Source organism: Gymnogyps californianus, chromosome 3, assembly GCF_018139145.2.
Source record: "Gymnogyps californianus isolate 813 chromosome 3, ASM1813914v2, whole genome shotgun sequence".
Lineage (NCBI taxonomy): Eukaryota > Metazoa > Chordata > Aves > Accipitriformes > Cathartidae > Gymnogyps > Gymnogyps californianus.
In genome coordinates this window covers 110,916,637-111,059,478 of record NC_059473.1, presented here as the reverse complement: position 1 = coordinate 111,059,478, position 142,842 = coordinate 110,916,637, and the positions used below count along the sequence as shown (strand labels likewise).

Here is a 142,842-nt window from a genome sequence, read left to right as displayed (position 1 = left end):
CATGCTGGCAACATAATTCCCCATGTGAGCATTTCTCTTCCAATATGAACCGTGGCCATTTTCAACACAGTTGATGTTTCTTAAGAGGTAGTTTAAACTAAGCTGGAAAAAAGTCACTCTTTATCCTATAATAAGAGGATCCACATGGGAGATTATACAGCATAACTGCAGCAATATATCTATAATTACAGTGGTCTGACTTCCTATGCAGATGAGTCCTGACTCTGGTAGAGTTATTGATTTCTGCTGCTGTGTGTGAGAGGGGAACAAGCCCATTGTGTCTGAATTATCCTCTCTGTATGGCCAAGAAGAAGAACAACAATTTTTGGTAAAGAAGTAAGAACAGAAATTTCCTTTCTCCCCTTTTCATTTCACAATTTCCAACAAAATTATTTGATGTCAAGCCACTTACTCTGTAGGACTGTAGTCCTCCCAAAATACCATTTGATTTATGGAGGAAAAGAAATACAGAAACAGATTGGGTTTTATTTCTCATTTTTTCAGGCACGAATGCAGTCATTTTAGATACTAAACCATGGGAGAAGAGAGAACGTGTCCCCGCCTCTTCCCCTGCAGCCAAAGGTTAGAAGTGCTGGCACTGTAGGCTGAGCCTGCTTTCATGACATCTTCTCTGACAGCTTATTTTCAATCCCTGATTCAGCTGTCCCTGATCACAGGTACATCGCATCACACCTACAAACTCACTGGCAATTTATCAGACTGCAAAGAGCATACTGTATTCCTATATACTGTACTCTATATGTAAATAGCATAACATATGTCCTATGCAAATGTCTAAGCACAGCCCAAACTACCATTAACTTCCATATAGACGTATCAAATATAGGCATAATGAGGTCAATGTATCAAACGCAATTTACCCCAAACGAGGATCTAACCCCAAACGCTTGTGAAGTTCAGCACTGCCTTTGTTAGGACCAAGTTTCATTCCACATGCAGGGGACAGTCCATATGGCAACTTTTAATTATTTACATAAAAATTTGGCCAGGATATTAATATTAACAGCACAACTTCTGCAAAAGAGTGCCATGTACAACCTTTAAAGTCTGTGGACTCTAGTCTTTCATCAGGCCGCTGATAGAAAAGTCAATTTATGAACTAGTTTCACTACTCTTCTGATCAGGGTCATGGCCAAGTAAATGTAATGACTTGGGCTGAGAGACATTTTGTCTTGGCATAAGAATATCACGTTTTCCCTCAAGCAACACTTTTCACCTCACCTATCGTAAGTAAATAGTGGATGAAACCAGGAGTGCCTGTTAAAACACTTTCCTTGATGAAACATTTAATACATTTGTTAATTAACAACATACATACTCCTTATCTTCTTAAAAGAAAAAAATGTTCTCTGCACAATGAATGAAAATAAGAAAAGGCAAATGGTGAAGGATCTCAGGAAGTTTTATGAATGGAAAACACCTCACTCTTAAGATATTTAAGAACAAGGCTTCCACTTTCTGTGTGAGGTGGAAATGCCTGGCCAAGGACTGCACCGCGGCAATGCAGGACGCTGTCTTTGGAGAAGACCTTTTCTCCCTGCCCACAGCACATGGGTCACACAGAGCATCCATGGTGGGCAAGGGGCAACAGGCAAAACCTGCGCCAGCTGAGATGCCAGTGAATCCTGTTTCCGCAGGCATCATACAGGTGCCCCACAACATGGACAGAGACCTGAACACTAGATGACCATGACAATGCCCTGCCTCGGAGTATTAGGGGAAGGTGAGATCCTGGGACAAAAGCACAGGAGGACTGAAACTCAATGGCAAAACACTTTTGGTACCAGGAAGAAGAGCCAGGACAATCGGCATGTTGTGTGGATCACCTGGGCCGTGTTAGTACATGAGGACACAGGCAAACCCAGGCAGAACCGTGGGAGATGAGCATTGGCGTTGTGACTTACTGAGGGGTGAATCCCACTCCTGTCATGGCAGGGGGCACCCACGAAAAATTCCCATAAGGAGAATCTTGAGAGGTTTCTTCCTCCTCATTTGATCCTCGCAGTTGTCTCCTGGAGAGGATATTCCTCCCTTTCTTGTTTGAGGGGGGTACGTTCCTGACAGGAAAGGGCTAGCTGCACCTGTGATGGCGGTGGGAAGGAGCATCAGCCCTGCAGGCTCTCTATGTTGCGTTGGAGAGCACATGCTGTGCACAGAGGTGCTTTGGGGTCACGCCAGGGCACAGACCTCTCGGTGTACTTGCTTTGCACGCACAGTTGTGTCAGTGACACGAAGCAGGTCTGTAACTTGAGCTGGTCCACTGCTCTCCAAGGACCTCCCTCTGGGGCCTCCTCCAAGTGGAGGATCCACAGCAGAGGCAGGGATGACTCTGATGTGTTTTTACGATTTTTGAACTGAAGATTAACAACAGTAAGCAATAAATGAGAATTTGGTCCTGTCGTGACTGTTGGGCCACAGACACTGTCCTCCCTCCTGGAGCTTCAGCAGGGATGCTCAGTGAGCAGAGGGGCTCGTGTCCCTCCTCTCCTGGGGGGTTTGCCAAGGCTCACACTAAGCTGTGAACAACTACAGCTACTTCAGCTCTCCCAGAAAAAGGTTTGCTTTCCACCAGTGAATTGCTATGAATCTACAACTTCCCCCCAAGAAACCTTTTTTATTCATCCCCACCAAAAATCCAAGTGACACATGGCCAAAGTATAGCCCCCCAGGCACACACATACTGCTCCCAGCATATTCCCTTACCTACGTGTATTCTCTCTGTTCCCAGCCCAGGCAAGTCCCTTCTGCTCATCCTCGGGGGTCGTAGGAGCAGCCGGCATCGCTTGCAGCCAGCTCCCTCCGTCTCCGTCTCCAGCTTCCTGCTGACACACCCCGGCAGCCTCCAGCTCCCTCCCTCACTGCGGGGCTCCTGTGCTCGTAGTTCAGCTTGCCCCCTCTCCCCAGCCTTCCCAAAACAGCCTCCCAGACAGGGGCTAGAGCTCAGGGATCCCTCTTCATCCCTCTCAGCCTGGTTATCCATTTCTGTCCGGGGGAATGGTTGTTATCCAAGCCATTGTTTTCTCTTTCCTGCCTGGCTTCTTTAGTAACTCCAGTACTGCCTCCTTTAAGTCTGCATTCCCAGTTAGCAACACAGAACTGAGCTGGGAAAGCAAGTTGTAAGGGATAATCATTAAAAAAAAAAAAACCAAACATTTTGGGTGCTTTTCCCCCGTTTGAAAACCTATGCAGAAATTGGTGTGCATAAAAAGACAGGGATCTCCTGCCGAGGTGCTGAAGCCCTGCAGGGAGAGCGGCGGAGGCTCCAGCGCTGTCACACTGGCAGGCAGGGCGCTGGAGAAGGCAGCCTCCCCTGAGGTTTGGGCTTTCGTGTTTTCCAAATAATCGGACATGTTGAATCCCACAAAGGGGTTAAATTCAAACCTTAAGTCAGTAGGCTCCAGTGGGAATGAGTCGCAGGGTGTTTCACCATCCCTCTGCTCCTCCCTCGCAGCAAACTGGCAGGCTGTTCAGGTTTTTCCCTGCAAACTGCCAAACCACTACTAAGCCTTAAACTCATGCCGCTGGAGAGAGGAAACTATTTATAGAATAAAAAATTGAATGAGTTTGCTGGACCTAGTTCATATTTGGTGACTTCAACAAGTTATATAAGGGCAGATTTCAAACGAACACCTTTAGAGAATCCTCAGGCTTTTCCCTGTTTTTCCTGTTATTTTGTTCGCCTCTGCTGATTACAGCTGGGCACCATTCTGCAAGAGTATTTTAAAACTGGTGTATTTTTGATGTTTTCTTTAGGTGACAGTTCTGTTGCTGTGGCCTGGCCTGGCCTGAGCATCTCGCTCAGAGCCTCGCTGCAGGCGGTGGGATCCAGCCACCTCCAGAAGTCAAGGTGCAGGGTTGCCCTGTAGTCTACTCATAAGCCTGACAACTTGGTGATGATCTTGGAAGGGATGGAAGATGTTTCCTTCCTTCAATTGTTTAGCATTTATCAAAAGCAAGTTCTGAATAAAATATTTGGTGTAAAAAGCACTGCAACTTAACTTGACCTATTGTTAACAAAAGAGCTTTATTAAAAAATATTTCATGGCTTGCATAACAAATGCAGCATGAATATCATCATAGTTAAATACATAAATTGAAACTCAGAACTGAGCTGCCAGAAGCCCAAGAATCATGGATGCTCAGCACTTCTGAAATATTAGTTGTCCTCAAAATTGAGAGGCAGACAGCTACGTTGATAAAATATTGACCTTTTCAGTAAGACAACTCTGAATATGGAGACCAACCTAAGGACACAATTTATAATCCAGAGGAAAAGAGAGACCTGCTGTCCCATTGAAAACTGCTCCTTCAAACTTCAGAGAACCCTTCACAAGTTGATATCAGCCCCAGCTGCCGCCGAAGACGAAGTGCTTTAAGGGCTTGTGCAGCATCTCCACGAAGCAGAGCTCTAGTTTGCAACTGGTGGGAAATGATCCACATTTTAAATGGGGCAGCGTATGTGTATCAGCGTGCAGCACTGCTTTCAACTTGTCAAGAAGAAGGATTGCTTTTCTTATTTCAAGACACGTCATAGCAATACGTGACCTTTGGATCGGAGAAGGGGCCTGGTGGGATCTTCAAAAGCATTGCATTGCTTTTTTTACATCTCAGTGTCTGGGAGCTCACATGTCTTAATAAATGCTGCAGCTTTTTACAAGACAGAGCAGCAGCCTACGGATGGTTTTGGCATCTCTGTTACCTCAGGTCCGTGTGGCACGTTAGAAAGCAGTTTCTCAGGTCACATGGAAGGTGTGTCTTATTTCCTCCGGTTAACGGAGACAGGGAAGAGCCCCCTGGGGACTGTGTTTTGGTTGTAATATTTCCTTTGTTGTAAACAACAAGTTGTGCCCTAGGGAAGGACCTGCTAAAAGGATCTGGACGGTGAAATGTGCTTCGCTTGTGGCTTGGCTTGGCTTGGCTTAGCTTGGCTTTCCCTCCTGCCGTCAGAGTCCATCAGCCAGTGCACCTGAGTAAGTGCCCAGCTCCCACAGCATTTAATGATGTTTTTGAGGTATTTAACGAAGAATTAAGAGTCTAAACTGCATGCCATCTGTTAACAGAATCTCAATTTTTTTCATAAACCGAGGCGGTTGTAACATTTAGGAACTTTAGATCTGTGGGTGAAAGCTGAACTTCTGAACTTGAAAAGGAGCTGAGCAGTGTTTCAGGCCTAAGGCTCAACCAGTGCTTCAGGGTTCCTAATGATTTCAGCTAAAATGATGAGTTATAAACGAGTCCTTGGCTTGCAATTTAAATATTTTAAATATCTGTCACACAGCAATCTCAGTCATTTAAATATTGTGTGGGCATACACCAAAAAAACAGGCAAGGAAGCGGACTTTAAACAAAAGCAAGATGCTGCATTAAGTGCAAAAGGAAAGAAATTAAATGGAGTGCTGGACTGTAACTTCGATGTTTAATGTTCAGCTCTCAAGCAGTGCTTGAAGCAGGGGTTAAATCTGATTCATGAATCAGACAAAGCTTGAAAAACTCCATGAGAGAAACGTGATACTTCTTTGGGCTGGAGGTTATTAGCAGCATGTAAGTGACATCTAGGCAGTGGAAGATGATGAGAGCAGGGGCTGTGTCCAACAGCCTCCTGCATCTGCAGCTACTCAGGGTGAGCAAAGCTTTCCTGTGTGCACAAAGGAAACGCTGTATTATGCTCCAAACACTTCTTCATTAGAAAGATCCTAATGTCCTCCCCAGCTTCTGTAACTCTGGAAAGGGCTGAGGAGGAAGCATGGAAGGGACTAAATAAACAAATACAGCAGTAACCGCAGACCTACAGGGATACTCACTCTGATGCATCAAGTACAGTCACGATGACAAAGTGATAGGGCCTTCCCAAAGATGCTATGGCCAGGGCATCACTGCCTGTTGCACAGCAATGCTTGAAAACACACATGACTCCACATCACATTATTGCCTTTAAATTGCTTGTAGTCTCTTAACAGCTAACTGACACATGTGGGCAAGGCAGGCACACTTTCACCACCGGACTGCAAGTTTTAACGGGGCTCAGCCTCCCTCACAATGCAGAATGAGGACAGAAGGAAAATTGCCAGGGTACTTTGTGGCAAGGGCAGCGCAAATTAGCGTGCGAGTTCTGTTACCAGGATTATAATGCCTTTTACAGGCATGATGCACATCCTTGAAATGCTTTGACAGAGATTAGATTTCAGCTATAAAGCCCAGATTACCTGATGTCCTTCATTTTTCTATTCAATTAGGTTGACACAAAAGGCTGTGAGGCTTCTGTTCACTTTGCTTTCTTTGAGCAGGAAAAAAGCAACATTCCTAGCTTTGTTTTCCCTAACGGTGGGATGCAGTGTTGTGGCCATATTCCTCCTTTCAGGTCAGAAGCTGGCTTGGAGCAGGTTGCTGTGGTTTCCCAAGCTGTCCTTTGCTGGGCATTACAAAGGAAGTGTCTCCTTTGGACAAATGCTTCAAACGACAAAAGCTTGGAGAAAGCAAACATCATTCAGAGCAGATCCATCCTGGCAGATGTATACCTGCATTACCATAGGAACTAAGCTAATCCCAAATATTTGGCAGTGAAAGCTTGCAACCAAAACGGGAGTGAGCCCATTACTGTACATACAAGGCATACTGCCTGTAGTGTACCCTCAAATGTGTATCACATCCTCCTGGAAGTGTGCTAAGAAGCTTCTGCCCAGATTTGGGGGAACATGAATGGTGAAATTCACATGGGAAGGTAGATAATATGATGTCCTGAGTTCAGGGACCAAATCTACTGCTGGTCCTGCCTTTTTCACCAGGGAGAGGGAACCTTTCCTCTCCCCATCACTGAAAGGGAATAGATTTGAACAGAAGATATTTGTCCCCAATGCTCCCTCTCCTTTGCAGACACAGATCCCTAACCCTTCAGTGGAAAGAGCGAGATGCTCCACAAGGCACACTCCCCCTTCTCCTGCAGGTGAACATTCGCTAAGGTTCATCCCTGTGCCTCAGGCCCATGGCTTTGCAGGAGGCTCATGGTCTGGCTGGTTCTCGCTCCAGACCCAGCCCCAACTGCGAAAGAATGCAAAGAATGTGGGGAAATGGAACAAAAGTGATCTCCTACAGTAAGGGATAAGACAGGAGAGGGCTTTTTGTCTTTCCCTTTCCATGCCTAACTCCAGCTGGACTGATGTCAGAGGGATAGGAGTTATGTATAGTGCATTTCACAAACTTGCTCTGAGTTTAATAGCATCGAGATGAACACTCAATACACAATAAACAATAATAACCGTGTCCAGCTGGGAATGGCAGTGCACTCAGAGAGCTGCTTCTCCAGTGCACTCAGAGAGCTGCTTAAGCCTAAGGACTGGTACAACAGTGGAACTACAGCTTAAACACTAATACAGGAATGAAAAAGGGCAATACTGCACATTCAGATGTGGCTCAAGCCAAGGAGGCATAAGTTTTTCCACCTCCTCCCTTTTGGCCTTCTGAACCAAGAGAAAGATCAATGCCATTGAAGGAAGGATGTCATCCATGTCTTCACCGAGGATTCTTGTAGGAGAGCTTGTAGACTAGTGTTAATTAGGCTTGCTCCTACAACTAATGTTACTTATTGCAAACTGGCAAAGATTTAAACCCAGTTTGGAGGCAGATTCAGTAAGCTGTTGGAGGAGTCTAACCCTTTCAGAATAACAGTAGGTGCATCCTCCTTCTGAAAATATCCCACATTCTTCTGCTGACATCCCAACTTATTTTGCCAGCTACCCATTTTTTGCTGCAGCCATTACCTGCCTTCTTGTGCTGTGGCAAACAGCCCAGTGCTGGTCTTCAGTATTCTAGCTAGTAGCAAGCTGATTTACCACCACAATCCCGTACTGAAGTCTGGAGCTGATGACCTTTTGAGAAGACTGCCTCTTGGCCACATCACTAGCAAGTGCTTAGTGCAGGAAAAAAGCAGATGAGAGATACAACGCTAGTTAGGACCCTGGCTGTGATAAAAATAAAGGAAATAGAGGTAGGCTGCAACAATGGTACCAGGGCATCAAGAAAAGGTAACATGGCCTGCTACTGCACAGTATTACTGAAGACCTGGCTGCTCCAGTTCTCTCTGAATCCCAGCTGGAGCACTGCTCTACCACGTAGGCTTGGGAAGGGACCATTCCAAAGGATATCAGATGATACATTACACTGCACATGTTCAGAGACAATAAAAATACCTCTCTTCGAAACAAATAAGATTGCAGACAACAAGAAATCTGTTCTATCACCCCAGAATGCCCTTCCACATCCATCATAGAATCACAGAATCATTTAGGTTGGAAAAGACCTTTAAGATCATCGAGTCCAACTGTAAACCTAACACTGCCAAGTCCACCACTAAACCATGTCCCTAAGCGCCACATCTACACGGCTTTTAAATACCTCCAGGGATGGTGACTCAACCACTTCCCTGGGCAGACTGTTGCAGTGCTTGATAACCCTTCTGGTGAAGAAATTTTTCCTAATATCCAATTTAAACATCCCCTAGCGCAACTTGAGGCCATTTCTTCTTGACCTATCACTTGTTACTTGGGAGAAGAGACCGACACCCACCTCGCTACAACCTCCTTTCAGGTAGTTGTAGAGAGCAATAAGGCCTCCCCTGAGCCTCCTTTTCTCCAGACTAAACAACCCCAGTTCCCTCAGCCACTCCTCATAGGACTTGTTCTCCAGACCCTTCACCAGCTTCATTGCCCTTCTTTGGACACGCTCCAGCACCTCGATGTCTTTCTTGTAGCGAGGGGCCCAAAACTGAACACAGTATGCGAGGTGCGGCCTCACCAGTGCCGAGTACAGGGGGATGATCACTTCCTTAGTCCTGCTGGCCACACTATTTCTGATACAAGCCAGGACGCTATTGGCCTTCTTGGCCACCTGGGCACACGGCTGGCTCATATTCAGCCGGCTGTCGACAAACACCCCCAGGTCCTTTTCCACCAGGCAGCTTTCCAGCCACTCTTCCCCAGGCCTGTAGCGTTGCATGGGGTTGTTGTGACCCAAGGGCAGGACCCGGCACTTGGCCTTGTTGAACCTCATACAGTTGGCCTGGGCCCATCGATCCAGCCTGTCCAGATCCCTCTGTAGAGCCTTCCTACCCTCAAGCAGATCAACACTCCCGCCCAACTTGGTGTTGTCTGCAAACTTACTGAGCGTGCACTTGATCCCCTCATCCAGATAACTGATAAAGCTTATTGCCTCCTCCTCCACTGAGTTGATTGCCCAGATGATAGGGCATGACATCAGTCAAAGAAATGCACAGCTAAAGGAAAACCACATCAGTTGGAAGGAAAAGTTCTTTTATTCTAACAGTGCTTACTGGACAAGGGGGAAAAAACTTCTAGAGACATGTTGCTGGCTTACAGTTTAATTGATGCCCTCAGCTTTGAGCCAGTATAAATTATTATTATGAGGGAAATTGCTGAGCTCAGGCTATGCAGACACTTGCCAAAGGAAAGCAATTCTGACAGTTGCTATAGGGAATTCTCTGCAGCTTTCCTGTCATTTTGCAGTGTACTTCATGCTGACCTCCTGGAATTAAATGAACTTACGCCAAAAGCAGTGCTCTCCCTTAGCATGGAGACTGTGCATCGACACAGCTCTCTGGTGGTGCTCGTACTGGGAGGGAGTGTGCTTGTGTCTAGTCTGGGGCCAGTATTCTGGAGGAATAGGATGTATTTTTCCTCCTCTGTCCTTTAAAAAAAATCTGATTTTGCCTGCTGGCAACAAGCTTGACAGTGACATCCTTCGAAGTGAGGACAGCCCTAAAGGTGCCCACTTACTAATTTGCCTCTCATGCACTTTGCTATCCCATACCGAAAGCAGCCATCGACCCTCCTGACAGAGACACACACCCACCCCCTGAAGCGTCTCTCCAGTTAATAGCCTTCTACCCTCCTGCCCCTTCCCTGGATATCTAAAATTCCATGCTGAATTCCTTGAGTTACCAGAAAAGCACTGTCTTTATACAACAGGCCCAGGGGACCAGCAAAAATTTGGGAAGATGAAATCCTTGTAACTTCAGATTTGTTTAGGTCTGGAAACAGTCTGTGAGAATGAAGACCCAAACCTGAGGAAAAGGCAAAAGGACATCTGCACTGGGTTAATGCCTGTAAGTTGGAAAGTAACTTCTTGTTCTTCTCCTTTGTGTTTCCCCAGAGCTTCAGTATAATAAAGAGAAGAGAGACAGAAGAGGGCAGGAAAAGGGCTGATACGCTACAGCACAACAGCTCTTGGGGATCACGGAGGGGCAGATAACCCTCCTGGAGCCCATGGGTTTTAATACTCCTAACTGCTTTTCAGATGCTTAATAATGGTTTTTTGCTCAATGTTTAGCTCTATGTACTTCTTGCTATTTATTAAAAAAAAATCATTGAAAAATCTCTTCCCATTCCACAGGAAGTGCGATTAATTCTGTGCATAAAATAAGGTAAAAGGTGCACATGAATCATGGTAATAGTATTACATACACAAGAAGACATGCAATAAGCTTGACTAATGCTTTATACAAAGACATATCTGTTTTTCACAAGTGGCTGTTTGAGTCACGCCAGGAGCACAATGCATTTCGGACTCTATGCCCCCGAGAATGTACAGCATTTCTGTGAGGCTCCTTATCTGGCTATTCAGGGCATTCGACTTGTGTATCCACCGCCTCTTCCCACATATGCACAAGACCCTCTCGCTTTTTTTACCTTACAAAGTTGCTGCAAAATGCACTCAGCAGTAAGACCCTAGTATTTTTGTCCTGCCTCCACCTCAACATCAGTGTTATCCATCCAACCATGCTTCTTCCAAATCATGTTGTCCTTGCAAAGCTACTCAGGCCATAGGACAAGGGACTGTTTTGCTATCGGTGTGCAGGACAAAAGACTGAAATGAAGCAGCATCCTTTGAATAATCAGAACAATTCTACAGAAGTCACCAGGATTAGGCTGATTTGCTCCCATGAGGATCTATGCTGTGTCCTTTGTTTATCTACAAAATGTACCCTGCACAACCAATTAAGGCTTCTTCAAGCTTGGGACCTTGGAACTGATCTTATTTAATACTTTCATTAATGACCTTGGCACAAGAAAATGAAAACATGCTAATGAAACTAGAGCATATCACAAGATTCAAAGGCTGTGTCAGTGCAGAGGAAGATCAGAGTATTATACAGGTGGACTAAGAGTAAAACAGACAGGATAAAACTGAAGATCATGGAGTATAAAGTCATGTATTTAGGGATTAACACCAGAATTTCTGCTATAAACTTAGAAGCCCATATTTTAACAGCAAAATAGGAGCACCCGATATTTCTGGCTAAGCACAATCTGACAACCCCTTGCTAATGTGATGCAGGGCTGAGAAACCAAAGTGTGATGCCAAGAGGCATTTTCACCAGTAATAAAGTGAATGTGCTAGCACTGAAAGTCCTACTGGCATCTTGCTGGGATACTCTAAGACACTGGGTTTTTTGTGTTGAGCAAAGACAAATTCAGGCTCAAGAGGTACTGAGTCTGCTTTGTGGAGGGAAGGAGGGAGATGCAAAGGGGTTAGGATATAGGAGGTTTAGGCTACACTTGTGCAGGCAGTACGAGTGAATCATAAGGTAGGATTGCAGCATTTGAGGCAGACGCAGCCGACCAGGCATGCTCCTGCCTTGAAACGTGCACAGAATTTGCTGTCACGCTTCAGTGAACAAGCACAGAGCCTTCCAGCATCCCTCTTACCGTCTTCCCAAAGGTACCCCCAGCGTACTTCTACTGCTGATAATTAAAGACAAACCTGAGAGGGGAGACAGGCCTGCAGGAACAACTCCCTCAGAAGCTGCCTTAGTGAAATGTTGAAAAGTAAGTGGATCTTCCTTGCCAAATTGGACTAGACATAACCATCTCCTTCCAACTAATGAAACACTTCTTTTTGTTCAGATTTCTCAGCTGGGACTCCTGTCCTGGTGTTTTGATATCCGATCCCATTTTTCCCCATCTGCTCACACATTCTCTGCTTCCACACCCCAACCCATTCCCTCTGCAAGCTGCCTATGTGCATCTGAGGGATGAGATGAACTACAGAAGGGAATGTCTCACATCAGGCTCTTGTACTTAAACATGGGCATTAAGTAGCTCTTTTGCAATGAAGTAGCATCAATATTTCAGCAGCATGAGAAGAGTGGAAAGCCCATAGCTGAGAAGGAGCCAGGCAATCATTTGGGAATGTAAAAGATGCCAGGACTTAGTCATCCTATGTTGAAGCTTTGGGAATACAACATAGCAAAGAGAGCAGAGTTTCCAGGGATTATGGACTTCCATACTACCCCATGCTTGTTGAATGAGCCATAGTGATGACAAGCTATGTGCAGAAATACCCCTTTCCTGTAACGACTAGAAAGACTGATGGAAGGGAGAAAAAAAGTACAGAGAGCCTTACATTGATCCCAGTGCGATCGAGTCTGCTGTGTACAATCTCCAGTGCACTAGCCAGGCTTATGCATATTGTAGAGAGCAGAACATGCACCCATTACCTTAGCCCACACTTCACCTCCCACCCAAGCAGTCAGCTGCCAACCAGTGGCAGTCTGGGGTGGTTAGACTCCAGATAACAAGTGCATGGCTCTGTAGGCTGTAGGAAACATTCATCCATGGGCTCCACTCCTGCAACTCTTATAGGTTTCTTGGAACCACCCTGAGATTCTGATGCCACCACTGCTGCTCACAGCATAATGTTTCATCCAAAGTGGTTCAAACTTCAACCAATGCTAAAGTCTACAGAGACAAGAAGATTTTTTTAGCCACCTTCTCAGCTGCATTAAGTTCTGCCGTTGTCACTGATGTAGGCAAAAAAGTGGGAATACAGGTTTTACTTTTTACTCTGGCCAAATATTAACTGCAGAGTGCCTAAAGATGCAGGCTGCTGCTCGATGTCTTGACTAATGGTGTGGAAAAGAGAGTGAGCAGGGCAAGTTTGCAAGTGACACAATGTTATTTGACAGTCAAAACAGAAGCCTGAGATAAGGTGCATACAGCCCTAACAAATGCTGGTTGAATGGACAACACAAAACAGAGGAAACTCCATGTTATTGAGTACAGTCTTGGAAGAAATCATTTAAGTATTGATGTGGTCAGCAAAATAAGAACATTTGCACAATGTTCAGCATCACTCTAAAAAGCTGACAGAATATGAGGAAGCACTGGACTGAGAAAAGTCCTGAAAGCATTAAACCACTGTCTAAATCAATATAGTCTCACCTTGCAAGCCATGTTCAGTACCAATATCACAAAGATATATGAGAAACAGAAAGTGTCCACAGGGGTATAATAGGAGAATTTCAGAAGCAAGGATGGACTAAATGAGATTGTACAAATCCTACAATGGGCTTACAAGAAAAATCTTCAAGCAATTAATTAAATACAAAAGACACACATCCACAACAGGCAGCGTTTCTCTCTGATTTACATCAGATGAAAATCCGGCCTTATCCTTTTAATGTGAATCAAAGGGAGTTTGTGCTCTGTGAAAGCAAGGCACTAAATGACTCTTGGTGACAATCATCCTACTTATCAGGCCCTGCAACTACTGTTCGTTCAAACCAATTAAACAGCTGTGTGCCAAGAATAACAATAAAACCAGTTGCATCAGCAATACAGAATATTCCTCTCCACATGAAAAAATGTATCACTTTGAAAGTATATGTCTGATATAAAAGGGTAAAATCTAGAAAATTCAGCCCCCTAACAAATAAGACTTTAAACAGTATGAAATTTAGCCCTACGTACGGACATGATGACTGCTTATGTGCCTCCTGAGTGAACATAACCTGCACATAATTAGTATATAGTCTTTGTATTGGTCCAGTAGGAGTAAACTTCAGTCATTATGAATATTCATCAAATTGCTCTCATATTTGTAGACTTTGGCTTATGTTCAACCTATTTCATTTTATTTAGTTGCTTAAGGATCTGGAAAAAGACACCTCCAGAGGCTCACTGGGATGGGAAGAATTGTCCCCTGGAAATGCTTTCCACAGGCTACAAAGAGATGCTAGGGCTACTATGTTCAAAAATTCAGCAACTTGGGACTATGCCTACAAGAGAGAAATCCATGCCTGTCTTTCTGTGGAATGTCCAAACAAAGTCTTGGGAAACAGACTTGACATTTCCAGGATATACCCTTCTATTAATCTATAAGGGAGACCTTACTGCAGCCCTTCAATATATAAAGGGGGCTTATAAGAAAGATGGAGAAGGACTTTTTACCAGGGCCTGTAGTGACAGGAGAAGGGGCAACGGTTTTAAACTGAAAGAGGGTAGATTTAGATTGGACATAAGGAAGAATTTTTTTATGATGAGCATGGTGAGACACTGGAACTGGTTGCCCAGAGAAGCTGTGGATGCCCCATCATTGGAAGTGTTCAAGGTCAGGCTGGATGGGGCTTTGGGCAACCTCGTCTAGTGAAAGATGTCCCTGCCCATGGCAGGGGGGTTGGACTAGATGATCTTTAAAGGTCCCTTCCAACCCAAGGCATTCTATGATTGCATGATTCTGTAAGAATAAATACATATTCACTAAATATCCAATGAAGTAGTTTGAATTATTCAATTAAATTGTTTCATAAGACTCCAAAAGGGGTTCTTGATTCCCCTGTAAACTTACCATAAAGCTGGAGAACTAATAATTTCTAAAATGATTGCTCATTGTATAAAGTCTTTGTTATTTCACATCACTACTATGTTTGTCCCCGCCATGCCTAAATCTTATCCGGGCAGCTACCTAGCCAAGAACACATCAGTTACAATACTCTCCTATGGACACAATCTTTTTCATTTAAGATTTTTCTGCCCTCAGTAATGACTACCTGCCAATTCTAAAGAATCTCAAAATCACCTTTACTGAAGGACCATTTTCTTACAAACATATTTGGAATCAAGATAAGCTATTGGAAATGGTAGAACTATCCTACAGTTCAAAAACCTCAACACAACAGGGTGCTGGTCTAAAGAGAAAGTCAGCCCATTATGATACCAACTCTGAAGCACAGCGCTTTGTGTGATGTCCCACTAACACGATTTCAAGCAGAAAGGCCTTTCAGGCTTGAGAGGTATAGCTGATGGCCACTTTCTATCTAAAAGAATTTTTTAAAAAAAGAGAGAGAATATATGGAGAAGGGCGGCAGAAACTGACTTTCATGAAGCAAGATCTGATGCATTTGGCACACTGGACAAAGTATATCATATTTGGGGAAACAATGTGCGCAAGCCACAGATTTTGATGGTTCTTAAGAAGGAGGCATTGACTGTTGCCTTGAGAAGGATGAATTTTATTAGTTTATTCATAGAAAGTTTGTTTCTGATAAGTTCTAGGAAAATGTCTTTCCAGGTTCTCTTCTCATACAGCATTTTTTGTAATTCTGATAGATTCCAGTATGGGATAGTACAACAGCCACAATAAGAGCCACAACATATTTTTTAAACTATGCGTGCTAAGAAGGAAAACCTACTTACAATTAATATCAAAAGCTTAGCTTTCTGCATCATATTATATAGCTAGACGTTTCTTCGAAACTATGCACATTGATTCCATAGTATAGGAAGGATGGAGACTTTACGTGTTTATTTTCAGGGGACATTTTGGACTGAAGCCAGGAAACAACAGCTGGACCTGGTCCAGAGTTATCTGCCCCTGAGGAGGGGCTGCTGGAAAATTAATGATCAATAAAACTTCTACTTTGAAAAGTTTCTTGTGTTGGAGATAAGGAAAAGACAGGAGAGATTACTCTACATTTAAAATAACCCAATGAAGTAAAAAATGGCAAAATAAGAACTTGAAAAGAGATCTCACATACCAGGTGAGTGCTTTCATTCATATTGTAGAAATATGGTTTCTTTTTTCATGAGAAAAGTTCTGCAACCTTCTTCTGCAGGGTAAGAAGTCTGAATTCCTGAAGAGTTTGACAGAGCAGAACATTCATTTCCTACCCAGCTCTGACAACAGCGGCATGGGAACAATAAAGCAAACTGGCCAACCAGTACTCCTCCAATATCGCACCCAGGAAAGTAAGACACCGTCTCTCCAGGAAAATATTTGAATAAAATAGCTAAGAAAGGTGGCAATCTGTGATGCAAGAAAAAAAGATTTATGAAATATTTGATACATTTAACATAGCATTTTATACTAAAGCTTTCCCCTTAATTATCTTATGATTTTAATGATCCATGCATAGCTTTTAACCACAGGCAAAGGTTTATAGAAACATTGTATTTAAACTTACAGAAGTTAGATGAAGTCATAGAATTGCCTGTTCTAAAGAAGGGGAGCAATGCTAACTACATAACAATAACATCTAACCTTTCAAAAACACTTTGCTGAAGGTTACACAAACAAGAATAATTTGAGAAGAACAGGAACCATTTAGCTGCCCTAGGAGGAATCCCATAAAGAAGCAGAACGAATTAAATACTGGGATTTAATTACAGCTTTTCTGTGTGTTCTATTTGAAAGTCTCCAGTGTTCAAATACATGGAAATTAGATCTGAAAACTCCTCCCAGCATCACTGTTTAACATCATGAACATCTAGCACCTTCAGACTAAACTCCTCATGTACTCATCCATGGATCAGGACCACACGTGAATCCCTCTATTCAGAAGTATCTCCCACTGCAGAAATGGCATTACCTACCAACACAGCAAATGGCAGTGTGTTATCTTGCTCCTTTTTGGGCTATATGTTGTAAGCATAGCTCTTCACCTCAACAGAAAGCTCTACTCTCTCATTAGCAGCAGAACATGAAAAGAGGGAAAGGGGGGATGTCTCTCTCATTTAGGTTTCTCCAGAAGGCAAAACCTCCCATTGGTAAGCTCATCCCACTAACGTAGGAGGCAACCCATTGCCTAGATACCTCTTTCACTACTCTGAAGCTTTTTTTTCTTGCTTGTAGCTCCATGGACGCTCATCCTGTGTATCTGAGGCTTCCTACATTAATGCAAGTAATTAAGTGATACAATTTGCATTAGCACAGGCCATCATTAAGCAGCTTGCTTATAATGATGGCAGATAAGTACAATGGTGATAAAATATTTCAGTAAAGCAAAGATGCAGTATGTTAACTGCCAAAATGAATTCAGTTATTAAAGATGCATGTACAGTGTCCTGTTCTTGGCTTGTCAAAGAGCATTTCAGCCTAAAATATGTAGATATGTATATATATATGTATGTATGTATATATATGCATATACCATCCCCTTCTTCCACTGAAGGATTATTTCATTCTATATATAAATCTTTATTAATGGTGTACCAGGTACATAATCATAACTAGCTAGAGATTTAACATGCACTTTTCATAGTCCTCAGATTTCTGATCTTTGTACAAGGAAGACAGTCCTGAGTCCTAATTAAACTCATAACCAAGAACCTTGTCATTACAAATTGCAAGGAAAAATTCATACATACACATCCTACTGTCACGCTGAGCTGATGGAAGAGCAAGAACTCTTCAAAACTGAGTTTGAAAAAATGTCTTACCTTTAAACAAACTTCTGAGGCTCACTACAACATTTATTTTAGCCTATAAAGTTCACATGAGAAAGGATAGTTATATCACATCTTCCCACAGGTAACTGGTTATGCGCTTGACTACCTTCTTTCCATCTCTCTCTTTTCTGTCCTCTCCCTTTCCTTCCTTTACTTTTATGGTTTGTCTACACTGGAAATAATCTGATAATTACAGTTTGTTGTTATTGCTCCCTTAGCAGGCACTGTATTTCAGAATAAAAGTGACTTTCTTTCTAGAATGGAGTTTCCATGTGGGGAATTACCCCAGCTTACCTACAGTGTACAGGTATAATTATTCATGATTCCTTTACCAGTCAGTTTCCCCATACAGACAAACACTTGACCTTCAAATATCCATCAGTCTTAATATTATATGGCATAGAACAAAAAGGTATGTTTAGATTATATTGAGAAACTACATTGGGTGCTCTCAGATCAAATGCTTGTCTATTTTTCCAACTGTTAATTGATCTAGTAAGAGATATTGCCTCTCTGCACCAGCTTTGCCTGCTGACATCCCTAGCCCATCACAGCTACACCAGTTTAGACAGCCAAACTAACAAGAGTGGCTTGCAGTGACCTGCCTGCAGGACCTGAGGCTTTCTCACAACCTCACCATGCTCCTACCTACACCTCCAATGCCCCCTCTCCAGCCCGCGTTGTGTAATTTGGTTGACTAATGTCCCTTCTCCCGTTTGGATAACATGCTCATACGGCAGCTGCAGGGGAAGGAGAAGATAGAGATAAAAAGCAAGAAGTGCAGAAATCAAGGGCATAACAGACAGAGCTCTCCCTGAATTTACTAAACAACCGATGAAGGCTTTCCAAGTACCAGTGCACCTTTATGCATTTCGGTCTCGTTCCCCAGTGCCCCCTTCCCCTCCAATACTTCTCACTGCCTTAAAGACATGCTAAATGTGTGCAGGGTCTATGCTCTCTGCTCTCTGCATTTCATTTTTGCCTTGCACATCCATTCCCGCTACCTGCTTCTCATTTGTCATGACCATTGGCAAAACAGCAGAAGAGCCAAAAATCTATACATATCTATTGCAATATAGACATTTTCTGAAACCAGCAATCTCATAGCACCACAATAAACTGTTCATGGATGAGCGACTTTAATGGTCCACTCCCATAAATTGGGTAATTTTTCTTAGATAAAAGCAAGCCATATAATTAGAAAAGGGAACTAGTTACTTGTAATGAAAGAATAATCAAATCACCATTAAAAGGAAATTAGCTGCATTCATCTTAATTCTAGGGGCCCTACTGTTGCCTCCTGATAGGAGGATAAAATTTACTCGACAATCTCGGTGACTTTTGCCACTCCTGTTTGTTCATGCAAAAGGGGGTCCTTTTTCATGTTTTGGCAGAGCAAGCTGCATTCAACTGAATAAAAGCCATTAAAAGGCTATTTGTTTAATTTCCATTAAAAAAGACACACCTCAACTTTGAGGAATACCATTGAGCTCCAGCTGGCTCCTCTGTCCTCCCACTTGCAAGTCACAATTGCTGGGACAGAGCCAGGGAAAACAAGAGAGAGGTACAAGGGAGATCTGCAAAAGCTTTGTGTCCAACTAGACCAGTGCGGGGTATTCCTGGAGAGGAATCCCCTATGGAACTCCTCCACGAGTGTCTCTTGGCATTTGCAGCACAGTGAGGCCCCAGGGCTTTGGAGCCACTTCACCTGCTTAGGACCAGAACTGAAAAAACTGTTTTTTTCACGCCAACAGCATGAAGGGGGAATGGTTCTGTTTAGCCAGCATCCTCTCTCCCTCACAGGCCATCAGGAGGAAAGGAAACCTGTCTGAAGTGCGGAGATAGCTCACCCAGGTAACATAGGTTTGACTCTGCTCCCCAGAGCCTTTTCCACTCTTCAGTACCACATGCCACTGAAGGAAAGGATGCAGAGAAACCCTGTCACGTTCAATACGGTGAAATATATTGCACCCCCAGAAAGAGGAGTGGAATTTAACATCAACTACTGTAACAGTAGGAAGGAAGAAAAAGTGTCAGACAAAGGGTGAGACTTTACTACCAACCATGATCAGTAGCTGCTTCAGCATATCAGACTACAGCAGCATTTACCCCACAGCAGGTTATCAATATTCATCAATATCATCCTTTACCAGCAAAGACCAAACTACTCCTAGCAGGGAGATACACATATCCTGCAGCAAGTTAAACCAGACAAATGGCACTCAGCAGCAAAACTGAGGTTCGGTACCACCCACCCATGCAGACAGTCACCTTCCTAACCCAAGTATTCCTTGATTCCTCTTCTCCCAGCAGGAGAAAACAGTTTGTGTAAAAGAGCACCCACCATTAGCTACACACTCAACAACTTCTTCAGAGGTTTGTCCTCCCTGAAGCGATTAGTTTATCCCAGTAACGAACAAGCCATGCAAGTATTTTCAAAAATTTAAGAAGTCCTGTGGCCTTCCTCACAGCACAGTACAGATACAATACAGAATCAGGCTAAATAACGTTTGAAGAGCTTGATCCTACTAGCTCGCATTTACTTGTTACTTACTGGACTCTGATGATGCTTTAGCCTCTTACATGGGCAACTTTTTAATATAAGTAGAAGAGCACTCATGCCAACCTCTAGCACCTTTACAGTATGAACATAAAACACAATAGTGTAACAAAAGATCTTCTCCTTATCCCTTCATTCCCAAGTCCCCAAACCAAGTGTGACATAAACAAATCTAAGTAGTATCTTACTTTATCTAGCCAAGTTGTGACCATCATTTTAGTTCCTCTCCAAAGGCTTAAATACAGATCAGTCTATATGTACACACTTAGAATGTTTTTCATGTTTCAGCTAGAATGGTTTAGCTGTTTTTCACAGAGAAAATCAGAGGCAATTCCAGTTTTGCCCACGCTAACAAACTTTATTACCATTTTATTGAAGAATTCCAACACCTACAACCACCAGAGTGGCGCCTTTAAACTCATCAAGAAGTCGGCCAGTTGGAAGTTAAGTGTTTTGCTGGTTTCATGGAAAACTACGCAAATATGGAAAACCTAATGAGAAAACTCAATTTTAGTATGCTCAGCTGACATCTTAAAATTTGCTATCAGAATTTCCTTAAGACTCCAGCTCTCACACACGACTGCTAAACATCCAGTCCTCCCAAGCAAGTCCTCTTCTCTGCCCAGAAGTTTTACTAGAAGTTGGAACAAGAAAAGAGGGGCAGAGGGTACAACTACAGAAAGAACGACAGCAGGGAGAACAAGATGAGGAGCATATGGGCAGGAGCTGAGCAGAAGGCAGGAATCAGAAGGGGAGGAGATGGGACAGCAATGTAAATTAGGGGACAGATAATAAGGCAAAGATGATGACAGGAAGTAGCATACGAGCAAAAGAGAAAAGTCCTTAACCACCAGAACACAGGGCCTTTATAAAGATGAAATACATTCTCTCGCCATTAAGCAAACAGACATGAGACTCGTTGTAAAGAATCTCCATCCCACTCAAGGCAGGACGCAAAATGAGTAAGTTTTTCTACCGCTACCCACGACAGGCCTATTTCAGATAGTACAGGAGTATGCTGCGGATCCAAAGAGCTCAGTCATACTGTTGTTCAGTGGCAGCCTGTGTAAATCCCATGACAGAAGTCTGCTTTTTGGGGTTCTTCATTTGTGTGTTTACCTTAATTCACTGTGCTGTATGTTTGCTTTGTGAGATGGTACCTTCACCTGCCATGTACCCGTTGTACAGACTGTAGGGAAGGAAGCTGCTGTCTGTACCATCTCTGCCTCACTTGCTACAGAGATGAAAAGCATGTGATGGAGGGGGGCAGTTCTGCTGGGAAAAAGAAAGGAGAGTCTTATAGTTATGGCAAATTACTGAGCCTCTATGAAAATGGATTCTAACTCTGTCGTAAAGTTCACATGTAAGTCTAAAGGATTTGCATTATATATATTCCTCACTTTTCTCCCACACTCCAATTGAGTAATTTGTGGTGTGAGCTGCTAAGATGCTGAATGTGAGTAGGTGCATCTGAAGTCAGTGGGAGGTGGACTTTCAGTACATGCCGAGTAGCATAAAGCATTTACCACCCTGGAAATGAAGGTCTTTGATTTAGTATTTACCACTCTGGAAATTAAGGTCTTATATTTCTCCACATAGGTATCCAGAAGTGTTGATATTTTTCATTTCCTAGACATGAGACAAGATAATGCCAACCATTTCATCATAGCGTGACAAGGGTAAAGTCATTAGTGGCTAGTAGGATGATAGCACTCCTGAAATGCTCTAAAGGAAATTATTTTTTTTTTAATTCAATGAAGGATAATGCCATGCAGTAAACTGTACATTAAAGTATACATGGAATAAGCAATAAAAGAAACATTAAATAGAAATACAGAATTGGAAAGCTTCTGGAGTTTAGTCTCCTGCTATCTCAGGCAACTACATCACATAAGCACTTTTATAAATTGATCAGGCTCCACTTTCAAAGTGGATGGGCTTCCTGCCCTCAGCACAGGGAAGTTGTTCCACAGCCTCATTGCTCTGAAAATTCCAAATCTTCTAATTCACAGTCCAAATTCATTAATGTCCATTTTACACACATTTCCTTCCATTTAAATAACAATTCTACATCCATGTCATTTACTCTCCTTTTGAGACATCAAATCTCCTCTTAACCTTTATTTTGCTAAACTAAACACAACGAATTCTTCAAGCCTCCCCTCATAAAAGCTCCCCGAAGAACATTATTCCTACTTAGCCATAGGGTTCCTCTGGGGAAACAAGCTTATGGCTATGTGATTAAAAACCATATCACAGTGCAGTCTTAAGGCACAGAAGCCCACAGGATCCAAACCTGAAAAGCAAGCAGCACACAGTCTGAAGCCAGTACCTTCCCCATTCTAGTACCTTCCCCATTTTGGGGGGGAATCAGTGAAGGAGGTAGCCTTGATTAGGTCAGCTGTCCTTCCTCAAATAAAACCCACTCCTCTGTGCCTTATAGGTGCAATGGTTAGTTTTATCTCTGATGGAGACATGATGTTAATCAAAAAAGGTTTTGTTGCACAATTGGTCAATTTTGGTCTTCATGCGTAAATGAAGATAATCATTAGGGACTTTGGTGAAAATGAGAGTATCCTACTGACAAGGAAGAATAAAAAGGCAACCTAAAACTGTAGCAAGTTGCCAAGACAGTAATTTCTGGGGTAAAGTAATACATTTCCATAATACTTTCTGAAAGAGTTTCATTAACTTTGAAAAGGGTGTTATCAATAGGTCCTTTTTTATAATGGAATAAATGCTTCCCAAACTCAAACAACAAAGAGAGTGGCTTGTTCACAGTATAGATCCCATTTTGATGTACATAATCCCAGTCCTAGTCCAAACACAGATCAAGAGCTTTACGAGTTGAGACAATAACATCCTGGGGTTGATTCAGAGAATTCATCATCCCATCTGGATGCCGAAGTTCCTCAGGATGACTATATTTGGTGATGCTGAAACCAAAGGTGAGAAAACTCATCACCTCATGCAGAGACTCGGTACTGCACAAAGACATCGGTGAACCCGCACTAGCCTGCACCCTGACAGACCAGATGCATTTGATCCGCGCCTGGATTTTGTATGCTGAATGGCAGGACAAACAGCACAAACCCACTGTGTCCTTACCACACCCTCTGAGACTCAGGCAGCGTGAGTGCAGACAAAATCATGCATCCATTCGGCCAGCGTTTTGGACATACATACAGCAATAGGTGCCTCATGTTTATCCATTCATGGATGGATAACATTTATTATTCGTATGTCATAGCATGGACCTAAAATTCCAGTCTGTGTCCATCACATTTTTGACCTCTTGAAAATTAAGGTGAAATCAAGGCGGGGGAGAAGCGAATCTATTGATAGTTGCTTATGTGAAACGCTTGCCTCCCCCTGCGCGGGGCCTCGGGAATACGAACTCTTCAGGAACACCTTCCTGTCACCCCGGTCCCAGGGGCAGAGCGCGGCCACCCTCACTTGAAAATGGCTTTTGAGAACCTGCATTGGAAAAAAAACCGCGTCCGGAGCAGACTATGAAATTCCTGCCGCCCCCGCCCCGGGCCGGGGCACAGGCAGGGAGGGGCGACAGGCCGCGCCGAGCCCCTCTCCCCCCCGGCCGCGGGAAGGCGGACTTTGTCCCAGCGCAGCCGCTCCGGAAGAGCCCAACGGCCGCCGCCGGCCTTACCCGCTCCTCCCGGCCTGCCTCGCCCGAGCTACCTCAGGGGCGGCCGGGCAGGGCCGGGCTCACCGCCCGCCGGCGGCTGAGGGGAGAGGCGGGCCGAGGGCGCAGCCACCCGCAGGCAGAAGAGCGCCTGCTGCCCCTTCGGGCGGTGAAGGGCCGCCGGGGTGTACGGCGGGGCCGCCTCGCCTCAGCCCCCCCTTCCGCCCCGCCCCGCCGCCGGCGCGGGCACGGCCGCGGCCGGCGCCTCCCACCCGGGAGCTCCCGGCTCCCTCCCCCCCCGCTCCCCCGGGGCGCGCGCCTCGTCCCCTCGCGCCACCGGTGCCGCCCCGCCGCCGCCGCCGCCCGGGCCGCCCCGCTGCGCCCCCGCACTGTCCCGTGCCGCGGCCGGGCCCCGGCTGCCGGGGAAGGGGGGAGGGGGGACGGCGGGGGAGGGAAGGGGGGGGGTTGTAGCAGCATCACCATGGCGACAGTGACGTCATCTCACCCTGGATCTAATTGGAGGAAACCCCGTGGCCCCAGCCGCAGCCCACGGGCCAACCGAGCTTGTGCCCTGCCTGCGCTCGCCCCCGCGGCGGCGCGCTCTGCTCGGATTGGCTGTCGGGGCGCGGGGGGGCGGAGCCTAGCTCGGAGGCCAGGCTGCGATTGGCCGCGTGGGCGCGGGCTGAGCAGCGGGTAGGCTTGCCTGTGCCAACGCCCTTTAGCGCTGGCTCTCGCCGGAGACGGGAGCGGCTCTTTCTCTCCGCCACAGCCCCGAGCGAGGCAGCCGATCGGGTGGCGCCCGCGGCCCGGCCTAGCGCAGCGGACTCAGGTGAGCGCGGTGCCGCGTCCCGGCGGCGGGCGCGGGCCCTGCTCCGCCGCTGCCTGCCGCCGCCGCGTCCTCCATTTTGTGATCGCGGCGTGGAGCGCTCGGCGGCCCCGGGGAGCGGGAGGCGCAGCCAGTCAGCGCCGCCATTTCGCACCCGGCGGGGCCGCCGGCTTCCTCTTTCCGCCCTGCCGCCGCGGGGGCAGCGCCGGCCGCCCTCCGTCCCCGCCGCCCCCGCGCCCCCCCGCCGTCCCTTGGGGACGCGGGCGCCCCTGGCCCCCGCCCTCGCCGGGGCCGAGACCCCACCCACTGCCGTGCCACCGCGCTCCCCCACCGGCGGTGCGGGGCCGCCGCGCCCCCCGCCGCGCCGAGGGCCGCCGTCCCGGGGCCGGAGCTGCGGCCGCTCCCGCCGCGGCCGCCGGGGGGAGGCGGGGAGGCCCGGGTCCCGCCGCGCCCCGCCGCCAGGAGGCGAAGCGGCCTGGGCCGCCGGCCTGGCCCGCGGGCCGCCCCGCCCCGGTCGCTCCGAGCTCCCCTGGCCTCGCTCGCCGCGCGGAGCGCGGGTGCCCGGGGGAGGCGGATCCCGGGCCCACTCTGCCAGCCCGTTGGGTTTTAACCCCTTCCTGGCCTCCCCAGGGACGAGCTCGTCTCGCTCCTTTTATTATTTTTTTTTTTTCCCCGCTTGTCTCGGCTTTGGCATCTGCCTTTCTTCGTCTCTCACCTGCAGGGCTTGTGGCACACGGGGGCAAGGCCCCTCAGGGTTGGTGGTAACTAGGTATCCTTGTCCAGGTCCCTGTGAGGCAGCATACTAATATGTTCACATAAGGCAAGGAAGAAAAGCAGGGTGAGGACAAAAAGTCCGCTCTGATGGAAAAATAGCTATTTCCAGCTATTGGGCTTCAGGCTGCTGTCCCTTGGCTAGCGCTACGCGTGCCTTCCCCAGTTGGGTTTCTAGGTCGTGGTTTCCCTAGGGGTGGACCCTTGAGACAAGTGCCTCTCCCCTTAGCCCTGCATGGAAGGGTGGGATGCTGCAGTCCGTCTCTCCACGAGAAGCACCTGGAGATGGGGAAGGGGAGGCGAGGCTCACTGTGATCCTTGTTTTTTGGTGGGTTGCGAGGGGTGGCATAAGATCACGTTCTGTAGTGTTTTATCCTAGCGTCATGGCTACTGTCTTCTTTCTGGCAGGTTTTGAGGTGCATTCTCGTGTTGATAGTGTGACGTCTCCAGCTTCTCCTGCTTTTGCTACTATACTGCTCTTGCCCCACTGCCAGCCACCATGGATAAGACCGAGTTGATCCAGAAAGCCAAGCTGGCTGAGCAAGCTGAGCGCTACGATGATATGGCCACCTGCATGAAGGCAGTAACTGAGCAAGGTGCCGAGCTGTCCAACGAGGAGCGCAACCTGCTCTCAGTGGCCTACAAGAACGTAGTGGGGGGGCGGCGCTCTGCCTGGAGGGTCATCTCTAGCATTGAGCAGAAGACAGACACCAGTGACAAGAAGATGCAGCTTATCAAGGACTATCGGGAGAAGGTGGAGTCTGAGCTCAGGTCCATCTGCACCACTGTGCTGGTGAGTGGGGGCTTTCTTTTTTCTTCTATTTTTTTTTAAGAGAAAGAAATACAGTATTCTTGTGTGCTGCTGTACTGGGGAATGAGACTGGGAACTTGACAGGGGAGTGGCATGCGAAGTATATGCTGGGGTAGGGGAAGTCAGTGCAGTAACTTCTGCAACCGTTACGTGAGTTACTGTGAGAAGGAAGATCATCTGCACTATGCTCTGGGCCCCATATGTGCAGAGGTATTTGAGATACACACTCAAAATTGAGTGTGTATTTGGAGTATGGTTTTGGATGGAATGATCCATATGCACTATTGCATTGGGTAATTGCAGAGATGCAGAGAATTTAGCCTTGTGCCTGTTTGTGCTGTGGTTAGTAACCTTATCTATCTAAGATAAGCTGAAAAGAAAACGAGAAAACCCCTTTATTTCTTCAGATCAGAGCTAATAACCTGTTAAAAGCATTAAAGTAACTGGGTGTGCATTTCATTTACTTCTCATGAAGAAAAAATACTCTCAAGGGGTCTTTAAGAGACATTTTGAGGATTTTTTTTAAAATATGATTTTATAAAGTAAGACATCTATATTGAAGATAAGAAATAAAGACATGTAGAAATCGGCTTTGTCAGATTCAAGCTGACTTCTCAGAGGAATCTTTGAGATGAATTTGCAGTAGTTATGGAATAGTATAAAACTAATGTGTGAAGACTGGCATGACACCCCAAGTATGCATCAAAGCCCAGGAATGCATTTCTGTACAAGCAGCAGAATTCCAGATGCTATCGATAGCGAAACTGTACTGTACTGCACTGTAGTGGGAGCTGAAGAGACGCGTGTCAGCAACGTGGAGGCTGCTGGACCTTATTCTACGTGACCAGGGAGTTGTGGATGCAGGAAGTTGCATGTGTGTAACGCAGTAGTAGTTGTGTGGCAGATAATCTTCAGTGGTTTATTTGCTCCTTTTGCTCCTCTTAGTTACTTTTTTTTTATTGGTGTCTAGTGTTGCTAACATGAGAACAGGAAGAAGCAAGTCTCAGGAAATAAACAATTTTGAGGTAAATGTATCCTAGATTGGTTTAGGAGACGTGAATTTAAAGCTGACTGGTTTGGAAGTAACTGAATTTGCTTCTTGATTAAGTGTTCTGGCTCACGTACAAGGGAGTAGTACTTTGGATTGTGCTGAAAATACCTATATGCTTCCTTGCATGCTGCCATCTAGGGTTTTTTTTTTTTTTTTTCCTAAATCAGTCAAAATGAGTTACCTTTGCTTGAAAGTAATTTGGAGACTTATTAGCTTAATGAATCAGTTGAGTTAATTCCTTAACACATTTAAGAGTCCATGTCTTCCAAAGAAACTGTTTCTACAGTTACAGGCGTAGTTAAGTTGTAAAACTTTCACCTTTGTGAAAATGATGTGACTCGTGTAGGGCACTGATTCCTGTTTCCTGTGACAAGAGTTTCACTGGAACCTGTGTGATGGCATGCCAGCACTCATGCTGTTGTCACTCCTCTCGATCTCCTCTACTCAGTGCCCCACTTCAGAACTAACGTCTTGGGACGTCAACATAAAGCTCACTCTTCAGACTTCCTAATCTCCCTCTGTCCTTCTACCAAATCTAGTTCCTAAGAGGTTATGCATAAAATCTTACACTGGTTGCTGTGCCATCTTGACAAGGAGCTCGTGCTTCCTTAGGGAGATTGAATGTCTCTGAATGATAAAGGTAGCGAGCCATTTCATGCAGTGTCTATACTGAAATTATTCCAGTCGCATCAAATGGTGGACAGCAGGTAGTCTGGTAGCCATGCTAACACAAACGTCTGACGTAGGTAAAGCAAGCTCTTCCTGTGCTAGCCGAGTTTTTCCCTGCATTCTGGTCTTTCTCTGTTCTCAGCGGTGGCCTGGTTGGCAACTCTCTCCTTCCCTTCTTGCCTGGAGGGCAGCAGGAAGTAGTGAAGACCGAAACCTACAGCTGTGCATGCTTTTCCTGTTGTGCCCGGCTGGCAAAAATCTGCCTTCCTTTGGTAGGAGGTGTCAGCTATCTACTGCAAGCCTTCTGATTTTTACTCTTCCTTTGAGAGCCATGCGCAGTAACATTCTATTCTGCTTCTCTCCCTTTCCTCCTCCATCTACCACTCCTATGATCCATGAGTCAGCATCCGAGAGGTTGGAACTCTCAATGTGCAGGCACTACAAAGGATGCGTTTCCTAAAGCTGAGCCACAAAGTGGTTTTGACTCCTTTGAATAATTTCTTCTTTACTAATACTATAGTAACTGCTTGTAGCCTTTTTAGATCTCAAGTTGAATCTCGGAGATGCTTTTTTAATTCTAGGAAGGCAGCTAAACTGAAACAACTGCTGGCAAGTAGTATGGAAAGGTTGCTTGTCATCTGGAGTATTTGGATTTAGCAAGGGTGGATGTGTTGGGTGGAGTGTGACTGCTGTTAGTCATACTACTAACAGTTTTTTCAAAAGGCTTTTTTTTTTTATTACTGGTATGGCACAGCTTTTCAAAATGAAGTATATCTGCTGTTGTAGAAACCTTCATTTAGAAATACTTGTGCTAGCATTACAAAATACTGCTAATTTTTGATTAAAAAGGCAGCAACACTGAATCAGCAATTACTTTTTTTTTCTGTAAAGAATGCCTCAAGCCGATTTGGTAAGGCATTGTTTTAGGGCATGGTTTGATAAGATCACCACTACAATACAAACATCCAAAATTATGTTGAGATACCTATATATAGATATATAGATAGATAGATAGATACATAAATCAAAACAAAACTTTTACGAATTATTTAATTAATGTACAACCACCATCAGTGGTCACGGTAAGATACTCCATCCCATGCCAAGCAGTGAAGACATTTCTTTAACTGCCTATCTTGCAAGTAGGAGTAGATGTGATCTGAACACTTTTTAACTGTTAATTTTATGACTGGTCTTTCAGGTGAGAGTGGCTCTTTAATGAAGAAATGGTATGACTTTGACAAACCACTTGCACGAATGTTTTATTTGAAAGGTACACTAGGAGATTTTATCGAAGTCCCTGTATTGGTTGACTAATTCTTTGGTGATGTAGATAATTAATGTTGAATCATCCCTTATGAATCATAGTTGAAACTGTTCTTGAAACTCTCTTGTCCTGGAATAAAGAAACAGGTTGGCAACTTAACTTTTTTTCAAGGTAAAGTTGAACTATGTTGTTCATATGCTCTCTGAGTACAAAGTTCATGTTTCTTTACATTCTCTGAGTGATTTCAAGACAGGAATACTAGGTAACGTAGAAGGGATGGGTGCAGCAGCGACTTTCACGTCATTAGTGAAATAATGTGTGAAACTTGGAAGATGGAATGTACAATATAAGACTAATGCTTTATTGTATATACACCCTGCTGTTTAGTGACATTAGATTTTCGAAAAAGGTAACTTTTGAATTGGAACTTCTCTGGGGGAGCAGATCAGACTGCTGGGTTTTCTGAGAGCCTCGGTCCCTTTGCACAGCAATAACTCGTGTTGCATTCAAGTTTCTTTGTTCATTAGAACTAATGTAAAGGAAGGAAGGACACCAGCCCTTGCCTGGAAGCAGTTCACTCTCCACCTGCAACTTGAGGGTTTTTCCATGTGTATTTGGTGGCGCCCTGCATATGTTCCGTTTCTAGGTCCTGATGTGGTTGGAGCTCTTCATAGAGCAATAGAGATGAGATTTGATAACTACTTGCCCACAGTTTAAAACTTGATGAAGATGGAATGGCTAAACTCATTAGAGCTTGGAAACAACTGTATCTCGATGGTTACGTACTCCTCATGTCTCTAGCTGAAAGTTAAAAGTTTATTTTAATATGCTTTTAAGTTTTTGCATAGAAAAGTTACATATATGAGGCTTTTCAGTTGTTTCCAAACATCTATTTTTATGATGTCCTCTGTAAACAGTTTTACATTGCACTGTCAGGCCCATGTCGGCCAGTTTTTCTAGAAATGAGCAAGGGCATTGTGAACTTTTAAAAATGGACCAACAGTGATGTTACTTGTGCTGTTGATTCTTTTCTGTACCCTGCGGCAGTGCCTGCAATAAAATAGTCTTGAGCTGTAAGGTGTATCTTATTTCAATTTTTACTGTCTTCACGTTGAGAGGATGCTTGTAAATGTTTGATCTTCTGTGAGATTGCAGTGTTAATTGTTGAAAGCATGTATTAGTGTGTTGCTCTTGCCAGCTCCCCTTTCCTTCCTTCCTTCCTCCCCCCCCCCCCCCCAAGGTTGCAACGTTGTTACTACTTCTGCTTTGCGTAATTAAGAAACAATAAATGCTAATAAGAACAAGGGTAAAAATCTATGTCCACTTCTGATTTTTATCCATTTGGTCGATCTGATTTTTATCCATTTGGTCGATCTGGTTCTAAAGTTAATCACTTAAAAATAAAGAAGAGAAAAATCCCCATACTAGATCGTAATGTTCAAAGCAGCTTTTTTCAACAGCACAAGTTCATGGCTTCATTGAAAATGAAGTTGGTATTTTCTTGCAGCAGCAAATAGATTCCTCGTGTCAGCTAAAATATATGATGTCAGATGATTAATAAGCTTTTACCATAGCCCTGTTTTTTCCCTGCTGTTACCTTTGGCCTACAGAAAAGTGAAATATTGTTTTTTATTATACATGCAGAAATTTGGCAGATTCAGTAAGTATCAGCTTGATGCTGCTATATGAACAATTTACTAGAGTTTCATGTCTTGTGAATCCTTTTTCTTCGCTTTCCTATTTTCAGTGAACGTCCAGAGTTTATACAGAAATACATAGCGTTGTAGAGGTGAAACTCTGGCATCTGAGTAAAAGGATATTACAGCCTTTTGACACTGGGAACTATGTAGGATGCAGTTTTATTCTGAAGGTCGGGCATACTAATCACTTCAGTTAATACTACTTTTGGACTTGAATTAGTTGTCCCGATAGTGGTTGGGACAGTGTTTCAAGTATTACTTTTTTTACCTTTTTAAAATTAAAGCAAATGCTATTGACTCATCCTTTTTAAAAGGACTAGCTACTTCATGACTCAAAGCCAGACCTTAGGTTGGGAACCTTACTTCTTGGCAAATCCAGAATTGTGGAGTGAATGTTAAATGCATGTTTTAATTTGGAATAACAGTCTTTTTGATGAAAGGTTATATGTGGGGAGAGAGTTGATTGTCCTTTGTGTTCTCAGCACAACTTCTAGCAAATGTCAACACATTTGTGATAAGAATTGTGGAACTTAATGCGTGAATCTTTTCTAGTTTAATATGCTTGAAACTTAAATTCATGATCTGAACTTGACTTATTCATAGTTGTACCTTCTCTTATGTCAATTTTTGCCCTTCGTTAGAATCCGCTGCTGGAGTGCTACACTTTTGTGCAAGGAAAACTGAATCCGTTTCTAAGAAAGGACTGACACTTGGAGAAACAAAACCTAGAATGCACTGAGGTTCTTGAAGCGGCTGAAAACTGTTAAAGCCCAACTAAAAATAGTTTACGGAATTCTGATGGTAGCTGAGGCCTCTATCCCATGCAGTCATTGCTTGCTGCCCTCTCCCCCTGCAACTGGATACTGAATTTCTAAAACATAAGCAAGCTAGTGAAGGATACAAGATAAATGGCAGCAAGGTATTCTACCCGAATTTCTGAAAACTTGTGCCCTTCCGTTATTTGCGTGTGCAGTGTCTTTTCCTTTTTCAGAAGCTATTGTGGTGAGTTTAGATCACTGATGTGATTTGCATGGATATCTCCATCTTGAGGTGAAGCTGAGAATAGGGTTAACGTGTCTGTTAAAAGTAGAAAAACCTGAAGATCAATGGCTTGTCTGTTATTAAAAGTTTAAGAAATGACCACCAGAGAATTGCACTTCTGCAGAGTCATAGCTCCTAACAGCTCTGAAAGGCCTGTCCTGAATGTTAACATCCTGTGAGAAGCAGGATGTGGAGTAATTGAAAATACAAAATTGCAATACCGATGCAGGTGACTAGCTGTTGAGAATGGGGCAGCCAAAGCCTCATCTATCTCCAGTGTCAAATCCATTTTTTAATGAGGTTAAGCTATAGATTAACTAGCCTGGTTGTAGTCAAGGCTATTAAAGCTTTGTCTACACTATACCTCAGTCCACATGTGCATCTAGAATTATTAAATTTCCTGGAGGACATTTACTGGTTTGGTGGCCTTGAGAAAGTAGGATGTGCTCACTAGAACTGGACAACAAAGACACAAATTCTATTTTTCTGTTAATGCAGTGAAGCTTTTAACAGATTTTATAAATCACTGTCATGCTTACCTGCTAGACAGTTGTCTCGCAGGCATTTCTACTACCTTAGATACTAATACGATATGATAGATGCCTTTTTGAAGTAAAATGTAGAAGGCTCTATATCAGAGAGATAGAACTTGATGAGGAAAGAACACACTCGGAGCTTGAAGGTTATTAGCGGTTGATTTCTTTATGATGGCACAAATTGGGGTTGTTTAGCACACTATTAAAGCAGTAGATTGTACCAGTTTCTGTATGGGTGCAGAAGCTTGGTATTCTGTTTTCGTTAATGGGGGATACCTGATTTTCAGAGGAAGGTAGTGAGGAAAATGGTGGGAGAAGGGCTAGTAAAAGTGCATGGATATACTTTCTTTGTACGTGTGGTAGGTGAAGGTGTGTGCTTGATTAATCCATGTTTTCTTATTTGTGTAGATCTTACCCCTTTTTTAGTTTTATGCTCTTGGTCTTTGAGAATGATGGGCCTAGTGCCCCTAGATGTTACTTGCCATTTGTGTTTAAGTGCTTTTGTACTTGACCACAAACTTGAAGCTAATTTTATCACAGACTAACTAGGTAAGGTAAGTAAGACTGTTCTTGAACACTGCATTTGTGGCACATACTCCAGCTCTACCAAGTTCATTGGCCTGATGTTTACAGGTTCCTCCTCATCCTTTCTGCTTCCCAGGGTGCCGGAACCAACATCAGAATGCTCCAGCTGAGCATACAGCTGACTTGTACGATTGTAATTTGCTAATTCACTCTGTACATCTGAATAACAGTTCATGTGAACTGGGTACTTAGACATAGGAGGCAGTAAAAATAATTTTAAGTGCCGAGTTTCACATCCTGTGGTTCTGTGCACCCACCAAAACATCAGATGTAAAGACCTATGAACTAGAAAGTCCTGAATTAGCTGTGATTTTGCTTGTGCCTGTCTCTTAATTTGTTAAAGGAATCAAGGGTTTGATTTACCAGTTTCTAACACTGATAAAGGTTTATTCCTTGGTCTAGCAATCTTTATTCTGCCCTTTAATTTATATGATCCATCCACTGAAGTAGTTGGATATAGGAGTCATGTTAGGCTCTGGAAATGGAAAACTTTCCATTTGCTCTGGTAAGAGTGTATATAGTGTATTTAGAAAACTTATTATCAGACTGACAGCCTCATATTTCCTGGATAAAACTTCTTCAGGAAGTTCTGTTCTGAAGTTGAATACATTTTGCAAAATTCTTGTAAGCAGAAATTGTTTTAAATGGAAGTAGGTAGCAGGGCCTTAGCAAGAAAGTCGAAGTTCACTTGCTATGAGAAGTTGTTGTAACAACGTTATCTGAAATGTTGGCTTCTAGTTTTTGTGACTTAAAGGTTAGACTTCATTGTTGTAGGTTGTCTCACTTGGGGAAAACAAATTACTGGCACACTCCTAATACACTGAATGAAATAATACATTGCTGGGTTTCCTTCAAGGTAAAGTTGGACAATGCAAAAGGCTCTTCCAGCTGCACTAAGCGATGGGAATAAAGTGCATCTGTTTCATTATCTTTCTGGATTTCAGTGATCACAAGCCTCTGATCCAGGGCTCCCAAAGAGAGCAGAACTGAAGCAAGTAAAACTTTTAGGCCCTCCAGAGTTTGTTTATTATCATGAAAGGCTGGCTTTAAAAATCAGTTATTTGCACAAGGGCAACCTTAAACCCATGTAACTCCTGCATGCTGTTGTTCATTTTGAGTATTGTTAGTCTAGATATATCTCAGTCAATCATTTAATCATACCTTCAGGGTTTCTGTAGCTGCAGAGCATAGAAATATTTTTAAACGCAAATTTAGACTTTTTTGTTTGATTCTATCATATTATGGAAGATCACAAATGGAGGATGCTGGAAGAAACTTTTAGGTAGTCAGGATTCTGAAGGGAAGAATTTGATGTCAGTAATGCATATTTACTAAGAGGAAAATAACACTTGAAGTATTTTGAGGAATTAGAAATATGGAAAATGCAATCATGGAAGAATGTTAGAATCAATTTGAGATAAATCTGTCTGATACCAAGAAAATTTTCCTGAAAGCTTTTGGCTGTGTTGTATAGCCATTACTTCAGCAAAAATTTATAATTATTGAAAAGGGGAATGACATTTTTTTTGAAGACTCATTTCTATATTTGGCAGGGGGAAACTGGAAAACTTTAGGCTCTTTCATAAAAACTTGAATAATTCTTTGACTTTCACTGGATTATTGGTTTTGTCTGATGAAAATCTATAGAAAGGAGAACTTGCATTTCCACACACTTCTAGTTCCTGGCTTACATAGTTCTTTGGGGAGCACAGAACTTTCTAACTTGTTGTTTTAGGAGAAATGTAAGGAGTGAATGTAAATTCTAGATTAAATTAATCTCAGCCCCAGGTGGGAATAGTGTGGGCAGACGTGCTGCAGCTCAGGCTTCCAATGCATCTGTTAAGTGGGATTCCAGATACTTCATTCAGGGCCAATCCTAAATATTGACTGCCAGTTTTTAAAACTATGTAGACAAAGACTCAGAACCAAATGGAAAAGACGAATTAGGTCACCCTCTCTGTTTCCATGCCAGGTACGTTTGTCTCTGCTTTTGACAGTGCTTTCTCAGGTCATCTTAAGGCCATGCCATTACTGGAAAGGTGTACACGTATTTTCCTCAATATATAAACTGAAATACTAATGGTCTTAAGAGGTCTGTATGAAAACTACTTAATGTTCTCCCAAAAGGAGTTGATGCATAGAGCTTGAATCCAGAAGGATGAAGAACTTGCTTCTGCTGAATTACACTTTTGAAAGTAAAGTGATCTTACTGTTGCAGCAGGGGACTCTCCCTTTCCTGTCAAGAAAACAACTGCTGAATGTTAAAACACACCTAGCTTGCAGTGAGTCATACTGTGGACTTTGGAATGACTGATTATACTTGAAATAGTCGAGAAGTCTTAATTTACTAGACGATTAAAACAGGCAGTCATTTGTGAGTAGAAGCCTTATTGAAAGGTCTGAGCCTACACCAATCATCTGTGCTGTCATACACTTTGGAACATTTAATGTGTTTAAATTTGTGTTTAACAGTTACATTAAGGGAATATGTTGGTCTGAGCTGCCTCACCAACTTCTTAGCTTTACTTTTTGACTGCAGGTAGGGTGGAAACCCTGTATGCTGCTTGTAGGTGGCTTTTCTCATATTGGAGCTGGGTGGACCTTCAGAAATATTTGAGACTGAAGAATTTTTCCAAGTATTTTACACACTGCAGCCCTGGCTGAATTTATGTAGTGTCACACACTTCGCATAGTGTGCCTGTTGGATGCGAGCTGCCCATCTTCTGGATGGGACTGTGACGTTGAATCCATGTTCAGGGTGGTGAGTTAACTTGCTAAAAAAAGTGATGTTGACATGCACTCTGCGCATGTGCGTTATTTTTAAGGAACCTTGTCTCAAAATAGGTTTATTTCAAAACAGTTTCTTCACTTGCATGTGACCATTTGGTCCTGTGGGGTTTGGCCAGTAAGTGTATGCTGTTATAGGCAAGTACAACGTTAAGTAATCAGTTACTTGCTGTCACCCATGCAACATCTGTTCTGGTGGCTAGCTTCAACACTCCTTAAAAAAAACCAAACAAACAGACAACAAAAAAACCCCAGAGCAGTTAAAAGCTCAAAATAGGGAATGTTCGGTGTTTGCTCAGGAAGGGAAGGAACACCTAGGAAACAGCAATAAAACTCAATCTAGTCTCTGTAAGACCTGTGAAAATCAGTACCCTGTGGAATGGTAGCACCTCCTTTGCTGGCAGGTCTGACAAGCACTTGAACAGCAGAGAGCTGAGCAGCTGTTTTGAAGTTCAAGCTGGTCTTTTTTTTTTTTTTTTTTTTTAATATCATTGAACTTTTTTCATCATGGGGTGAGGAGGAATGTAAAATTATTTTGTATTATATGCATTGATATTGATTAGTTTGTTCTTGTGTCAAAAAAGAGTAATACTGTTGGATTTTCTTCCCTAGATGCTTTTTGTGTTGTATGAGTTAAAGCCCAGCAGAGGACTTTGTCTTAAATTACTAAAACCTGCAAATACAAATTACTTGCCACAAACTGTTATGATGTTTGCTTTTAAAGAACAGCATTTAAAATCATATACCCAAAAGATGAAGATGGTGTTGGAATAAGGCGTTTTAAACCAGTTGAAGTAAGATATATGGGCCTTAGGCTCAAAGATATTGCTGAAACAGTCTGACTTGAAGATCAAACTTTACATAGACTTTATTCTCAAAACTCTGTGCTGGCAATTTTGAACATTGGCACACTCCTTGCTAATCATGCAGCAACTTAACCAGTTTATCTTTATGGGGGCAAAGTTTTGGAGAGCATTGCTGCTTATGATGGTTGCTTTTACATTGACTTTTTTTTCCTTCTGGTGGAGCAAAAGTAACGATATACCCTACTAAGTTGGTGAGAAACGCAAATGGCAATGTAGGTCAGTCTTTTAATAGCATAACATTAAATAACTTGGTGCTGGTGATGTGACCCAAACATGTTGTAGGTGTTGACATCTGAGTGATGGTGGCATTGTAAATATTTTGAGTTACTTCAGTTTACCACACTGAGAACTTCTGTTGGTACCTAGACACATGATATCTTTAGCTTGCTTTGAAAATTGACCTTAAACTACTTGTGATCAGTAGATAATCTCTGGAGCTGACCTGGTTCATGTTCATCCTCTGGTATTGAACAGATAAGTGTAAAGAATATATCTGTTAGCTAATGGTATTGGAATATATGCAGAGACTTATGTATTTGCTTTTCTTCTTGAAGTCCACTTCTAAATGGCCCAAGTGCTGAAGGCAGCTCAAAGGTCAATTTGGTATTCAAGTTGGTTTGGTTGTTTTTTTTTTTTTAATTCATCTTTGCTGTCAAGATTCTTTATAGCTGAATATGTGGGAAGAGAGAACAGCACAGATCAGATGGTGGTATTTTTCTGCCACTTGAACCTACTACATAGTTAAATTGTACAGAAAGTATTTAGTGTACACTGTGGTTGAACTTGATGTCTCAATCAGGCTTGCCTTTTAAAATAGACTTAGATGGGGGAGGTTGATGGGACTTTCTGTTTTGATGTCAGCTTTTAAAAGAAGGGGTTGTCCTGAAAACAGGTAACAAACCGTATGTGGAGTGGGCCTGGTACATGAATTGCAGGGGATGTGTGCATGGTGTATGTAAGGAGAGGCTGGCTGGATGCATACACAACAAATAATTAGAAGGAGCTGTGTCTTCAGGGAGCTTCTTTGTCTGTATCAGGCACTTCAAGTAAAGATACAGCTGGCATATTCCTTCAGGGCTTGCTTTTCATAAAGCTGAAATAATGGGGAAGTGATGAGAGCAGATGAATTAAACTTAGTATTTCTGGTTCAGGTTAATTGTAGTGGTCTGATACTACAGCCACATGTTCAACCCTTGTTCGTGCTTAAGCAGAGGGGAAAAGAGACTAAGAAAGGACAGTTACTCAGTTGGGAAAGAACAAAAGCAGAACTGGAGAAGGATCCAAAAAGGCAATTGAAATGTAGCTTTCTCTTGGCATGTAAAGGAATAAGACTGCCAATGGAGAGAAAAATAAAAAAAAAAAAAGTTTCAGCTTTAAAGAGGGAAGAAGTGGATTGCTGCCAGGCTCCTAGCCTGCTCCCCATGGCTCCTTCAGGCAGCTGCGGATCTGTTCCAGGGACCGGTAGCCTTTTGTTGCTGGCATCTCTTTAATAGATAAATAAATAAGCCTGCCTTCTGTAGGAGGGGAAAAGAATATCATATATGAGAAATGATGCTATTAGGACAGCAAGAGTGTTGGCACACTGTGAAGGCAGAAATAAATGGAGATGGACGAGCAACACTAATGAGAAGTGGGGTGGGAAATCTTGTCACACTACAGGAGGGCCAGCGCGCCGCTTGAGAATAATGTGTCAGTCTGGGGAAGCAGCAGATACCAAGCACAAACTGTCACAGTGCAAACCTATTCTAATGCAACCGCACCAGGACACGAAGGGTCTGGCTTGAGAACAGAGTTTTGATTCCTGCATCTTCGTACTGCTCATGGTTCTCAGAGTCACCCACCAACAGGGCAGGCCAGCGGCCAGCAACTCGAACATAATGTGGCTTTTCATGGCAGCATCTGAGACATGTTTGATGTTGTAGAGCACATAATTGCTGGTTGTTCAGGTCTTGGTTTAGAAGGTGATAAGAACAGTCGCAGTTCTTAATGATGGTAGCAACTGTATTTTGATACATAACTTTCTCTGACCAAAAAAAAGTGATGGGCATGTTTGCTGTATGTGAACATGGATGGCAGTCTACTGTATTGGCTGACTTCATCACAGAATCATACCTGTGGCAGTGCCTGTCTCTCTTTAGGTAAAATTTATCATAATAAATTTTGAGGTTGGCTGAGGTCTGCTTCATTGCTCAGGCTGCCTGTATTCATTTTACTTACTATCAACTGATGTTTAAAATGAGGATTCCTGGCTGATTGCTGTCTGATGGAAAGCCCAAGTGGGGAAAGATAGAGAATAGATGTAGGAAATCTTGAGTTTTCTTGGCTATTACTGACTCACAACAGTGTAAAGTAAATCATTTAGCTTATTGTGCTGTCTGCTCTCACTGCCCTGCCAACATTTTGTCTGTTACAGGGAGGGTAAGATGCCTTCCAAGAAATGATGATGTCCTGAGACAAATGGCTCACCAAGTGTACCAAATACATTATTGATTTGAAAGATAACGTCTGGATAGATAAATAATTAGCTTTACTCAAAGTGTGTTTGTATTCTGTTCTATCCTACATGATTCATAAATGAGATCTTGTTCCATTTAAGGCTATTAAAAAACCAAAACCGGATATGTAAAGTCCAGAACATAAAGTAAAGTTCCACCCTAGCTGATAGAGGCACAGATCTCTCCCTTACCATGTGCTGTGGTAAGGAATAGGAGGCCCTCGAGATGAACTGGGAGTGGGAGCTGCTGACTAGGCAGCTCAGCCTCTCCAGCTGAGGAGTGCCTAGGAAATAAAGCAATGTACGTAACCCACTCTTTGCTGTCTGAAAAACTACAGTTCACTCCCAGCATCTACTTTTTTCTCTAAGTTTCTCAGAAATCTGCACAGAACCACTGGTTTTCAAACCTGCATAGTAGAGGCAGCCCTGTCAGGATGCACTGACACACAGGCAGCAGTGCTACATGCTTGCCGTAGGGCTGGGGCCATGGCAAAATCCTTTTGTGCTCCTGGAAGAAGTGTGTGGCCTACCCCATCTGAAAAAAGAAGTGGGCATTAGTGCTCTAGGGAGTGTAGGTTTGAGGCTCAGCTTACATTAGACATGCTAAAGCTCTCCTGTAAATATTATGTAGCGTACACTAGATTCCAGGGTGTTAGTATTTTTAAGTCATAACCAAGCCACATCAGTTACACACAGTACTGCTAGAGCTACTACCTCCAAAGACAGAATTTTGTAATAAGATCAGTGATATTTTTTGTGTGCTAAATTTACAATAAATCTTTAGGTTTTGGAAGGCATAAAAGAAAAATGCCTGTTTGTTCCCTTGTTGATGTAGTTGTAACATCTTGAAAAGTTTTATTTCAGCGTTTAAAAGAAAAATCAAAGATACAGTTTTGTCAAATATGTGGTTTAAAATCCCATACAACGTCTCTTTCTTGGTTGTCTGGTCAGCGCTCCTTAGACTGTGGCATAGTTTTTCACATCTAATCTGAGCACATGGATAAATCACATCTCCGCTGCTTAATACAGTCCCAACCTTAGGATGGCCTTTAGAGGCTGGTAGTTACTCTTTGATCGTGACTGATTTAAGGAACCTTTCTAAACGTAGGTGTATTACATGTCAGCTTTCATCTTTCTGGGCAGTTTCTTGTGAAATCAAACCTCTGTGTTAAACTAGAGGTTACTGCATTGTCGTCTCTGAGACTTTGAAACTGGCTTGCGTAGTGTTGTGCTTTTATGGCTGGCGTTGACATCTATCATAGGAGAAAAGCATCAGGAAAACATTCAGCCAAAATGTGAATTTTTTCTTGTTGCAGAAATCTGTAGGGTGGGAATAACTCATTCTAATATGGGAATGACTCATGCAAAATAACAGTATTAATATGGGGTTGTATTACCTATCTGCCTACTATGTCTTAACTCTTGTTTTGAAACATACCTAAGGTTTTACTGCTTTTTCCATAACACCAGTGAGGTGTACCATTCAATACGCTTGCTCAAGCCCTTGCATACTTCACTGTGTTAAACTGTTACACAAATTCCCCACTTATCCCTATGCCATACTAGCCAGTGTCTAGTCTTTGGCAGTGGTTTTCTAGCCTTACAGAAAGTCCTAAAAATGTCTGTTTCTGATTTGGTAAGTGGAAGGGTGTGTCAGGCTCGGTATCATCTTACCCTCCCGCTGTTTTCTCTAGGGTCGTAATAGGAGCGCTTGTAACTCTTTACTGTTTCTTAATGCCTTGGTATGGGGATCTCTGAAGGGAGCTTGTCTGTGGAGCTATATGCAATATTACATCCGTGGTAAGCACACTGTGTGGACACACAAATGTTTTTTTCACCCAATTGGAAGTGCCCTACTACAACTGTCGGTTTAAAATAATTGCCAACACCTCAAATGGACTTGGAATGAGTAAATGCTTTCAGCTGGATTGTTCTGCTACCGTTGATTATTAAAGGAAGTAATAATGGTATGGTGGTATGCATAGGGAGTAGGTTTGTGTCTAAAATTAGCTCATTTTGATTATAGTGCCACAGTTACTAATTAAAATGCTAAGGGTTTTTGCCCTGAAAGCTTACAGTTCCTTAAACATTTTCTTTGTAGCTGCTTCATGAATTTGGATACATGTTCCTGTAACAAAAATCTTACTTAACTAGCCACAGTTTGCAAGCTTTGTGGAAACTTTCTGCTGCTTTTATGACCTGTTTATTTTCCAAGTAACTGAATGCAGATCTTTATCACTTAAATTGTTAGTGTAAAGGTTCTCTGAGTATTGTGGGGTTTGCGTGAGTCTATTGGAGCTTATTCGCACCTTTGTCAACTCCGGAGAACATGGGTCGGTTGTGGTAACGAGTTGGGTAAAATCACAGGGGCCCAGGGACAAGGAGGTCAGCCAGAAGCTGCTCTCCTCCTTGTCAGTTCTCTGAAGTACCCCCTTCACTGGGGGAAAATCCTGTACCTCTTCTTCACCCCTATCTTGGAAGGGCTAGGAGGCCTAGCAGTCTTGGAGAGAGACTTATCTCCTCTTGCTGGAGGCTTGTAAACCTTTCCCTGTCCCTGTGAGCAAGGGGAGCGACGTTAGCAGCAGCTCAGGGTGTGCTGGAGAGCACTGTATAGCTCTTCGGTTCCTGGGAGCAGCACGGTGGACATGAAGGATGCCTCCCTGCTACGCTGGAGCGGGTGTTACTTTACAGCCTTGCAAAGAGCTGGTACGGCTTGGTGAGGCTGGCTACCAACTAGATGGGTTCGAATCCTTGGTGCTCTCTGGTAGGTGGGCTGGAGATTCCTCATCACAAGTCTAATGAACACAATTTATATAAAAAATAGCAGAGTTGTTTTTCTTACTTTTTTTCCTGTGAAGTGGGAGTAAGTTCTTATTTATAAATAGCTTTGAAACTTTCTGCATAGTGTTTCATTTTTCCAGTAAAAGCTTACTCATTTGCAACAACGTTTTTGAAATGAGAAGTGCATATCCTGAAACTAAACTTGGTCCTGAAACTATATGCCAGTAAGCCTTTTCTTGTTACTTTTTTGCATCTGATCGGATGGCTGACAGATCATCTTAATGTAGTCTCTAGCTTTGTGCCTTTATACAGTTTGTTTAAATAAGTGTGCATCCATCTAAAATGCCCTTAAAACTCCTTTTTCCTTGTAGCAAACACTTGAGTCCATCCAAACTTTCTGGAGAGAAGAAAAATAGATTGAACGTAGTTGCAATGGTGTATGTAATACGTCAATGTCTTTTGTTGTTGTTGTTTCAGGAGCTGTTGGACAAGTATTTAATAGCTAATGCAACTAATCCAGAGAGCAAGGTATTCTACCTGAAGATGAAGGGAGACTACTTCCGATACCTTGCTGAAGTTGCCTGTGGTGATGACAGAAAACGTAAGTACCTTGTGGTCTTCGGGTCTTTAATAGCTAATGAACTTCAGTTTTGGAGCATGGGCGAGGGAACAATAAATGAAGTACACGTGCCAGTATCTTTGAATTCACATGAGTTAGCTGAGTGGGAACAACTACATTTCAGTTGGAAATCTCCAGACGGAGAGTAAAATTCTGAATAGGCATTAAGCATTGTATGCCAGGGAATTTTAGCTGGTGTTCCTGTCATCTACCCTAAATTTCTGGATAGTTGTTCCATAATGCTTATTCAGAGCTTCCAGAAACAATTTAGGTGAAGGTCTGTAACATATTTAATCTTTTTGTTTGTATTTCTTTACTAAAATAAAGTTGGTGAGCAAGAGTGAACAGATCTCTGTAACTTTTTTTTACTCCATGATGGAGTCCTGTTGATCTATAAGTTTTAACCATTTCAGTGTGAAGCAGGCTTCATTGTAGTCACCTAAGTTTATAAAGAAGCAACAAAATGACTAGGTCAGTATGCTATCCAAAGAAGCGTGAGCTGCGCTCTGAAATGGTTGATGTTCACGGGGATAATACTGTCCCTGTAATTTTAGTTTGCCCTTTTGGATGCAGCAGAAAAGGTCTGGAAAACTTCACAGCTGGTACTGTCACTTGATACTGGGCATCCTGAGAATGTAGAACATTCCTAGAAGTTAGAACATGTGCATAGGTGGTTGTAAGTACCTCAGGAAGCTCTTCTGGGGAGGATTTTAACTCTCTGTTCAGAGGGCGTATTGAATTAAGTATTAGAACTGTCTTGCAAGGTGCCCAGATACTGTTGTGATGTTAAAAACTCTTGGTATGGCATAAGCTAGTGATACATTTCTGCATAACAAACTAAAATTAGTCCTGGAGTGATGCCGTGAGACAGAAAGGACATGGGCAGAAAGGAGATGGGCTGTCGGAGTGGGCAGAGCGCTGAAGTGACTGTCCCTTTGGGTTGGGCATGGTAGGCATCTGACAGTGTTGGCTAGTTTAAACTGATTGAATTGCAAAGTGGGAGGACAGAGCTGATTGTCACTTAAATAAAGGCTTTGTTAGTCTCCTGTCTTGTAAGAGCATTTAAGTTGAAGGATGAAAGTATACAAAATGGAGTAAAAGTCTTTGCATTAATGAGTTGCATTCAGAAATTGTTAACCCTTTGCCTGACGCAACTGACAACAGCAGGTCCAAGTGTAGCAGAGACAACTTGTCTTTGGCTTTCACAAAGATAATCTGATTTATATTTTGTCTCAAGCAACAGTTACAAATCTGTGGGCTTGTCTGAGCAGAGAAATACCAGCTTATCTGGCTAAAAAGACTGCATTTAAAGTGATATGCATGCTGATATGGGTGCTTACTGTGGAGGAGGGACTGATTGATAACCTTATTAGCAGATCTCGGTGTTTTGCTGGGAAGTTACAGCTTATGTGTATCACCATGCATACATTTTGTGCTTGACTTCTCGCAAACTTCTAGGAGTTTTACTTGAAGCTTTTCTGATGTTCCACCTCTAAGCATCTGTTTATTTCCTCAGCTTCAAATGTATTTTATGTACTTATAAGCTAATTTATTTCCTGCATTTGCTAGGTTTTTTGCCTTTTTTACCTGTTCTCAGCAAATTAATAGTCCATTAGCCTTCATTACAGTGTGAATACTGAAAAACCCATGTCCGTGTTCTGACTCTTTTGAATACTTAACAGATTTTACTTGCGAAACTCTTTTTTTCCAGCACTTTCTAGAGCAATTATGGTATTAGCTCCCTCAGAGAGCTGTATTCTGAGCTCTTACAATGGCCTTTCTTTTCCTGAGGTCTCCTTCCATTCTGCAGGCATGTTTAGGGCAGCTGTTGGCCCTTTGGTTGTCTATCAGAAGAGAATCTGGAATAGACTATATGTAGCACTCTTAAAGTACTCACTCTGACCTGGTAACCTCTTTTCTCTGTGGTATTTCTCCCAGTTATTTTGGGCATGACCTTGTTTTTTTTATCTTGACCTATCTACACCCAATTTTTGGAGGCAGACTTTCAGTTTTTCAGGAACATCCAGTACATGCCTTCCAAACTTCCTCAAGAAGAAGTAGGGCCGTACAGACAGTAGCCTTCTTTACTCTGCACGCCTGACTCACAGGAGCATGTCCATCCTGTGCAAGGAATGAAGCAGGAGTTCTGTAGAAAAACTAATGCACAATTTTTTTTTTTGTACCTAAAGTGTCAAAGGCCATTGAGATAATATCGTCATCTTGGATGTTTGTATTTCCTAGCTTCCGTATGTTTATCTGTCTCTTGAATACCTTTGCTCTGTAGTAGCTTTATTTCCTCCCCGTGTTTTATCAGTGTGGCAGCTGTACTTAAAATGGGTTTAAAATCATTACCTTGATTAAAGGGAGTGCAGTGTCTTGCTAAGAGCAGGCTTAAATAGGGGACTGTTCAGCCTCCTACTAATGGAGTACTTTAAATAGTCATATCTTGGGGAAAAAAAAAAAAAAAACAAACCAAACTTGATGTTTCTCATTCTTTTAACAGAAACAATAGAAAACTCACAGGGAGCTTATCAGGAGGCATTTGATATCAGCAAGAAGGAGATGCAGCCAACACATCCAATTCGCTTGGGTCTAGCTCTTAACTTCTCTGTATTTTATTATGAGATTCTCAACAATCCTGAGCTTGCCTGCACACTGGCAAAGACAGTAAGTTACTTTTTTCTTCTGTATGCCTGCAGGGACAGTAGAAGAGCATTTATGCTTAAAGTAATATGAATGATTATTTCCTAGAGTTGATGCAGGAAATGTTCCTATTTAATGTATCTGGTTTCCAAGCTCATATTGTTAGTAGGATTAAAGGCGTACAAGCAGGCTGTATTTACAATGTGACTTAAATTTTCAGCAACGCGGCAAGCTTTTATTATGCCTTTATTATGCTTCTGTTTCAAATAGAGCAATTCAGGTCATTACCTTCTAATGTGGTTTTTTTTTGGTTTTGTTTGGTTTTTTTTTTTAAGCTACCTTTACTGATAGGTCTAGCTTCTGATTGTTTAATGATCAATTAATAGAAAGACTAAAGATGGTTTAATTATTCTAGGCGTTTGATGAGGCTATTGCAGAACTTGATACACTGAACGAAGACTCATACAAAGACAGTACTCTCATCATGCAGTTGCTTAGAGACAACCTAACAGTAAGTTGCCTTTTTATGTGCTATCTGGTTCTGTAACCATGCATTTGCTTAGTTAGACTGAATTTGTGATGAAACAAACCCCTTATTTCGCTCTAGCACAAAACATAGCACTGATTCGGGCTATTTACCCTGCTATACCTTTTCATAACTTAGTTTGAATGTAGTGTAAGTTGTTGTCAGCAACTTCATGCTGTGTAATCTAGAATAACAGCTTGGATAGCTCACATTCTTCTTTGTTTGCTGGCCTTTTCAGTGGAGGGGGAGAAGGTGCATTCGGCTAACTTAACATACAAGATAGGGCAAGGAGTCAAAAAACAGTAGTCCGTGATCTGTCAGGGATTCTTAATCAAACTTTTTGATGACTACCTCAGAAACAAAGCGTCTTTCCTGTTGTACATCCAGTGCAGCTTGCTTTATTAATTTGCCTGATTTTCATTTAAAAGAAAAGATTCAGAATTTCAATGTATTAAGAATAGAATCAGTTGATGTTTGAGTATGTATTATAATGATTAACCATTTAAGGTAAGTGCCTAATGGAACCACTGGGTTCTATTAAAGTATGTAACTAAGGCAATTTTTTAGGGTATATCCTCTCTGGATATTCACTGCATTTAAAATTACAGCAACATTTATTATTTTGCAATACTCCTTCAGTAGAAATGTCTTTTATTAGCACTATAAAATGCTTAGCTTCAATAACCAAAATGGTAATCTTCACTTTCAGGATTCAGACCGCTGCTTTTAAAATTGATGTTACTCATGAAGCTACCGTTCAGACTTGTTGAATGATCTAGGATCGATGACATAGCTCACTATTAAGCACAGAAGTCTGGACCTGTTTAGAACCCTGTCTGCTCTGCCTCTAATACCCGAGGTGCATAGCTAGTTGTGCCCGGGGCATGGGGAACTATTGCCAATTACCTCTCTGCGAGCAAGTACTGGAAGCCAGGCTTGTACAGCTCCCGTGCACTGGTACTTCGTAGACATCCTTAAGTCTAATTCGTTGTCATTTCTATACAGCCAATAGTTGTCCCTTTTAGGAAGTAAAGCTGCGGTTCTGAAAGCTGACACTGTTTTTCTTTTCTTTCTAGTTATGGACATCAGACAGTGCAGGAGAAGAATGTGATGCTGCAGAAGGTGCAGAAAACTAAACTGCACGTGGGGCGTCATTCTCCCTTTCCTTCTCAAGAAACCTTTTTACACGTCTTCATTCCTTATAGCTCCACTTGGATTTCCTATAGCAAAGAAAACCCATCCATGTGTATGGAAATCAATTTATAGTCTTTTCACACTGCAGCTTTGGGAAAACTCCATTCCTTGATTTGTGTTTGTCCTGGCCTTCCTGGTGTGCGGTTACTGCTGTAGAAAAGTATTAATAGCTTCATTTCATATAAACATAAGTAACTTCCAAACACTTATGTAGCGGACTAAAGTGTACCTGGTATTTAAAAACAAATCTGAACCAGTTCCTGCCAGTTGACTGTGTTTTGTATTACAGTAAGATATGAAAACGTAGTTAATTGCAACTGAAGAGTGTTCCACATAGCTTTTAATTCTCCACATTCCCTTCTTACTCTGCAGGGTTTCCTTTCCATAATTGACTTTCACATGCTACTGTGTATTCTTTTCAGTAGGAATATGGAAGTGTTGGGCCAGATCAAGTTGAGCATTTCTAGTTTGGAAAATGACAAATTGAGTTGCTTCCTGTATCATGTAATACAGAAGCTTGTGTGTTCGAAAACAGGGGCTTCTCTGAATCTTCAGTTGCTGCTGTTTAAGTTGATATCCCTTCCCAATAAAAGTTCACTTACACTCCTGCCTTTGTAGTTCTGGTATTCACTTTACTATGTATTAGAAGCAGCATGTTACTGCCGGAGTACAGGCAGTGCTTTTTGGCAGACTAAAGTGCATGTCATTTCTTAATACACTGGAATGGGAAAACCAATTGAAGTTCACATGTCCAAGTATAAAATTTAGTACTTTTCCATGCAGGTTTGTGCACATGTGAGAAGGTGTCAAGTTTGTCCAGTGATTGTTATTTAGAGAGTTTGGACCACTATTGTGTGTTGCTAATCATTGATTGTAGTCCCAAAAAAGCCTTGTGAAAATGTTATGCCCTCTGTAACAGCAAAGTAACATTAAATAAAATAACATTTTATAAACCACTTACTGTTGACTTGTAACAATTCCATGTAATCACTTAAGGGCTAAACTGAAATGTAACTATCTTGTGCTAGAAGTGTCTTTCTCAAATTTAGTGCATACTTTTAAAAAGTCTGCTCTTAAATGAACTAATTTTATGAAAATATCCTGGATAACTTTTCATAGTTAACCTGACATGTGGACTTCTTAATAACTAAATCTACTTGAGCTAATGGCTTCACCTTAATAACGACCTGAGAAAAAATAGCCAATTTCTTGATATTCTTCCATGGCTTGCAAATCTTCTCATCTAAATTATGCAATTTTTTTGTAATCTCTTGAAATTCTCCAGTCTGTCCTCCTGTTGTGTTTTTACACTGATGGTCATCATTATTATTACAGTATTCCAGCTACACTTTTAGTAATGCAGAGGAATTTGTCCTGCTCTAGAACATTAGTTTGTGTGCTGCCACATCATAATCTGCTTTCTGTTGTTCTTAGACTGCTTTTAGTATTACTGTTTCCCCCAATTTTTGGAGCTTTTTGTAATAATACATTGCTCTGCCCTTTTTTTTTCTCTTTTTCTTTTTTCTTTTCTCCCCTAGATCACTTAAGAGTTTTTTCCTAAACCTCTACCTCTTAGTTTCCCATGTTGGTGGGTTTTTGAAAATATTTAACTCCTATTAGTGTCCTGGCTAGACAGGATATGACCTTATGAAAAAGGACATATTACTAGTCCTTGCAGGCTTCTGATGGTACATCTTCCACCTTCCATGTTTTTGTTCATTCTTTGAGTGTGCACAATGAGTGTTCCTACAATAAAACTGTTCAGATTATGTGCTTCAGTTGACATGCATTGCTTTTTAAAAAAAAATTGTATCAATTCCATTTTCTTCATGCAGTCACTTTGAATTGCTGTCAAAGTATTGTGTGGCAGGATTCTACATAAACTCATATGCTTCTTAATTGGTGTTTTGGTTTCATAATTTCTTCCCCTCCCCCATGCATTTCTTATTGATCTTTTGTTTCATTAAAGGTTTTTAACTCCTAAGTGCTCTCATTCTCTAGTAAAGATGTTTCGGTACTGACATGTTAGCAGTCAGCTTTATCTGCTCATTTAAGTTTGCTTTCTTTGCTGTCTGCTGGAGTGCTGTCTTCGCGTGCATTACGTCGTCAGCTAACGCTGTTCTCGTTTCCTTCCTTTTGCAACTTGAGAGAGTTGTCAGTTTGCCTTACAGGAACAGTATCTGGGCCTTGTGTCTAGATTATAGCTTAATTTATTAAATGCTCTTTCTAATGTCTATCAAGCTGGGCAAATTCTAGCTGTCTCTTGTTCATTGCATCTATATTTTGCACAAAAAATGAGTCTTGAAACTGCAACATCAGCTCTTGAACTTTAGTAATAATGAATGCAGCAGCATCTTCCCTCATACTGTTACTTGCAGAATTTGGCCACTTATGTGTATTGTTTTGGAGGGGGGAGGGAACGAAAGGTGTAGGGGAACAGGATGATGGTACAAAAAAGGAACAGACGATAATTCCCTAAATGACTTTGCCTAGTTCCCCCTGCCAGGTAAATTCCATTGTTAGTGCAACACCCAGAGTAATTAGGTGCATTCATGTGGTATTATGGTTTCCAGCTCCAGGAGATAATTTGCACTCAGATGCTGCTCCACCTCACGTCAGAGGACCTGCCCCACAGCTTAGGAAATGCTGGACGGACTAACACCTCAAATCCTGAACCATGCTTATTCTTTACAGGCCAGACATACAACTGACAATGCAATCTAAGACACCTTAATAAAACAATAGTGTCTTGTTAGATTAAGGATGGGATTTTTATATGCTGAATATGGTTGTATACAGTAAATCCTGTGGGGCAGAGTTATTGTCTTAACCTCTACAACAAGTTTCACATTAGTGCAGTAATCATCTCAACTTCCTTCTTAGTAGTTTCAGAATATTGAGAAAAAAATTGAGCTCAAGAGTTCTCGCTTTTCTGCCAGATGGGTGATGGTAGTAGAGGTGGTACTTCACACAAAGCCACTTTCTTTTGAGGTATTTGTGCTGTAACTCAGTTCAGCAGCAAAACAAGGAGTTTTGTACTTAATTTCTCAGGATCTCTGTTGAAATGAGTAATGTCAACAAACATACTGTTTTCTTTTCCTCTAAGTCTAGTTGCAACAGTCTTGGTGTGATAGCAGGCTACTTCTACCAGGAGACAAATTATTTTATGATTCTGTAAAACAAATAGAGCGCTTGCTACTTTGCACCTGACTTTCTTTTGTGCAGTACAAAGCAGTGTAGGGAGACCAGAGTAAGTTTGGTGGCAGATTTTTTTGTTTGGGGTTGGTTGTGGTTTTTTTTTTTTTAAAGCTTTTTACTTAGACACATATCCCCCCCAAAAAAAGCCAGTAGAAGTGTTGATTCAGGTAACCAGAATTTATGTGAACATACAAAATATACTAATCTTTTAAATGTTAATGTGGTTTCCAAAGTAATAGTAACATCCTAAGTATGTCTGATGCCACCTAAAAATATCTTCCATATCAAACCAAGAGTGTAAATTGGGCAGTAAATCATCATATATAGGAAAAGCATGAACTTTGAAATTTATTCTTAATGTTACTGGAAGACTACAAACTTGAAATCCCAATTCTACAACTGAAATCCAAGACCTCTGTAACAAGAACTAACTGCCCTCTTCTGTGCGAGTGTAGCTAGGTGACACGACTGCTGAAAGCTCCAGCAATTACAGCTTGGCCAGCTTTCAGATGAATAAAATGCCAGTGTGGGAAGGGTGAAATGTTAGTACCAGCTTTGGATTACTGCCATGATATTTTCCACTACACTGCGAAGACTCTAACTTGCTAGAGGAATGCCTTTGTCATCTTCTGCCAGAATCCTTAAATCGATAAACAGACGCGAGTACATCTCTGATAATAAAGTGTAGCCTCAAACTATGTGATCAAGTATTAAAACTTAAGTTTCTGTACATGCAAACTTGTTTAAGGGAAGTTTGTCTGTAGTGTAGGATCTGTGAGTTGACATGAGTGTAAGAATCCCTGAGCTGAGATTCTGTAAATGCCATTAGAAGTGGCTCATAAGCTTTTTTATTGCAAATGATATTCTCAGTTGTCCAAACTCTTCACTTACTTAAATCCTCATTCCTGCTGTTGTGATCATCATCATTGTAAAATCCCTCTACTTCTGGAAACAAAAGGACAGTTTGTAAAACCTGTTTGTGGGGAGAAGGGCGGGGTTTTTTTAGGCCTTGGCTTCAAATTACATACGGCTGCTGATCTTGTTGCTGAGCAGATGCTGGGTATTTCAGATTTGTTGTAAATCTGTTGGAAGCAATAAAAGGGGCTCGTTATGGCCCTGTAAGAGGGAGGAAAAGGGGAGGGAGAAGAGATGTTTGTTTCTATGCTCTAAATTACTTAAATTGCACTCTCCAAGGAAAACTCCTGATGTGTTACAGCCAGGGAGCGATAGTTGGGTCTCAGCAGTGACATCAATAACAAAGCTGTACATTATAACATTCTTCACATAACTCAGTCTTCCAAAGAGATTCTGTGCGTGTATTAGAGATACTATAGCCTCTGTAGTACAGGATGCATGAAGCAGCCCAGTTAAGTTTAGATTAGAAAAAAGTTTCCACTCACAGAACACATTATGCCAATGTGAACTGGGACGCAACAGAATGCTTTGGGGCTATTTTATAAAATGGCAGAATCAAGGTTTTGCTGCTCTCTCATCCCTTCTGAAAAATCCGGACTGCCATAAAAATCTGCTTTTGCTCAGTTAGCGTAATTTCCATTGGTTTCAATGTTTAAATTCCATTTACACAGCTAATTTGATTGGAATAAATGGTCTGAACAAGATCTTGCTATCTGATTTAAAAGGTTTCAGTAGTTGGTGAACTTTATTCATCACTTAATTACCTTTAATGTTAGAATTAATCAGTTTAAATACAGGACCTTGAGAATATAACTCAATTTTCATACATCAGGTCTTCAGTAGGATTTTATGCAAACACTATTAGCATTAGTTTGAGGTACCCATGCAAAATGTATTTTTATTCTGAGGCTTCAAAGTATATATATTTGTTAATATGTAGCCATGCAAAAATGCATTAAATAAATGTTAGTGCCCAGTAAATATTGCGTCCAGTGGAAACTGTTACTCTCATGCCAGTTTGTCGCTGTTAAGCTTTGTGCTTGAGAGATGGTTGATGCTTTTATCAGTGGGAGGAACCGGAGGAACTTCTCAAGGAATACCTAAGCATCACTAGAGAAGTTTGTGTACAGTAGTATTGCAGCTAGAGGCAGTTTAACTGACTCCACATTTTTGCTATTCCATTTTATCCCTTCCCTCAATTTGTATCCCATCTGTGACAGTTTCAATAATGCTCAGTGGGAGACAAAATGATGGCTTTTGCTAGGCCCACTCTTTAATTACTTACCAAGTGAGTTCAAAACTACTCTGCTGTAAAACCTCTGTTCCCACAAATGTGTTGCTAATGTTCTGGTCACTCTCCTGCTCTGCTCCACTCCAGCTGTCCTTGGCCTTGCCCTTCCTTTCCACCCTGTGGTCCTAAGGACCTGGAGCAAGGGCTGGGCACGCTGTATGGTCAGTGAAGAGATGCTGTTCTTGAAGGCACAAATGGTTCTCATCTCTTGCACCTTGAAAATACTTGTAGGAAGGGATGGTCTCTGCACCCAGGTGCAAGGTGTGTAGGATCCTGAAGGGGAGAAGATACAGCAAGATGATCACTTCTGAAAGTGCACTGTACGGCAAGAGAATAAAAAAAGGAAGACCGCCCATAGATCAGAGTAGTATTGAATGCAGACACTACTGTCTCTTATTATTACCTCCAAAGTGGAAAGAACTTAACATATCTTGTCACTTAAAACAGTGATGCATGGACGTGTAGAGGCATGAAGGTCTCTTCGGTGGTCAAGGCTGAAAAGATGTTTATAGCTCCATGTATGTGGCACTCCATTCTTCTACAAGCGAGACAATACATTTATGTGCCGTTCTGTATCGAGGGTGCACGGTCACCTCTGGAGCTGCGGAATGTGGTTCAAAAACAGCAGCTTTGATAAATAACAGAATTTACAGAAATAATAATATAAATGGTTCCTATGGAGAAGAAAGCCTTAAGTGTGCCAACCTAACCAAATAAAGACTTTTGCTTCAAAGTGGGACAACGTATGCTGTGGTTTATGTACTTAAAATAAGACTGAAGGAGACCCCCTAGATCATCACATCCCACTCAGTCCCATCACAGGCACCACGCAGCATGTTTATCAAGCCTTATATTTAGACTCTTTTCCTCCTTTGTTACTGGAAGCCTGTTCCAGGTCCTCGCCCTGCTGATAGCTAGAAATCCAAATAAAAAGCTTACTCTTAGCCAGTTTATACCCACTTGTTTTTGTGTCAGTGCTGCCTGTTGGCTAAAACCCAGTAAGCATTCTGCTGTCAGGAGGTCTGCAGAGAGAGAAATCTTGGATTAACAGATCGGAGTGCTCCAGGAATCTTTTGCGGTATGCAGGGATGGTAGGAATTGCAGAGCTTCGATATATCTATAAGAGTAACTGGTTTTCAGAGGCAGGTCCTAAGGCTGCACATCCTTTTGCTCAAGGTTTTGCTGATTTTAGTGGGGATTCCATTTCTAGATGGTCTGCAATAGTTAGATTTGTATTTTGTCAATGATTATTTGGTCGGTAAGGGGGGCATTTTGTTTTGGTGTGCGTGTGCACAGAATCTATATTGCAAAGGGAAAAAACAGCTGAGAAAGGAGGAATCTCTAAGTTCTCATTTTGGTTGCCTAATAGAATGATCTTTAACAGCATGGGCATTGACATTTAAAAGAAATAAACATTTTATTTTCTTTTTCCAAATTGCTGCTCTTTATAAAGGCGGCTCACTTGTTACTTCACTGTCTTAAAAGATAAAAGTTGTTAGTCATTGGCAGGAATTGTTGCTTATCTGTCTGTCTTGATTGATGGGTCAACTGCAAATACTGGTTTTGTCCAATTAGAACCAGAGGAGAAAGGGTGGATCATTCTTGTCAAAGGCACTTCAATTTTTAAAAGATGCTCAAGCCTTCCAAATGTAACATAGCATTTTTTTTTCAGGCAGATACAAATATGAGATCGATATCAGTATCCTGGAACTTCATACTTTATTCCTTGAGTTTCTAAATTTCACTTGTCAAGATAACTAGGCAGGCCTCATTACTAATTAATTAATCACTAGAATTAAACAGTGCAGTAGGAAAAATAATGGGAAAGAAAACAAGTTGACTGTTCAGTGGATTTGTAATACTGGAATGTTTTTTTGGTTTTCTTTAACAGTATGAAATTGCTACACCCACAAAAGCACTATAATTTAGTGTGTTCTTCTGTTAGTAATCACATTGTTCCTCATCAAATAGGATCTAGAAACCTGTTACTTCAAGAAAACCAATGAAAATTGTCATGTCAGAGTGGATCTAATCATTATTTTTATTACAGTAAAGCTTCACAACCATGCTGTGGAGAGCATTACATACACAAGCATCCAGAAACATCATGTCCCTAGGAACTCACACCTGGCATGCTAACGTTACTTTCATGACTGATGACTTTTTGACAGCCTTTGGTAACTAGCCGAGTACTTCAGTGACTACCTAAAACCATGGGGTAAAGCCCTAAAGCCCATTTAAATTAACACAAGGTCAAGCATTATTTATGTAAAAGAATGAAACACAGAGTGCTCTCATGCACTTTAAAAGATAAGTAGCATGATAAGAGCTTGACAATGACTTCTGGGGTTATAGTAGAGATGGAATAACCCTGTCATCTGTTTGTAGTCTTGAGTCTAATTTGCTGGAGACAAAAGGAAAAGCTATGTGGATTAATATGCGGATTTAATAAGGCAGCTGTAGAGAGTAACCTGTTTAATTCCTGAACTCAGAAGCACCTGAGAGCACTCTCCTTCCTCTGCTGGAGAAGGGAAAAAGGCATCTTTCACCAAGAAAATCTTACGGTTCCTCTGGTGGGACATAAAAAATAACCACATGCACTTGTACTTGAGGTTGCAGTGGTTGTGATCTTTTCAGAGAAGTTCTAGAGAAGAAATTACTCATTTTGCCATGATGAGCTTGTTTCTGAACTGCTGGGTTTCTGCTGAAGTTCCTTAAATGCTCTTGGGTCCTCTCCAGTGAAAACGTTGCTGCAGGGTGCAGTGCAAACAAAATTCTCCAGTGAAGAATGATGGTCTAAAAACATCACTACAAGAACTGATGTAGATAAGCATGTGAAGGCAGAGAAGGATGAGAATTTGGTGGCAACAGGAAATGCTATAGTGAAGCTGAGCAGAGTTTGGAGAATACCTGCCTAACTTAAGAAAGTGAATCCTTAAACCAAACTACATGGTGGCACCTCCTGGTAAAACAAAGCAAACAGGTCCTTTGAGAAAGGAGATCAACCTTAGGGAAATGTTTGGACTGCCACTTACTAATTCAAAACATTGGACTTACTTGATGAGCGTGGTGACGTAGTCAAGGGATAAAAGATGGGGGTCATTCTCATTTGCAGGCAGCATGGAAGTTAGGAATGCTAAAGCTGCCGAAAAGGAAGTAGTTTGCCATTTCCTTACATGTAAGTTCTATCACTGTTTTTCCATTTGTGTTCGTTCATTTTTTTTCTGTAATAAACCAATCCTGCTCTGTACGGTCTGAGTGGTTGCACATTGAGATGTTCTGCTGAAGGATGGGAATCCAAGCACTTGGAGTAATTTATCAAGGCAACCTGGAATACCTACAGTCAGCTAGTACTAGTGCCGAGTCTCCTGATGAGAGTCTGCTCACAGCATCAAGAGTACTGGCTGCTTCCTAAACTACTTACTGAACTAGTTGTTTGATTTTTTTAGCAGGAAACCTATTGTTTAATTTGTAGAATTGAGTCACAGAAACTATTTCCTGTCTCAACGAAAACAGTTTATCCCGATTATCCCAAATATTGCACAATTTTTCTATTAAAAAGTTTTTACTGAGAATCAAATTTGGAGATTTGCTTTTTTTTCTTTGAAATGTATTTAAAATTTTTAGCTCTGAGTCTCTCATTAAGCATTTTTGTCCAAATAAAAAGTCCTCAAAAGCGGTGGTAGTCATAGCCAAATGGGACTCCGAGTTGCATTTCCATCTTACAAAAGACAGTTGGAAAGATAACTGTGTGGGAAGTGATACACTGCAGGGAACAGTCATGCCCTGGCAGTGAGGATGGACCAGATGACCTAATTTCTCTTTTCCATTAGAGCTGTCTCTGATTCCCCAGCTAGTCATGCAAGCACATGACTGACAATAAGGATAAAAAAATATGGAAAACATATCTCCCAGCCTAACAAATAAATCCTGCTATTCTTGATTCCATCACCTTACAAGCGCTGATTAATTGAACGCCATATACTCTTATATCATTATGTTGGTCTTTTAGATGAAACCTTTAAAACTGACTTGCCATCTGCTGTGCCTGGAATTCAGAACTGCTTTCTCAGCTGCATGAGACATCTGCTTGATGCAGCTGATGGGTGAATATAAGCAAGATTTGAGAAGAACAGCCCAAAGAAGCAGTTGCAGGGGTAATATACTCTATGTCCTGTTTTAATAATATCTCATACAACTCATCTACAAGATTTTGGAAGTGCAGCACTGTGCTGACTCCTTCTACATTATCATACCTTGTACACAAATGACATGGGCTTGCTGTGCCAACTCATACCAAGGTGTGAAATCACTGTCTGTGTAGTTGGTTAGATTGGTGTTAAGATGGCTTTTTGCTGCTGTTCGTAAATCAGCCATGATCCAGCTGTCATGATCCAAAGGATTTTTTTTTTTTTTTGACAAGTAAAATCTTCCCTGACCATTTGCCAAATTTTCCTTTCCCATCACTTGGTGCTTCTTGCTGACCAACTGCTCTCCCTCAGCCAGGTAGCCTGTGGTCTTGCAGTGTCAGATCTTATCTGGGATGTTAAGAATTTTGGAATCAGCATTTAGATTATTAACATTGGATAAGTCCTTGAAATACATTTTATTGTATTAACATAACCTCATGCTGCAGAGTTTGTACATAAAATTTTATTCCCACTTCATGCATCCCATCTGTATCATTCTCCATTAATATTATTCATGTCATACCTACAAACAAAATCAAATACCAAAGGCCAAAGAATCCTGAATGTAGCATTAAGATGAGAATGGATTACAAGAATGCACTTAGAAAGACTTGTGTCTAGGTGAAGAAAGGTGAGGGTGTACAAAATAAAGAACTTTAAAAAGCAGAATACACTGACTAATAAAACACCATTGTTGTTTTGATGGAAACCATACAAAACCACCCTATTGTCTGGAAGTGGATGTTTACCCTTGAGATTCCTCACAACTCTGATCTGCAAATACTAGATGGATGCTCATCTAGCCAACTGAGACCCAGGAGGAATTTGCCTCTCAGATCCATTTTGGGAGAACTGTTCTAAGTTTTATTTCCTTCTCTGTAAGAGAGAGTGGAGTAGAGTGCTTCTTGCTGGAACTTTATGTCATATACTTTCTACTACTGCAGAAACCTAGGGTCTCTGCAGTGCCCAATCTGTCCTGTCCTCTTCTTGTGGCTTTTTTTTTTTTTTTTAATAGTTGTGGCTTTCAGTCTTTTTCTGTAGGTATTTTGTATTACAGGATGTTGAAAAACTTTTGTAGCCCAGATTTATGGACTAGATGTTTTGTGGAGCCTTCTGAAGTAGATGTCTATTACATGCTTACTTGGATGTAAAAGGTTGGACCAGTCCTGTGTTCCTTTGGCACTGGCAATCAGCTCTTTTCTCCTCATGTGGGCCAAAGGAAGAGCTCTCTCCACCCTGCCACCTGTGGAGCCAGAGACAAGGACAAGACACAGGGATGTCAACTGTTTTCCATGCCCTGCATTCCTCTTCCTAAAGTATTTTCCTGTGCAGAGTGATCCCAATTTCTAAAACAGACAATGAGAAAAAAATCTTCAAGCTCTTAAGAAATGCAAATAAATACATGTGGATTATAAAAATCCTATTGGTTAATAAGAAAAATACTCTGATAATGAAGAAAGTTTAACATTTAGAAATGAGAAATGTCTGACTACTGAGGGCCTTTTGTAGAAGAAATGACCAAAAATTCAAAATCCTACATTTAACAGCATATTTCCTGTCTGTTGCTACTTGTTTTTTCCTTGACTTGTGAAGTTTTTCCCATGTTTTCCTTTTCCAAATGGAATAGAGAGATTGTTGCTGATCAGGGAAACTGCCTCAGAGACCTACCTCATTGAGACAAAAGTAACTAATAGATGTAGTTTGATGTATTTTTCTTTGTTTTTCTTCCTTGTCACTCAGCTTTTGTATTCACTTGCATCCACCCACTCCCAAAACTCTTATTTGCTATTAGTAATTTGTTTACTTGTTTTTTTTAATTTCAAAGATCCTTGGCTTAAAAACAGTACACATTGCTTTTAAAAAATGTTGCGGGATGAAATGTATCAGTCTGAGCCTTATAAATTACAGCAACCCAAAGGCTATGCTGATTTATACTTGCTGCCAGTGGTGTCTGAGGACTGTTTCATTAAATGGGAATTGCTTCCGTACAAAGCTCCAGAGGCAGCCTGTCCTCCTGGGCTATGCCTCCTATGTTGACAACCAGTTCCTGCACTGGATACATGCTCTGGAGGATCCCTCTGAGGCCATAGTTATGTGGTCAATTTAGTCCAACATAAATCCATACTGCCTCCGAAACCTTCTGCTGTCTCATCTGTGCTTGTCCCTAGTGCCTCCCTTAGGCTGGCATCAGGCAGCCTGAACGCAAAACTGAATATGGAGATGGACACCTTTCACTTATCGTTTCCCCAGCCACGTGCTGACCCACACACAGTCTGGTTCTGCAACAACAGAAATGCATGGGAGGAGAGACCAGGAGGACTACCCCTCCCCCTGGCAATGCAAATTATGTCGGACTGATGTGGCTACGTAACAAAAGCCTGAGTGCAAGGACTTTCTGAACACCCCTATTTGTCAGACTCAAGGCAGGTTTATTTGTCTGGTTTGCACTGGATTCTGGGTCTGGTCTTGTAATGTTTATGTTGGCTTAAAGTAAGTGATACCAGATTCACACTCATTAGGGCTGCATGATAAAAGTCTCTTTAGGAGTAATACTTTCCAGTAGTGAAAGCTCCCAAGATTCAAAAGTAAATTGCACAAAAAGAAGAGTTATATCTAAAAGACAAAAATTATGATCTTCACCAAGGAAGGAATCTCGGCATCCTTAGCAGAACTGTCAATCCAAATGACACCCTAGAAGAACACCGGCATGGTAAACAAATGTGTCTTACCACAATTTTCATGTATTCTGTATGATCCAAATTTCTTCCTACCTTTGCAGTTGGGTTTAGGGTTAAAAAACAATTTTAAGCATCAAAAGACAAACCTTGTTTTCAGTATTCTAGTGCTTTATTGTGTGGGAGGCTGTTTCTGTAGTGTTCCAGAATGAAATGTCCTGGTACTGATGCCTGTAATCAAGGAAATGGGAGAATATGGGATTAATACAACAAACAAGATGATCTGATAATTATCCACAAAAATCAGTTCACTAAAAAAGTTTAACTGATTAAAATGAAACAATCTAGGGCAAGACTCCTGTTTATTTCAATTGGGAAGCCAAGAGTATTTGGAATCCCTATCTTAAAATTATAACCTAAAAGATGCACCACATTCATGGGAATTAAAAGGGTGGGAAAATAATAAGTAGTATGCCAACTAGTTTCAGTTGTGCTGGTGTTTGTGTACTGAAAAATATATTTTATTTATAAATATTATATTGTGTATATTTTATATGTATTTGTGTATATATATATTTATTTATGAGATGTGACCATGTCTGCCTGCAGAAGACTGACCCATTTCATTTTGGAAATTAGTTATAATCAGATGGTAACAGCTTTTGGTTACTAAGGACCTAGGCTGAACCCATGCCAGTAACTACACATCATCAGCTGTAAGTTTGCAGTCCTCTGAGCAACTCATGCCTTTGCATAACTCAGATTTCTGGACTCAAATGGGGACAGAAAAATGTTGTTAAAGTTAAAATTTTGTACCAAACACATTACCTTGATTATGGCATCTTAGGTGAAGACTATTTAGAAACCACATTTGACACAGTAATTACTGGTCATGTTGTCTGGAAAAACAGAAGTAAAAGTATAAATCCTTAAAAATAGAGATAAACTCCTATTTTCTGTATGTTCTTGTAGACTTACATAAGAATAGCCAGTTAAATACCTATTGCTTAATTAAATTTAACTTTTCAAATAGCTCATTTGAACATTGTTTAAGTTACTATAGGAAATACTTGCACAGTAAAAACAACAATGTAAAAGTCTAATAAACACATACAATACAAAAAACTGCTCAGGTTTCCTTACTATCATATATGCAATATCTTTGCATTAATAGGAGCAAGACAAGTAATACACATTTAGAGATCTTACAAAAACATCTCGTATTTAAACTGTTTCTCTACATTGCACAAATTGCACATGCATTTATAAAATACAACCATTGGTTCACGTTTTTATACTTTACTGATTATAACTTTTTATAGCTTAACATCACACCTGCATTGCTCTTATCATTAGACAACACTGTCAGCCACTAACAGGGCAAATATTTTAATAAAAGCAGCCTAGTTTCGCTAATGCTTTAGAGCCATAAAATCATTAAGGCTGAAAGGGACCTCTGGAAATCACCTGGTTCAACTCTCCTCTCAGAGCAGGTCCAACTTCAAAGTTACAGGTTCCTCAGGGCCTTGTCTTTGAAACACACTTAATGCTAAATAGTCCTAATACTCTACGTAGCATTAAAAACATTAACATAGTCAGTTGTTCTCACTAATCCACTGACAAACAGATACATTAGACTTATCCTGTGTTAAACTCAGCCACTATACTTATTTCATCTTACATAAAAAACAATTTAGCTGTTTTTCTCTCAAGATCTTAACTGCTTTTATTTTTATACTATCTTATTTTTATTTCAGATCCCTTATTGCAAAAAGCTGGTAAGTACAAATATGTTTGTATAGTCAGTGGTGGTGGTTTTATTCTTGGTGAACTATCACTGCATTCTGAAGAGTGGGGCTTGGTGAATTACACTTTAGACTGCTATTACTCAGATACTAATAAAAGCCAATAATATCTGTATTCTTAAGGGAAAAAGACCTGGATTTGTATCAGCTATAGTAAATGAGAAAACACGTCTGTTGTGGTTTAACCCCAGCCAGCAACTCAGCACCACGCAGACGTTTCCCCCTCCCCCCTCCCAGTGGGATGGGGAGGAGGAAAAAAAAAAAAAAGTAAAACTCGTGGGTTGAGATAAAAACAGTTTAATAACTACAGTAAAATAAAATACACTACGAACTAAGAATAATAATAATATAATAATAATAATTGTAATGAAAAGGAATATAACCAAAAAAAGAGAGAAACAACACCCAAGAAAAGACAAGTGATGCACAATGCAATTGCTCACCACCTGCTGACCGATGCCAGAGCAGCAATCTGCCCCTCCTGGCTAACTCCCCCCAGTTTATATACTGGGCGTGACGTCCTATGGTATGGAATATCCCTTCAGCTACTTCAGGTCAGCTGTCCTGGCTGTGCTCCCTCCCAGCTTCTTGCACACCTGCTTGCTGGCAGAGCATGGGAAACTGAAAAGTCCTTGGCTTAAGATAAGCGCTACTTAGCAACAACTAAAACATCAGCGTGTTATCAACATTATTCTCACACTAAATCCAAAACACAGCACTGTACCAGCTACTAAGAAGAAAATTAACTCTATCCCAGCCAAACCCAGGACAATGTCCAACAGCAACACACTAAAATTCAACTGGTTTAATTTTGTTCTAATCACTTTAGTGTTTGTAAAAAGTCCTGAAAATTGATGTTTTCTTTAATCTCAGTATAATTGCATCAAAAAAAGTGCATCAATGCATCCTTGCTTACACTGGCTCCAGCAATGTTTCTCATCAAAAGACATAGAAGAACTGGCTTTTGGACCAAAAGGTTGGTTTAATTTGCAGGGGACAGTCTGCTGATCTTACTATTTCCTACTGGGAAATGAATTCCACAGCAAGGCCTCTGTAAGTACAGCTGAAAGATGCTGGCTGTACATCCGATCAGTCTGTAATCCTGCTGAAGATACCCAACAGGGATGACCATCGTTATAAGAGTTTAGGGGCCTTGTGATGCAGACACTGCTGTCCAAGAAGTTGTATGGAGAACACCAACTCCTATGTAAAAGGTAAGTGGAGGCCCATGGTGTTCCATCAAAAGTGCTAGCACCTGTGTCTGATTTTTCTGTCAGCTGTCTTTGGGGAGTCTTCCAGACAACCCAGGAATCAGAACAACTGTAGACTTTGATTCTGCATAACTATTTACACCTTTCCCTCCTTTTTGTTACACATATTTGTGAAAAACACAAATAAGTGAAAAAACCAACCAGCCAATGAAATAAACTATGGATGTACCTAAGAGTTCAGTGCAGTTTAATTACAAAAACATACACGGACAAACCATATTCAGCACCATTTAACTGGTCAAACTGGAACAGTTTTTGTGAAGCTTAAAGGGAAAAAGAAAGGCAGAGGAGAAGGAGGTATCAAGGGAACAAGTGCAAGAGCAAAAGTTCTGATGGCACTACAGAGTTTGATTTTTTTTCTCTTAAACTTTTTCTTGGTCACCTTGTTGACCTCGTCATCTTTCATGGCCCTCTTTGTGGCCTGTTTCAGAGTCCTTCTTTGCCCCGGTCCCATGGCGTCAGCTTTTCTCAGCATCCCAGAGAAAGCAGGAACAGTTACCCACTGCTGATTTCTGAGACCAGAGTAAGTTTGATTCAGCTGAAGCCAGGTATACAAGTAGCATAAGATCAGAATCAGGCCTTCTGTGTGTGTCTTAGAGATATGAACTGTATCCTTTGAACTGCATTCTTGATGATATTTGTCACACACTTCCTCAGCAACTTCAAAAGAGTTTGAGTCCTTTGATTACAGTACTGTTTACCTACTATCTTAACTAACAGGCATTTGCTCAGAACAGACATTCACTCAAACACTCCCTTTATTATCTTTTCCCTCAAGTGCAAAAATACTTGAATTTACCAACAGCCATATTAACATCCCCAGTTAAATATAAAGCAGTATTCTTTTGAGATCAAAAACATTAAGAGAGTGATAATAGAGTATGAGTTTCTGTCCTAGATTTGCAGTAAACTCTGTGCCTGTGATTTCTGCTTTAGGGACCTTAGAAACTTCCTGCCTACCAGTTCTTCACCATTAACAGTATGCAGTCACATGTGAGAAACAGGAGCTCTAAGTATCAATCTCGCTTTTCACAAAGAAAATTGTCTCTTGTCACTTAAAAATGGGTCTAGCACTGTGCTTATTTTCAGGTTATTTCCCAGTCCTTTTAAATTGGTGCCTTAGGTCAGCAGGTGTATAATAACTATGAGTACTTGGCACTTACATTGCATACTTAATGCATATCAATATCCACGCTCTACCACTGGAAAACTAATTCACACACAGAAAGGTGAAGAGACGTAGCTGAAGGTCTCCCCACTTCTGTAGAGGTACCTTGAGTTGCTTATAGCTGAAGAAGTATTTTGGCCAGTAGTTTCCTTACTGTGCCTCATGAGCCACTGGTATGGGCTCTGCAGAACCATATGAAAACATGTTTTCAGGTAGAATTTTAATAACAGGGTACAACAAGTTTTAAGAGTTGACTACACTCCAGTAGTCCAAACTGTTTGGAGACTACCGACCTAGTTAGACATTTGTGATTACAGAATCACCAAAGTGCTCCCAGGTGCCTTATGATGGCACAGCTGTGTTACCAGTGCAATCTAAGTCACAGCTCAATGAATAAGCTAGCTCAGTGGCATATTTGCTGACCCACAGGGCAGATCTCTCAAGGTTTTTTTACTACCACTACACAGACTATAGTTCCAACCAAACCTCCAGATGTACAGGTAGGCCAGGAGAAGGATGAGAGCCTGCACAGGTGTAGCAAGGGAACATGCCTTCTAGCAGCACTCTCCTGAGGCAGAAGTGTCCCTTGGAAGTACACTCCTCTTTGTCTTCCTGTTGTGTGTCCCATATCAGATCTAGCTGGTGAGCAAATCACAGAGCAGTGTAATCAGGTAGGGCCGGGGAGTAGCAATTGTATGAGTCACATTTTCAGCATACGGAACTGAAAGGCCTGCAGTGGGGGATAGAAATGAGGCACCATGAAAATGAGACATCAAAGGCATATAAAAACAAAGACATATAAAAACAATGGTTGAAATCTCAGCTGATGGGCAGGTGACTCTTGAATCGCATGTAGGTCTTAAGCAGTTCAAGTATGGCTCCTACATCAAAGCTCCATCATGAGGATGGCCAGTCTGGGTAATCTGAACCCCAGCTGTTAGATGAAGTGAGCCAGCTGGTGCTCCCGAGCCTGACATCGGGTAGGTTCCCTGCAAGTCACAGACACATGCAGACCCATTTTGCAGTGGTGAACTGGTGTCCCTGATGCAGCCTGCTCTCAGAGATTTCCTTTTCTCTTTGGAAATAGATGGCATGTGCGGATCCTGGTCACGTGAAGATTTTGGTATAGTGTTCATAGACCTAAGGCATTTGGTGAACTTCTTTTCTTTGCAAAGAAGTGACTTAAAAATAAATCCTCTTGGGCTCGCTCACATAGTCAGCAGGACTATTTTGTCTGAGAAAGAACTGTGAGGAGTTGGATCCAGATTTCCTGCTCAGTGCAGTCACTTACACCTATTCAGACTGTGAAGTACTTGCTAGCCTGGAGCAGTAATGCTTCACACTTACGTTGCTCAGATACCAATGAGTTGCCAGGGTCAAAAATAAATAAGGAGAATGAAACCTCTGAAGAGGTTGATAGCTTGTTGACACTGAGGGCTGCACCAGGTCAGCGAAAAGCTGCCTGCCTTCCTCCAGTTCTGGGGCGAATGAGTTCGTTCAGCCAGTGGTGCAAGTCAGGGTAAATCTGCCCTGTCCTTCTGCTGCAAAGCCACCAGGTCACTACAGGAGATCAGAATTTCTTCTTCCTCTTGTCCTGGTCTTTTCCCTCCATCGAGGCTTTAAGATGGTACCCAGAGGAGCATTAAGACAGACACACAACTTCTCATTGTACAGGAGGAGAATGACTGCAACATCCCATCACAGCACATTTTTTTCAAGAGCACCTGATTCTTCAAGAGGCTCTGGGCTCCTGTTCTCACCATGGAACCCAAAGAAGATGTGTGGTCTTACTTGCTTGGCTGATGCATTGGTCTCTTTTCAAGCAACTCTCAGCGATGCCACATTCTGAAGTGTGGTCTACTACAGCTCTAATGAGGAATACCAAGCAAAGTCTAATGCTACATTCCATGTGTTCCATGAATTGCTCTCTGTTTGAGATCTTGCCAAAAAAACTAGAAGGCATTAATCCATTCCAGCACAGCTTCTTTCTAGCCCACTCTTTTTCTGTTTCTTTGTAATGCAGATTGCACAGCATTCAATACATTAATTTTTCATAGCATGTTTAAGTCTCCATTTACACTTAAATCCTGTATTGCCAATGTAGCTTGTGAGAAAAAAAAAAACAGGAGTTCCACCTTGCAGCTCTCACTCATGAGAATAAACCTCACTTGTGAAGTCACTGAATACTGATTTCAGAGTTTGCTCGAAAGAGTTTCATTTGTCTCTTATAAAGCTTCCTGTACAGTTCTAAGCCTATACAGGGGCTGCTCATATGTATATATAGACATAGATATGTATACATACACACAAATATATGGCCAAAGCAGTCAGCATAAGTTAGATTCCCAGCAGATCTTTCTAAATCCAAATGTGTGCAAATTTAATCAGTTAAAATTTCTATTAATTTTTTTTTGCAGTTCAGTAGATGTGCAGTTGTCCAGCTGCCAGGTTTTGCTCGGGTTGCTGGAGTATACTGGCAATCAGTTCCCTCCGCGTCTCATACACCAAAATAGTACAGCTGGAGACTAGCCCACATTTAATGACTTCCCAAAAGCTCCACTTTAGGTGCCTTTACATTAACAATACTTCCTGGAGATATATTAGCCTGATCAAAAATATTGCCCAGAAGAAGTACATTTTATCTTACTGAATACTTAGATTCTCTTTTCTTCTATTATATTTCAAATCAGAGAAGCTTTTTCTTAGGAGAGAAAAGAGAACCAATAAAAATACGTGATGTCCTCTGAAAAGGGGAGATTGGTACTAGAGATGTTAACTTTTACCAGTGTCTGTGACAGCTGTTCTATGGGTAAGAGAAATCACCAGGATATATGTTAAATCACCAGGACGTATTTTAGAACCAGAACATGACAAAACCTAGCAATCTGAAATCAGGTCTTGTTCTTTCTTTTTTTTCTTTTTTTTTTTTTTACTGTAGCCATGAGTGTTACCAAACAATTGCACTGGTGAAAAGAAAATCTGGTACCAAACAAACAAAGCTAAAAAATGGATCCTTTGAACTTAAAAGCAAGTATGTTGCTCTGTGACATTTATACATATTTATAAATGTAACCCCAGTGCTGACAGTAGATTAAAAATTACGAATAAGCTATCACAATGATGAAACAGAATAGAATGTGTCCCTCCATTACATATTGCAAGGTCTTTTCGGGCCAAATTTTGTGAAGTGTGCACAGTGAAACCAGGGGCCGCAGGACCTGTTCACATCAGCATCGATGCTGAGGACTGCCTAAATTGCCTGAAGTGATTTAGGATGAGATTTAAAACACCATCCTGGTTCCATTTAAAGCAGTGTCAAAGCTCTGGTTCTCTGAACAGGGCTGGGATGCCTGTGAAAGTATGAACCACCTTGCCAGAGCGCATCCAGAAATGTCTCTAAAGGTGAGAAAAGCAGGTGTGAAACTACCCAGCAAATCATAAAGATGAGTGGTCTATATTCATCATCCTGTCATGGAACACTAGAAAACTCTGGAAAACTCCTCAATGGCTTTGCCATTGGCATCTGATGGATCTTAAACATGTTTGTCCAGTTCTAAGACAGTAGCAAGCTTTAAATATGAAAAGGTGTTTTCTGTTTCCCTTAAGACCCCTAGTAGGACAAGAGTGCACCAGTCAGATGGCAGAAGTATCTTCGTTATTTATACATGTAATTCTACATAAACATGTGCCACCTTTCCTAAGAACTGGAAAGAAACAGATGGAAGACTGGCAGCACCATCTCCTGGCAGATATAAGAAATAGGGACCACTTTGTGTCAGAAAGTAGGGCCAAGTAATTTCTTTGTGGATTTTAAAAAGGCTGTAACAGGAAGTAACTTCACAAGAGTATATTCCCTCCCTAGGAAGATTAACTTTGATATGCTTCAGGGAAGAAAAGCATTATGTGTTATTATAATTATGGAGAACATATACTCACAATTATGAAGAACAAATTCAGGTTGCTTCTGCCTTTAAAAAGCTCTCTCATGTTGGCCTCTCTGCTTTCCTTTATACTGTAGTAAAAGCAGATTTCAAAACTAGCACAGCAGGTAAGTTAGTCCAGTTGCAGTGTATTAGTGTAGTCCTGGAAGACGACAGAAGACCATACAAGTTCCCTGTAGTCAGAAAATAATGGAATACGTAGATTTCAAGAGTTGTAGCCAAGTTTCTGTCTTGCTGAGTAGGTAGAGGAAATAGCGGGAAAAGACTATTAATACCGTAAACTGCTGGACCATTAATGTGGAATGTTATTATACATATTTAGAAAGTGACAACGGGCCAAACAGCACTAAGTAAGGGTGAGGCCTTTGGAGTAATGAAAGGCTGTATGGGAAAAAAACTATCTATCGAGATAAAAGAGAGCAGACTAAGTCAGATCACTTGGTGAAAGACAGCCATGGAAGAGAACAGAGGAGAAAACAAAAAGGAAAAGGTGAGGAAGAGAGGAATTCTAGAAACTTCTACCGTTTTTCCTTGAACAGTATAGAACTCATATGCCACAGGAGTCCAGATCTCATTTACCAGAACAGCCTCAATCTGCAAGAGGGAGAAGACTTAACTTCAGCAATCAAGACCTAAGTATACCAGTCTTCTTGTCTGTTAACTCTTGCAGATCTGTTCTAGCTATTAGGTCCCATGTTCCATGGTATTAAACAAACACAAAGCCCTCCTTGTGTTACACAAACACGGATGATGGTTTGCTGTTGGGTTTTTTCCCATATTTTGTAGGTTATTTTACTTTGAGAAACTCCCAAGTGCTTTTAAGGAAATTTTTTGCAGATGATCATGGAAGTGGAAGAGACTTACGAACGCATTCATTCCATCCTCCTCCCAAAGGAAGAACACTCCTTATAAGACATCGCACTTCCCAGGACTTCGCCCAACTTAGATTCAAAAGCCACAACTACTAAGGGTTCCAATAATTCCCATGGGAAAATATGCAGCTTTATGCAGCCTACTGTCTCCCACATGGGTGGGGTGGGGCTCTGCTTATCTCTTTAGCTCAGAACCAAGATCAGGCCTTTTTCCTCAGGGCATTATTTACTATTCAGACATTCACAAAACAAAGGTAATCCTCCATCCTCCTCCAGGGCCTGCCACAAAATCTACCTTCCTTTCTAAGCGAATTATTAAACTGTATATTTTAGGAATCACTCTGGTTAGTGGGCTAACCTCTTTTATCAAATACTTGTTCTTAAAGGAACTCTTCCTCTGAACAGGGTTAGCTGTCCAGTTAGCTGCCTCTGCACTTCTCTAGCTTTTACTATTAACACAGGAAAACACGTTTTACTGGCTATATATATGCAATTCTTTTGTTTCTTTTTTTATTCAATGTGCTGTACTTGTGCTATTCCTCACCAAAACACACTACATGCTGTTTCCCATTCATTTCTAATCATATCCCATGTATTAATCATATCCTTGTTTAGGTCCTAATCACATTAATAAAATGGCTCAAATTCCTTAATAGGGGAAGGGAAGAATGCATTACTATCAATACTGAGTATCAACACACTCCCAAAGTGCTCTTGTACTGGACACTATATGATATGTTTGTATAAATTAAAAAAAAAAAATCACACCCAGACATGCCATCAAACTAACCTACTGATACAAAATAAATTATTGTTAGTAACGTGGAACGATATTGCTAAATCAATTACACTTTTCCCAATTACTATTTACTGTTTTGCTATTATATTGTCTAAACACCTCAATCTAACAACTCCATTGTGATGGACTCTGTCAAAACGCCAATCACAAACAGTCTATAACCCTAAAAATATTTACAAGCAATCAACTTTTATTATAAAGGTGTCCTTGTGAGATAAGAAGTAAAGGGAAGAAACAAACATGTTCAGTGGGAAAATTCAAGTGATAACAGAAAAAGAAACCTTTTACCTGGCTTTCTGTATCTTGCTTTACAAGTTACAAAACACAGACAAGAAAGTCCACCCATTGATAAAAAAATGGATCTGTATTGGGACTTCCGCAGTTCAATATATGATCTGAAAATAGGGCTAAACGGTCTGCAGATAAAACAAAACTATTCCAAAAATTTCCATCTAAAGTTGATTCTAAGAGTTGCAGAAAGATCCTGCAGTATTAAATGACATCTGATAAAATGGCAAATGAAAATTGATGTTTATAAATGCAAAGTATAACCTTCACCAAATACTCACAATGACGAGCACTTGTTTAGTTGTTACTACTTTGGAAAGAGATCTTGGAAAGCTGGTGGAGCATCAACTACCTGGTATCTCAACTCTGCACTCAGCGGAGGTCAAAAAATAGGAAAGCCACTAGAATTAAGACATGAGCAGAGGAAAAGGCTATATCATATACTTCAGAATGGGTATACTATATCTAAAAAAATACGGAAGGAGGTAACTAGCACAAATATGAAACAATTCCACACAAGGGAAGTCTAACCAAAATAAGCTTTTTTAATTGGGGAAAAAAAAGCCTCAGAGGGTTACGATAGATCTCATGAATGACATCAAAGGAAAGAGTTATAAAAGGTATAAAACTCAACAATAAATCCTTTTCAAGAGGATTTGAGAGGATTTCAATAATTTTAGTGTACCAAGTGCCAGAAGCTTGCCAGGTTCTGAAACCCACCAACTGAACTAGGCATAAAAGCAATACTCGGAGCACTATGATAAGGTCACAGTGGAAAACCTAAGAGAACTGCCTGTGTCTGTGTTCCTGTGCTGGAACACTTCATCATCTGCCTTCTCTCCAATCTGTTTCAAACTGAGATGTTGACTTAAAAAAACGTTCATGAGTTAAGAGCAGACAAAATGAACAGCAACAGGTTCTCAACGGATTCTTACTGTTCATCCAAGAAACTCGACGATGCAATAACTGAAATTCTAACTGTGGTGTAAATTCTTGCTTAAAACTTTCTTGGCATCTAAGGAGTGGATTGTATCAAATGTTACATTATTTTTAAAAAATGTTTCTAGGGGAGAGCTGGAGAACTACTGACCATTAAAACTGACACCTGTTCTGCACAGATTAGTAGCAACTAGAATTAGTGCATACATGGACAGACAGATTTACTAGACAAAGGTCAACAAGGGTTTTGTCAACATTGTTTTTGCAAAGAGAAGTCTTGCCTTATAAGCTTGGTATGAAATTTTCTGAATGTGTCAGCAAGCACTTGGATAAGAGGGACTGGAGAGATACAGTTTGCTGAGATTTCTGAAAGACTTTCAACACTTTTTTGCCAAAGGCTCTTAAGGAGACTAAGCAACCATGGGATAAGACAGAAGATCCCTGCATGGATTAAAATGTGGTTAAAAGACTAAGAGTAAATGGTCAGTTTTCACAGTGAAAGGAAGTCACTAAGGCACCTTCACCTCTCTCTGCTTATTCATAAATAATTTGAATAAGGAGGTGAGGAGTGATGAGACAAAGCTTGCTGATGATATCATGTTATTCACGGAAGGAAAGAAAAGGTGTGGCTGAGAAGAACTGCAGAAAGACCTTTCAATACTCGGGGCTCAATTACCCACACTCATACTCTACGATACGGGAGCCATCTTAACAGTTCTGGCACAGGACCTAATGGAGACCCATGCTCTGCTGAAGCCTCAGTAAGACACCCTGTGTCATCTGAAATAGCACGAGACACCTACATATGGGCAACCAAATTGAGCCTTCAGTGACTGGCAGTAAAATGATAGATGATCATGAATACAGATAGATGCAAAGTAATGCACGTGGGGAAAACACAGTTCTACATTACATGTAGAGTAACAGTGTCTGAACTGACCATTACACTTCAGGAGTAAAATTTGGAAATTTAATGTTATTTGTAGGACAATGGCAGCTCAGTGGAGAGCAACAGCACATCGAATGTTAGAAATATTTAGGAACAATATTGAGAACAAGACAGGGAATATTGTTGTGCCACTTTATAAATCCACTGTATGCCCCTATCTTGAACACTGTATGCAGTTCCGGTCCCACCACCACAAACAGGAATAGTACAAACAAACACCTTCCATCAAAAGAAGAACTAAATTTCACTTGAACTTGTCAGTCTGCAAAAGAAGCCTTGCCAGACTGAAAGGGGATCTCATGGAAGCTATAAAGTGATGACTGGCATAAAGAAAGCAAAATTGTTTCCTGTCCTTTCCAAAGCAAGAAGCAGGGGTCATCAAATGGTGTCATGAAATGTCAGGTTGAAAGCAAAGTGATTCTTCATACATACAATTACACTGTGGAACTCCCTGCTGCAGGATGTTATGAATGCTACAAGTTTACAAGCAGTATAGGGTCAACTGGACAAATGTCTGGAGAAGATGCATTGAGAGCTGCTAAGGAAGAAGACACAACCTCTGATTTATGGAGTCAGTAGATGCAAGTTGTTGGAAATTCAAAGCAGACCCACTGGAAGCTTCACCAGCAGTTTGGCCTCTTAAAATCTTCCCATCTTTGGAGACAAGAAACTGGGAGACATATACCCTTGGTTTAAGCGCTATGTCTGTCCTAATGTTCTTATAAAAAAATTGAATAATTTTATTCTTGCTATAGCTATTTATTTCAGGTTAACTAATGAGCAGTGTGGCAAAAAGCAAGACGGGTATTGGTGATGGTTTTTCTCCATTTTTGCTGAGTACATCACTTGCAACCATCTTTGCTAGAGGCATCTACGAATAGGTAAGAGATCAAGCTAATTCCAGAAAACATCAACTGGCACACTACAGCGCAGCTGTAACTCAAGTATGTTTTCCTGTGTTTTTACCACAATAAGGTGTGCTGTTTGGGAACAGCTGACTCACGGACCCATCACTCATTATTTGTACCAAGTGCCACAATCCTCAGTCGTGCTAAGAAAACTACACAAAACCTAGTAAAGTCATCTAGTAAAGTCACTCGCATGGACTGAGAAGAAACTATGTTCTGCGAGTTGTAAACGCAACTGTACGAGACATCGCTGTGCATGTGAGGAGATGTGAGAGCGCTGGAGTCCCCCCACGGCGGGCCTGCATCCCGAGCTCACCCCAAAGAGGGGCTGCAGAAACACGGAGCCCCCTCCCTTTCCAGGGGGGCAGCCTGTTCCCCCTCCGGGAGACCGGTAAGGGCGCCGTGTTGAGGATGCCCCGAGAGAGCGAGTGCCCTTAGGGGGAGGAATGCTGCACCCAGCGCCTCATGCCCTCACAGAGCAGCCGTTGCTGGAGACAGCAGCCGCGGTAACACCGCCCACGCCTCACCGAGGGCGGGCCGCCCCCGCAGCCGCCAGGCCCCCGGCCGGACCTCGCCTCGCCTCAGCGCCCGCCCCCGCCGCCTAAGATGGCGGCCCCGCCCGCACCCACAATGCTCCGCGGGCAGCCGCCGCGCTTCCGGGTGCGGGCCCAGGAGGGCGGCGGGCCCGGCACGGCGTGAGGGGCCGCGGGGCGGGCGGAGGGCGAAGTTTCCCCGACCGGATGTGAACGAACGAGCGGGCGGACGGAGCAGGAGGGAGCCGCGCCCGGACCATGAGGCTCCGACTGTGGCTGGTCCCTGCCCTGGTGTTGCTGTGGGGGCCGGGCGGGCTGGAGGCGCTGGGGCGCCCGCCGCGCCGGCAGCGCTACGGTAAGGGGCAGGGCGGGACCACGGCAGCCGCGGGAGGGGGTGTGAGGGAGAGACCACTGCTGCGGGGCGGGGGGAGAGGGGCACGCTCGCCTTTGCCGGGGAGTAGCGGTGGGGTGTGTGGGGTGGGGAGAGACCATTGCCGGGGGGGGGGGGGGGATGGGGAGAGACCACTGCCGAGGGGCGGGGGTAGGAGAGGGGCTCCCAGCTACCGAAAGGTAGCAGTGGGGTGAGGGAGAGACCACTGCTGCGGGGCGGGGGGAGAGGGGCACACCCACCTCTGCCGGAGGGTAGTGATGGGGCAATGTGTGGGGTGGGCAGAGACCACTGCCGAGGGGCGGGGGGGTAGGGAGAGACCATCCCCGTGGGGCGGGGGGGCACACCCACCTCTGCCAAGGGGTAGCAGTGGGGGGAATGGGGAGAGGGGCGTGGGGCAGGGCCGGTGCAGTGGGGCACGGGAAGGAGCTGGGGACCCCGTGGCCTGGCTGAGCACCCGCGTGAAGGCCGGCCCGTGGAGGTGGGCAAGGCCGCGGCCGGCTCCCGTGCCTGCCTCCGAGTGGGTGGGTGTGCGCTGGGGAGCGCCCAGGGCGTAGGGGTCCCCGGAGACCGTGTAGGCCCGGTCCCCTCCCGGTGTGGTGGTGGTCCCCCTTTAGCTGAAGGCATCACTGATGGGCGGTGTTTGGGGGTCATTGCTCTCTGCAGGGGGGTGATGAGACCACTTTGTCTTCACACTCGAGGTCTGCTAAAGAGTCTTCCTCACAGGAGTCTGCGTTATAATACGGCAGGATAATCATATAAATGGCTTCCCTTCATAGTTCTGGTTGGAGAGTCACCGTTGCAGAGAGAGCCTGAAGCTATTGGAGCTGAATGTGACTTCTAGAAAGCTTAACACGGAGGAGAACTGTTGCTTTATTTAACTTCCGTAAACTTAGTTTTGCATCTGAACTTTTACTTCGGAGTGAAGAAATTGCAAACTTGTGTTCGATAAGCAAAAGCTTATCACTGAAATGGCAGATGAGCTCTTGCGAGAGGTGGTGGTTGTGTCTTAGTCAGATGTCCTGTCTCCAGTTGGTGTGGCCAGTGGTGACTGCTTCAAGTCCCCTTTCCTTGCTTAGATCTCTCGGCAGATTTCCCGACAGGCATCCAGGCTGAGCATCTGTCCTTCTCTCCTGCACCTGAGGTGGACTTGTGGTTCTGTGCAGACATCAGCAGTTGGTGACTGCAGGAGACTGGAAAGGATAGGGTTCAGTGGTGGATGCTTCAGGAAGCGTAACAGAAACAGAACAAACACAGCGTGTCCTTTCAACGTCAGGCAGGTCAGGGAGCTCCTCAAACAGAGCTTGCATCTTGGGCTGTCAAATTTTTATGCCTTCTAAAGGACCTATCTGCTATGATTTGTATAATCTTTATCTGATAGCTTTTGTATTCTTGGCCTCCGTACCGCCATGCCTGGACTATGAGCTCTTCAATTTTATAAAATACTGCATGGAGGAAAAAATCCTTTCTTCTGCTTCTAAACTTTGACCATTTCTGTTGTCAGAAATAGTCAATATGGAAGAACTAGTCATTTTCTTTACACCTTCAGTGACTTACACACCTATGTAATTTGTCTCCTTTGTAATCTCTTTTTTTTTTGAGGGGGAAAATCTTAGTCTATATAATAATTCTTAGTATGGGAAAAAATGACTTTATTGGTCTTTGTTACTTTTGTTTTTACACTTTCTATTTGTATTGGATTTTAATTTTTATTCATTTGAGGTGTATGACCAGGACTGCAGGCAGTATTTGTGATACAAAGGTACCATGGATTTATACTGATGAATGCTTTTGGTTTTGTTTTCTTTCTGAGTAGTTTTTTGGCCTTTTATTTTTGTTGTCTAATAGTCACTCCAAGATCTCTTTTTTTTTTTTTTTCCCTTTTAAAATTTTTGAGTGGTAATAACTATGCTAAAATACTTTGCTGTGCAGATATAGCGAGGAGGTCTTTTTCTCATGTTATTTCGCACTTATTCACATATTGAATTTCATCAAGCATTTTGTTGTTCTGTCATTCAGTAAACTAAATATATAAAAGCATTTTGTGAGGGAGCTTGAAAAATCCAGGTGTGCTCCACTAACTGTGTTATTTATCGACACACTTCATCCTTTCAGAACTCTTAACATATATGAGGCACTACTTCCCTAGTATCTTATTTAGCCACAGGTCTAGTAATTCACACTTTGTTGGTGTTACTATTACCCATTTGTCAGGTAGGGAAGTTGAGCGTATTTGTTGATTAGGCCCCTAGATGATATCTGGAGTGGAAATTGGTCCTGCACTTACCACCTTTCAGGCCACCTGCAGCAAGACCAGTAGCACCATACTTGCATACCAGGGTTAGTAGCACCGTACTTGCATACCAGGGTTAGTAGCTGACCAGTTTCATTTTTTCTGTGCTTTATAACTCTTGGGTTAATACATTCATGTGCTGTTGACTTACTGCTCATTTTGTTAGTTTGTTCTAAAGCCCCTTTTCTTGAGTCTTTGACTGGAGGCAAGTCTTTAGATTCATCCTATCAAGACAAGCTTTTGGGGACCTTCTTAGTCTCCTCTGCAGTGAATGCTAAGGTCAATTATTCTCTTACTTTTTGGTACTAGCCTTTAGCATCTGTTCTTGGGGTCATCTTTGCAGCTTACTTGAATAATTCTTCCATATTGACCTGTTGTACAACAGATTCAAGTTGCCCCTTGAATGGCATTATTCAAAGCGCCTTTGATTATTTGGCTGGGTTGTTTCTTTTGATATAATAAAAGCTATTTCAAGTATTAGCTTTATGCCTTTTACAAGCTGCTCTTCAAAATATCTTTGCCTACTTTACTGTGGTTTTATGTTCATCTTTTGCTGGAGTTCTGTTGTCCTCATCTTACACACAGCTTGGTTTTCTGAAATACCGTCTTTTCCTTCTAATAACTTCAACTTTGCTATTTTGAGAGCTCTGTTTAACCACAGAGCTTGAGTTTTGTGAACTGAAATCAGATTTCTGGCGAGTAGTATCTTTAAGGAAGTTTCAAGGATTACCATTTGTGATTTCTATTAAGAACTTTCTTGCTTGCTTCTCTAAAAGTTTAGTTTTTCAGGAAAGAAAAAAAAATGATTATACAGTGAAAAATAGAATTTGACAAAGAATAGAATAAGTAGATAAAAAGACATGGGTCATTTCCCAGCATTTTTCAGCTGAAGTGATCTTAGGGTGTGGTGCTCCAGCAGTCTAAACTGATCTAAATTGGGACTGCCACAATCCTGGCCTCAGCTTTCTGATCCCTTCCCCATTCCTGTGAGCGCATTCATGGAGCTAAGCTGCCTAGAAGCTAACTGCCTTTTTTTTTTTTTTTTCTTTTTTTTTTTCTTTTTTGGTAAGGGGTATGGTGTCTGTGTTCGGGTGTTTTCTGTTTGTGGAATCTGCTCCCCAGACTAGCTCACAGCATGACTGTCCAAGTACCTGGCCTGTGTGTTGGGAGGTGGTAGTGGTTGTGCTCAAGGTGAGGGATGAAGGTAGGATGGTGTCCACCTCAGTTTGTTGTCTTTAGATGATCTGGAAGCAGTGTTCTTTTTAATAATGTTGACAGCAGGGATTAATTTCTGGGAGAAGTGTGACTCTGCTAGTTAATACAATGACTGTTACTATAGTTTTGCCTCTGAAAAATTAATGTCAACTCTTTTAAAATTTTGCTCTCTGTTGTCGTTTATCTCTGAAGATAACCTTTTATAACTATTAAATATTAATGCTGTTTGTCTTGGAGCTCAGACGTATCTGAATGATAACAGGGCTTAATATGCTTGAAAAGAATAACAGTGCAAATACCCAGCTTCAGTGCTGTTGAATATATCACTGAATATATCTAAAGAACTGCTTGAATCTGTTGTACAACATAGTGGTATTAGTAGTGCGCTACCACTAAGCAGCATGTATCAAAGATTGCCCAGAATAGAGTCTATATGTAAAATGTGTCTTACTCTACTGTTATCTGTTTTCAATGAGATCTTTTTATCACAAGCTAGGCAGGGAACTAAAAGAAATAAGATAGCTGTTCCTATCCTCAGCAGATGATATTCTTTGAATCACTCACTGGTGGTGTTATTCTACCTGCTATATTGCACTAATGAAATCTGAGGCAGGTAACCTGGGCTTGAATTGCTTTTTCCCCACACTGCTGAAATACCATGCAGAACTCAAAACGAACTGCATGAGCTGAAGAAATGACCCATTATAAACGGTTCGGTACAAACCTATGTAATGCACATCAAAAGACTAGAATTTACAAGTTGTAGAGTGAAAAAAACAAATTATAGTGGTGTTGATGAATAAACTGCGGGAGCTGAGTGATACAGAGGGCAGCATAAAATCATTCGCAGTCAGTTTTGAATTCTACTTCACACTTGGTGTGACAAAATGCAGGAAGTCCGGAAGGCCAGGAATGTAACTGGCTGCTGAAGAGTTAAGGGGTTGGAAGTTTAGCTCGGTGTCAAGAGTGTGCAGTGAGATAATTTGTGACAAAATCCTTATGCAAGATTAAACTTAGTCCTTCTGGACTGAAGCATCTGTTGGAGACTAAGGCAAGACCTAGGTAAGGGCCAAATGACTAGTTTCCCTACCATAGTCTGCCATTTTTATTACTGTTTCTTATCCCATTTTAATGTCCTTTGAAGCAAGATGACTATTTTGGATTGAGCTAGTTTTGCAGTTTGACTCCATAAGCTGAAGGCTGCGTGTGTATCTCACCATGCACCGCATGGAGGAGAATCTAAGAACATGCAGCCTAATAGCAGTATGTTGCAGCACGTGATACCTGCCCGGGATGCTGCAGGATTATTTCAAAATCATTGCAGGAATTTGTAGATGCAGTGTTTCCATAGGTGGTATTACAGGCTAAGTGGTAAAGATAAGTCTTCTGTACACTTTGTCTCCATATAAACAGCAAATGCTTCGTGTAGACATGGCCTTAGTGAATGCAAATTATCAATGTGATTTTTGTGTTGTGGATTGGCAATCTATTCTGTGGAGGTACTTAATATCAAGGTTTTAAAGTACTTTTCTCCGGTTTGTTTTCTTTTTTTCATGTGAATCAGTCAATGTTTCCATTTCCAACTGAAAAAAAAAAAAGAAAATGTGATAAAAGTGTAGTTCCTGAGAGAAGTACTCAAAGTCAACAAAGTGAAGAATGTCAACACTAGATTAAATTCTAATTATTAAGAATTACCCTTAACTATTGCAAGATTTTTATAATGGTAGCATAAGCAAGCGCTCAGTGTGAGTTTGGTTTTCAGTAGTGCCAATTTGATCTGATGTCTAAGCAGCCAAAAAGTACAATTCTTGTTTGCATTTAAGATTTGGGGTGGTTTTATTTTCCTCTCCCCCCGCCGTAAAAGCTGACAACTGCACCGCTGCTGTTCATTGCTGGTAGCAGCAGTGACTCATCTCAGTTTCACGCTTCTGCTACTCTGAAATTTTTTTGTTTGTGTGCAGAAGCCCCAGCGTGGCTTTCTGCTCTGTGGCTGGAAGGGCCAAGCGAGGAAGTGCAGCCAGCCAGCCAGCTCTTCGGTGCAGAGTTCTCCTGATTGCACTCTAATGTTACACCAGGATTTAATTGTGTGTTTAGTAGTCAGTAGAGATTTATCTTTGAGCTAGAAGTTAAATATAAACTTCTGTTATAAACAGGTTGATTTTTTTTTTTTTCCCCTCCCAGCCTTTTTATAAACTGCAGGAGTCCAAGTTTGCCTGTTTCCCACACTGATCAAGGGAAGTCCTTTGCTGTGTGTAATAAAAGGTTAACCAAGAGCCAGGTTTCTTTAACAAAGAGCAGTACATCCTGCTGTCCTGTTCTACAGATTTGATATGCCACACTCGAACTTGCTTGTTTTGGGGATATCCTGCAACCCTCTCAATGGTTCTGATGGTTTTCCTGGTGTCTTTTATTCTTGCAGATGTATGCGACCATACCGCCCATATTTATGTCACTCGTGCCCTGCATCTCTTCACAATATCCATCCTTGTCTTCCTGTGCTGCTCTTAATATGCATTGTTTGTACTTTTTTCTTCCTCGATACTTGCATTTTTAACCTACGTAGGTACATGGACTTGGGGGTGGGAAGGGGGCTCTGTTATACAGGGAGGCACCTATAGCTGCCACCCACTTGATGTTGATCTGTAATTACTGAGGTGTTGAACAAGAACATGGTATCCCTTGCATTCCTTGCTTTCCTTTCTCACCTTTTCAGATCGTTACTGAAATTGTGAAGTTCTGCCACTCGGTACCTGTGACGTGCCTTGAATTTTGGAAGGTCATGTCTGAGTGAGTCCAAAGTCATATCCACAAGGAGAAGAGATGCAGTCAGATGGGGAGGAGGGGTTGGTCTCACAAGTGTAGTCCAGACAGTAATTAGTATCTGCCTAGAATCAACTCCACTCAAACTTATTTTGTGACACAGCGGGATTTTGCAGTGTGGTATCTAAGCACAGTAGTGAGGCTGACAGTTTTTGGAGAGCCAGACAAATGATCTGTTTCCAGAGAACACTACATCCTGTGACTTGGCTGTTCTTGTCTGCAGGATATATGAAAGCATGTGATTTTTGGGTGTTTTTTTTTTTTTTTTAGCATCAAGTCATATGATGCTTTTCTGGTTTAAGATGAGACAGCTGTATTGCCCTTGTTTCACTTTGAATATGAGGATGTTAATTCAGTGGGCTTCCTTATTTTTTATAATGTCAATATTTGAGCAAGATATTGCTTTTTTTTAAAAATTTTTTCAAAAAGTGCTTTCTGCTTTCACTAATAGGACAGATTGAGTTATTAAATCAAATAGATCCAACAGAACAAATTTTGTTCCTCACTGGTCCCTATTTAAGATGTGTTTAGTGAAGGAGAAGATTTGTGAGGTTGGAAGTGTGTGAGGTAACAGGTAGGAGCCATTGGGGGTATTCAGCTGTATTCAAAACCACCAGAAATAGCAGTTTAATTATCTGTACGGCTTCTGCTAAACAGAATTTGCACTCTTAAGGAAATATTCACACTATCCAGAAACAGATGTCTATTTTACTGTAGGGAAAAAACTTTGGAGTAGTATAAGGGTTCAGCTATATGAACAAGTTTTTCCTGAGATGAGCTAAAGGGTGTTTTGTAAGTTGTTGGCTTTTCCATGGTATTCATCACTGGGCACTTCTGAATGTGTGGTAAGTAGAGAGTAGTTTACCCTGTGTAACTACAGGAAAAGTATACCATGAAGTAGCTGGTAGACAGTAAATCGGCAGCCTACCTTACCTCCCAATGCGAGGTCTGTGTAACTGTACCCTGAGGCTTTGTCTGTGCTGCGCTGGTGACTAACTGAATTCGGGCACCTTGTTTTCTCACGTGGTTTAGCAAGTTTGGTGCAGTTAGGATTGAGTCAAAAACATGCCTTTTAAAACACTTGGCAATGCTGACGTGGCTGGCCGTTCTTACTAACAGGTTTGTCTAGAAATGTGTTTAAACAGAGTGTAAACCTTTATCCTGTTATGGTTTATAAGCAGTGTGACATACATTTGGTTCTTGCGTTGAACCAGTTTCTCACACAAGTTCTTCTGTTCACGTATACTTGATGAGCAAAACAGCAGCCACTCTTTGGGGGAAACAAGTAAACATGATTTATCTAAACTGTTAAAAGCATGGGCTATTTCGCCTGGGATAAGTGTTTCAATTCACTTTGTTTTCTGTCTTTGGCAATGGCTCTGTACCAGATGTACTGGAGAAAGATGTAACAGCACATGTAATGAGCTGTTATGGAACAGCTTTCCCACAGATGGATCTTCTCAACACATCCTCTTCATCAACAGTCTCCTAAAAGCAGTGTAAACTGTTAAGAGAAGGTACCTGTAAACATTTAGGCATGACTGCATCACCTCCTGCCTGGTGAAGACCCTTTTGTGTGCCCAGCTGAGCTATGAATATATTGGCCTTCTCCATTAGCACTCCCTGGAATGGTGCTCCAGTCAAACGATCCCACTATATTGCAGCGAGTAACCGGCTGTTACCACAAACATGAGGGCAGCTGTTTTATGTAGGGTGATGGAGACCTGCTTTAGCTCATATGGTTAAGGTTGGAAAGACTCCAGTCTGTGTTTCCTGGTCCAAATTCTGACTGAGGCTGTGAATTATGTTTGAAGTAACTGTATTTGGTTACTTGAATTAAAATATTTTAATGTATGAAGAAGAGCATAATTTGGAGAATAAAAAGATAAATAGTAACAATAAAGAATATGGAGCCTTTCAACCATTCAGTCACTCCCCGGCTGAATCAGAAAAATTGTTAGTAGCTGCTCACAAGCTTTTGATAGGTGTTTGGTACCCATTGGAAATCAGCTTGAGATCAGTACCTGGGTTGTAATCAATGAGTGCCACACAAAATACAGGCTGGAGTCCTTTTTTCAGTCTTGGAGATGCCAGTGATTTAACAGTCACACTGCAAAATCCTCCCCGAGTGTGTTTGCTGTGCTTGTTCTAGGACTACTCTCCATAGGCTTGTCATCCCATCCCAGTGCCTTTTGACAGGAGATTTATTTCTGCTTTGATTCCCTTCAGGATGGTTGGAGAAATAACTGCAATCATTCCTGCAACCCCTCTGGTGCTCTTGTGGTCATTTTTAAATCCTGAGAGTAATATTTTTAACATATTGTTGGATGTTGTGTTTGAAGTAGAGACATTTTCTATCATGGGATAATTGTGAAGAGAATTTTTAAAAATATTAATTATGTTTTCTGGGTTAAAACTTCATGCTACTAGATAAGCTTAACCTTTCTATAAATAATGCAGTGCAAAAGAATGCTTATGAAATGGCTGACTTGCCACATTTACTTGTTGCTTTCCGGGCAATAGATTGGGCATGAGTTCATGGGAATTTACTGTTCTGCTTGTGAAAGCTGAGCTGGTTGGAGAAGGATGCCATTGGTATTTGAATTGGTAGCTGAGCACTTGAAGAAAAACATCTTCTTTTGAAATATATGCAGTGGCCTCCAACTCAGTGAGCTAAGCTGTTGCCCAGCACATTCTTGAGCTCTTTGCTGCTGGAGTAGCCTGCTGCAATGCATACTGGCCCATAATTTATTTAAAAGATACTTTCCTGTGTTAAGTTGCAAAGCCTAGTGGCAATAAGCTTTTAGCCTTGGAATGAGGTGAAAGAAAAGGAGGAAATAGTTGGTGAGTTCAAAGTTGGGGGCAGAGGAAGAGTAACTGCTGTGGATTTCTTCTCAAGAGCTTTGGGGTATCATCTTTGTCACTAATGTTCCTTCCCTGTTTCTCTTACAAACCTGAGATGTGTCTGTTCTGGGGAGGTCCCACCCCAGGAGAGAAGGTGCAATGAGGTGAAGGCTGGTGATCATAAATAAATAAATATTTGGGATATCAGGATGAAATTAAGGTGTCCTCCAAAAGGAGAGGAATGCAGAAATCTAGGAGGGGCCGGAAGGGAAGGAATTGTAGGAAAGTGGTTTGGGAAAACCTGAGTCAGCTCGGTGCTGTTGAAGCCTGTGGGAAATGACTCTTGGACCATAGTGAAGATAATGAGGAAGGAATGCCAGAAAGATTATTAAACTTGAATAAAAACTAGTCGAGTATATGCTTGCTGTGGCTCCCATCCACAGAATGCTGTACAGTTGGACTCTGTACAGTTCTGTATTTTGTTTAAAATAATGACACTTCATCTTTTATTTTCAGTAAGCCATGATCATGGATTCATTTTCACAGTATGAAAATTTTACAGAAAAAATTTTGAGTGTGTTACCAATATATTTTTTCCACATCTGTCTGATACTTGAATTAGTTCACAGATTTATGTCTAGCAGCAGTATGTCTTAAGTCTTTACTTATGTCGCAAGTAAAATTAAAAGCAAACAAATTTAGGAAAGGCAAGAGGAAATATGAACAAGTGCATTCTTGTTTCAGGGTTACGGGAACTAGGAGTGTCCTGTGTTTCATTTGTTACTTTGACAGAATCATCTTACTCACCTTCATCAGCTCTGTAGGTCTTGTTCTTACTACCCTTCCCATGTCTCTGTGAGGCATTTCCAGAAGGGTGTTTGTGTGTGTTGAGGTGGAGCAGGACTTCTGAAGTTCTCCTTGCCTACCAAAGAAAAAAACCTAATTTCTTTAGCAGACTTCTTAGTTCTCTTGCCATGAAACTGAGACATTTTGTCTGGCCATAGTGGTGGCTGCATCTTGCTCTTTGGCATGACCTTCCCCTGGTTCTGGGCTGTACTTCGCAGACAGAGGTGGAGAGGGGCAGAAGGAGTAGTGTTTTGCAGCCGGGGTTGCGCCTCTTGGGCAGACCTTGTGCTTGGCAAGTCCCCGTGTCACTAGTCCCCGAGTAGCGCAGCAGTGGTACCACACCTCTCTTACTTCATGGCCCACATACCACACACTTGCTCTGTATCACGAACCAACGTTTGGTATCCTGTATATCAACATTCATTTTAATTGAGGGGTCTGCTCTAGCTGAGTGTGTTGAAGGAATCTCTGGTTTAATTAAAAGAATTTAGGACTAGACAGTTTAATGAGGTTTTTTTTCAGATTTTATTTTCCCTGCGTGTCCTTATAGTCCCAGGTGGTTCTGGATGAGGACAGGTGTCAGACCATAAGCAATGAATTATAATGGACTTCTTAAAGAAGAGGGAAGTTTTGGGGGTTTTTAGGTATTTGCTCACTGCATGGCTTTAGTGAACCAGCTCTGCAGCATGCGGCAAGCTAACGATGAAGGCGCTGCCTGGCATGCAGCAACTGGGCACATAAGGGGAAAAAAACCACAACACGAAGGAAGGTGGTGGAAACTTGCCTTTGCATATAACCTGAAATGCGTGGTAATCGATTGCAGGTGCTCTCAACTTGTGGGTTGTAAACAGAAATCAGGAAATTGCAACTGCACTGCCCTTCCTGTGTTGCTCAACGGCAGGGGAGGGAGAAGCCTGGGAGCCGCTGCTCGGTGGCTTCTGCTGCACGAGAAGGCAGCCGTGTCGCCTATCCATCACTTTGCTAGTAGGTCTGGTGCAGGGCTAAGAGGGCTGTGAGTGTCATCTTTGTTTCTGCAGCTCCCTCACTTCCAGTGTACACAAGCACATGTGTGCACATACACTGGTGGTTAATTCGCCCCACCCAACCCCTCGCGAAAGAAAAAGCGAGGTGCTTGTCTTGGCCCAAATGGTGCACCTGTTCTTAAGGGCTTTCTTGGGCTTTAGAGGCATGTATTTGGGGATAAATGATGGTACTGAGTGTCAGGTTTGGGGGGGGGGGGGGGAGATTTCAGGAGCTATACCAATCTAGATTTCAAGTTGGCAATCTTGGCTCGTTGCATAAGAGCCAGTAAAACTCAGCTTACTAGTGGTGCTGCTTACTTTAAAGTCCAATAAAATGCATGAGGTTACTTGGCTGAGTGGGGTAAGCTAGTGATCAGGGGCTCTGAAGAAGTGGAAAGCCATCTTTGTTAATAAAAACCCACTTTGGTAGCTATCATGTCTGGTTTAGAAGCACAACTGGAAATGGAGGGGAAAAATGGGAATTTTTTTAATAAAGAATGACTGGATGAGCACTTCTGCCTCTTGTAAAACACAGCTGACTCCTCATTTGGTGCAGTGAAAAGAGTGAACACCTCTGGCAGAGAAGGAAGATGGTGATGTGGGAATAAGGGCATCTATTTAAGGCTGTAAATAGCAAATGAATCGATCGACACTGATGGAAGCAAAGGTGGTTGTCAGGTGTCTTGCTGGGTGGTGGGTGCTCCAGCGAGGAGGAGCGTGGGTAGGTGCTCCAGGAGAAGGGATGCCTTACAAAGCAGCAGGAGGCTTTATCAGCAAGAGTCAAACACCGTTGGCAGCCGGTATTGTGCACTTGTTAATGGTGGAAGCACCTGCAGAATATTGACCTGTATTTGTAATGTGTATGCTGCTCCCCATAGGGGTTGGGGCCTTGGTCTCCCTCCTCTGAACAAGTTTTCATGTTCTGAGTAGGGAAATCAAAGGAGTTTTGTGTGGTGGTGAGGTATTGGGAAACCAGGGTACCTGGAGGTGCCTCATATGAGGTGCCTCCTTAGTTATTTCTGATTGATTATGCTATGTAGACATCTGTTTTCTGGCTACTGTTGGACAGAAAGGTAATAAATGCACTCCTGATCTGCAGTGAATTTGGTAGAAGTTTCCTAGGTTAAATTATTTTCTTCCTTAGACTCGGATGGGGACCAGCAGGTGAGGAGAATGATTCATTCCAGAGAAATGGGGATGTTCTCCCCCATTTAGTTTCCGGGGGGCAGTCAGGGAGGGCATTAGCTCTGCAGAGCTGTGGGAGTAAAAATGATGGGTTGGTTGCTAAAAACTTGCTATATGAAGTGAACTAAATTCTTTGTTTGCCTCTCTCAGATCATGTCTTGTCTTGCACTATGATTTCTACTTGCCTACACAAAATGCACCTTTACAGAAATGTACAATAGTTATCCTAAAATTAGAGTGAACTGTGGTCTTGCTATTGAAATGAGAGGCTCTGTTTTGCTGTTTTATGTGTGCATTTGTGAAAGAGAGAGTCTCTTGAAACTAAAACTTTCCTTGTTGCTCTTCCAGACACAGTTGAGTCCATGCTTTCAGACTACGACATCCTTTCTCAGTCTAGCATCCAGCAACACTCACTGAAGAAGAGGGACCTCCAGCCTGAGACACACGTAGAGAGGCTCTTAAGTTTTTCAGCCCTGCAAAGGTAATTAAATCAGCAATGAAATAGCATGATATTTTCCTTCAGTTTGTGATGAATAATGTGCAGTTCCAAACCCAGAAATAGTTATCTTGTTTTCTGTCATAACTGGCCAGTTCTTCTAAGTTAGTGATCTGTATGGTTGTATGACATCAGAGAGGTTCAGAGGAAACAGAAAAATAAGTTGCATTGTATTACTCTGCTGAAGTGGCAGTGATTTAAGATTTCTTTTGCTTTGTTCTTAGCTTTAGTTTCATGTAGATTACTTCCACTGATTGGGTTGGATCCCACTTATACCTCATCTGGCAACATTGTCATACTTCTTGACTGTCCTCTGGTTCTTCAAAATTTCTGCCTTCAGTTTAGGGAGTGCATGTGGTGTGTTGCCCAAGAGATTTATTGTATTTTTTTTCATGGAGCTTTAATCCTCTTCCTACTGAGTGTAAATTTCCCATTCAATAAAACACTTCTTTTAATCATTTTTTTTATAAGATGGGAAATAGAAGCACAGGTGAGAGGAGGAGGAAAGGTAGGAGAGAGCAGGCATGAAGGTTGTAGGGATTTTATTCTGAGTGTCAGAAAAGTGCCTTACAGGTATGAGTGCTGAAATTGTGAATCTAAAATAGGGGAGCAGGGTAAGAATAACGCTTTGTATTAACAAGTGTAGGTCGATTTTGTTCATCTGACATCTTTGTCTACTGAGGTCTTATGTGCCTTCCCCCATCTGTCATCTACAACTACAACTGTCATACAAGTTGTGGTGCATATTTTTTGAATCTCTAAATGTTTGGAGGGGGTAATTTTTAAGTACCAAGTATAAAAGGTTAACGGGATCAAATGTCTGGCTGTCCCTGTTTTGCACTGCCTTGTGCATCCTGACTTTATGGTGAGGTTGCAATACTGCCAATGATAATTACAGAATAATTGAAGAGGGCTGTACCAGAAATCTTTGACCCAAAGCCTACATAAACCAGGAGCCCATGAGGCTTCTTCCAGAGAAGGTTCTCTACTTCTTGGGATACCCTTTAGTTTTTGTGACAATATATCATAAAAATCTACAGAGTTCAGATTTCTGTTTATGGTCTTCTGACTGTATTATTTCAGAAAACAGGAACTTTTAAGATAATTTAATTTAAAATAGATGAACAAATTCCTTGGTCTGATTTTCTTTAAATAGTTACCAGTAACTGGTTTTGCTTGACTGCAAATGGAGAAGGTGCATCATGAGCAAACTGACTGTTTTGGATTTAGGGGGTTATTTTTTATTTTTTTAATTAAACATCTTCGATTCTTTAAAAATATTTACAGTTATGAATTACACAGTATATGTTTTTTGTAGCCTCCTTATCGGAATTAATGCTTTCTAACTTCTTTTGGACCCTCAGTAAAATGGAGAGTGGATGTATCTGTTATGTGTATACTTTGCTTAAAAATAAATGGAAGTAAATTCTTTTACAGGCACTTTAAATTATACTTAACTGCAACTGCTGAACACTTTTCCGAAAAATTTCAAGCATTAATTGTGGATGGTGAAGGCAAGCAAAAGGAGTATCGTGTTCAATGGCAAGACTTTTTCACTGGACATGTCGTTGGTTAGTATGAACTAGACTGTGTGTCAGTGCTGAGAAAGCACAGCTTTGCACGAGTCTCTTGGCCAAAGTAAATGGTGTATTGCCCTCATTTTCATCAGATATGGTTAGGACATACAAGTAAACTTAATTCTCATGCCCCTCGGGTTTTCTGGTTTTGCTTTTGTGGAGTTTTTATGGTGGGTTTGGGGTTTTTTTTTAGGTTTGGTTGGTGTTTGGGTGTGGGGTTTTTTTTGTTGGGTTTTTTTTTTTTTTTTTGAGCTGTTGCACCGAAGTTCTAAGATAGGACTCTTCTGTTTAGTTTGGCAGAACACAAAGGTATAATTTACTCAAGCAGCAAAGCAGCAGCTTGTGATTTTTTTTTTTTTTTTTTTTTTTTTTTTTTCCCCTAAATGATGATGGTAGCTTTAATTCCAGCTGGAATGTAGGACTTGAGTGTTCCTTGTCCCAGAACGCAAAGCCCAGGTGGTGGTGATGCAGTGTTGCCCAGATTGTTACATTAAAAGACTTTAAGATGGTTCTTTGCAGGTTACTGTTCTGTAAAGAAAGGGTATCTTGCTCCACTTCAGTCCAGCACTAATGCTTCCGCTGAGTTGTTTTGATTTTTATGTTGCCTATGTGATGTGGTGAAAGTCTTTTCCACTGGAATGTAGGCTGACGCCATGAAACTGCTGACTGATAGTAGTAAGATGCAAGCTGCTTTTGTTGGCAGAAATATTCTGTGCCCCATTACTAATCCCCAGAGCCATCTCAACACTTTCTGCAAAATTATCAATTAAATCTGAGTCTTGATGGCTGTGGTCGTTGGGAAGTTAAGATTGCAGGGTTCATTTCTTTTTTTTCTTTAAACTGGACAGTTCTTCAGAGACTGAGGAAGGTAATTTGGCTTGAAGTTTAGAAACAATTAAAAAACCCCAACAAACAGTGTCTGTGCAGGAGTACACGCAAATAGAGCTGAATTAATTTATTTTTTCCTTGCTTACGTTAAAGGAGAGCATAATTCCAAGGTTGTGGCACATATTGGGGATGAAGATTTTACAGTGAGAATCAATACTGATGGAGAAGAGTACAATATTGAGGTATGCTTTACTGTTGAAAGCTATATTCAAGCAATCATCTCTCTTCCCTGTGGGTGTTTCTCTTTCTAATTAGGCACATTGACACCTCTGTAGCTCAAAATAGACTTGGTGGTGGTGTTTGTTTTGGGGTGAGTAGGGAGGGAGAGAAATGTGAAACCAGTTTGACTTTTGCAAGTGCTGCGTTTTATTAGTGAGTGACATTCTCTGACATTTGCATGTTTTGGATACATCAGGGAGAAGGTATGTTTTAAACAGGAAGGGGTTTTAGAAATAGAAATGGATAACGTTGGTAATTAGTGGTGATCATGTCCTCTACAATAACAAACTGTGCAGCCTTCTGAGCAGAGTCGAGGTCTGTTGAGCTTTCTAAAATTTTGGCTTTGTTACATCTTGGAATTTTTCCCATTGTTAGAGCTTTATTTGAAAATCTGGTATTTTTCCCTGCTCCCTTGTTTCTGTTTTTCACTGTTTTCATTGCTTGTGTTATTTTAAACTATTGGTTTAAAAAAAGTATTCAACAAATATATAATTAGAGACTATCCTAATGAGTTGTTCAGTGCAGTATATTCCCAGACACAAGCTGTATTAGAATGGCTGAATAACAGTAATGGCTGAGTGTTATATGGGTATTGTAATTGTCTCCAAACCCAAGGATATGCAGAATTACGGGTAAACCTGGGAAATCCAGTCATGTTAAAGTATGAAAATGTGATTAAAATACCCAAACCGCTGTGCTTGTGTTTTACAGTAAGAGCATATAGTAGCTGTTTGGTTGTGATTTAAAGCATTTTTGTGTTTGTGGTCCAGAGTAATGTAAGCATATCTTGGTTCTCCATGCAGCCAACCCCCTTGCTCCTCACTGGCTGTATCTGTACAGCTAAATAAAGGCAGGCAATGGCGTGGAGGCTCCAGCTTGCCCACGCTGCCTAGCTGTTAGTGTCCCTGGGTCAGCTTTGGCCCCCAACCAGCCCTGGATGGGACGATGCCCATGCACAGTCAGAGATGGTGTGCACCAGAGGCCATTCCCAAAAGGCAGCACGGACAAAGCCGCTCCGCCATTGCCTGCCTTTGCTTTCATGGTCCTCCTGTACTGTTCGGAAAGACTGTGGACCTTCGTATAAACCTCTGGTGCCCTCACACCTTGCCCTAGGGTGCGAAACATGTGCCCTCAGTTTTGCGCTGCAGACACGTGGCGGCTGGGCTGGCACAGCCTTCATGTTTCAGGACCTTTTTGCTGTGAACCAAAAGCACAGTATGCTAAATAATAGTTGTCTGAAGTTGAAAGAGCACTGCCTAAGGGCCAGAGGAGACCCAGACCCAGGTGCTCTGCATTGTGGACATGGGCAGTCTATGCTACTTGGCCTTGCCCAAAGAACAGACCCTGTCCGTGTTGTATTTGGTGATGTTGCTGTAGCTGTTATGTACAGATAACAATAGGGACGTGTCAGTAAAGAAAAAAGATGATTAGTATGCATCTGCTATGGGAATTAGTGTCTTACATTGGGATTTCATAGTTTTTCTTGTTTTCTTTGGTTTTGGAGAAATTTTCACACTTAAGTGACTTGGCTAGCTATTAAACGTTGAAGAGCCTGCCTTCTGCTGTGAAGACCGTGTTCTGCTGTGCACTTAGATATTCTCAGTTATCTGCCAGCTCCTGTGTTTCTGGTCAGTGCATTTGTGAGCATAGTTTAAGCATCTCCTTCCTGGCTGTGCCAGTCTCCATACTGCTATGGAGGGAGCGGAGGAGCCTGAGGTGCCTCCTCAGCTTCGTCATATTCTGGAGGGGAAGAAAAATTCTGTCTCTTTTACAGCCTTATCAGGTGGCTGCCACTGCTCTGTTGAGATGATCTTAGATTTTTGGATGCCTGTGTAGTATAAAAGATTTGAATTCTGTTGGCTTTCTTGGGGACGTCGTTTTATCAGTGGACTTATTGCTGTGCGTGAAATTATCATAGTCCAGTGCATTTGTGTGTGTGTACACATAAAGCTGTGGAGATTTGATGGTACATACACACAATTTTTTACTTATATGCAATTAGTCTTTTCATTCACTGTGTTCCTAACTAATTGCATTTCTGTTCTTCTTATCCTGTCAGCCGCTGTGGAGATTTGTAGATAACGTGCAAGATGAAAGACTGCTGGTCTACAGATCTGAAGATATTAAAGATTTCTCAAGATTGCAGTCCCCCAAAGTGTGTGGTTATTTAAAGTTGAACGAAGAAGAACTGTTGCCAAAAGGACTGGAAGACAGGAAGCAAAACGAAGGTGAGTGTACGTACCTTGGGAGAGCAGCATCTTTAAAACAAATGCTTGAATTCTGGCTGTGTCAGCAAGTGAGATCAGAACCTGGGCAATAATCTGGGGTGCTGCTTCTAGTTTAACAATTAGCTCTTTAAATTCATTGGTGGGGGGGAAAAAAGCAGCACTCTTCCTCATGCCCGTTCCCCATCCAAAAAAGCCCCAACAACTGATGAAAGGAAGAAACTGTCGCCCAGGGCATGTTTATTCCTGGCTTGTTGAAAGGCCCTACCAAAGTGTAGGCTACGGAGAGGAAACTATTTCATCAGGCCTAAGTAGTGGTTGTTGTGATAGCTGGCAGCACTGTAGGTATGCCTTCTAAGGCGAACATTAGAACAACTTTGTACTTCTGTGCACTGTGCAGCAGGACCTGTTCGGCCTCGGTGGTCCCTCAAAGAATCCATCTTGAGCTATGATGGGTTTTTGAGAGTTTTTGGTCCCTCTTTCCTCTGTCCTTTGCCGTGTCAGCAGGGGTTGGGATAATGACTAGGAACAGGAGGAGGAGAGGTGTTAAGGCTGAAGTGATGACCATGAAAGCTCTATAGGTAAATCTGTTGAATAACTCAATTTCACTGCTATACATTCCTTTCCTTACAACAAGTTTGAGGACTGTTATGAAGACAAATTTAAGAATAGCTAGTAAAAAAAAAAAAAAAACCAACCCAAAACTAAACATCTCCATTCTTCCCCTAAAACCCCACCCAAACTCACATTCGTGTCTTAAATAAGGATAATAGACACAGCAGTGGTAGTTTCACTGGGTGTTTATTTAATTGTACTTAAAATGTTCACATTAGCAAGCATCCATCGGAAGAAAAGAGCAGTTCCAGAGAGCTCCAAAAACACGTGCAAGATGTTGGTAGTGGCAGATCATCGTTTTTTCAAGTATATGGGCCGTGGGGAAGAGAGTACCACTATAAACTATTTGGTAAGTAAATATACTTGGTTACAATTTGTTGGAATAAATGCAGGAAAAAAATAGTGATTCAGTAGTGTAAACAACATAGAGCTTATACTACCTTTGTACAACATAGTGTATTTACATTTCATGGCTGCGTGTGCTTTTTACCTGGGAAAGTGCTAAATCATGCTTTAAAAATATTTTATAATGGTGATACTGTAGTTAAATAGTCTTCAAGTTTCACTTATAAACAAATCCCTTCCCTTCACATACTTCTTGTGGCTATGCTGTTTTCTGCCTAAGAAATTTTCTTTTTCCAGTCAGAGCTTTAGAATCTCCTGGATGTTGAAATCCACTGCAAATGATCCAAGCATCTTTAACGTTCAAGCATGTCTAAAGCTCATGAGAGGCAAAAGCAACTTGTATAGATTTACCACTCCCCCCTCCCCCCCCAATTCTTCCAGGATCCTTTGTCCAGAACAATAAAATTAGAAGCAGGCGTGGTAAACAATTTGTTTGGTTGTACATGGGTGTTGTGGTTTAACCCCGGCAGGCAGCTCAGCCCCACCCAGCCACTCGCTCACTCCTCCCCGGTGGGATGGGGGAGAGAATCGGGAGGGTAAAGGTAAGACAACTTGTGGGTTGAGATAAAAACAGTTTAATAGGTAAAGCAAAAGCTGCGCACACAAGCAAAGCAAACTAGGGAATTAATTCACTGCTTCCCATCAGCAGGCAGGTGTTTAGCCATCCTCAGGAAAGCAGGGCTCCATCATGTGTACCGGTTACCAAGTAATGCAGCCAAAACCAGTACAATGGGGTTGTCTACCTGACAAGTTTTTGTGAAATAGAACGCCTGCTCACAGCCTTTCAGCGCAGTGGAGAGTATGGGTCTGGGGACTGGAGACAAAAACAAATGAAACCACTTTCGGAGGTCTGTTGTTTGTCAAGAGTCTCTTTCTGGGCCTGAATCTTTGACATGCTAATCAATCTGTTCCACATTTGTTGGCTTTTTGACCTTTCTGTCCCCAGAAATGTTTACATTCCCCAGGTAATAGAGCCTCAATTCATGTGTTCGCAGAGATGCTATTATCTCAGCATCTGATGTATGCTGAGGGTAACCTACTGTTGTGTTTCCGGGGTAGATGTGTACTGTAAACAACACAGTGATTGGAAGACTAAAGCATAAACTATTACGGAATGGCTCTGAATGTCACTTTTCATTCTGAGCAAGTTTGATGGTTTATATTTAGTAGAAGGTGGTTTTTAAGAAGATGAGAACAGCTTGTAAAGGGAGGTATTGACAGCACTGAAGAGAGACTTTCTGGAACCTTGTGCTTGAACCATAGTGAAGAAAATAATAGGTTTTTGGCTGGGAGAGGGAAGCAGGCCTCAGGGGTCAGTTAAACTAGTTAAGCATTGTGCTAAAACAAAGCAGTAAAAACAACTCCCTCCTCTGCCCTTCCCCTCAAAGAAACCTGGAAAACTAGTATATGAACAAAGTGTTTCCCAAGATGTCTTGTTCTTAATATTATCGCTCTTCCACTACAAATGGAAGTGATAAATGGGAAAGTTTGTACTGCTTTTTTATGATGGAAAATTTTCAGGGATATGTGATAATACTCTCTGGATCCAAATGCTGTTGTTTTTGGATCAGTGAGTATGTCTGTTACATGGTGACATACACCATATGATGTTCAATTTTAATTTGAAGTGAGTGTTTCTAGATAAGTATGTTGCAGCTTCTCTGAGTGTCTTGAACTTTATTACATGAAAGCTCGGAACTAAATAACTTGTTTTTCTTTTCTACATAGATTGAATTGATAGACAGAGTAGATGACATCTACCGAAATACTTCCTGGGACAATGGAGCCTTCAATGGGTACGGCATACAGATAGAGCAGGTATTCACTGAACTATGCAAAGGGATTCCAATTTAAAGGAGAAGAACATGTTTTGGATATCAGGGTTTCTGATTATTTTATCTGGATTAGAGCTAAAATAATCAAATCCTACATTATTAACTCCAGCCAGGAGCACTCTGAAATAGCATCTCGCCAGTGGTGGTGTTAATGATCGTGCCCATTTTCAGTTCCTCACAGCTTTTGAGACAAGAGTTTTCAGGGAGAATCTTTCCATATTTAATCTTGAGTCAAAGGTGCTTCCCCCCCCCCCGAATATGAGCAATTCTTCTATCAGACGTCCTCTTACGGATGTATTTAATGTTTGTGTCTATGGCTAGTGCTTAGCTTGCAAAGCATGCGTGTGCCTCAAACAGATGAAAAAACACAAATCCTGCCTGAAGAGCTTTAATGACTCCCCTTAGACATCATGGTATCATGATGGTGTAGAGGCTGATATAAGGTGGACGCAGGGGATGTAGTGACTACAGTTTATATGTTGGCTCCTGAAAGTTAGTGCACAGAAATCTGGAAAAAGGCATTAAAAAGAAGAGGAATCCATTGGCTCTGAGTGCTGCAAGAGTTGTGATGTGGAACATGGGGAGTCATGGTACAAGCTAGCTGCCCCTTTGCTAGGAAAAGGTCTGCAGGAACAAGGAAGGAGAGTTAATTGGGCAGGGAGGAGGAAGGAACGTGATGCACTAGTTCTAGGTTACTGGGATAGCAGCAATCCTTTAAAATATGTTTTGGTTAGCTAGAACTCTGAAATGGTTTGAAGTTATTTATACTAGATATAAATCCTGGTTGTATTTGGGTGGGTTTTTTTGATAGAGTAACATGCATCTCAAAGCAGAATGTTACACTAAAAATTGTTGATGTTGCTCTGTAAAATGGCTGGTGTAGTTACTTACGATGTAGTCAGTGTATCTTAACTAGCAGAGGCTGAAAAGTTAACGTTGGAAGCATGCTGAGTCTGAATTTTTCTCCTTGCAGATCCATTGAGACATTTAAGATTACATTGAAAGCTTTTCTGTAGCTATAAAATTGACCAAAATTCCTCTACATTGTTGTTGCCCTTTTTGAAATGTAGATTATCATCCACAATGAGCCAAATCTTGTAAAACCTGGAGAAAAGCATTACAACATGGCAAAAAGTTACCCAGATGATAAGAAAGATGCCTGGGATGTGAAAATGCTGCTAGAGGTAGGTTGTAACCCTTGAAAAATTGTGCCTCTTACAGAGAATTACTCATTCATACAGCTGCTCTGTAGTAACAGATGAAACTCCTCTACTTCCTTTGCATGACGTGTAGATGTTACGTAAAGTCAAACCAGCTGATGTGCCCTGTAGCCCATGGTAAAGGGCTCCATTGCATAATTATAGAGCACACACCAATTAGTATTATTAATATGTGGCCTGAGTCAGAAGGGCAGTCCTGATATGTCTGGCCCTGAGACTCGCTGCCTTGTGACCTTCATCAAATTATTGTACTTGGTTTTCCCCTCTCTGTGAAAAGGCGAAATGAATAGACAAGTGATGTAAATGAATGCATACAATGTACTTGGGTATTCATTTGATTTTCCCAGCTCTGTAGGACAGCTAAACAGCTGCTTTTTTCTGACTTAACCAGATCTAGAAGGTGCTTGTCTGGCTCATTAGATAAATGATTTTATCTATAGAGTTCTAATATGCACCGTAAAGTGTCTTACAAAGATTTGACTTTTTTTTTTTTCTTTAAAGCAATTTAGCTTTGATATTGCTGAGAAAGCAGCTCACGTGTGCCTTGCTCATCTCTTCACGTATCAAGATTTTGACATGGGAACACTTGGATTGGCTTATGTTGGCTCTCCCAGACCTAACAGCCATGGTGGCATTTGTCCTAAAGGCAAGGCTTCTTTTTCTTCCGTCCCAGTTGTGGGTTGAAAGCTAGTTTTTGTTATTTGTGTTTAATCCTCTTCTGCAACTTTCATGGAGCATGATGTGTTACTTGCGTAGACTCTAGTTGTTGGTTTTTGGATAGAATAGATGGCCGTTTTCTTGGCTGGAGCTGGAAAAAGAAGAGAGGGAAGGATAAAAGTCACTAAGCTATCTGGTGTGAACAAGCTGGCTAGAACAAACCCTAGACCAAGGACTGCTTTGTGTGGGTGCATCTTGCAGCGGTTCTGGAATGGCAGATGCTGTTGTCTTGGGAATTTCTTATCTTTTCCCCTTTACCGCAATACATGAGCGGTTTGCGCTGTGCTTGAAAGATGCCCCACTCCAAAAACTGGCAAGAGGCAGGGTCTCACTGGTGAGCCTGTGAGAACAACAAAGCTGTTCCTTTCCTCAAACAAGGATCCTTCTCTCCCCCAAAAAACTCTGAAACCCAGGAAAAAAGTTTGTCAATTTTTGTTTATTTCTCACTTCTATAGCTTATTATAGTCAAATTGCAAAGAAGGACATCTATCTGAACAGTGGCTTAACCAGCACCAAGAACTATGGGAAGACCATCCTCACAAAGGTAGGAGAGTGTTCTCCTCTGCAGAGCGTGAACATTCAGTGTATGTATGTGTGTGTTGGTGATGTGTGCCGTGGGATTGTGACAAGCTTCTGTGCTCTCTCAGAAACAAGCTTTCTGATTGAGGCTGATCCCTGGGGACGAGGATGTAGGTCACAAAACCAAAATCATAGTTTTTGTTCTTGCTGACAAGGGGAGTCAGGATTGAATGGAATTGAAGATTGAATTCACTGCGGAACAGGAATGGGGAAACATAGCTAGTGTCTAATAGGAGCTGTAGTTGTCCAGATATAAACAGGATTTTGGTATCTAAAGATGAATTTAGATGTCTTTTGCTTTTAAAAAAAACCAAAAAACAAAACCAAAAACAAACCCTGAAACAGAACAAGCAGTAATATACAACAAGTAGCCTTACAGTAAGAATAAAATCAGTCTGCTGACTCAAATAAGAAAAAACTTATGTTTGCTATTATGTACACCTACAACATGCAGATGGCTGATTGTGTACGCTTGGTCTGTTCCATTTGCAAGGTAAAGCAGTGAAAGTAGTGCAGACAAAGTAGGAGGTTTAGTTTGGGCCTTTTAATGAAATTCCTCTACCTGATTTTTGTGTGTATCCTGAATAAGTAGAGCAGAGAACAGTATAATAGACAGGGCTTATTAGTGCTAATACTCAGCCTAATGTAACCTGATGCTGTCTGGATTTTTTTTTTCCATACTTGATGAGATAGTAAATACGTAAAGGCCTGAATCTGAGCTTTGTCTCACTTGTAAAGATACCAGAGCAGTGCCTGTGTTTGCATCTACCAAATCTTTGCAGTTGGGCATATTTCTCTCTTGCTGACTTCTGCTGAATTCCCAGCTGTGCTTTTCTGTAGCCTGATTATAAAGGGAATTCATAATCGATGTGTGGGCTAAAACTTGGCACAGAAGCTGTCAAGAAGCTAGAAAAAAAAGACAGTGAAGCTTTGTGTTAGAGGGATGTTGACAAAGAGCTCTAGCCGTTGCCATGCCATTTGCATTTGTTGTTCAATCTCCAAGCTGGAGTTCTGCCTTGGATTACAAAGGAAATTGAGTTTGCTGTCTTCCCAGTGGCAGGCACAAAGCTTGGGATGAGGTGGTGGGAGCATTATGGATTGGTTTCACAGGCAAAGTGCTGCATGGTGTCCACTTGGGTTTAAAAAAAAAACAAAACAACAAACCTGCTCAAAACCCTTCCCCAAATTCAACACAATGAAGCACAGGAGTGATCTCTGGGCAGCTCTCCTGTCTCTGGCTCTCGCATTAGCTATGCCTAGACACGGACACCGATGCTGCTCGTTGCAGTGCTTGGTCCTTCCTGTGCCTGCACAGCAGCAGAAATGACGGTTAGCTCATGAAACTTGCTCCTCTCTCTCGTGAACCGCTCGGTCTCCTTGCGGTTAACTTTTATTTCTGTGCTAGTTTTATTCGTGGCTGTCACCTTGGGAGCTTGACACCATCTGCTGGTCAAGGCGCTGCAGGGAGGCGCACAGCGAGGCAGAGCCCGTCTGGGATCCTCAGCAGAGGGAGTCCTGTCTTGCATAAATGATGTTGGAAATCCATCCCTGTTGGGCCACATTTGTAGATGTCTTTCCTAGTAATCGTGCAATAGAAGAGCTTATTCAGCACTCCTAATGTCATCATCTATTTAGAAGAAATAATTCTAATGGCAAGATATGTTAAACAAGAGATTGACTAATCGTAGTAGCTGGTGTTTGTTTGGATTGGTTTTTGTTTCAACTTTTTATGCCTTCCAGCTATTTAAGAGCAAATTTTCATATTTTAAGTATCTGCATTGCATTGAAAACAAGATTGAACTGGTATTCTAGGACAGTATTTTGCCTTTAACAGTGGTTTGGTATTCAAACCTAGTCCTGGAACTTGCCTTTGGAAGTGGACCATAATTTTACTTGCCTTCAGTTCCCCGCTTCTAAAACAGAAATGTTCATAGGGAAATCCCTTTCCATCTCAGTGTATCTTAGAATTGCTGGTGGAAGTAGCTGGAATCTTCTGTCCTGTCCTGCTCAGACTGATTTTTCAACATTGCTTTTTTCATGTTCAAAAAAGGAGGCCGACCTGGTTACAACACATGAACTCGGACATAACTTTGGAGCAGAGCATGATCCTGATAGTCTGCCAGAATGTGCCCCCACTGAAGACCAGGGAGGGAAATACGTTATGTATCCAATTGCTGTCAGTGGAGATCATGAAAACAACAAGGTATAGTTACATTATTTTGTTTCCATGTACAAGTTTCTGCTATGGTCAATGACCCTTTGCATGGAAAGTCTATTTAGTTAATGATTCCTGTAGCTTGAAACCGTCAGGAATGTAATGGATTAGGCATAATAAGAAAACATACTTGCATGCAGTTGGGTTCTCTGCAAGATAAGCTCGTCTTTGGATTCTGAGTTTCACTGGAGTTCATAGCGTGTCCAGGTGCTTTTTTAATTAGTTGTTTGTAATTAGCTGTGGCCACATACTCCTAAAAACAAGTCATCAGCAAGAGTCAAATACAGGACCTTCAGTCCCAAATAGCGTTTGGGTGGTCCATAGCTTTTCTTGTTGGAGAGAGACTGCCAGACGCCACAGCCATGGTGCTTGCCAGTCTCAGAAGCTTGCACTGGCAGCGCAGCGCGGACTTGGCATTGTGCCTGCTCCGCAGATGAGAAACCAAGATTGTCGAGGGAATGATTAGTCTGCAGTCTGGTCTGACTTGTTGTGGTTCATGCCTAGCCCTGCTGCCGAGAGGCACTGCAGTCTCTCCATGTTGCTGCAACTTCGCAGCCCTTCCTGGGGATGGTTGCTAGTGCTCCTGAAGCTGTGGGAGAGCTGGAGTGGCTCTGTGACCCTGAGCCAGACGGCATGCGGGTGTCCCCTGCATTGTAACGTAGCAATGTCCTTTATGGACCCAACCGTTACTTTCCCATCTTAAAATTTTTCCAAAGTATCAAACTGACAGCATAGAGGGAATAACTGCTTTCTGAGTCACCAGAATTTGGAGGCGTAAGGAGGCTGAGGCTGTCTTAGATGCCACTTGTTGACAGAAAGGTACGCTCCTCAGTGCTGCTCTTTCCCCTCGTGACTCTCTAGATGTTCTCAAGCTGCAGCAAAAAATCCATCCATAGGACCATAGAGATCAAGGCCCAGGAGTGCTTCAAAGAGCGCAACAACAAAGTGTGTGGGAACTCCAGGGTGGATGAAGGGGAGGAATGCGATCCTGGCCTCTTGTACCAACAGGCTGATCCCTGCTGCTCTGCAGACTGTAAACTGAAAGATGGTGCCAAATGCAGGTAAGGGGAAATAAGCTGCGACTTCTCCTAACATGGGAGAGAACGATGGGCTGGGCTGAAAGCTCCTAAAGCCACCTGCAGTGTCACAGACCTGTGTCCTGGCTTTAAGGCTGAACGTGTGAGCTGAAGACAATAAAGGATTTCAGGAAAGGCTGCTCTGTGCATACACTGTTTGTATACATTAATTTTTATAGCATTCTGTTACTTTTTCTGAGAAGTGTCAAGAGCTACAGGCTTGAAGATTATTCTTGTTGTTGTTGTTGTTATTATTATTATTACTACTATTATTATTAAGCAAACTTAGGCAATCAAAAATTAATATTAAAAATTTCCTGTGCAAATACAATTTTTGCTTGTATTGCAAGGTGGCTTTAAACTGGGATCACATCCTGGTATTTTCAAGACTGCTGCAAAATGTGTTTGAGCAGACAACACAGTGACAGCGCTAAATGAGCCCTTTTTCTGTTCTTCTTGCTCTTCGGGGTATTTCTGGCCCTGTTGCAATGCAGTGTCCAATCTGTTTTTTCAGAGTTCAGCTCTGCACCATGTAACAGTAGAGAGCTTGTGCAACTCCTGTTGTTTAGCAAGAAATTCCCTCAATTTTAATGAGTGTTTTTGTACTAAGGGCCTTCTTGCATTAGGTGCAGAACAACGAGAATAAAGACAGTGCAGAATAAAGAGTAGTAAACCTTCAGGACTAACAGAAGGGGTGGAAATGTGTGGGGAAGAAAAGAGTGGAAGGTCTTGTCCAAAGTTGCACAGCAAGTGACAAGAGGAGGATCCAAGTGCCTTGAATAAATATTAGGGTCCCTGTGTTGTCTTTCAATATGTTGTACTTTCTACGTGCTTTTACCTTTAGAGTAAATGAAAAGTGAGTGGGTGTGTAGAAAGGTGGTTATGGGAGGGGGCAGAGAGGGCAAGGATTTTGAATCAGTGAGTCAATCTCCAAGACGTCGCTTTTTTCCCCTAAACATCCTTTTTCCCTGGCTTTGTCATGCTTGTACTTCTCTTTAAAAAATTGCTTAATACTTCTTTCTTTCATTTTGATCTTTCCACAGTGATCGGAACAGTCCTTGCTGTAAAGGCTGCCAGTTTGAAAGTGCACAGAAGAAATGCCAAGAAGCCATAAATGCCACTTGTAAAGGAGAGTCTTTTTGCACTGGTAGGACGTGGTTCTGTCCCCTTTACATCAGCTAGCCAAGCGCTTCAGGCTCAGTGTCCTGTTCAATCCGCTTTCAAACTGGTGCCCTTTATTCATCCGGTACATGTAATTTTAGAGACCAGTTAAGCATCACAAAATTGCCCTATAATGAGTTTCATTGTAGTTCAGGAGGCACTTGGTGATTTACTGCCCAGAAGAACACGAAAAATGTTGATTTCTTTTTTCTTTTCCTTTTTTTTTTCGTTTCTTTCCCTGAAAAGAAGAAAAAGCAAAACAGAGTATGTCACTGGGAGGGGACAAGAATGAGCTGAATCTTGCCATAGAAAGGGTGGAATTGCTGCAACTCTGCTTCACTTCCCCACTTGTTTACTTCCTCCTCATAATCTTTCCTGGAGGCAAGGAGACAAGTCAGAGGTCCTGCTTTGCTGATGCGCCTCCAGGGTCTGCTACCTATTGCTTGGTTGCCAGAGTGCCACAATGCCTGAGTTGTTGAAAGCCTCCAGAGCTGCAGCTGCCTCTCGGAGGAGCTGACAGGCAGCCTGCAGATGAAAGCCAAGAACAAGCTATTGGGGTTCCCCCCTGGGATGAGTCTGGATTTCCTTTGTTTTCCTTTTTTCTTCTCCTGCACAGTTAGGTGCTCTGCCCTTTGCTCTGACACAGTCCTCCCACTCTGTTGACCCCCATCTGTAGGGAACAGCAGCGAGTGCCCCCCTCCAGGGAATGCTCCAGATGACACAGTCTGCGTGGACATGGGGAAGTGCAAGGATGGGGAGTGCGTCCCTTTCTGCGAGAGGGAGAAGAACCTACGGTCATGTGCGTGCAACGGTGGGTGACACAGGACTGAACTGAAATGTGTGCTTCAACTCTGCTCCCCGGAGAGTGCTGGCCTCACTGTGGGGTTGCCTGTTGGAAGGCAGTGTTTCTGGTTTCTGAAAAAGTTTAAACATTGGTTTTTCAGGGCTAGTGTTTTCTATTCAGAAAAAGAATGTATATGTCCTTTTGTCCTCTGGTCTGGGTTTGAAGACGTTAAGATGAGACTTGTAATCATAGCATCATTTAGGTTGGAAAAGACCTTTAACATCACCAAGTCCAACCGTTAACCTAACACTGCCAAGTCCCACTAAACCATGTCCCCTAAGCGCCACATCTACATGTCTTTTAAATACCTCCAGGGATGGTGACTCAGCCACTTCCCTGGGCAGCCTGTTGCAGTGCTTGATAACCCTTTTGGTGAAGAAATTTTTCCTAACATCCAATTTAAACCTCCCCTGGCGCAACTTGAGGCCGTTTCCTCTTGTCCTATCACTTGTTACCTGGGAGAAGAGACTGACACCCACCTCGCTACAACCTCCTTTCAGGTAGTTGTAGAGAGCAATAAGGCCTCCCCTGAGCCTCCTTTTCTCCAGACTAAACAACCCCAGTTCCCTCAGCCGCTCCTCATAGGACTTGTGCTCTAGACCCTTCACCAGCTTCATTGCCCTTCTTTGGACACGCTCCAGCACCTCGATGTCTTTCTTGTAGTGAGGGGCCCAAAATTGAACACAGTATGCGAGGTGCGGCCTCACCAGTGCCGAGTACAGGGGGACTTCCCTAGTCCTGCTGGCCACACTATTTCTGATACAAGCCAGGATGCTATTGGCCTTCTTGGCCACCTGGGCACACTGCCAGCACCCAGGCACTTCTGGTCTGGCACCCCCGTTAAAGGAGGGCACTCTCCCACCCTCCACCTCCTCTGCCACAGGCGGATGGGAGGGAAAGTCTGACTGTTCTCTGGTTGTAAGGAGGTCCCAACCAACCTCTGGACCAGGCAGCTGGCAGAGGAGTGGTGGCCTCTAACAAGTGGTTAAAGATTTCAGAGAGGTTAAAGTGCCTTGAGAACACAGGATCCCCGAGTCCAGTCCCCTGCTACTGCAAACCTGCCTGTCATATACTGCTGTCAATAAGCTTTACTGTTCGCTTGCTCTCCATCTCAGCTCTTAAATCTGGTAAAGCAGCTGGGAGCAGGAGGAAAGCTTCACAGGGGCAGCGCAGGGAAGTGCTGTGAGGCCCACAGTTTAAGATGGAGGGCATAGCTAAGGAGAAGGGTGCCTAGAGGACCCAAAGTCCAAGAAATATTTAAATTGTCTCTTGGATGTGTTTGGAACCTCCTCACCTGCCTGTTGATTCCTGCAGTGTTGGGGTATCAGCTTGGAGAGCTTGGTCCCACTGTCCCCCCGATACGTTGCACAGGGCATCTGGTTGAGTTTCCGGCTTGGTCATCAGAGTAACTGAAATTGGGCAACCTGCACAATCCTGCCTTCCCCATGGGGAAGCTGGGCAGGACACGGTCAGCCAGGGGACACGTGGGGTTAAGCATCTGCTGGTTATGGGTTGCAGGTGACTCTTGGTGCTTCCGAGGAATGAGTTGGTTGCTTTGTTACAGAAACGGATAATTCCTGCAAGGTGTGCTGCCGGGATGAGCAGGATAGGTGCATACCGTACATCGATGCTAACAACCAGTTCCTGTTCCTGCGCAAGGGGAAGCCTTGCACTGTGGGCTTCTGTGACACAAATGTAAGTTTTCCCAGATGTCAGTGCACTGCGTGCTCTGCTTCTGTGGCTGGGTGTTTGAGAGTGCTCTGGGACGAGGACTGTGCTGGTAAAGAGAAGCCAAAAGCTTGACATGCTGCTGAGCAGGGCGATGCTGTGTAAGTGCCTCTCCACGGGGTAAATATTAAAGGGTGTCTGAGGCTGCAGACGGAAGTTAGTTCTGCAGAGACCTGTGCAAAGTGAAGCTGTTACCTTCTACTGTTGCTTATTACCCCCTTCTGCTGCTCCCCACAGCCTAGCCAGCTGGCAGTTTGTGCAAAGGAGGTGAACGAGTGCTGCTGTAAGCTCGGCTAGGTTTGCAGCACTTGCTATTTCAGTTGTTCACATTAGCCCAGTTAATTTTGACTAAAATAATTCAGGTCAGGGAGCAATCACATGAAAATCTAGCTGGCAGTATCTGAAAGGGGCAGCGAGCCTGTGGCAGGGAGACTGGTGGGTTGCTGGCACTCAGTGACCGTTTCCGTGGTACAGCTGCACGGACAGTCGCGTCACCTGCAGACCCCAACGGTCGAAGCTAAACTGGGTGTTGGCAGAAGTGAATTTGGGAGGGCATGCCCCAGCCCTTCTGCTGGCAGAACTGAAAGACCGATGATCTACTGTGTTAAACCAGCACAGCTAGATCTGGGAGTCCGTCTGTAACCTTGGGCTCCTGAGAGCTGCAGCCTTCTCGGTGGGTAATGGGAACTGAGGCTTGCGGTGCTTAAAGCTCTCCAGAAACTTCAGTTTCATGGCCCCTAACATGGGGTGAGGGTGGTGCGGTTTTTGCACGTTTCAAACATTAAAACTTCATCTGTTTCAGACAGCAATAGAATTGAAACTGTTTTGCCAAAAATAAAGGCAATAAAAATGGACGGCTGCTACTGGGCATGAGTGTAAATCTGTATTCAGAGTGTGAGTCAAGTGCTGCTGTGTCTGTAGTTTTCATTTCATTACTGTCTTTGTATCTTCTTCCCTCTCCAAGAAGGCAGTAGTTAATGCTCAGATAGCGTAAGATTATTTTGTAAATAAGTGTTTACTTTTGCAGGGCAAATGCGAGAAGCAAGTACAGGATGTGATTGAACGATTTTGGGATTTCATAGACCAACTCAGCATCAATACTTTTGGTAAGATACATAACCATATCCTTTGGGGTTTTATTAGTTTGTGACATGAACCTCTAAAGCCTCGAAGGGAGTTAGCTGGCTGTTTTTATTCACCTGTAGCAAGGGTAGCTAGTAGCTGTGTTTCTGATATATATAAATATATTTTTGCCTAAAGTTTGACAATACTGATCTTGCCTTTTAAAGCTGAAAGGATGGGGGATCATTTTGCATTTTTCCACTCTGTGATTTTCTAGGCATCTTCCAAGCTTGTAAAGGAGATGATAGCTTCTTGTCTGAATACCAAGAAGTAGGTCAAGTAGAGAAAAGGAAATAACAGACAGTCTTTTTAGAGATCAGCTAGGTTCAGCGTAGTATAAAGTGGGCCTCTCAGTGGGAGAGGAAAACCTCATTTCTCTCTTATTTAAGAAAACCGCTGAGGTCATGCACCTCAAGCTGTCTGCCTGTACTGAGTCACTGCCCAGCGATTGTGAGTGGGCCTCCTTGGTCTTGATCCCCACCATGCAATCCAAGCAGGTAGCCCCCTGCTGTAACCCCCCCCCGTGTCTCACTCTGTGTTACTGGAACCATACAAAACCTGTTAATAAGCCGGTGCTGTGCAATGACTGGGTAACTGCATGCGCTCACGGTAACGGTGTGCCTACACAGTGTAATTATCTGGGTTTGGGGCTTTCAGTCTTCAGTTCTACGGTCAAAAAATTGTTTCTTAGGTAACTGTTAAAGCTATTTAGCCTGCTCAGGTAGAGGCAGTTTGTGTATCTTTGATGTTCAAATATTTTGTTTGTGGAGGCAGGTAGTTATCATGTGACTGTAAAATCAGAATTTGGTAACAGACTGGCAGTGTGTCTTGTATAATTGAGAGGGGCAGCTTGGCTAACTCAATAGAGCCTGTTCCCAGTCAACTCATATTAAATGTTACAGCCTGTCAGCGTGTCTCATCGGAGAAGAACAGAGGAAAAAAAACTGTTATTGTTAACATATTGGATACAATTTTCTAAAATTGTATAATTTCTTTTATCTTTGCCTAGTCCTGCAGCCTGTGCTTCTCTGAGCAATTCTGTGGCTTGGCTTGCATGAGCAGTGGCTGCAGAATGGGGATATATATGTATGTTCGTGAAACAGTATTTGGTAGGTAACTAACAGATTTGAACTGATTTCACAGGGAAGTTCCTAGCGGATAATATAGTGGGCTCTGTGCTTGTCTTCTCCTTACTTTTTTGGATTCCTCTCAGCATCCTTGTGCACTGCGTGGTGAGTAAGCTGTCTTTGAGATGACTGCTCTGTTGGATTGAGCTGTAAGAGAACACCCTTCATATATGAAATGGCAGATGTCTGTGGGAGATGGTGATGGGAAGATTTTAGCCAAACCCCAGAGGGGGAATCCAGCCTATGTAAGACTTACTGCTCCTTCAATAGGCAAAACTCCTGCTAAACTCTGCTGGGCTCTGGCAGATCCAGTGCTCCTATGACTGTTCCCTGGAGCCCTTCCCATTCTTTCCTAGGCAGATTTTCTTCCTCTGCCTCCTGGATTCTACCCAAGTATAATTTTGGTAGCTTCCGTTAGAGTCAAAGTTTTCTAAAGCCCTGCTAAGAAATGACACCCACATTTTTGTGGGGAGACTCAGAGCGGGAAGTGGTCTTGGTTGAACTTGGATGCATGGGTAAAGAGAGAGAGCTCATGGCAACTGGAAGCGTGGGCATGTGGAGTGATGCTGACAGCAGCGTGGGGTTAGAGCAGAGGGTTGCTGCACCCACAGGCACTCCTGGGATGAATGGGAAGGCATGGGAGGTAGGGGAAGGGAAAAGCGCCCCATGCACTGCCTTGTCCCTGCAGGGCAACAGGGACAGGGACCTTGCAACTGGGAAACTAACTTTCTTATTTTGTTTTTTTTGTGTGTGTGTGTTGGTTTGCTTTTGTTTGTTTTTTTTTCCAATAGGACAAGAAATTGGACAAGCAGTACGAGGAGAACACAAAGTCCCTGTTTTGCCCCAGTGTAAGTTGCTGTCTGAATATGAATGGACAGAAAGCTATCCAATATATATTAGAAAATCTGAACCTAAGGTGTGTGCAGAGTATTTATCAAAGAAGTGATAATAGAGAGACCGGGAGCGCCGTGCCTCACGCTGCAGATGGATGAATCAATTTGAGGGGAAACTGTTTTCTTGAACAAGCCTGTGTTCGATATATCCAGCGCTGCAGCTTGGCGGGGTCTGATTCTTCCTTCCTGTAAGAGCTGTGCCTTGACCTTGTTGACAAAGCAGCTCTCTTGCAGCAGCTGCAGCTCCCGGGGCAGGAAGCCGCTCTGCTCTGCGGAGCACCGCTGTGCTGTGCGGGCACACAGGAGCGGGCGCCTGCGTTGGGGGTCCCCTCGGCACGGGTCACTCGGCAGCTTCAACCGCAGACCGCCTGTTCCCAGCCAAGTGGTGTCAGCGAAGCACGAGGCTCAGCGGGGCGACGCTGCAGAAAAATCTCTGCAAAATGTGGTGTCTTCGCTGCAGCAAGGTTGTTTGCAGGAGTCAGCTCCTGGTGGGCAGATGTGCTAAAGCCTTCCAGTTGCTGATGGGAGAGCTGGCCTCAGGGTGCAGGGACCCGTCAGTGACACTTCTCACCTTGTAGATACTGAGTTGGGAGAGGGGAAGAGCAAAAAAGCGCCCAGATAAATTTTAATTACAGTCCAGCACGGGCACCTTCTGACACAGATTTTTTGGATATCCTATCCAGTGCTTTGACAACCCAATTCTTATTAATAACTGAAACATTCAATTAAGGAAATGTCGTTTTGTAATGGGAGGGGAAAAAAAGCCTTGCAGAGCTCTTTCTTGTGCAGCCACTGGGAGAAGCACACTGAAGTCAAAGACTGCTGAGGCAGATTGCCTCTGTCATGTACTCTGACGTAACTGAAGGTGATCTTAGTTCGAGTGCCCCATAGCTGGTCTTGAATGCCGTAAGAAAAGTCACCTTAGAGCTTTATACCTGAATTCAATCAAGAAAATCCCAGAAGCAGGTGTAGCAACAGAGCACAGGTATAGTTAACGGGCTTCTTGCACCAGCACCAGTTTAACAAACAAATCTTGTGTCTCTTGGATCTGCTGAGGATTGAGTGGCTGGGAAATGTGGTACTGGTAGCAGGTAAACATCTCATCCTGCCCAGTATTAGCATTTACTAAGGTTCATGGGGATTTTTTTCTGCCCAGAAATCTCTGGATGTTTTCCAAACCATGCTCAAATAGAAGCAGAAGTCAATGCGCTTTAACTTACTCTGGGTTGCAGAATTTGGGTGTGATCACAGTGGTCCCTCCAGTCTTTGACCCTGCCTTCAGTGTGGCTTCTTGCACATGAAACAGGGGACTCTTCAGGTTGGAAGAGCGGAATAAGCTGTACCTTGGACTGGTTCCCTGCACTGAGCTCTCATTGTCATCTGGCCTGACCCAGCATTTCCAGTCCTAGGTTTTGCCAAAGCAGTGTTGGGCCCCAGGGGAGGTGGGGCTGAGTCGTCAGCTCTGTCCCAGTGAGGCTGCACCCGTGATGCTTTATATGGAGAAGGAACAAGCAGCGATAAAAGCGCCTTTCTGCCTTTAGTGCTTAGCGTAGCTGGATTTCTTCAGGAAAAACCAATACAACAAATTACTTCTGTTGGATGTGCCCTTGCTCCTATGTAAGTAAAAATCCACTGTGGAGGAAAAGGAGTTAGATTTTGAATTTCACAGCGCAGTGGCTTCAGCCCGGCTGGCACGGAGTAACGTGCGGTGGCGCGGAGTAACGTGCGGTGGCACGAGGGCAGTCAGCACATCTCTGCTGGGAGTGGAGGGGAGGACACGGTAGCCTTTGAACCGTTCTCACAGGAGTGCAGGTGCCCCTCAGAAGGTGTCCGTGCCCTTTGAAAATGGTGCAAAAACTGAACCCTGGACTAGATCCTGGTTGCTTTTCCCGGTGACGTGGCTGCTTGTCTCTTGCAGAATGTGGAGATGCTCAGCAGCCTGGACTCTGCCTCCGTTCGAATCGTCAAGCCCTTCCCGGCGGCACAGTCGACGAGCCGGCACCAGCCGCTGCAGCCCATCACAGCCGTGCCCGCCGTCGCTGCGGCACCGAAACAGGACCACCAAAGAATGGACACTATTCAGGAGGACCCAAGCACTGACTCTCACATTGATGAGGACGGGTTTGAGAAGGACCCTTTCCCAAATAGCAGCTCGGCTGCCAAATCTTTTGAGGACTTGACAGACCATCCTGTCATCAGGAGTGAGAAGGCTTCGTCCTTTAAACTGCAGCGCCAGAACCGGGTGGACAGCAAAGAAACAGAATGCTAGTGTCTTGCTGCCTTCTAACTGTACGACTTGTGTCTGCAAAATAAGGATCTAAAACCATTTCATTTATATAAATATAAATATATGTGTATATATATTTTTGTGAGGGAGTGGGAGAAACAAGGAAGTGACCTACTGCAGATGCTGGTCATGTGTATGACCTTCCTTAAATGACATTTATTAGAGCATTATATCTTTTAAAAAGGAAAATCCAAACTAAAACTGGCTTGTTTTTGAAGCTTTTTGGATTTGTTTTTCTATTTCCTTGACCTTTAACATTTCCTTCAACCTGTGGTGCAAAACCGAATATCCTGCTGGATATTGGATTGTGTATATCAGCCTTTTTTATAATTTAATATTTTGTAGTCTGACAGCACTGATAGACAAAATTACGGGGCTTTTAAAAACAAAATGAAAACACTGCAGTATGTTCCGCACAGAGTACATCATTTAGCGATTTAAGGTACGTGTAAGCAAAAAGCCTAAACAGATGCCTTGAGAACAGAATGAGAGTAATGAAACAGATAAAAATACAGTGTCACAGCATTGAATGAAGATGTGTAATTGGAATCAAGAAGTTTAAGATATACAGCTTCTGAATAAAGAAGTAAAAGGATCATAGAGAAGCTGGTAAGCCTTACACGATGCATGGAAACGCTCCTCTAGCATGAAACACTTTTGCCTCTGGCGGTGAGGTTGTCTTGTCTTCGTGGCAGAGAAGGGCTTTCGCTGGGAGTTTCCCACTCTGCACTAAGAGGCTTGTGTGTTGCAGGTGTCTGGTAGGAGAAAGAAGTGTAAGGGGAGAAAGCATTTACGCAGATGAGGATGGTTTTAACCAGCTGTTTACAGCGGTGGTTTTGGTGCAGAAATGTTTCTCCAAATGCTATTTTTAAATAGCTAACACTATTGTTGAGATGTTCAAAGAGCTGAGCCTCAGTTTTCAGGGTCTATGCGGCCTTTGGAAGCTCCTACTGCATTAAATAAATGGGGAGGAAAAAAAATCACTCCGTTGCAGGGGGGGCACTTGTTTAAAAAACAGTTGCGAATTTAATCAAAAAAGAAAGAAACCTTTGTTAAACTTACAGGGCAAGTATAAGGAGGAGACTTCATGAATTCGAATTCCCACACAGGTAGTAAAATGTGCTGTTAAAAGTTGGTAATTTAATGGTGTCCTCTAATTTGATTCACCTGGAGATCTGTGAGGTGAGCTGGGAGTGGCACATGAGCGTTGTTTTAGCTTAGTAGCAGACGGACTGACGCAGTGGAGTCATAGAGCAACTATCGTGATAGTCAAGCAGCATCTTCATTCGGCATCTGTTTTCTCCCATAATAATCTGTTGATAAAACTGACATAAAACGTGACCAAGGGTAGAACCATTGTAACTGTTACAAGCCTGCGCTCAGCCACAGGGGAACCGCAGCTGCGGAAAGCCTTTGTGTTTTAAAATGTGAGGGAAAAGAACCAAACCTGGGCCGAAAGGTTTGCGGGAGTACCCCCCTCTCCTCCCCACCCAAGGATACTTGTTACACTAATACTTGAATGTGTGCCTTACGGTATTCCTATCTGACTAGCTATTGTGTTTTAGATACTGGTTTTGAACTTTGTTTGGGGTTTTTTTTTGTTTGGGTTTTCTTTTTTTGATTCAGTGCAAAGTACATGTGTGAGGAGTTAATTTAATTCCCAATACAATAAAAGCTTTTTATAGTAAAAAAAAAAAAAAATCTGTTAAGAGCTGTTTCTGTGCAGTCCTTTTAGAAAAGATCTAAATTCTTTAGTTGTCAAACCCTCAGTTAAAAGTCTGGCATGCAGCTCAAGACTTGAGCCAGTTATTTCTAGCTGTTCCCCTCTGCGACTCGGCTGCTGCGGAGGCCAGACCCCGAGCCTCCGTGGTGCAGATCTGCACCCGCAGGCTGCCCGGCTTCCTACTGGGGATGGAGTTGGTCTCACCATCTGTCCTGTGGAGTACGGTCAGCTCCGACGGTGAAATTCCTATCTAAGGTATGGCTGCGTGCTCAAATGCCTTTCCAGGTAGCAAATCTGTAAGTACGTGTTCTCAGCACTAAGGTCTTTACTTCCCAGATGAAAACCAGGCAGTGGCAGGTGCTTGGGGGCATGAAAATAGAGGTCTGAGGCAGGCCTTGGAAATCCCAGAATCCATCCCCCAGTCTGAGCTGTATTCCAGACCCTGTGAAAGCGGTACTTGCATGGTTTGTTTGTAACATCTAACGCAGGAAGATCCACAGGGAGCCCCTTCCGCTGTTTAGCCAGTCTTTACTGTAAGCATTTATTACAGAGAGGACAGTCCAGTTTAATATTCATAAATATTTATAAATCAAACTAGCTTCTGGTCTAGCTCCAGGCACATGTAACATAACTGCTTATGCTCCAGTATGTAACACTGTTACATAGTAGGTGACAGGTCTTGGCCAACTTGTCTTCGTTATTTAACAAAGCAAAGGCAGCCTCATGGCGCTAACAACGCAGGACATCCTGAGGCTCTCTCATCACTCTGTCTTACCCAATGCACAAGTAAGTACATCGCTACTGGCCTCATCTGTTTTGTGACAACATAACAATACAGCCCAGAACTATGTAGGGTTTTTATTTGCAGTGATGTACTATTTATTTGTTTTTAATCCATGGTCCAGTAGTAGTCTCATTTCTGCTGCTATCTGGCTGGCTAGCCAATTATTTCCCAAACCACTTTTTTTTCCCATGCTGCTTGAATTTCATCTAGGTTTCAGGCAATTTTTTGCAGTTTGTAAAGGTAGTTTTGTAGTTTAATTGTGCTCTCCTGGCCAAAACCTATACATAGTATGCAGTACTAGTCTGTTACATCAGTTGTTAAATTATGGATGAATACCAAAGCTCACTTGAAAGGCCTCCTTCACTTGATGGTACATGATATATGGTGCAGCTTTGTCAGCAGAGGTGCAGACCCTTTCTAGTAGTTTCTTCAAGCTCCAAGCTTCTCAAAATGAGCATGTGCATCACCAGTTTTGTACTACCCAAGAACATGCACTGCTTTGAAATCTGTGTCTATACACAAGAGCCAGGTATAAAGAAGCTGCTGGTGGTGCCAAAATAAGTTAAACTTTAAAACCCCTGCTCTGAACTACAATATATCACTATCAAAAGCCTCACTAAAGCTCAGATAACAGCTTCTACTGCTGCGTTACATCCAAATAAATTAATCTGGCCTGGCCTTAATGGCTCTTGACAAACTCCACACTACTGCCTCTTTATCAGCTCCTAGGTGTGTAAAGCTAGTAGATGGTATTAATCAAAGCGTAGTCCCCAAAGCTCAGCTGGGCCAGGAACACCTCAGGGCAGCCTCTGTCCCTGGGTCACGGCGCAGCTGAGCTCTTCATTTTCCTCCAAGTCTTCCAAGGAAAGAGCTGCTCATCCCCGCAGATGTTCAAGCTACCGGCACAAGCAGCACGCAGACAAACCACCCCCGACACACCCCGAGTGGTCTCATCTTTATTCTCCCACAGACCAAGAGAAGGCGACACAGCAGAGTACTGACAGGGGACTCCCCGTTCCCCAAGCATGCAGTGCTTGCAGTGTGTTGCTGGGTACCGGCTGTTTCTAAACAGGCTGGCTTTGCCAGGCTTGGCTGCTTCGGCTCCTTACTGCAGGGGGTCTCACAGAAGACTGGCCTCGGGGTTCGTATGGTCCACGTCACGCCAATAAGGAAGCAGTGAAGGAAGAGCAGACAGTTTTTTTTCCAGGCGTGACCAAAGCTGTGCTGCTAGAAAGCTGTTGCCTTTTGTTGATAAATGAAGGCCATCAGACAAATAGGAAGAGAAATCCTACAGGGGAGGTTAAAACCATGTATTAATGTATTTGCTAGTTGCAAATAGGAGGTCTTGAGAAATTTTTAAGAAGTTCTTCAAAGCCAGCTGCTATATATACTGGTTTTATTTTCCACTGTTTGTATTAAAATATTAAGAGAATGTTCTGATGGCCTAAGTCACTGCTATTCATCCGGAAAAGATCACGGGATTAAGTGATGCAATCAAAATACTGAGTCTACTGCAATACTGAACGGTCTACTGCACCAGGGAGTGCAGGAGAGAGAAAAGATTCAGTGTCCGAACTGGAGTTATCTGCTTATGGGAAACATCTGCAGCCTCTGTCACACGGACGAGTTTGGATATTCGGTCAGAAGCATCAGCAAGGTACCCGTGCAACCTGACCGAACTTTGAAGTTAGCCCACCACTGTGCAGTGGGTTGGACTGGGTGCCACCAGAGGCCCCTTCCAACCTAAACTACTCCATGATTCAAAGTCCAAGGAAAAGGTTATTTACACGTAATGCACCCAGGGGCCATTTGCTAACCAAATATAAGGGCCAGGTTCTATTAAGCTTTATTTCTCGTAGCCCACTATGAAGCATTCTGGATTATTTTTTTCCTTCCCCAAAGTGTAATTTGGATATATTTTGTATCATTTCAGCGATAGTGCAGCACTACCGGTTCCTCTGTGCTAAATGATGCATTTCACAATTCATGACAGTTTCAAAGTCTTTCTCATGACATCATACCTGATTTTTTTGCATCAGTGTCCAGAGGTCGAGTACATCTGTTCCGCAGTCCCTAGCTACCTGAACACAGGCCTGGGCGTATTCCCCAGTGGTGGCATTGCGGCGATTTAATTTGTCACCTATCAATCAGAAACAAAGAAAACATCAATTGTGACTGGTACAGCTTGATTTCAGTCTTCTGTGGTACACACGATGCATATCAGTTTGTTAAACCAGCAGACATAACCAATTACAAACTAAATCCGAAGCACCTCGATTTAAGTGGCTGGAAGCTACAGCTCATTTAGTGTCTTCCAGGGCACCTTTTGTTTTTGAGGCATTTGAAAATATGTTTCTTGTTAACAGATGTGTAACAGGTGAGAAAGAGGCAACAGCAACAAGCACACAGCATAACACTTATTTCTGTGCTGCTCACAGCTTTCACCTTCTGGCAAGCTTCAGGCAAAATCAATGCATAGATTTAAAACTCTTCATACACCTGCTACTAGCATGTATAATAGAGTTAAGTAAATGCAAATCTATTTACAAGCTTGCCTTCCACTTCCTGGATGACATCTGACATTTAACATGTCCTTGCAGTAGTCTCCTCACTGTAACATGCTGGTGAACCCAGGGTATATTTAGGCCCAAAGCTTTGTTCACGCAGCTACATGGAGCTGGACGTTCAGTATGTGCTCAGTGCCAGCTACTGTAAGCCAGCAGTTTTGCACGGACCACAGTGAAACTTTGGGGCAGGATGTTATTAAGTTATGTATGTTGTTTGTTTTTTTTTTAATGGGACCCATAATGCAATTCATCAACTCCTACTCTACTCCCTCCTTGCATCTGATGATCCCCACTTCTTCACACTGCCACCTCTTTCCTCCCATTGTTTCTTTTCATCATAAAAATACCCTCGGCAGCCTCACCAGTCCTTCCCCACCATGGTACGTTTCCTAGCTCTTGCTTTCTTCAACCTTCTTCCTGGTTCAACTCTCCCGTGGACTGAGTGGCCCTTCAGCTCATTCAGCCTCCACCACGCAGAGCTCCCTTTGTTGCCAAGTTCCCTGTATTGATCACAACCTCACCTCCCCAGGTGAGGTCCTGCAGTCCTGTCTCTTTCCCTTTCTATGACTTCTAATCTAGCAGAGTTGATAATTTCTTATTCTCCCTTTGCCTTTTCTTTCATCGTTAGGATTACTTCTCGACTGTTTCATCTCCTCTTCCATTCTGGAAGCACACAAACACATGCCTGCTCTCAATGTGCAGCTCCGCAGGAGCACATGCTGGGTCTATAAGCTAGGAGCAGCAGCCAAAGGAAGCTCAGGGAACATGGGGGTTTCCTGAGGGACCAAGGAGGCAACCTAGTGATTTATTCCAACCTGCACGTACCCATCCAGCTTGGGAAGGAGGACAGCCAACAGTGGGGAGCAGTGGGTTAGGGGATACTCAGAGACACCAGATGCACCTGGGTGTGTGGGACTGACCTGAAAGAGCTGCCTGTTGCATTGGTGAGGTCAATGCCTACCACCTACAAAAATTCACAGCTAACGGGAGACCCATGGTGACTGGAAGAAGGTTAACATTACACCCATTTGTAAGAAAGGCAAGAAAAAGGACCTGGGGAACTGTCAATCACTCAGCCTCACCTCAGTGCTGGGAAAGATAGATAGTGGGCTTGCTTACCTCCTCTTGGGATCATTTCCAAACACAGGAAGGACAAGAAGGAACTATCAACACAAATTTAGCAAAGCCAAATAGTGCTTGACCAACCCATTTGCCTTCTGCGATTAAATGATGGCTACGCAGATGACAAAGAGGAGCTCTGACTTTACTAAGGGCTTTGACTCTGTCTCCCTCAGCACTCTCATTTGGAAGCTGAGTTTCTTTTCGCGCCTCTTTTCACAGCTGCATGAATGTTCCTGTGAACATCATCCTCCTCATGTTTCACATCTTTCCTTTGCTCTGATATGTATCTCTCTGACAAAACTAGAAATACGCAGAACATTTCTCCTGGATACTGGCTGAGGGCAGATGATCTGATATTGCTGCTTACTGTGCACACAATACTTCATTTGTGGTCCACGGTCTGAGACCACTCTGTCTTTTGTCGCATTCCTAGAGCAACCCCTTTTAGACAGATGCTGGCAGAGTCAACACTGTAAATGCAAGTTTCCTCCCTCCCTACCCCATAAAAAGGATAGCTTTAAGACGAAAATGAATTAACAACATTTTAAAAGTGTTACTTGATAGCTAGGAGACAGATAAGCAGCATTCACGGTGTGCTCACCTAACAGATCTTCAAAAGGACAATACGGGTGCATGTTTTGCAAACTACGGCTGTAGCAGCTTTAGTGGGAGCTGGGCACACAGGCCAGGAAAGGCTGCTCTGCGCCTGACCTATCCCTTACGCCCTATGCAAGGATCTACTAGTCACGTATACAGTACTGGCCATACCTGATGTTTGATCTGACCTGCTACAGCTGCTACTGTCTTACACAGTTTGCGAGTATTGTTCTAGGACTTTCTCTCCTTTTCCAAATTAAATATAAAAACTACCCTGCTGGATGAGACTGGAAGTCCATATAGTCCAACATGTGTTTTGCACAGTGATCGCTGCCACACACCAAAGCCCCCTAATGCAAAGTCATGCACTAACACAGTCTAATTTAATGCAGTTTAAACATGAGGTCATCTTCAAAGTGTTACCACTTTGATTGAGTACACAACTCAGGATATGCAATACCACCTCAGTTAGAGAAAACCCTGCAAATACTCAGGTGACAGCTCTGTATTTACCTGAATCTAACTCAAAAGTCTTTTATAAATGTGCAAGAACTGGACAAGCTGTCCCAATGGAAAAAAGGACAGGCTCTCAGGAGGTATATATAAACTGTCGCTGCTGGAGTCAGGGGGATTATGGCAATTTCCACCAGCTGAGTAACACAAAGTAAGCAGTGCTGTTATGTCTCTATTTTTAGAGTTAGCTTGAACAACATAATGAGAAATCATTAAATCAACTTTTGCTATTTTTTCAGGTACTTTTATTAGCAACCTTAGCATATGATATTCTCTGGGGGTTTTTAAAATTTAAAATAAAACTGGCTAGGATATTACTGCTTATCCAAATAGGTGTGAAATATGCTGTCACTATTACAAAATCTTCTAAGGCACACAATGCCAAAATTTCTTCCATTACTCATGTTATTTTGGAAGCTGCTAGGACATGATGTAGTCTGCCTAGGACATCTCGACAAAACCCATGTTCTCAAAGGGCAGCCACTTCTGTCAGTTTTATGCACGAGCAGATCAATCAACACTTTCGAAAGGATGTTACTAATTAGTTGGTAGTTACCCCACAAGCTTATCCAAAAGCTGTTTAGCAAAACAGCTAGCAGTCCTTTTCCATCAACTCAAAGAACACGACTGCAATCTGGCACAAGCACAAAGCTAATCATCTGTCAGCCTGGGATCAGTAACTTACACTCTGCTGGTAAAATGCAGAAATTCTGCCTACCCATATAATTTTTTTACCTTTGGCAAGACACTCCTTTTCCCAAGCTGATTCCTGAAGAGGTGGTGGCGTTATCAAAATAATCTTGTCTTCAGTAATGTCTACTGACTTCAGATACTGTATCATGCTCTTTAAGTTCGCAGCATATTCCTCCAAAGGAACGTGTTGCTTCGGGTTCAGATCTGTTAGGGGATGCAGCACATGCATTAGCGACGTTAAACTGCTTACAGATTACACAACATAACATGCTTTTTACACAGCATATGGATGTGGGCACTCATTTTCAGTATGCAGTTCACCTCAACCATTGATTCAGGAGGCGTGGTAGGAAAATGCCATTCCTCAATATCCAAAGCAGACAAGCCAAGAGTTTAAACACAGCACTTCCAACTAACACAAATAAGGCACAGGGGATTTTTTTTTTTTTTTTACAAGATGTTTTTTCTTACAACTCCGTATCTTAGTATTAGATCACATAATCACCTCAAACCTCACCTGAAACAAAACTAAAATTTTTAACTCTCTTGGATGTAGAGAAAATTTTGGAAATTCCCACGGACATACAGTCAGTCCTTTGTGCACTGATGTTATCATTTTGATTAGACTAGCTCTGCGTGCTGTATGCTTATCTTAAAGAGAATCCAAATGCTCGCTTCCCTCATTTCCTCAACCCATCTGCCAAGAACTCATCAGACTGCTTTAAAGGCAGAAAAATCAGCCAGATGCCTAACTCCAATTTTAGGCGATGGATACACAACCAATTCTTGAGCACCTTGAAATTTACTTTTAATATTAAAACTTGGTGAGAGGGAGAGAAATAGAAGGCACTGCATGGTTTTAATACAAATAAAACGACTGAAAACAATCCACTGTAAAAATCAAAAGAGGGCAACCAGTTCATAGAGAAGCAGCAGGAAAAGTCTGTGTAATGTTCTGCCTTTTCTGCTAAACTGTAAAACTGTCTTAAGAGAACAGGTCATGGGGGGGGGGGGGGGGAAGCAAGCTACCGTACCTTTCAAAGCACTGTCATTAGCTCCAAAGAAAATAGTAACCGCAACAGTACTCTCAGCACTAGTACTTTTAGTGATCAGTCTTGGAAGGATCAATTTAGCCCATCTGGTGTTGTACCCCGAGAGCCCACGGTTCACAACATCACATTTTCTGAAACAGAGACACATATCAAAAAGAACATCTCTCCTCTGCCCACCAGAACAGAACTTGGGAAGTTTTGAACCATTCTGTCAGAATACCTGCCTCTGTCCCTCTCAGAAACAACAAGATGTCACAGGAGTTTTCAGTGGGATCACAACTTTACGTTTTGAAAATGCAGGCACAGATTGCATGTGTAGTATTTACCTGTCACTTAAGACTATGAAACCAGAACAACAATCTTGACAATCACTAAGGATTGTTTTCTTTCCACTCAAGCTTTGAGTGGAAAGAAACACCCAATGAGTATTTCCGCCAGTACTGGGCAGGTTACCACTAAGGCAGTTCCACTTCAATAAATAAATGTTAATAAATAAATACACATTATTAACTTGTGTTGGTTTTCTTTTAGAAAACCTGTATGACTTTTTGCATACTAGAGATTACTTTTGAAATTTAAGCTCTTACCTGACCAGTCTCTCAGCAAGGGATGCCCCCCAGCCATTTTCCTGGAAGGAGAACTAAAGCAAGGAAAACAGTCAGACCCTCACTGGAAGAATTCACTCCACAGCACGTCAGTCCCACCACCGGCACCTTCCCTCCTCAAAAGCTTTTCATGCATGGCCTCTGGCACTGCTGCAGCAGCGCTTCGCCCTCCCAGCCGGCCCTGTCCCTGCAGAGGTCAAACAACAGCCCTGGTATTACCTAGACGCACGGCTGGCATCAGAGGCAACGCGGGACCGTACCCACAGAGGGACAGACCCTGTGGTCCTTCATAATCAAAACTGACTCCTGTCAGGCTGTAGTTTCATTTCGGCTGGTGAGGCATTTTTTTTTCCCCTATATTTTTCTACTTTATTTCTAAGATCCTTTCGCTGTGCCTTCATTCTGGAGAGCACATGCCGCTTCGGAGTGCAGTTTGATACCTACTTCTTCTAGTAGTGAAAAAATGAATCCTTTCTCCTTATTCCCACTGCTGCACCACCCTCCCTGTTACAACGCTGCACAGTGAGTTGGTTTAGACAACCGATCTCCCATTAAAAATAACCTTTGTCTTTGGCCAAATCTTTTTTTCATCAGAGCAGCTCTGTGACCCACTCCACCATGCAACCCGCGCAACAGAAGGCAGGGACCCAAAATGAACACTAAAAAGCTGGTACTGCCTCAAAGGAGATGTTCACCAAGCCATGGTCCGGTCACATCAATGCAGAACGTGTCTCCAAGGTGGGTGAGCTTGATGCAGGGAGCTGCACAGAAGGGACACACCAGGAGCCGGGACAGGGAGGAGTGTGGGGGTCACTACAGACAACAGGCTGTCCTCCCTGTCTGGAAAATGCCACTGCCACCGAAATACCAGAAGCTACACTTCTACCAGATCACACTTCTAACATAGGAACTTTATGAATTTCTGCAAAAAGGCTCTAAATCTCATAAAAGACCATCAGGCGTGAAAGCTCCTGGAACACTCTCTTGGGAGATCCAGCAGGGACGTAACCATGCCGGGCTGCGCTCCCATTTTGCTGGTCTCCTTCCTGCCTCGCGGTGCCAGGCCGATCCCCGCCACCCGCCACACCGGCCGGCCTCTGCCAAAGCGGGTTTTTACAGCAGTCCCAAGAGGACGGCTTCCCCCGGCTGCCTGACCGCAAGCTGCCGCGGCGGCCGGCCCGGCAGAGCGGGCGGGCAGCAGCCCCTGAGGAGAGCGGCTCACGGGGGTCAGTCACCATGATCCTGCCTGACAGGCTTCTCCTGCGCCAGCCGAGGTGGGGACCGGCCGGCGAGGCAAGGCTGGGCGCCGCGCTGCCCCACGCTAGGACACACACATCCTCTCCCGCTGCAGCCGCCGGTTGCTCGTTTTTCCTTAAAAATTAGCATTAAGTAAAGCCCTGTGCTGGGCACAGGCGCTCAGTCTAACGCCGGGCTGCTGCTGGCGCGGCGTCCAAGGAAAACCCGGGCGCAGACCGCGGGCTGCCGCTCCCGGCACGAGGAACCGGGATGTTTATGGGGCTCCGGAGCTCCAGGCGGGAATTGCGGGGGCCGCCGGTCCCACGCAGGGCCCACGGCGGCGTGGAGACCCCGGCGGGCCCGCAGCCAGGGGCGGCGGCGCGGCCCCCGAGGGGCTGCCGCAGGGCCGCTACCTCAGTGATGGAGTCTCCGAAGAGGACGACGCGGGGCCAGAACAGGAGCCGCCCGCGGGCTCCCGCCTCCGCCAGCGCCATGGCCGCCGCCGGACGTCCGCCGGGAGGAGAAGAGGAGGAGGCGGAGACCTCACTGCTTCCTCTGCGGCGGGAAGCGGAGCGCCGAGGCCCCCGCTTAGATCCGCGTTGAAAACCGGCTTCGAGTTCCAGCACCGCCACTGTTTTATTGCTTCCCCCCCCCCTCTTTAAAAAGGCTTATTACTGGAAGCGAAGCACGTCCTCCTGTGGAGCCGGGGGCCTGGACAAGAGGGCGCTCCCCGCGGGGCGGCATCCTCCTCCACGGCAGCGGCCGTGGGCGCCCGCGGCAGGCCGGGCACGGCGGCGGGAGAGCCGGCCCGCCGGGGCCAGCAGCCCGGGAAGAGGGAAAGGCAGTGTTGGGGCCCTAACCCATTGACACATTCACACCCCACCTGCCACCCCCATATTGGCTGAAAGCACGTTTGAAAAAACATGCACTATTTCAAGAATAAGATTTTTATCATCTATTCTAAAGAGAGACTTCCTTTTTAAGAAAATGCAATTATCTCCTTTAAAAGACTTCATACTCTTATTTAGTTGGCTAAAGGGGGAAAAAAAGTTGTGCATACAAGAGAAAGATAAAGTCCTTTTGTAGAAAACTCATTTTCCAGCACGATTTACAGTTTGGCAACAACCCCAGCTAATTCGGACTATCCCATTTATATTTGAAATTCTTCTCTACATTCTGCAGTTTCTGATACCATGTTTCACTTTGCCCAGGAAGACCATTTCACCAGCACTGAGTGACAGGGCCGTCACCGGGAGCAGATGTGTGCTGACTGTCACAGAAATGGCACTTGAGGCTGCTACAGATCCTAAGCACTGACTTCGCATGAAGCTGGTTTTGTTCATCTAGTCCAGTTAATGGCAATGCCTGCATACATAGTTTTAAAGCTCCAATGAACCCCAGTATGCAAACATGGATTCCATTTTAAATGTGTTCAAGCCCCCTTTGACTTCAAGCAGATACAAGCAGGCAGGTAATTGCTTCCTTGACAGGAACAAAATTAGATACAAGCTTGATTCTGAGCATATGCAAACCCAAAACATCCAGTTTATCCTCCAACTGGTCGTTAATCTTCAAAAACAGAAAACTCTCTCAATTTAATTTCTGTAATTCTACATTTAGATAGGTTAAGAGTTTTTTCTTACTTCTTGTATGTGCACGTAAGAAAAAAGAACATATGCACACTTTGCCTGATTTTATTATGATCTATATGCACAAATATAGTTGCTATAAGGATGCTCATCCATTATTTGAAATAACTCAGCAGTTTCACAGTCACAGAATTGATACGTTTGACTTACTGAAGAAAAAAATTTTATTTACTCTTAAAAAATAGTTCAAATAAATTGAACATTTAAAAGATTTTTTGGATGTGTCCTAGGTATCTACAGAGGTCAGTATACTGGGCTGAGAGCATCATAAAGCCTCTGTGCAGCCAGTTCCACCATTTCACGAAGGGATTCGTCATCTTCACTTCCTGGCTCACAGTCAACTGCCTGGGAACAAAAAAAGAAGTATGTTAGAACAACTAGCATTTCATATTCCTTTTCAGCATGTGAAGAATGCTCATAAGGGGAAAGGAAAAAGTACTCATGCAAATTGAAAAGAAAGTTATAAAGAGCGGCACTGTATGTTTTTAAATGGTCTGCCAGCATTTAGAAGAGTTCAGAGAAGACTTACGCATGTCCTGCTGAGGAACGAGAAGCTTAATCTCGAGTTTTATGTTTGATTAATAACTTGTTTCAAAACTACTATGTAAAATGCATTAAGTTCTGTAGATTACATTTAATTCAAAATCAAATAAAACCACACAAGGTTCAGTCCTTGGAGATTTCATTTTATCTGTGAATTCACCTGCATTGTATTAGGTTAATACTGTAAAACACCTGCATTCATCACAGAGGTACAGGCACCTGCACTCACAGAGTCTCCACATTGATGTTCCCACATCCATAAGATAACATTTAATTTAAAGAATAGTTAACGCCTTTCAACCATAAAGGGTTTTGGGGCAGGGGGGAAGGCAGGCATCTGCAACAGCAAACATGCAATTAATGTTATCTAACAATGCTCTTAAAAGCATGTTAACTGTAATGTTAAGAGTTAAAGTGGAAAAAATAAATCCACGTCCCATCATATAGCCAGATCTATACTAAACATTTTTTTTATTTTAAAACTATTGAAGTTTTATAAGAAGACACATACGCACATAAAGAAGGGCAGATCTTTCTTGTAAAACTTGGTTCACAATGGCACAAGCTTGCCATTGCCAACATAGTATGTAAAATAAGTATTACAAAGATACACACTGTTGCAGTTGAATTGCCATTAGGGTTTCTGTCAGTACACAAGTCTTTTAACAATAATGACATATCTCAGTATAATATTATATGGAAAAAGAAACCTAACTTGTTGATTAAGCAGTATGCATTTTTTTCCAGTCTTGTTACTTTTTTCTCTATTGCAAGAGCTCTTTTCATCAGTCCTGTATTTTTCTGTACTATGTATACATTGAAATGTAGCATATGTTTATTAAAAAACTGAAAAAAGATAACACAGCAAGCATTGTGTGTCAACCACAAGACTGTAACTCACTATCCTCTTCAGATAATTAACATTCACTTGGTTTGTTTCAATAGGTAACAAATTTTGGGCAGGGACCAACCTTTTCTTCTGGGTTTGTAGCACACCTAAAACATTTGTTGTGGTCCCTAAGGACAGCACCTGAGAGCTACTCCAGTGGAATGTATTACTACTATGGATAGTGGTAATACATTACATATTTTTAATATGTTATTAATAGTGACAGAAAGTCAACACATGAAAATGCTTAAGGACACTGAGGACATGGTTTTAACCATTCTTTACAGTTCCACATTGTTCGAATAACTAAGTGTGATAGCTTCTTAAAGCATTCTTCTGACATGCATGACATCCAATTCTGAACCTAGCTAGTAAATTAATAAAGTATTTCTTTTTGTGAGTATTTCAGGCTTTCAATTTAGCTACAAAAGGATCAAGATGAACAAAAAAATTTTATTAGCATCATTCCTACTCTGTGATTGTTCAATTATTCAGACCAGAGCCTATGTTTTAAGAGCATTTAAAGAAAATCTGTGGGTTAAATCAGTTTCTCCTCTACAATCTTTCTTTATTCATTTTTATACAAGTAGAGAGCTGCTGAAAAATACTGGGTTTTCTTCCAAATTTACTGCATTTGTTACATAAACATTGCGAGCATTTTTTAAATGAAGAAAACTCTCTAGGAAATGCTTCTGTAACAAACTCAGTAAACTTAGCTTGCAGGCTGGATCCGTATTTCTCTCAGAAAGGCTAGGTGCTGATAGACTGATGAGAATGTCAATGAAATTAATGGAAAGTGAGTAGCCTTAAGCTGTTTTGATACCAAATACAAAAACATTTCCTTAGCAAACGGGAACATGATATTCTAGGCAGCACTGTATACTAAACGGGAGACTCACCTCTGCTAAACATAGTGCACACAAAAGCAAGTGCTTTGCTGTACATACCCGAGTGTCCAGTGAAATGTTTGCAGTCTTTCCATCAACCGTGATGCACAGGACAGAGCCATCTTTTGAACTCACACAGTCTTCTCCAAACATATCCCTAAAACAAAGACCTATGCGTGTAAGATGTGGCCAAACAGCAAACTTGTGTTTTTCTTTCTATTAACCTCAGGGTTCCAAAGGCATTTTGTCAGCAGAGTATCTCCTTTCAGCAACTATTATTTAACCCACTCAGATATAATTAACAAATACCAATCTAAATTATTATGAGAGTGGGTGTCACGTAACAGTATTCTACCGAAATAAATCTTATCATAAATGAAGGGAAGGATTCCTCTGATTTCAAGAGGGGCAAGATTTCTACATAAATAACAGAATATATATCAGAGTAAGTTTTAAAAGAGACGTGATCCAAAAAGGTATTTTCATAACCATTCATAGCATAATTTTGGGAGACAACTTAAAAATCTGCTTCTGGAAGAAATAACTGGGCCCTGTATTCAAAATTTTAATGATGCTGAGAACTTTTACTGTACCTCTTTCTTTACTTAATTCCTGGCCTTTACAGAAATTAGACTGAAGTAAATTTGCATAAAGCATTTTTAAATAACTGTATCTTTAAACTGTATTATACTAAAATTATTGTATGTACATGATTAACAGTGATCATTTTCCTTTAGAAAAATATATGCCAACTTACTGAAGCATGATCTCCATTCTCTTCCTATACACATCCATATCTACTTTTTTGGAAATTTTAGGAACTGCAGCTGAAAAGAAAAAGTCATTTTACTTTCACAGACGTTTGCTGGGAGGGAAAATTGGCTAATTAATACATCCTGGTTCCTAACTGACTTTCATGAAAAACAATCCAAAAGCTACATAAGATATATATGTTTAAACAATTTATAAAGAAAATGTATTAAAAAAAGATGGAAGAGTCGAGGAAGTACATACATTTTAAATATATGTTCCCTGTACTTACTGCATTTTAAAATAGAAAACTTTGCAAGTCTCATTCTCACTTTTTAATTCTCCTTTTTATTGTTAATGCTCGTTACTTCTCACATTTCCTTTACGTAAAAGTGAAAATAATCTACTTTCATCATTTGTTTATAATCCCTCCATTTTCTCTTATTATAGGAAAATACCACATCATGGAGGCTAGGAACATGCAGAGAATACATAAAGTGAAACTGGACAGCAAACATGAGTAGTAGTAATAGGCACAGACATTCCTGGAATATGTTTCAGCATAGAGAGGTTGAAATAAAAATAGTGATACTGTTTTTAGACTTGGTTTCGAAATCAAGAGGTAGTTTAAAACAAGTAATTTTCTTTTCAACGTAATTATTTAAGGATTTGATCATTAAAGGAGCCAGAAGTCTATAGGAAGAGCCAATTGTGAAAATCACTACCTTTTTCACTGACGGATAAGCAAAACAGATAAGGCTTTTGAAAAACTAGTTTTCAATACTTCTAAAGCAGCTGAAGAATTCAGAGAACGGAACACAATGGTAGTTAGAATTTCTTAGAAATTCTTTGAAGAACTTCATAATTGCAAGAGACCAAGCAAGCGTATCTTAAAAATTTACGATCCCTTAGATAAGATGCAGTACCTGAATGCACTAAGCAAAATAACTTTATACTGGAAATGAGGCAAGGGCAGGCACATGGTCAGCTGAGCAACAATAAAACGTCATGTGGGATCCACAGAGACAGATCAAGCCAGACCACTCACTATCAGTCTCTGGTAATTTAAAATTATCAGTTATTGTAAGGATACATTGCAGACCTTGATCATCAGATTTCAGGAGAGGATCTGATACCGAATGACATGAAAAACCCTTAGGTAAGATGGGAAGATGTGGAACGGTACAGAATTTTCAACATTGGAACTGGTTAAAAGGAAGATGATCACAGAATGAGTTGACAAGGAAGTTGGAGGCCGAAGGGGTGATATGTACAGGATACGGCACAGGATCTGAGCTGCTTTGAAGGCTTCTGGGTTCAAGTGCACACCTCAGATGTGTCCTGGGTTCATGTCAGAAGGACCTCCTCACCTCCTCCCCAGTACTCTAGTTCCCACACAAAGAAAAAATGGGCACTAAGGTCACATGTGCCACTGGTCCCCTATTTTAGGGTCATAGAACATACCTGCTGGGCATTACAGACATAGCCCGTGAGTTTTTAAGGTTTGACCTTGGGATTAATTTAGTAAGATCTCTACTCATACTGCCCTTTTGCTGAAAAAAAACCACAAAACCAACCACCAAATGGTATTACTTTTATGTAACACCCAGGGAACAGAATTTTGGGTTCTGCTTGCCTAACCACATCAAAACTGGAGATGAGTAATGCTCTAAGATGGATACCCAACTGTCACTTATTTCACTAGGTGAGCAAGGGTACACAAAGGCAGAATTTAGTAAGATCTTTGTAAGTAAAATAATAATGTATAGTCCAAGTAATGATGCAGGTAGTAGCAAAACAGTTATTTAAAACCCTAGAAAATAAAAACCCCCATATCCTTATTTTATTTTGATAAATGGATTATCATTAAATTATCTGTGTTACTGTGTTGCCAAGCTGCCAACATTTATCCTCAGTGGCCAACTCAATATTCAATACTTGCTCCAGATTCTTAGCACAGTGACATACATGTTCAAAAGCAAAACAGTGGAAAAATGTAAACTATCATCACCAGTAATCCCAATAAAATTGCTGTGATTCTTGAACAGCAACGTCAAACCCAGTATCTGATGATGCTATCACTACTTGATAATATTACTTGGTTACAGGGTCTGCGTAAGTGTAATTGTGAAGTTAGTCTGACTTTTTTTCAGCATTGTCTACCTAACTCTTTCTGATGTACAGTCATAGGAATACCACTCATGAATGGTAATCACAACTTTCAAATGAGAAATTGAAATATTTAAATGAGATATCATAAATTGCTTATATACAAAAATCTAAAGTGAGTAACATTTAACTTATTTTAAATAAGGTCACATTTTCCACAGTCAGCTACCAGTTGCCACATAAAAGAAAGTTTTAACAAATGAACGTGTTACAAATAATGAAGACCAAGCTGTAATTCTGTTTTTAAGTAGCAAATCTTACTCCCTAAAAAGTTTCATAAGGAGAGGAACAACAACAGGGTGATTGCAATCTATTGCCAGGCATTATATCCCCCTAAGCTTGATATAAAAAATTAAGAAGAAATGCCTCAGTTACATGAACATACACTAAACTTAGTACCTTTCTGTATTTTGGGATTTGACTGAACTTCCAGTATCACTGTTGTCACGGTGTCTGCATACATATCATTAGCAGGATTTGCCACCCACTGGAAGAGAAAAAAAAAAATTTCATAATTTGAGCCCATTATTTGGGCTGAGTGAATAATGCAACATAAAAATATGTAACATTCATTCCATTCTCCTATTTGCTTTTCTCTGAATTCTAGCTTCAAATGACTGTCACACATTGTACACCAAATTAACAACTACTTTTAACTTGGTATATTCCAGTAACTTCCCATGAAAAATTCAAGCTGTTGAATGTTTCTGAACACATTTATGAAATAGTTATTAATTACCACAACTATTTCGGAGGGGAGAGGGGAAGGAGGGAACACCATTTGATGTTATTTCCAATTACTATTTGCGAAATAAAAAGAGGGCACTGAATCCGCCATTATACTCTTGAGTCACAGCAAAAAAGAAACTAGCAGTGGCTAAATGAAACAACATGCATCAACACAGGACCATAGCTCAAAGGGAACTTTGTTCTAGCTTTCGTTCTACTTGTCATCCAACAGAAAACTACTTAAAACATTTAATTCTGCATGGCATCTATAAGATACTATTTTGCAGAAACTGGAGAACAAAATACTTCTTTCTGCCTCACCAATGCCCACCTCAAGGACTACCATGCCTGGTTCCTGGATCACAGTAATATTTTTGAAAACCTTCAGGGCTGGTTTTTGTTGGATTTCTATTTCTTCTACATCACCTAAGAAGTGACAACAAATGGTTAGCAAGAACAAAATTATACTGAAAGCAAGACTAACTCTATCCACATAAGAACTCATTTTAAGAGGTCATTTTAAGAATAAGAGGGGTTGTCTGTTATTATCACAGCTACTCCGAGCAGCTCACAAAATGGAAGCGCATACTCTCTTCCCTTACCTGACATATTATTTTCTTTGTTCTGGATTGTTTGGGGTTTTTTAGTTTGTAATATTGGCCATTTTACTTGTTTTGAATTCTGATATTTGACTGGCTTAGCAGACTGATGTGAGTACACCAATGAAAAAGAAAACAAACGAGAAGTTTAGTGCTCCGTTTGCAGAATTAACCAGCTCCTCTTATACTCTTAAAGGATAACCCATTGCTTACATAAGCATAGAGCTTAAAACAAAAGCATTTGTGTGCCAGGTAGCACTCAGGTTATGAGACCTGAACATCAACTGAATACAGGTTTTCTCTTTACTAGTGATATGAAACAGATTCTGATGCTAGAGAAGGAAAAAAAACCCTGAGCTTTAAATCTGGGAAGGGATCCTGCAAAGTGTGTGTGCCTTTAATGAACTAGGACAGGAGTTGCCCCTAACCTTTAAGAAAGCTAGACAGAGGCACCGGGGATCACACTAGTGGCAGATTTAAATGGCTTCTGACTCAGAAAAAGCCAACAAGGTTAGATTCTTGCCTCTTGGAGAGGGACAGAAGACGCTGTCTGTCACAAAGGAGGACAGAGCTTTTGTTTTTATTAATTGGATGGCACTACCATTCTATTTTGGGGCTGGAGAGAAAAGATCAATTAATAAATTTTACATCGGAGTGGCTATAGCACTTAACTTTGGGGGCTGACAGGAGACAAAAATCGGCCTAGTCTCTATATTGCTATATGCGCATGATTTTGTAATACAGCTACAGTAGAATCCCCCCAAAAGGAAGTATTGTACTCATGAACTGGATCTGGCAGAAGCTGCATAATCTAATGGAAGTTGTAAAATATGAAACAAACTGTGGCACTTCAGTTACTGGCAAAGAAACTTCCACTCAGAAGACCTCTGAAGACTGGAAGTTGTTTTAAAAGTTGACCGCTATAAATCATGACCATGTCTTCCCAAATACGCACCGGTAAGTTTTTGTAGCTGATAATAAAGCAGATTAAAAGGGCCCGTGTATGGAATGGCTTGTGTCTGTGTTACAGTGCTCATTGCCAAGTCGGTATAATCTGAAAGAATTAAAAAAAAAAAAAGTATTAAAAATTATCCCTTTGAATTTACTTGCTAAAAAATAAGATTGCCACTGTAGATAAATAATGGCATTGATACATTTAAGACAGAGGGTTGAAAAGAACAATTTGTAAAGAGGAGGGTGGAGCATCTATTGTAAGATAAAGAATATATTAGTGGTTAAGAAACCAGCAAGAGCTTGTTATTTTATCATACCCATTAGAGGCAAACAATGAACTAGGAGAGCAGAATTGCTTTCCCCCAAGCTCTTCTGACCTTACATTTAATTATTCTTCTATTTTGAGAACAGATCAATTTCTTTAGCAATAAATAGCATAGAAGCAATACACAAATATTTTCACAGTACTGTAGCTTTTTACACTAAAAACTAATGACATTTTAGAAACTGGCAGGACAATTGATCAAGATGCTCTTCTGTTCTCACTGGCATGTTTTATGCATATTCATGCAGAGGAAGAAGTTTTAAGTAACCAGAAGGGAAACGGAATTTTGCTTCTTTTCTTTTACAGAAACAATAGAAAAGATTTTAAACTTCACTGGAGAATGAATTGAATGCCTTTCTTCTCACTACAACAGTTCAGAACTTCAGGCAAAACTAAACCAAAATAAAACCAGTGTGTTCACTAATTGCTTATCAAACACAAAATTATGAGAAAAACAGTATCGTACGTGTTTTAATGACAAAAGAAGGATACATTAAGTTTCAATTACATACTGAGCACATCACTGTCTTTACTTACTGGAGAGGTCACATGGAGAAAGGATGTGATAGTTAAAATTTCTTTTAACTAGGATTCCAGAAATTCGCTGTCCTTGCTCTGGTTTCTTATCTGCTAAAGATCCCATCACCTGGAGAGAAAAAACAAACATAGTGCAACAAGGCAATCTGAAGTATTCATAGCTTAAAGGTAACTATAGAGATGTGTCGTGGTTTAACCCTAGCCGGCAACTAAGCACCACACAGCCACTCGCTCACACCCCCCCCAGTGGGATGGGGGAGAGAATCAGAAGAGTAAAAGTGAGAAAACTCGTGGGTTGAGATAAAGAAAGTAAAGTAAAAGCCGCGCACGCAAGCAAAGCAAAACAAGGAATTCATTCACCACTTCCCATCGGCAGGCAGGTGTTCAGCCATCTCCAGGAAAGCAGGGCTCCATCACACGTAACGGTTACTTGGGAAGACAAAATGCCATCACTTCAAACGTCCCCCCCTTCCTTCTTCCCCCAGCTTTATATGCTGAGCCTGACATCAGATGGTATGGAATCTCTCTTTGGTCAGCTGGGTCAGCTGTCCCAGCTGTGTCCCCTCCCAACTTCTTGTGCACCCCCAGCCTACTCGCTGGTGGGGTGGGGTGAGAAGCAGAAAAGGCCTTGACTGTGTGTAAGCGCTGCTCAGCAATAACAAAAACATTCCTGAATTATCAACACTGTTTCCAGCACAAATCCAAAACATAGCTCTGTACCAGCTACTATGAAGAAAATTAACTCTAGCCCAGCCAAAGCCAGCACAAGATGAAATAGTTTTCTCAGAAAAATCAAACACAGTATAAAATTAACTCTGAAAATAAAAGGTCAGAGTAACCAACAAGCATTCTGAGATGTAACACAAGAAAAGGTTGGAAGAGTAAAGAGCCAAAAAAACCCAAACCACCAAAAAAACCCCAACACCAAACCCCAAATACAACACTAAACACAAAACATTCACATACTTTGAATGCCTGGAAAACATACACAATCCAAAACCAATTAAAAATAGAGGCTTGGAAGAAAATGTGTAGTTTTTATCCCAGAGGAAAATACTGTTGTACAGATAAGAAAATATGATTTTATACCTTGGCAAGTTTTTCTCCTCTGAAGTTTAATGTCACAGCTTCAGTATTCCTAGGATTATGAACTTCTATATGAACTTCATCATTATCCTCATATTCCCGTATCAATGCTGCTTTCAATCTGGCCATTTCATTCTGCTCACCATGAACTAAAATCTATAGGAAAGACAGTTTTCCTTTTAGCAGAAGTTATTTGTCCAACCAGACATGTGTAGTAAACAAATTATCCAAGAAAACTGCCATCTTGTACCTCATCTTTAAAAAAATGTAGTTTCATGAGGTCACAATATATGGAACATTAGCTCAAATATATTACGTAGTTCTATGTGTGTCTTTGCATTCTATGTATTATTGAAAGGCCTAGATTTCACAACCCTGAGTATTAGTAGAAAAATACATGCAAATAAGCAGAATACATTACAGAGATTCCATTTAACTTTTCATACACAAACACACTGCTATATTATGAAAGGGAAGTATTAACTTAAGTTCAACAACAAAAGTTAGTTAGCTTTACATTTTTGTGTCTGCATGTAGATAAACATAAACATGCAATTCAGAAAGGATGCTTCACAGTTCACAATCTTCTTTGCCAAGTTAAATCCTCTTTTCTTCTGCTATGATTTGTTTTCTTTCTTACTGTGCTTGCACACTGATTCTCCTCCAGCCTCAGTAAGTTTCAGATCCTAGTCCCCATTTTCATATTCTGGTCCTTCACACCTCCTGCTCCCTGTGATTTGCTCATGCTTTTCCCCGCAAGTGCTGCCTTTGTCTTTTGCTGCCTGCTACATACCTTCAATCAATGTTTTCTTGTTTATTTTCAGGCAAATTCCAGTGAATTATTCCAATATCAGTGTCCCCAACTTAATGTTGTCCTATACTGTATCTTACTTGTGCAAAACACTGCTGAAACAGGTTATGGACCATACCACTTTCTTGAAAGTCATCCCCAGATATTCCACATGTAGACAGTCAAGAGCAAGTTCATCTTTACTTTGCTGAGGTAACATGATGAAAAATGGTTAAAACCTCCACCTTTTATTATTCAAAGCATAGGGATGCTGGCTACTGCTAGACACCAGTACGTGCCTTGATGGTTCAAGGCTGTGAACTGGTTTGATGAATCCCACTCTGGAGAAATGGGCAGCATGTATACTAACCACATGTGGAGGTTTCAGGGCCCGGATAAATTCGCTAGTTTGTTGATAATCTGTGTGAGCAGAGAAAGAGATGTAATCCACAGACATCTTCAGCGGGAGTTTTTGCCCTGACATAGTTGTGATCTCTTCAGGTTCAGACATGATATGCTAGAAAAAAAGAGCACTTTAAATAAAAAACTGAAAGCCTCCTAGAGACACCATATAACTAATGCTTTACATTTCAAAAATCAATGAAATAATATTGGCAGCCAGGTTAAATGTGAAGAACTGAAAAAAATATCTCAAATTTCACAAAACACACACATGAAAAAAGCATGCACAACACACACCATTTAATCTTTTTCATCCTCAGCAGATCTGGGAGTTCATTCTTCTTCCACATACATCTCTCAAATTTGCATTGAAATTACAAGAAGTGTGTGACTTCTATCTCTAAAGGCAAAACTAGATGCTCTGGTTGCCCTTAGCTGCGGGAATTTGGAAGGAAGGATTTCATTCTCTACAACCGGACAGTGGCACAACATGCACAAGGCAGTCTAATCTCTGACACGTAAGTAGTGTTAGATTTAATATCTACTCCTCTAGATTTAGGGTTAGGGCTCCCCTCTCAGAAAGTTAAATGGTGGAGGGGTCTAAAGATGGAGAAAAGTATCAATCATTCTTTCTCATGACAAGCTAACTGCTCCTAGAAAAGATTGTTCTGTATAACATCACTGGAAATGACCATATGCAAATTTTCTGTACTTCTCATTAGTATTAGCCAAAAGCAATTAGTTTTGACTACATAATTATGCATACCTGACAACAATCTTCTCAGTAAATCCAAATGAAGACACTTGCTATTGCACAATTCTTTTTAAACATAACATGAATACTACTTCATATTAAGAAGTTGTGATGCATTAGCAACTCACCTTAGCAAGCGTTCCTTCAACACAGTACCCTGCTATAATTACTCCATTTCTCTTATCTGTGCACCAGCTCTCAAACAACTCTCTGGATAAGCCACTCTGCATCATACCTGGGGAAGCCATCACAACACTTGGGCCAATATCATCAAAATGATCCATACTCTAAATGGACAAACAGCAAGAATATCAGTTACCATAACTCGCTTAAGTGAAGGACAACCTAGCTGCACCCTTGAACAACGCACAAGTAGAGCCCTATGTTCACAGATTATACCTCAACCTCATAAAAAGTGCCCTTTGCAGGAAAGTTCCTCCTACTAATGCCCATAAGGAGCAAACTATAAGCACAGGGATCTATAGTGGAAGAAAAGTTGGGGCATAAGCTCCCCTCAACCAGCCCTCTAAACACTCGGATAGCAGATAACTCAGATATAAACCTGTCCCTAATCAATCTATTAGAATAGTAAACATGCAAACTATTCAGCAAATAGGAACTCTTCTGTCACCCTTCCTCTTTTGTAAGACAACCTTATCTCACGCTTACCTTCAGATTACTAATATGCTTGAAAACAAATGGATTGTTGATGTTAATTTGCTTGCGGATTTTGTCATTCATGGCATTGACATATGTCTGATAAACTGCCATACATTTCTTTGCCAAAGAGGAGGCATAGTATATAGGGATATCATGGAGTTCAGGATGATTCTGCCAGTATTCATCTAAAAAAACAAAAACAATGAATAAGAACAAAAAAACCCCAACCAACCACCAACCAAAAAACCATACAACTCCACCCACAGCATTATCTCCAAAATGAGTGCTTCTCAGAAATGTTAATACTTCTTGTAAAACAGATTTAGCGGTGGGTTTTTTCATTTTTATTACAAAAAATCACAATCACAGTCTTTTTTTTTTTTTCACCTGCTCTACTAAAGAAGAAAAAGCAATTACCAACTAAAAATGTACACAACTAGTACAAACAAACAGGCAAACAAACAAGAAAAAGATGAACTTCAGATATTTTTGGCAGGTCAAATTCCAATCAATCACCAGCTACAAGGTATAAAGTATACATGATATTACACAGCAATAAATCTACATTTACAACAACGCAAGTTTTACCACACCACTGCAATAAAGCTAAAATGTCTCTGTCAAATATTAATTATACATGTAACAGCTAGGGACATCTGCACATAGATATGTTGGTGAGAATCTACTACATCAAAGTTCTGTAAAACAAATCCATGGAGTTCAAGGCGTGAAGGGATCACCCAGTTATCAAGCCTGGCTTCCTGTATATCACCAACTGTTACATTTTACAAGCTTAACTGAAACCAAAACAGGAAAAAAGCCTCCACTAACCACAACTTATTTTATCACTGATGACAGTAGCCGTGACCTTTACTAAACACAAAGAAGAGAACTGAATGCAGCTATACAAGCATAACTTACTTGTTTTCCCACTTGGATACAGTTCTGCTAGTCTAAAACATATTTATATTGCATAAGTGAGGAACAATCATCCAAAAATAGAGGTACACTCTTTTGGCTGTATTTGTACATTTAAAATGATATGGCTTTAACTTAACATTTTTGATTTGCAGACAAAGCTTTTCAGAACATGTCAGAGAGGCTCAGTGCCATGACTATCTTAAGAATCTCAAGCGTAAGGTGGAAACAGCCAATAAAAGAGAACCAACAGCAGGACTTAGAGTGACATTAAAAGACTACACCCATAGTCACAATTTTCTATACCATAACACAGTATTTTATTTTTTGTCATACACTTACGGAAAGAAGAAAAACAAACACAGAAGTCTGCAGGCTCAATTGTGTAGGCATGTGAGATGCAATTGCATTTTCTACCTAATTAAGCATCCAATTGCATGCCTAGCTTTACTAGAGGTATTTTCAAGCTTATCTTTAGAAACTCACTTTAACATCTACACACAGCAAGGAGAGGCCAACAAATTACAACTAATGGGTACACAAGATTTAAAATGTTCAGGTTTTGTCTCCTCTATAAAGTAAAAAACCCTTCGATCAATGAAAAGTAGTAAATAATCCTACAACATTGAATACTACCCCATGCCTAGATCCAAATTTCTTATTAACAGTTGAATAGAGCAGTAACACATTTTGAAAACAAACTAGTTTCTAATGTTGAGCTAAACTGAAATGGAAAGTGAGAAGAATTTCAAGTATTTTAGGTAACACTTTAGATTCAACACCCCTAAAAATAAGTATTTTAATTTTGAGATAGTTATCTTTTGATCTTGCCAGTATTTGCATGAGCGAAAAGACTAGTGAAAAACCACATAACATAGTACAAATTAAATGTGCTAAAAGGAAGCAAAGAAGCCTGGAAATAAGTTATTTAAAAACTGTTTTATCTGAAGTACCTTGTAACAACTACCTATATATTTTATGTGCAGTGGCTTGTTATGATCAGGTATAATTCCCCCCTGCCCCTCCATTTTTGCTCTTCTTAACAAAGCCTAATTTGCTTTCCCATCATCATTAGGACTTTAGAAATGCTAGAAGTGTCTGTTATGGTCTTCTCAGCTTTTCCTATTAAGACTTCCTCATATAGGTTTGTGAATTAAAGGGCAAAGACAGTGAAACTTTGGAACAAAATTACGTTTTTTTAGCAGTATAGTTTAAACAGAACAGTTGTTGTGATTGCTTACTTTTCTATCTGTAGTCCCTATTTGCTGAAATCCTGGTTCAACAAGATTCAAAAGTCAAGCACATATTACCATGCCATTACCCTTTCCTTTCTAGGTCTCCACCCTACCAAACAAAGCAGAACTGCCTTGGTTGGTTTATTGGATTTTTTGCATTTGAACAAACGTGCATTATATATTCTCAGGTAATTAACACACTGGAAAATGGCTGAAGAGTTGTTTAAAAAATTATTATATCTGAAAGACTGCACATGAAAACATTCTCATTTAACTTTATATGCCTTTTATTAAGAGGAGCTGGTAAGGTACGTACCTAAAATTAAAAGCAGTTCTTGAGCTCGACCCAGGGCAAACACAGGAATAAGACCTCTACCTCCTCTATTTACAATGTCGTGAACAGTATTACAGAATCTTGCCTCCCGCTCTTCCCTTTTTTCATGAATATGAGTACCATACGTGGATTCCTATGTATAGAGAAACTGAATATTAAAAGTACTGACACAGAGACTAATTCTTGATCTTCTCCTCTGAATCCAACAAGAAAATGCAGAAAAACATACTGGTGTTAACATGGTGGGGACGGGAGGGAGAGGGTTGAGGTGAAGGGAAAAATCAAAACCACCCCCAAATTCCCACAACCACCTCCACCAAGATAAATAACCAAAATTTCCCCTCTCTCAAACCCCTCCCAGCAATTTGGAAAGACAGATCCTGTTAGCAAAAAAAAAAGTGAGAACTATTAATTTTGATGCTTCTTTTAAGAGGTTTCAAATTTAACATACTTATTTTCCTAACTGGAAACGCTGCCACTGCTTTGATGAAGGGGTTATCACGTTAACATGGCTCACTAGTGGTACGTGCCACAATTTAGAAACACCTAGCCTAAAATATAGGACTTACACAAAATACAAGATTTTGATGTGACTTGAAATGAAATTATCAGTTACAGAAAGCAGTTAGAAGGGACACAATAAATGAAATAATTTAAGTGTTACTCTGAAAGATCCCACTGCTCGTTTCCAGATAAAACTGTTACTTTTAGAGTTTCCTCTGAGCTTCTGGTTTTCCAAACACGGATTCAGAATAAAACCATTTCGCTCAGAAAAGAAAAGAATACAAAAATATGGAATAGCACTCAGGGCACCTCCACCCAGGACAAGTTCTCAACATAGTTGGAAGTAGGTTAGGATCTACTAAAGAAAGGTATCTGGCTAAATTGGGGTTTGTACAATACATCTAGCAAACACAAGTCGAAATCTAATAAATCTCCTATCTTGAAAAGGTTTGTCTAGAGGCTTAAGGAACTTCATCGGAAGAATTATAAAACAAAAATTAGACTTTTTAATACAGTGAAAAGAAATGTTGGAGTGTTCTGAACACCCAAGCGTTTGGATATTTATCACAAATCACGTACTACCAGTAAATCTCCACTGTTTTTCTTATTCCATTTTAGCTTTAATTAAGACCCCTATACATATTTAATTACTATTATAAAGAAATAATTTTGTAAAACTTACAATTATAAGAATATCGGGTTTAATATTTGGAATCTCAGCTGCCATCAGATGTCTGTCTTCCTGTCTTGAGAAATCACCTGTATATAAAAGCTATTGGAGACAAAGAGAAGCAGTTATTCTGATTACAGGTTCTACCAGGTCAACAGTCTTTAAAAAGCTGTTGTATAGGAATGATATTTTTTAAGCAAAGATGGTTTTAAGGAATTATGATAAAAAGGTCACTTGTACTTTAACTAAAGACTCTTCTGATGTGGACAGTGCTTACAATATTAGGTCAATAGTACTACAATACAAATATTTTAACCACAATAAGTAAAGGTATTTCAGGCAGTACGATAATTCCAACAGAACTAGGTAAACAATTAAGATTTAATTTTTCATTTGGGATATAAAGGTGCCATTTTCAGCCTTTTGCACACATGCACTGACCATTAAGAAGTAAAAATTGACATAACAGAAAATACAGCAGGTCCTAAGTGGAAGCAAAAAGTAGATAAAACGGCATTTACATATCAGAATGCAAGTATAATGAATAATCCAATAAAATTACTTATTAAAAATTATTCTAAGATCTTCTGATACTAAAAAAAAAGCCTGTAATCTAGCAGATTTTCCAAACGGAATGATCATGTTCCCCATTACACTAAGAAGTAATTTGTAACTGTTAGTAATTTTTAATGGATTCTTAACTGCAGGGTGGAATGCAGCTCTCTGTGCCCAAAATGATGGTTTCAAAACTGAACATTTTTTACTTAACAATCATTCCATTGATGAAAATGTGAATACCAACAAAACATATAGTCAGCAACAGCAGATAACTGGTCTACAGGTAACCTAATATCACATTCCTCATTTGCATCACAGGGAATTAAAGAAAATAATGGATATTAAAACCCAATCCATTTGAGTCATGCATACTAAGAGGGAAATCTCTTTCTCCATCATGCCTTAATCAGAAAAAAAAAAAACCAAAAAGGCAGTAAGATATCTAAATCTTATTGTAATCATTGTAAATTCAGTTCTATTTCTATACTTTTTTTAAACTTTAAACTTTTAAAATTATCAATCATTATGAACCATGAACAAAGTCCTACTAGACAGCAAGCCTCAGGACCACCATCTCTCTTCCCTCTTCAAGGCTGTATGAAACTTTTCTTGGGTGGTGATTATCCAACTGAACTCCAATTCATGAGGTTAGTTTCAAGTATCTGGTTTTGACACGGTGCTGCCTGTGATTATATGATGACTTATTTAATCTCTCTGTGCCTGAAATTAATAATAATCCTATTTCTTCAGGTACTTTAGCATAAGAGTGTTATGAGAAAAATATAACTCACATACTTTGGCAAATGCCATTTAAGCACTCAAGACAGGCAGACGTGGTAAATCAGAATTACAAAAACAAACATCTGTTCATAGATTTTACTGAAATGCAGCTTCCATAAGATTGCCTCAGCTATCAGCTACCTCTGAGTGGACCAGCAAGGAAAACTACATGTTTACTGGTTCCAAATCTGAGTCGTAACTCACTCCCATAAAATCCAAACATCCTACCTCATGCAATACACGTCACTTGCTAGTTCCAATCAATGAGAAAATACATGCTCTAAGTCAAGGCCTCCCACCTTGACTTGAGTCCAAGTCTATCTGACAGCTGCAGCCACAGTGGTGGGGCTTAACAGACAATAATAAATAATTAATGACACATTAGAATTCAGGCTTGATTTCAACTTTATAATAAAAAGAAAATACCTTCACACCAGCTATTTCAATCATAAACATGGCTGCTCCCAGAACATGGCCTGCGTGGTAACACCAGAATTTGATTCCTGCCACCTCTTTCACTTCATGGAAGTTGATGGTCTCAATCTTGTCCATGCTTTCTTCAAGGTCTGTTTCTGTATATAGCATGTCATCCGCTGATATATTACTGGATATAAGTAAAATGGCTAAACATCAGCTCATCTTACCAGCTTAGATTATATAACAGTCGGAAAAAACACTTCCTGGATTTTTCCCCACTGACAGTAAGACTTCCATAGTAATGTTACGTCTCCTACGTTAGAAATCAAGTCCAGGTACTGTAATGTAGTTCACCTAAGCAGAGTTAAAGCATCCTTCCTTTGAAAGGCCATGCTAGAATAGTCTTTTCAGTTCAGGACCAGCTCTGTATTTGTCTAAAAGTACCAACGGATTCCCAGCCCTGGACAGAGGTCTGCCACTTAGCTTGTAACAGTCCTCAGAAACCAAACTAAACCACACTTTTCCCATCGGCCCAGAACGAACAAGTTAAAAGAGGACTGTTTATCAGGTTTCTGACCCAAGCTAGAATCTGCTGAGATATGCTCAGGACCATTGCATTCACATAGAAAAGATGTGTCAAGGCATGTAACAGAAGGGAAAAAAAAAAGAAAAGAAAAGAAAAAAAAAGAGAGGAAAAACCCCAACAACATGTAAGTAACAGAGCACTCCTTGTATATTTAATATTTAATCTGACCTTGTCCTGAAGAGTGATTTGTATCTTTAGGGGCTTAAAATTCACTACTTCTCTGAAGCTTAAGAAAAAATAGACATTAAAAAGCATGAGAACAAAAGAGCGTCTTAAGAGAGACAGATGGGGGGAAAAAGGGATACTATTAAAGGTCCAAATAAGGCAAATTAAAAGAATGAGAGGAAAGAAGGAAAGTTTTTGGTTTTTTTTTAATTGATAGGAAATTATTTGAGACACACATTATCCATGAAGCAGTAAGATAATTCATTACTTCTAACCTGGTTATAATGTTGCTACTTGTGGCAACATCCAGGTTCATCCAGCCACGTTTGGTGGCTTCATCTTAAGTTTCCTATTGGATACACAGGTGAAATAATTCAGGAGTTGAAGAGACAACCCATGGGTCAGCTTACCTGACTTTGACATAGTCTGAAAGAAGCCATCTGTAAATAGCTTTTGTGGCATGAGTCATAAACGTCCTTCCTTTAAAACTTGTTTTCTGCAAAAACCATGGTAAAGCCCCACAGTGATCTAAATGGAAACTCAATAGACACACAAATCCAATTAATACATTAACATTACACAACACTAATATATAATATATATCATACAATTCACTACTTCACTGGATTAACATAGCGTCATGAAAATCCAGAAACAGAATTTTCAATCTTGTTGTTAACTATGCTGGTCTCTATTCTGTACACTAGTGACTAGAAACGCAACCAAGAAAAGGTAAGAGTAATACAGGAAATTCTCCATTAATTGCAAAGGTTTTACCCATACAATTTCAGAATTAACTTTTTTTGTAATTTACATATAAATTTAGAAGGAGAAAAATAACAGGAACCAGGAACACAATAAATGTCAAAGATACAAGAAAGCTAACAAACGTGATCCTAAGTTTGCATGTTGGACGCTACGGATTAAAACATGAACTACTAAAATAAAATCATTTGGCCACACTTCTAGTTCGACCTATCTTAAGGAAGCACTTTTGAAATATAGGTAGAACAAGCATACTCTACGAAAACTCAGGATTTTATAGAGACTCAGTTATGATTGGTTAAATCATTTAGAAATGGCTCTCCTCGTCTCTCAGCCACTAAGCAATATTTAAACCATATTCAAAGCTTGCCTAAGTCTCCGAGAACCTTTTTCATTCAAAGCCGATAGAGCAAAAAACACAACCAATACTTTTCAGCAGTCTTTATGTAGAAAACTCATTCTAGAAGCTGTCACAATGGTGTTAAAGCAGGCCAGGTTATAAAAAAGTCAGACATCACTGTGAGCTCAGAGGAGAGTTGTAATGTCAAAAGTGACTGAACATCCTCAATTTAAAAAAAGTCGGAAACTAAAATTTTGCCATGCCATTACCATCTATATAACATCTATTTTCAGCCTCTATTAATAACCTACAAGTGAACACAGCTTAGACCACGACCTCAGTATATTTGTTCTTTTAGGTGCAACTTACTGACTAATTAGGAGGAGATCAATCTCAGCAGGATCTATCAAATCAATGTAAGGAAGAGCATCCATTCCTTCCAGTCCAGGATGGATTCCACAATCAAGCTGAAAAATGAAACAAAGTTAAAGCTTCTAACAGAACATATAAAAAACCCTCTTCCATTTTGGTCTAAACTATAGTTACTAGTGACTGGTAACTTTTAGCATCATGCAAAAAAGGTATTTTTTCCTTAAGCACTGCTTTTAGCATTGGATTTCACATCTCTGGCTTCTGTCTAAATAACTTATCTCTACTGGGAAACTGAACACCTTTCAAAAGATCTCAGTCTTTGTTTATAATTTTGTACCTATGCAAGCCTTCATTCACACTTCAACAACACCTGAATATACAGAACCAGTGTATGCAAGTTATTTCAGCCACCATCTGAGAAGACAGCTGGAAAAGGGAAAGAGAACACGTATGTGTTTATACGTGACTGTTTACACATTAACTGTTGGTAAACATTAGCCTTAGGTTCCACTGAAACCTAATATGTGTAAATTTTAGAATCCACACTTCAGACACATACATTCTGTTCGGGGGTACGGATTTATCTTACAGCACAGCCTCTGTAATGCCTACTATCATATATGCTATGTTGTTCCAGAAAGCTACAAAATGTGCCTCTTCTAGCACAGTGGCTGACTCCAGCGTGGAGGCTGAATTTAACCCGTAACATCTTTTTGTGATCTGAAGTACTGTAATGAGAGGGTGTACAAATACATTCATGCAATAATTACCATTATTTTTCTTCCTTTAAACTCCAGAATAATGCATGATCTTCCTACTTCTTGACCAGCACCTCTGCAAAAGGATAACAAAGTCATCAAAATTAAAACAACCTACATCGTATAGATGTAACTGTATATGGGATGCCTCTAGTGGGATTATTTTTCTGTGTAGCAATAATGACTGTACAGTCCTTTTAAGCTCAGATATTTAAAGTAACTGAACAGTTACTTTATCAGTTATATTTATCTCAATGGAAATGAGACCCTATTTAATGCAGCAGAAATAAAAAGAATCTGTTTGGGAAAATTATTTTGGCCTCTTCTGGTTTTTATTGCATGCCTGTGCATTCGACTCAAAGTACTGAGATGTATAATGAATGGAAAGTTTACTTAAATAACAAATCACCTTGGGCTGAATAAGCTTGAAGTAGCGTCTTCAGGTTGTCCAGAAGACAACTCTTGTGATGCTACCAGAAACACCTTCAAATTGCATTGGCATCTTTACCAGAGAAAAAATTCAGCTTAAAATACTACAAAACCCACAATGCTATCGATGTGCAAAGGGCAGAAAACAAGATTTTTGCTCAGACAACACTTCAACAGGGCGTAAGAAAAGGACACAATCCTTCTAACCGACTATGACAGCTATCCCGGAGACTGCAGGCTGCCTGCTCGCTGGAAAAGCAAGCAACGAAATACCGAGGGGGGGGGGGGGGAGGGGGGGAAGCAGCCCGGGATTTCCACGCCTCGAACAACGTTTCACTCAGGCCACCCAGGGCACGCTCCCGCCTCACCTGTCGCGATAGCACAACCGGTGCCTGCGGGAGGCGCCGGCCCGCGGCTGGGGCCACGCACCCACCCACCCCCGCAGGACGGGGCTTCTACCCGCGCCTCTGGCCGGCTGGCCTGCCCGCCTGCCGCCCGGCGGCGGCCCCCAGCCCCGCCGCCTCCCCGACACTCCCCCCAGCCCCAGGCTCAACGCGCGGCTCCCGCCGTCGCGCTCGCCCCGACCGCTCACAGGGGCCGGATGAGCAGCTGATCGCTCTCCTCCGCCGGGATCAGGGCCTCTGCTTTCCGCTTCGCCGACATGGTGGCGTGAGCCCCGACGGCGCCCGGCGCTGTCCCCCGCCAGCACCCGTCCCCCCCACCCGCCTTCCGCTTCCGCCGCGCATGCGCCTGCGGGGCGGAGCGACTCGGAAGTGGAAGGGTGCGTGTGGGCGGCGGGCTGAGGTGAGGGGCCGGCCGGCGGCGGCGGGGAGCGGATGGTCCTGGGTGAGGTCTTCACCCGGGTGTTGAGATCGTTGAGGTCTCGGCAGCGGCGCTGGGAGAAGGGG

The 142,842-nt window shown here is 41.9% G+C and overlaps 4 protein-coding genes and 2 long non-coding RNA genes across 11 annotated transcripts; 2 read left to right on the top strand and 4 right to left on the bottom strand.

The window, feature by feature from the left end:
* Positions 1–24,484: 24,484 nt before the first annotated feature.
* YWHAQ (tyrosine 3-monooxygenase/tryptophan 5-monooxygenase activation protein theta) lies at positions 24,485–47,860 on the top strand. The gene is made up of 6 exons (XM_050893877.1): positions 24,485–24,566; positions 25,743–26,127; positions 42,400–42,523; positions 45,045–45,208; positions 45,600–45,695; positions 46,787–47,860. The coding sequence occupies exons 2-6, from the start codon at positions 25,834–25,836 to the stop codon at positions 46,844–46,846; spliced, it is 738 nt and encodes a 245-aa protein (XP_050749834.1). The 5' UTR covers positions 24,485–24,566; positions 25,743–25,833; the 3' UTR covers positions 46,847–47,860.
* A 3,001-nt stretch (positions 47,861–50,861) lies between these two features.
* Positions 50,862–52,906, bottom strand: LOC127014473 (uncharacterized). The gene is made up of 3 exons (XR_007766183.1): positions 52,712–52,906; positions 52,303–52,581; positions 50,862–51,184 (listed from the first exon to the last, which is right to left on the bottom strand). It is a non-coding gene; the product is annotated as an uncharacterized LOC127014473 (long non-coding RNA).
* Positions 52,907–56,587: 3,681 nt separating this feature from the next.
* LOC127014472 (uncharacterized) lies at positions 56,588–60,062 on the bottom strand. Of its 3 annotated transcripts, XR_007766182.1 has the most exons (4): positions 60,002–60,062; positions 59,323–59,404; positions 57,640–57,844; positions 56,588–56,846 (listed from the first exon to the last, which is right to left on the bottom strand). It is a non-coding gene; the product is annotated as an uncharacterized LOC127014472 (long non-coding RNA). The 3 variants fall into 3 exon arrangements; XR_007766180.1 differs by lacking the exon at positions 56,588–56,846 and having other exon boundaries at positions 57,526–57,844; XR_007766181.1 differs by lacking the exon at positions 56,588–56,846 and having other exon boundaries at positions 57,526–57,741.
* A 12,818-nt stretch (positions 60,063–72,880) lies between these two features.
* ADAM17 (ADAM metallopeptidase domain 17) lies at positions 72,881–110,174 on the top strand. Of its 3 annotated transcripts, XM_050893873.1 has the most exons (20): positions 72,964–73,001; positions 79,256–79,329; positions 85,608–85,740; positions 87,193–87,326; positions 88,314–88,402; positions 90,499–90,667; positions 91,498–91,628; positions 93,413–93,502; positions 94,590–94,703; positions 95,241–95,385; positions 95,912–96,000; positions 98,086–98,238; positions 99,112–99,311; positions 100,370–100,473; positions 101,164–101,298; positions 102,896–103,026; positions 104,087–104,165; positions 105,325–105,413; positions 106,100–106,156; positions 108,120–110,174. In XM_050893873.1, exons 3-20 carry the CDS (start codon positions 85,622–85,624, stop codon positions 108,468–108,470), a joined length of 2,379 nt encoding a protein of 792 aa, XP_050749830.1. In that variant the 5' UTR covers positions 72,964–73,001; positions 79,256–79,329; positions 85,608–85,621; the 3' UTR covers positions 108,471–110,174. The 3 variants fall into 3 exon arrangements, with proteins under 3 accessions (XP_050749829.1, XP_050749830.1, XP_050749831.1); XM_050893872.1 differs by lacking the exon at positions 79,256–79,329 and having other exon boundaries at positions 72,881–73,001; XM_050893874.1 differs by lacking the exons at positions 72,964–73,001; positions 79,256–79,329 and adding an exon at positions 74,282–74,314.
* A 1,727-nt stretch (positions 110,175–111,901) lies between these two features.
* On the bottom strand, positions 111,902–119,874 carry IAH1 (isoamyl acetate hydrolyzing esterase 1 (putative)). Its single transcript, XM_050893879.1, has 6 exons — positions 119,794–119,874; positions 118,127–118,179; positions 117,522–117,670; positions 116,530–116,691; positions 113,017–113,135; positions 111,902–112,283 (listed from the first exon to the last, which is right to left on the bottom strand). The coding sequence occupies exons 1-6, from the start codon at positions 119,872–119,874 to the stop codon at positions 112,116–112,118; spliced, it is 732 nt and encodes a 243-aa protein (XP_050749836.1). The 3' UTR covers positions 111,902–112,115.
* A 1,301-nt stretch (positions 119,875–121,175) lies between these two features.
* Positions 121,176–142,597, bottom strand: CPSF3 (cleavage and polyadenylation specific factor 3). Of its 2 annotated transcripts, XM_050893875.1 has the most exons (18): positions 142,527–142,597; positions 141,518–141,581; positions 140,745–140,842; positions 139,681–139,809; positions 138,529–138,706; positions 136,777–136,866; positions 135,573–135,723; positions 133,113–133,288; positions 132,572–132,730; positions 131,658–131,804; positions 130,501–130,653; positions 129,412–129,520; positions 128,551–128,649; positions 127,328–127,422; positions 126,667–126,754; positions 124,106–124,175; positions 123,409–123,505; positions 121,176–121,374 (listed from the first exon to the last, which is right to left on the bottom strand). In XM_050893875.1, the coding sequence occupies exons 1-18, from the start codon at positions 142,595–142,597 to the stop codon at positions 121,273–121,275; spliced, it is 2,076 nt and encodes a 691-aa protein (XP_050749832.1). In that variant the 3' UTR covers positions 121,176–121,272. The 2 variants fall into 2 exon arrangements, with proteins under 2 accessions (XP_050749832.1, XP_050749833.1); XM_050893876.1 differs by lacking the exons at positions 140,745–140,842; positions 141,518–141,581; positions 142,527–142,597 and having other exon boundaries at positions 138,529–138,578; positions 139,681–139,798.
* Positions 142,598–142,842: the final 245 nt, after the last annotated feature.

Excerpts from the sequence above, each read along its gene's own strand:
- YWHAQ (XM_050893877.1), top strand. The coding sequence starts at position 25,834 with ATGGATAAGACCGAGTTGATCCAGAAAGCCAAGCTGGCTGAGCAAGCT. Across the intron at positions 26,128-42,399 it reads CCATCTGCACCACTGTGCTG|GAGCTGTTGGACAAGTATTT; the intron begins GTGAGTGGGGGC and ends TTGTTGTTTCAG. Across the intron at positions 45,696-46,786 it reads TGCTTAGAGACAACCTAACA|TTATGGACATCAGACAGTGC; the intron begins GTAAGTTGCCTT and ends TTTTCTTTCTAG.
- ADAM17 (XM_050893872.1), top strand. The coding sequence starts at position 72,905 with ATGAGGCTCCGACTGTGGCTGGTCCCTGCCCTGGTGTTGCTGTGGGGG. Across the intron at positions 98,239-99,111 it reads GAGATCATGAAAACAACAAG|ATGTTCTCAAGCTGCAGCAA; the intron begins GTATAGTTACAT and ends GTGACTCTCTAG. Across the intron at positions 106,157-108,119 it reads AGTCCCTGTTTTGCCCCAGT|AATGTGGAGATGCTCAGCAG; the intron begins GTAAGTTGCTGT and ends TGTCTCTTGCAG.
- IAH1 (XM_050893879.1), bottom strand. The coding sequence starts at position 119,874 with ATGGCGCTGGCGGAGGCGGGAGCCCGCGGGCGGCTCCTGTTCTGGCCC. Across the intron at positions 117,671-118,126 it reads CTTGCTGAGAGACTGGTCAG|AAAATGTGATGTTGTGAACC; the intron begins GTAAGAGCTTAA and ends TCTCTGTTTCAG. Across the intron at positions 113,136-116,529 it reads AAAGGAGTGTCTTGCCAAAG|GTGACAAATTAAATCGCCGC; the intron begins GTAAAAAAATTA and ends TCTGATTGATAG.
- CPSF3 (XM_050893875.1), bottom strand. The coding sequence starts at position 142,597 with ATGTCGGCGAAGCGGAAAGCAGAGGCCCTGATCCCGGCGGAGGAGAGC. Across the intron at positions 139,810-140,744 it reads GATCTCCTCCTAATTAGTCA|TTTCCATTTAGATCACTGTG; the intron begins GTAAGTTGCACC and ends GTGTCTATTGAG. Across the intron at positions 130,654-131,657 it reads CCCTGAAACCTCCACATGTG|ATTTTAGTTCATGGTGAGCA; the intron begins GTTAGTATACAT and ends TCTTTCCTATAG.